At 40.9% G+C, this 144,179-nt stretch overlaps 2 protein-coding genes across 2 annotated transcripts in view; both read right to left on the bottom strand.

Annotated features, from left to right (window-relative positions):
* Positions 1-64,393: 64,393 nt before the first annotated feature.
* Positions 64,394-116,977, bottom strand: ngfra (nerve growth factor receptor a (TNFR superfamily, member 16)). Its single transcript, XM_072442955.1, has 6 exons — positions 116,691-116,977; positions 110,581-110,743; positions 93,748-94,110; positions 79,419-79,644; positions 73,458-73,675; positions 64,394-64,494 (listed from the first exon to the last, which is right to left on the bottom strand). Exons 1-6 carry the CDS (start codon positions 116,754-116,756, stop codon positions 64,439-64,441), a joined length of 1,092 nt encoding a protein of 363 aa, XP_072299056.1. The 5' UTR covers positions 116,757-116,977; the 3' UTR covers positions 64,394-64,438.
* Positions 116,978-142,010: 25,033 nt separating this feature from the next.
* The window catches only part of LOC140358239 (GTPase IMAP family member 8), a 7,748-nt gene continuing 5,579 nt past the window's right edge, over positions 142,011-144,179 (bottom strand). Inside the window, exons 4-5 of the mRNA XM_072442954.1 lie at positions 144,157-144,179; positions 142,011-142,708 (exon numbers count right to left, since the gene is read on the bottom strand). The exon at positions 144,157-144,179 is cut by the window's right edge and continues 595 nt beyond it. Of these exons, the coding sequence (XP_072299055.1) occupies positions 142,044-142,708; positions 144,157-144,179 (688 nt within the window). The 3' untranslated portion in view covers positions 142,011-142,043. The remainder of the gene's footprint in view (positions 142,709-144,156) is intronic.

The following is a 144,179-nucleotide window of genomic DNA, read 5'->3' as shown; positions in this document are numbered from 1 at the left end:
CTGGGAGTAGAGCCCTCATCTTCTCCAGACCCCTACATTCAGCTCTTACGTTACCCATTTGGTAACATAAGGTTAAGTGTAGGGGCTTCCTGGATTCCTAAAACAAAGTGCCTCTATAAGAAAAGATATTGAATTCAACCATAATTCAGTTTCGAGTGTCTTTATCTACATCATTTTGCCATTTGGAAGTATTTTCTTCTTTGTTGCTGATATCTGAAATGGACTCCGTGTACCTGTCACAATTTGTACAGTCGTTTTTAAGAAGCAAAAAGCACTGACGTAGCCTCTTTGAACGCCGGCCTGTTGGAGGGTGTAATGGACTACAGATGAGTCCACAGTCATAGAGCGCCCCGTGACATTTCCAAATGGGCTTTGTAAATTGTTTTGTTAGTATTTTATTGGATTGCATGCCGTCTGACATAAACGTGAGGGACTAGATTACTAAAGATGGTTACTAAAAGGATTCAGTGCTGAGAGAAGTTCTAAAGCTCCACTGCATTGCGTTCTTGTGTGATCGTCATGGAGATAATGCAGCTGGCTCCATGCGGCCAAGTTACAGGTCAGATCTGTGGAGAGAGGAGTCCACTCACAGAAGACTCCACATTTTTCCAGATTTTTTTCAGTAATAAAAACACAAGTGAGGAAATAAATGTTATATTCAATGCCATACTGGGGAACATTCTGGGTAAAGCAGAAACATCTCCATGGAGACAAGCAGGTGGTGAACACTCTCGCGACACGATTTACAGGAATTTTAATTTTATTCAAAGTTTGTATAAGAGTTTTTATTATAACAACCAACTGGGTAAGTCAAAAATAAATACATTGAACATCCAATACAATATAATTTTGCTTTTCTTTTTTTACAACAGTATTTTCACCTAACTCCCACATGACTTTCCCAATGAAACTCAGTCTCAGTACAGTTTAGAATGAGCACAATGTAAGCACACTAGCACTTATCCCTTTAGCGTACCATTACATGTGTCTTTGGACGAGGATGAAATTATTATAAATATACTTTGCCCTTCTGTGAAAGCTGCCATTTCAGCAGGAACTCCACCAAACACAACACCGCTGTAATAGCAACACTCTGAGATATAGTTTCTTGGTCCTATCGTGTGTCTTATGATTGCTCTCTCTCTCAACTTATCCACTGTCATTTGATCACAGCATGCGGGTTCAAATCCCAGGTGAACACTTTGCAGAATCCCTGTTGAATATCTCGCGTGTGAAGTGAAGTGGTGTGTGGTGTGTGAAGGTCTGGAGGTGAAAATCAAGTGCAGGTGAATGTGTAGATCACTGCAATAACGATCATGGTCCTTTGACAATGTCTGCATCAGGGTCTGGCCTGTGCCGTGCTTTTGTTGGTCCTCATTCAGAATAATTACGTTTCAAAAAAGGCGTTTCGAAAGCCATAAAGAAGAAACTGCCAGGCAACTGTCTGTGATAGTTGTTCTCTGGCATGGTGCAACATCGGAGCGAGAGACGACTAAAACATTGTCTTCACTCACAGTTTAAAATCCAATATTGGCCCCTTAAACTGGATATCTGCTTTGTGTGAAAAAGCAGAGAAAGTCTTTCCAGCGGGGATTTCACTGTGCAGAGGGCGCACATGGGGAGTATCTTTGTGGTTAGCAGGAGGTGGAGACTGGAGACTTTTATGTGGCAAAGATTCAATAAGCAGAAACAAAAGGAGCAAACAATCCTTACAGACACTTTCCAACAGACTTGTGAAATAAAGTAAATATCAGGGGGAAATTGTGTAGCGCAAAGCAATGTCTACTGATGTTATAATACTTTCACTCATGCAAAAAAAAGAATATCGAAATGGATAATGCAGCAGCAATGCCAAGATACATACACTTTATTATTTTGTACTTGTTGTGTGGACAACCAGGGGGAAACCACTGCACTACATGAAGGAGGGAATATATACATCACTGTCAATTTTCAAGTCTCTGTATTATCTTTTAAGGCTTTATGGGACGGGAGTAACACATAATGGAGTTAAAGAAGAAGCACATTCAGTACATTTTAGACGCTGGGAATTCATCTCACTACGCTCGGCCCGACATCAATGTTCAATTATCTGAAACTCCAAAAATCCTTTCACCGTGATGTTGAACCATGACAGAAAATCAACTTACATTTGTTTGCACATGGTTCTTATGCAACTAAACACCAGTTGAACAGAACAGTGTACCTCCAATCGCTGCTATATAGTTGTCATGCAACAAAACCTTTTAAATGCATAGATAATATTCTTTAGTTTCAATGTCTTTCTCAAATAGTGTTTCCAGTACACTGCACCTTTGTGAAGGGCATTACCAGAACTAAGTAGAAATAAGGATCTTGAAACTCCAATTAACTCCATCAACACTGTGCTTTTCATATTGATTAATCCTAAACGGCATTACAACTCTACTTGTCACCATAGTTCTTATAGAAATAAGTTCTGCTCCTGCAGTTTCCTCTAAGTGTTTATTTGTTCATATTGTGCATATGTATATGGTAGGAAGTGCTAAATTGGCTCCACAAGATTAAAAGTGGTAATTTAATCTGGCCTTCAAAACACTGCAATTTGCAATGTAGAAGTTTTGATTAAAATCCTTGTGCATCAGTGTAAATATATGTATATATATATATATATACCAAGCTCTATGGCAGCCAGTGAACTGATTAATGCCCAGGGGAGCATTACATAGTGTAGATGTGGTAGAGCTGGGGGAGGTAGGGGAGGAGGTGCAGTGCCAATGAGGACCTGGACAATACACTTGAATAAATCACTCACTTAATACTAACCTGTACACACTGTATGGATTCATTTAGTCCGAACATGAAGTCGAAACATAAACAGCTCCAGGCAAAAAACAGGAAGTCCACATTAGTCGAGTTACACAATATTCATATATCACGGGGCACAAATCGACCAGAAACAGATCATGTTTACCCACTATTAGACACTTACACCAACTGCACCCTGCAATTTCAAGACATGGTGTTCCGACCCTAGGACATAAGGACATTTTACAGCAATTATTAATTGACTCGCACTCTTTTCAGAGTTGACTCAGTTGACTATGAAAGTGTCTCATGGTCGAACGGGGTGTTCTAATTAAAACAAATATACAAGGATACGAGGCGAGTGGAGTCTGATGCCTTTCCATGAGCTCTTATTCACAGCAAAAACTAAACAAAAAGAAGAAATGATTGTGGATTAAGTTCTGCTTGTAAAGGCCTCAGGGGCAGTTTGTTCACTGGAGGTAAACGGTGATGGCAAATGAAAAGGTTTGCTCTGGTGGTTGCCAGGAGGCACAGCATCATCATTTATTTTGGGACTGCCCTGTTGTACAGACTTATTGGACAGGAATTAAAAAGGCACTGCATCTTTGACACTACGATCCCATCAGACTTTAGATCCATGTATTTGAGTCTCAGAACCCCTGCCATGGACAATGGGAATGGATATCTCTGGAGGATACTTTTGGCGGCCGGGAAAAAGGCCATCACAAAAAAATGTATAACACAAACTGCACCAACAATAAAGGACTGGACCAAAATCATAAGAGACATAAGGAAAATGGAAAAAATTACATACGGACTGAACTTGGAAATGGACAAAATGACATAAAGTGGACTAAATGGGCTCACATTATGGATCAGGTGTGCTTTAACCTTGTGTTTTATTTTCATCTGGATGCATTATTCTAAAAACAGTCATCTCAAACAATACACACTTATTTTTCTCTAGTACCGCCCATTCTGCACCTTTTTTACTTCTTTTTTTATTTTCTTCTCCCTGCTGTTGCTGTTGTTGATAATGTTACTGTACTGTATCTTTATTTACACACAAGTCTTTCTTTTTTTTCAATAAAACATTTCTACAGTTTAAGTGCAGTCAATGGACAAAAAATATCACATGGTGAAAACGGTTGAGTTTAAATTACTTTTACAAAGATTTGTATAATATAATATAAATACAATCTAGTTTATTCAAAAATCTAAATAAATTAAAAGGCAGTTTTTCTTCTAATAGAGCTTCTACACCATGTGACTCTGTTTGTTGAGCAGGGAAGAAACTGTGGTAATTTAACTTTTTGAGTTTCTCTTGAAATTAAGCTGTAAATAACAATACATCTCAAAATAAAACAAGTTTCAGAAACTGTACCGCATGTTTTGAATGAGTCACAGCTTTGATCTCTTGCTCAATATGCGCTCTGTCCCTCTGAGCGCTCTTCTGTTCTCGTAGCCTCCCTCCACTTTTTGAGTCTTAGTTTTAAACTTGCTCCACTTCTGACCGCTCATTTGGCGACATAAAGCATATCTGAAGAATATGTGTGCATTTGTTTACTTTCTGCTTTGATCCCATCCACTTTTTGTGTTAAATGTGAACCATAAGCACAAGTGTGTGATGTTGTGGACCCGCAGTGGTAAAAGTGATCCACAGTGACAGAGGTAACACGAGTGCGTCTTCTAAACCATCAGGAGTAGACACTTTTAACTGTGTCAATATAAATTACTTTTTCCTTTTGAATAAACTACAAATCATCTTATGTTAACAAGTCATAGTTATATTAAAATGAAGCAGCTCGGCTTCGAGCAGCAAGCGAAGTTTGTTCAGCTCCTTTTTGTGTTTGGAGATTAACTCCAGACCTTTGACAGTAATCTCTTTGATTTTCTTGGTTTTCTCGTTGATCAATGTTTCGCCTCAGACTCTCTCTGTGGCAGCCTTCAGCTTCTTTATCTCCATGTCATGCTGTCCTGCATCTGCTCGATCTTCTTGATGTACTTTGTGTCTACTTGTTTTAGCTCGGACATGATCAGCTGGTCTATGAAGGCCAGATGTCGCTGTATAGATGTCGCTGTATTGTTGCTTCATATTGTTCTTTCTGAATCTGGAAGTTTCTGTTCAGTTCTTTTTCTGTTTCTTTGACGTGACGCTCTGTCTGCTTCACCTGCTGGGCCAGCGCAGCCTGTAACATGTGCACCGTGCGTTTCTTCTCCTCCAGCTCCTGTCAGATCCTCGTCATGTTCCTGCTGAGATCTACAGCTGTGGCTGAGGCCCGTCCACTCCTGCCACTTCATCCTCCAACAACATCTCTTTGTGTGAGCCAGAAGTGGCCTCTCCTGCTCATCCAGGAAACTCATGATGCTCTGGAGTTTAGCCTCAGACAGAAGAGTGCCACCATCAAGAAGAGGAAAGCTCTGCAGCACGTGACACTGGAGGTCATCTGCCGTCAGAGAAGTCGAGTCCACGACTTGTGTACTTCCTCCAGGAGTCGGAGAGAGTCCAGAATTTTGGTCAGAGTGGTTTTAGACTGAGGTCTGCTGCACTCGTCCAGACTCACAGAGCGACTCACCACATCCTGTTCATCTCTGAATCCTCTGTGATTGGACGAGGCCGGAGACACTGCTCTGACGGCCAGCTCTGATAGGTCCATTCAGCTGATCATCGCTGTGGTTCTGGTTCTTACCCTCTGGATATTCTGGTCTAGCTCCTGTCTGGAGCCCAGTCTCCATCTATTTTTTACAGACCAATATATTTGCTCTTATTAGCATATCTGCTATTGGCCTTAAATGTCTCATATTTAACAAAAGCCTGTTTATCACTTAGGTAATACTAACATATGTTCAAGTTCAAGATTTAAACCAGGGCCCCAGGGAAACACACTTGAAGCATTGAAGGGTAGTAATTAGCATTTTGTGTAGTCTTGTTTCACCGTTGAACTGAAGGTTTAGGGTCAAATGCATTGTCTGCGTCCTTGAATTTTTTTACGACTTTACAGATTTTTTCCCCCCCTACCACAGATTTAGTGCTTATAATTTGGCACGAGTCAAGCACCCCACATCTCTCAAGCGAAAAACCCACCCCTCAATACTTCAAATGACTTAACCTATAGCTTCCTCAACATCCATCACTTTCCCGGACAAAGTCTCCTCCCTTGGACGTCACACGCCGCTGCACTAACAACATTAACAGAAGCTCTTTTTTTCTCCCTTTCCACTTCCGTCTTGTGCACAATGTTCAATTGGTTTAATACTGTCTGACCCTCTGTCCTTATCCTCTACACAGTCATCCACACCACTATGCACATCTAACTCATTTGCTTCATTATGCTGCTTGGACCATTTTCATTACAGCTGATTTACCGACACAGCGTCTGGTGACAAAGAGCTCTGTACTCTATTTAAAGCAGTGCAGCAGGTCTGTGTAAAGGCTTGTCGTCATACTTATAGCAACAGTGAAGTTCTTAAAGGTGCACTGTGTAACTTTTTATGGTCGGGGAGCCGTCCGTGAAGAGGTCATTGCTTTGCCTGTATTTTTCCACAGTATGATATTAAACTCTGACTTGGAGTTCATTCACACTTGCACAATCACCATAAAATTGGGTTTAAAGTTGGACAGGAGTCAATTTGAAAAGAAAATGTAATTAAGTTTGTAATAGTCTTTCACCGGACAGTCTCTACTGCATCAGATCGGTGAGGTTCCTTGGCTGTAGCTTCACTGTGCAACACTGAACATGCATCAGACCACGAAATGATTTAACTTTAGGGAAATCAAGTACAACAAATTGAGTTAAAATGTGTTGAACGCTGTAAAAACTTATAATATTCATGGTTTCAGATTCTCAAGTGTCAATTTTCCAACTACTACATTAGCATTCAGAGAAGATTCCATACCAACTAACTGTCATTAGGTCTAAGGTCTAGGTTAGGGTTAGGGTTAAGGTTAGTTCACAAACATTGTTGGGTAGCATAACTTTAACTTGTTAAGTAACTTGTAAATTTACCTCATTACTGCCCTGAAAAACTAGTTACTGCGCTACTTTGTTCTAAAAGTACTGTATTAGCGTACTCTTGCGTTACCATTAATAAACATTATCGTATCACCTATATAGTTTGCCGACAATCCATTTGCGGTGCTGAACACAGTAAAATAATCATTAAAATATCAAATAAACAAGCAAAGTAAATGCATCCGACTGAGCTTATTTCTCTTTTATGTTGACGGATTACCACAATACAATGCCATACAATAAGCTCGTATAGACCTTTTCATCAAGCAAAGAAAAACATCACTAAAATCAAATTTGTGGATTAGCAAGAGCAGCGATGCACAACAACAGAACACGCTTGTTTTAGCACCGTCGTTTATTTAAATCAAATTGACCACATCGCCGTTACCCTACATTTACTCCTCAGCTACAAAATAGATAGGTTATAACAAAGGAATTTTTCAAAATGTGCATCTGAAAGTTAATTTATCGTTACCTTCCTCGTTCCTCTAAAAAAAGTAACCTGTTCACGAATCAGAACAGGTGCAAGACTACAACACGGTGTCCTCAAACTCCGGACTGAGACTAAACAGAAGTTTTACAATGCCCATAAACCAAACGGCAGATACAATTTAATAGCTCATCAAAGTGGATCTGTTTTAATTCAAGTTTATTCACCTTGTTAAGATCTTCAAGTGAGTGCTTCATATGCTGCCCAGCTGGCTCCTCTCCTTGTCTGGAGTCGCATGTGTGCACCCTCTGAGAGTTCACGAGCTGACCCCATTTGCCAACATCTCCATTAGCCCGAGCACTGTGTGATTTCATTACCGCCGGCTTAATTGTATTCATTGCATCTGAAACCGGCTCTGACAGTGGCTGAAGACAAGGGGCAAGAGAGAGAGCCTATGGGGGAGGATGCGGAGCAGACCGGCGATGTCGGTGCTTTTGTTTTGTTATGTTTTAAAAAGCTTTCCATTTCGCCGCCGGCCTGAGAGCGTGTTGAGTACAGGACCATCACCTCTGGCCTCTGCATTGAAAAACAAACACAGACGCATAAAAACAGATCTAAAGCTCCACTGAGACACATTGTGCTCCCCGAAGGCAGACGGGATCGAGCTACGATGCTGCGGAGAGATGAAACAAATTTGCAAATAACAACTGGACTGTAAAGAGTTAAGAATGGAATCACATGTATGCAGTGTCTTATATTCAGATGCAAATATATTGTTCCCTATTTTCAGGCCTGAAATGCGTTCTGGAGATAATAACAATGGTCTATTTGCATTTAGAAGGTTGGAACTAATGTATGCTGATTAAAAAACACATGTTGAATTCTTCTTGGTATTAGTTATTAAACAATTGTGGATCATTATTGTACATTTTGTTCATTATATACAGCAAAATTGATCTAAAATGATATAAACGGGTCTATTGACTTCCTGTTCAATATTGCAGAACTGACTGGCCTCTTTACAGTGAAAATTCACCATAACAATGGGTCAAAATACATATTTCCTTCCTCAGGGACAAAACTTTTAAAGTGACACGTTCGACTACACATTTTATTAAAACATAGTGAACATACGGTTAAGATTCTACTTAAAAGATAAAATTGTGTCTGAACATTTTGGGGATGTTGTTGAATGTTACTTCCTGGTTGGACATGAGCAGCAGATGTGACTGAGGTGGAGGTAATTCAACGACTGTTACTTAGCAATCATACTCTAAACAAGGACATTTATTTGACAAATGATAATATCTTATAGAACCTTTTATTTTGTTAAATTAATGGTTAAACTATCAGAAAATGATGTTGTGTTTGATTGGTGTGAATTGTCCTTGCACTTTCGATTACATAGGGATTGTGTTGAAGTAATCAGCTCCATTTCCTGTAATTTTCAACTTAAAACTAAACTACTAAAAGTGTTCTTCACAAACTGCAATTTGACTGAAGTAGAACTATAACATTTACCACAGGGGCCCATCCCACCAAACAAAGTCACAATTACTTTACCTACTTTAACCCTTGCTTGCATGCCTCTACTTGTCTGAATGGGTTTCTTTCTTGCTATCCATAAGTTTCAGAGTGATCAATAATCAACACCATCAAAGCTATTCATAATTCTGAAAAAACTATTCTCTCTTTTGAATGGTGAAAATTGGCATCTGTAAATAAGAGCTATACAGAACAAGCTGAAACCCATTAATAGGTGCTTTACTGACCAGAAGATTGTCTAAAGATACATTTTCTTGACCATGCTTCTGTATAAGACAACAGTACATCCGGAAAGTATGTGCATTTTTGTTTTTAATAAATGTACAAATAATTCAAACAACCTACTTTCATGTTGTCATTATGGGGTATTATTTGTAGATTTTTTGAGGACAGTTTTATTGATAGAAGTAGGTATATTCCGTAGCTTTCTGAACCATTCATATGCAGTGCACCATGTTACAGTTGACACCAGAGCTCTAGCGTGTCTCACAGGTGTTTAAAATGTATGCCAGCATTTGTGTCCAGGGGAAAGATAAAACGCTCTCTCCTCCTCCTCCCTCTCTCTGCATGCTGTAGCCCACCGCACGACACAGACCCTGTACAACGCTTGATTATGTTTTTATTCCACCTGACAGCTGGTCCCCATTCATATCAATGCTGGTAATCAATGCGGACTGCTGCAGGAAAGCGCCGTGTGGGCTGGGACTTCACAGATGACTTAACCCGATGGGACAAGGGTGCTGGTATTTCTGTGCGTGACGTGTTACATGGTTTCTCCTTCGGAGCCAAAACACCTGCATCCCGCGGACGGTGCGCACATGCGGCGGCGGCGGCGGTTCCCATGTCAATCCGGAGTCCGCTGTTGCTTTAACTGTCACAACACAGAAGGGAGAGGCCCCAGTGCGGTGGTTAACGTCACCCCGGGCTTGGTTAGCTCGGTCTCTCCGCTCGTGTAGAAGAGCTGCACGGTCAGGACTTTATGTGACTTATGAAGGCGCCAACTCGGCTTTTTACAGAAGAACTTTCGACTTGGGGGAAAAGGGAAAATTGCAAGGTGGAATGTGCTTAACTTCGAATGGTTCCCTCCCATTGTACTCCCTAACTCGTGTACTGTAGGCAAATACATCTGTTTAGTGTGGTGTATTGTAAATTATGACTTTTATATGTTCTTGTTTTCATGATTTGAGATACCAAATACTCCAAAACATTGTTAAAGATATAAAAGTTAGTACAGTGAACGTTTTTAAATTTGTTGTATCTGAAATTGATAGCGCCTAGCTGAGATTTCTACTGTCGACACTGCATGAACCCGTCTCATTTTCGCGCAGAATTTACACGCGGGAAGTATAATCCAAGCTTTAAACCCCTCAAAAAATATCTGATCATAAAGATTAACTTATTTTTGGGTTTCAGCTTCCTAGTTCATGCAACATTTTGAAGATTTTGACTGTGTCATTCTGAAAACCATAGGCGTTAGAATCCTCTGCCTGTGTTTTAAGCGAGATATTTCACTGTTAAACTCAAATGCTTTTTCAGCCATTATCACCGTTCCAATTTGCAGAACTGATTTCAATTACATTTTCATTATACAGCTGGACTTACGCAGAATCTTCAAGCGTAGAAGGTTATGGTGGGTTAATGCTCTTTACGGTTACTATAGAAAGATCTGTCCTTTGTCACGGCCACTTCAGCAGAATGTCAAGTAGTAGTTGAACGATGTGTCGGCTATGCATCTTATTAAAGGCTGATTGAGGAAAGCGTACAGCCTGGCCTGGTTTGGTCCTTTGTGTCCTTGGTGGGGCCTTGCTCTAGCCTTGGTTTAATCCATGTACAGTTCAGGTGTGACTCCAGGTTTCGTCCGAGTGCAAGTGTGAAGGCAGCCACACAAAGGACAAGGACAAGCAAACAAAAACACACTGTATTTTGAGTTTCAGCAAATATTTTCACTTCAAACTTCAGTGTGTCCCTCAATGTTGCTTTTTCCTCTCCTCCACAGCAGTTCAGCCTTGTAAACCCTCTGTCAGCTCCCTTTTACCAGGAGTCTCGAGCCGTAATCTGAGCGATCATAGATAAGATCGTATCTAAACTTCCTGTCAACAACTGCAACCTTTCCCTTTTGTTCAATTAGGCCCAGATAGTAAATACTGGCGCATGCAGCTCATGTGGGATCACAGGCCGTTCCTTCATCGGCCATAAAACACCAAACCATCTCAAAGGTCTGCGGTTAGACCAAGGGTTTTATTTGCCCCAATGCTAATCTCACGGCACAAATGTTTTGAACAAGATTGTGACTTTACGATTTGGAAACTATTTCATTGCAATTGCATCCAGGCAGGTTGGCTATGTTTTATACGTTTGATGAGATTTTATTGCGTGGCCTATTTTTACATTTCCTTGTGTGTCTGAAACCTCAAAAATAAATCTGCGTCGCACCTTAAGTTAGCATGCTTCTATGCCATTTTTGTCCTGACCATTTTCTGTGAGTTTGTTGACGTTCATGACTGCCAGAACTGTTCTGTTCTGTTGTAAAGCGGCATTACCCAATTTTCCAACCTTGAAAGGAGGAAGTATGTATTTAAATCGATCTAACTACTACCTAACTCTTACAAAAGCTTTAGAACTGCTTTTTTTAGACGGAGCAGGGAAACTGGGGGCGAACAGCTCTTTACAATTACAAATACAATACACAGCGGTCTGATTTTGTCCAATTTAAAACACATTAAAAGGACATTTACTCGTTTACAATAATACAGTTGTGTCCTGCAGCTTTAAGTTTGGCGTTATATGTTTAATAATTAGCTCTTTATAGTAGTCAAGACACATTTGTCGGGCTTTTCATTATTGCTATAGGTTCTATGTTTCTGTAACTTACTGGAAGGTGTGCCACTCTGCCCCCAAAGTGCCATTATGAATCTCTGAAATGCAAATTACAACGTGCTGAAAGCAGACCTATGATCAACGTGGGCACCACCTCCCTCAGAACGTCAAACATCTTGATGCCAGATTCTTCTTCCCACTCGTCACCGTTTTGAGCCTGATAGGAACAACTGCAAACTAGAAACGAAATGTATTAAGAAACGACCTCTTACAGTCACGTTGGACAGTGTGTCATGTGTTGCTGTGGGTGTAGCTGCCCTGAAAGCGTCTGCGCCCGCTCTCTGTCGATGGGGTTAATGGCACAGCGCTGTTATTAAAAGGAGGCGAGATCGGCGCGCCCGACCCGCAGCATCACGCGGAGAGGGGCATCTGTCGTCTGGCACAACGCATCGGCCGCGGGGACGGAGCGGGGACTGGAGCTGCAGAATGTGGACCACACCTGCGCCATAGCAAACCAATAAAAAGGGTTAAGACTGAAAAATTACAATGATATGTAAGCAGTCCTCCACGCTCTGTTAAAATTGCATTTATGTTCGCTGCAGGGTCAGAGTGACTTATCTACATGCTAATGATAAATGAGATGCTTCTTACCAATGTTTGCCAAAAGTGTGCTTATGTATGATGCCCCTTTTTTTATTAGCAATTATAGTTAGAAGGTCTTATCGTTAATGGCAAATACTAGACATCTTCAGTTTGTTGACCTGTATGTAGACTGGGACAAGAGTGGTCTGACTGGTTTAAGCTGGTTTGGAGCAAAGATGCGTTGAATTTGGTTGTTTAGCTCACTGTACAAAGGAGTTTGTGTTGTTTGTTCAAAACCGATGTCCTATATGTAAAGGGGGGATTTTCACCTGTGTCCTATTTTACATAATTGTTCATATTTCGCATACTCTGTCCTCTGTGTAGATACGTAGATAGCGTTGATTTAAAATGGTCTTTGTGATAATACAGCTGTCTTTAAGCCTCTGCTGTCTTTTTCAGAACATCCAAAATCTTCTTTGTGGTCTTTTCCTTTAGGTTTCCTGTCCTGCAGCTCTCACCTCCTGCACCCATATCTTTATTATACACTTATCAGGTAACAAAGGTAAAAATGAAATGAACTCTACGTTGCTTATTTATGGTATTGTGCCTCCGGTGAAGGTGCATCTCTCAACGGTGATAAATCGTGATCTGCTCGTCGACTCTCTGGGATGACCCACTAAGCGTCTTTGTTTCTGATCCTCCTGCGGCTGTCTGGTGCATTAACACTTTTTTTTTGAGTGTACACGAATAGCTCTTCATCTCCATGTGCAGGGGCTGGTAGTAAAATGCGCCCCGCGGCAAAGTGCACGCCGCTGTTACACTTCAATGCATTAGAGCAGCAGACACAAGTGTGTTACTCAATGTGTTGGGCCAAAGAGGAACTTAGTGCATTAGCTGTGCTTTATGACGCTTTTAGCACATCTACATTGCTCTGAATACAAATGACCATCAAGTATATACAGTTCCTTCAGTATCTATCCAGGATTCAATTAAAATCTCATTTTAATATGAAACACGTCGAAACAATTGACTGTGTTTGAAGAATTTCCTCCAGCCATCCATGATTATTACAGTTACAAACAGACTCAGACATGAAGCCTTGGATTTGTTTTCTGTCTCTGCATAGATGAACCTAATATTACTTGATATATGTTTGTTCAGAGTACTTCTGCTACCATCTGACTCTGTGTCTGCTATTATTACTACTTTGGCAGTATTGTTCCAAAGTACAACATTAAACTGCTTAACTTAAATGTCTAAACAATCTAACTTGCATTTATTCTAATAAAAGTACTGTCTTTTGCAGCACCTTTTTTTCATAATTTTGGCCGGGTTATATTTATACTTATATACTTATACTCCGGATCGATTTATATGTGATATTATTTGTTATTTTCACACTTGCAACCGCATTTCATACTCCAGTGCAACTTATATATGTTTTTTTCTTCTCTATTATCCTTTTTTTGGCTGGTGCGACTTATACTTCAGAGCGACTTATAGTCCGGAAAATACGGTATTTATTCTTTAAATGTTAAATCAAAACATACTACAAATACAGATCTGACCTGTAGCATACTTGTCTATATAAGTTTAATGCTATTGTATAAACATATGGGCCTTTAATATACGTAGACAAGCTGGTAGGCATGCCCTCCACCACAAAAGTTACATAGTGCAGCTTTAAATCACAACTTTCATTCATTATTGCTATACATTGTTCCTATACATTGTGGTGTGATTAGTCACAAATGACCACGTCTATCTCAACTGTTAAAAGAAGCTGTAACATGCGCCATCGGCTTGTGTTGATCGAAATCTTCATCAAATGCAGCAACCCAGGTTTAATGTTTAGTAATTCCCCTTTATTGATCTTGTTAGGCCCGAGCCCCAGCAGGGCGGGGGGCCTATTGCTCCCGCTCTTGCAACTGTCGGGGTACCAAACATGCGGGCCAAACATGCGCAGCCCGCATGTTTGGTACCCCGTCGCCCCTGGCAAGTACAGTGAACTAGCCCATGCCGAAGGCATGGATCATGCATACTTACTCCTGCTATGACAGAAATAGTCAACAATGACTGTTGTCTGATTGTTGACAACAGCAGCGCGAAGCGCTGCATTCCTCCAAAAACCCTCCTGGCATCGTCCCGTATGCGAGAATCCATGCCGCAGGCATGGGCCATGCTTGTATCTGCTCAAATCAATGGAAGTCTATGGGGAGTGGGCGGGGCATCCCGACGGAATAGGGAGTGACGAGCGCGTAAGCGCTCGTAATGATGATTCTACCCCATGGCGGCATCGGGAAGGCTTAGAACTTTCAAACGATGTATAATTTGTTGTTATAGTGGAAACGGCTATATTGTTTTTGCTAAAAATATTATTATTAGGCCCGAGCGCCACAAGCTGGCGAGAGGCCTATTAATCTCGTAAGGCCGTGCGAAGCACGGCTGCGAAAGTGCGCACGCAGTGCGCACGAAATCGAGCGCGAAGCGCTCGCCCACTTCCAAACACTCACTAACGCACTCCTTCACTAATGCACGCCCCGTGCATACTAATTAGTAGTAGGAAAATGGAACTTTACCTTTGTAAATGGGCGAAGCCCGTGCAAAAGTGCGCACTAAACGAGCACTTTAAATTGGGATGATCCCCATATAAAGCACTCATTTGCGCTAAGTAGCTCACGAATACGTTCCCCATATCTTGCATGTTCCGTGCATATAAGCATGTAATGCAAAAATTGAACATTATTACTGTATAGAGGGCCAAAAACACAAAGTGGGCGGAGCCCACTCAAAATTAACGAAAGTACCCGTCAGTGACCAGGGACCCACACCATGAGGTAGGAAAGCGCGAGCGCTTTCCAAAAATGTATAGTTTATGATATTTGGAAAATGGGAAACATTGTTTTCGCATCGGAATATTATTAGGCCCGAGCCCCAGCAGGGCGGAGGGCCTATTGCTCCCGCAACGCTGCCGAAGGCAGCGTTGCAACTGTCTGACCAAACATGCGGGCTGCGCCCGCATGTTTGGTACCCCGTCGCCCCTGGCAAGTACAGTGAACTAGCCCATGCCGAAGGCATGGATCATGCATACTTACTCCTGCTATGACAGAAATAGTCAACAATTTGTGAATGGGCGTAGCCCATTCACAAATTGTTGACAACAGCAGCGCGAAGCGCTGCATTCCTCCAAAAACCCTCCTGGCATCGTCCTGTACGCGAGAATCCATGCCGCAGGCATGGGCCATGCTTGTATCTGCTCAAATCAATGGAAGTCTATGGGGAGTGGGCGGGGCATCCCGACGGAATGGGGAGTGACGAGCGCGTAAGCGCTCGTAATGATGATTCCACCCCATGGCGGCATGGGGAAGGCTTAGAGCTTTCAAACGATGTATAATTTGTTGTTATAGTGGAAACGGCTATATTGTTTTTGCTAAAAATATTATTAGGCCCGAGCCCCAGCAGGGCGGAGGGCCTATTGCTCCCGCAACGCTGCCTTCGGCAGCGTTGCAACTGTCTGACCAAACATGCGGGCGCAGCCCGCATGTTTGGTACCCCGTCGCCCCTGGCAAGTACAGTGAACTAGCCCATGCCGAAGGCATGGATCATGCATACTTACTCCTGCTATGACAGAAATAGTCAACAATTAGTGAATGGGCGTAGCCCATTCACTAATTGTTGACAACAGCAGCGCGAAGCGCTGCATTCCTCCAAAAACCCTCCTGGCATCGTCCCGTACGTGAGAATCCATGCCGCAGGCATGGGCCATGCTTGTATCTGCTCAAATTAATGGAAGTCTATGGGGAGTGGGCGGGGCATCCCGACGGAATAGGGAGTGACAAGCGCCTAAGCGCTCGTAATGATGATTCCACCCCATGGCGGCATCGGGAAGGCTTAGAGCTTTCAAACGATGTATAATTTGTTGTTATAGTGGAAACGGCTATATTGTTTTTGCTAAAAATATTATTAGGCCCGAGCCCCAGCAGGGGGAGGGCCTATTGCTCCCGCAACGCTGCCGAAGGCAGCGTTGCAACTGTCTGACCAAACATGCGGGCGCAGCCCGCATGTTTGGTACCCCGTCGCCCCTGGCAAGTACAGTGAACTAGCCCATGCCGAAGGCATGGATCATGCATACTTACTCCTGCTATGACAGAAATAGTCAACAATTAGTGAATGGGCGTAGCCCATTCACTAATTGTTGACAACAGCAGCGCGAAGCGCTGCATTCCTCCAAAAACCCTCCTGGCATCGTCCCGTACGCGAGAATCCATGCCGCAGGCATGGGCCATGCTTGTATCTGCTCAAATCAATGGAAGTCTATGGGGAGTGGGCGGGGCATCCCGACGGAATAGGGAGTGACGAGCGCGTAAGCGCTCGTAATGATGATTCCACCCCATGGCGGCATCGGGAAGGCTTAGAGCTTTCAAACGATGTATCATTTGTTGTTATAGTAAAAACGGCTATATTGTTTTTGCTAAAAATATTATTATTATTATTATTATTATTATTATTATTTTTCTTGTTCTTCTTCAGCGCTTTGATCTCTAATTTGACCCCCTGAACATGCTCAAAAACTCACCAAACTTTGCCCAAAATTCAGAATCGGCGAAAAATTAGATTTTTTCTGGGCCATTTTTTTTTTCGTTAAAAAATGGCGCGACAGCGCCACCGACAAAAGTCAAAATACATTGCGCCTATGGGAGACGCCCCGAGGTCAACTTTGGCGTAAAGCTACGAAATTCGGGACACGCATTCCTCTCGTGAGGATAAACAAAAAAAATCATTGTGGCCACGCCCCCAAACTTACCCTATGGCCGCCATCTTCCTTTGAAAATGAAAACAAGCTGAGTTAGCCATTTTGTTTACGTCAAACTTTGACGAACTCCTCCTAGGGCGTTTTGCCCACCGACTTCAAAATCGGCGTACGTCCTCTGGACAAGTGGGGCATCTAAAGTTATTCAATTTTTTGAGATACCTTTTACGGTCTGTGTGCGGCGCAGCCGCAAAGTTGGACAACTTATTTTGGAATATTGCAGGTCTAAAAATTGCTCCCATTTGATCAAAACCAGTCCGATTAGGACCAAATTTGAATCAGTTGTTAAACTTTCTAGTTTGGACCAGTTTAGGCTGACAAAATTGAAATGGCAGTGATAGCGCCCCCTACAGAGTGACCTTTAAATTAACATTGAAGGTCAAAAATTAGTTTTACCAAAATTGTCTAAACTTTACCCAAAATTCTATTTTGCCGTCCCGATCACAAAAGCCAATCACAAAAATGCCTAAATTTTTACGCCGTAGTCGTAGCGATGACAGAAACCTCCCATGTTATCCCTATGGGAAAACCACCAAATCTCTCAAATTACCACATTTTTATGTTTTACACTTTAACGAAGTCCTCCTAGTGCGTTTTGCCCACCAACCTCAAAATCGGTGTACGTCCTCTAGACAAGTGGTGTATCTAAAGTTATCCAAATTTTAAGGATAACTTTTACGGTCTTTGTGCGACGGAGCCGCAAACGTTTCCCAGAATTCTGACTATTTGCCCTTCAGAGTGGCCTATAAACAATAGAGTTTTTCCAAATGACATGATATTTTGAACGAAATTCTAATTTGCCATCCTGATCATACAAGTATGAGAGCCAAAGTCATATTTTGTACGGCGTAACCGTAGCGTTGACAGAAACATCCCATGTTATCCTTATGGGAAAATCGTAGAATCGCTCAAATCACCACATTTTTACGCTTCACACTTTAACAAACTCCTCCTAGGGCGATTGTCCGATCAAGTTCATATTTGGAGAATATCATCTACACAAGCGGGGCATCAAAACTTACCCATATTTTGATTCTAAGTGCTACGGTCTCTGTGTGGCGGACCCGCAAATATATGTCAGAAATGGGAAAACAGCGAAATCTCTAAAATCACCACATTTTTACGCTTCACACTTTAACGAACTCCTCCTAGGCCGATTGCCCGATCAAGCTCATATTTGGGGAAAATCATCTACACAAACGGGGCATCAAAAGTTATCCATATTTTGATTTTAAGTGGTACGGTCTCTGTGCCGTGGAGCTGCAAATATACTGTCACAAATGGGAAAAACGCCAAATCCTTGAAATGTTCACATTTACGCTTCACACTTTAACAAACTCCTCCGTGGGCAATAGCTCGATCAAGCTTTACTTTGGGAAAAATCATCTACACAAGCGCGGCATCAAAAGTTATCCATATTTTTATTCCAAGTGCTACGGTCTCTGTGCGGCGGCGCAGCAAATTTGACTGACACTTGTGTTCATTTGCACTGGATTGGCCATGTCCAATGTGTCGCCGTCTGTCAAGTTCTTTTTTTATTCAACACACAATAAGGGCGCCATCTTTATCAAGTCAAAAGCGCAGAGTCGGAAGGCCGGCGGCCCGCGAGGGCCGTTGGATGCCGCTTGCGGCTTTAATTATTATTATTTTTCTTGTTCTTCTTCAGCGCTTTGATCTCTAATTTGACCCCCTGAACATGCTCAAAAACTCACCAAACTTTGCCCAAAATTCAGAATCGGCGAAAAATTTTATTTTTTCTGGGCCATTTTTTTTTTCGTTAAAAAATGGCGCGACAGCGCCACCGACAAAAGTCAAAATACATTGCGCCTATGGGAGACGCCCCGAGGTCAACTTTGGCGTAAAGCTACGAAATTCGGGACACGCATTCCTCTCGTGAGGATAAACAAAAAAAATCATTGTGGCCACGCCCCCAAACTTACCCTATGGCCGCCATCTTCCTTTGAAAATGAAAACAAGCTGAGTTAGCCATTTTGTTTACGTCAAACTTTGACGAACTCCTCCTAGGGCGTTTTGCCCACCGACTTCAAAATCGGCGTACGTCCTCTGGACAAGTGGGGCATCTAAAGTTATTCAATTTTTTGAGATACCTTTTACGGTCTGTGTGCGGCGCAGCCGCAAAGTTGGACAACTTATTTTGGAATATTGCAGGTCTAAAAATTGCTCCCATTTGATCAAAACCAGTCCGATTAGGACCAAATTTGAATCAGTTGTTAAACTTTCTAGTTTGGACCAGTTTAGGCTGACAAAATTGAAATGGCAGTGATAGCGCCCCCTACAGAGTGACCTTTAAATTAACATTGAAGGTCAAAAATTAGTTTTACCAAAATTGTCTAAACTTTACCCAAAATTCTATTTTGCCGTCCCGATCACAAAAGCCAATCACAAAAATGCCTAAATTTTTACGCCGTAGTCGTAGCGATGACAGAAACCTCCCATGTTATCCCTATGGGAAAACCACCAAATCTCTCAAATTACCACATTTTTATGTTTTACACTTTAACGAAGTCCTCCTAGTGTGTTTTGCCCACCAACCTCAAAATCGGTGTACGTCCTCTAGACAAGTGGTGCATCTAAAGTTATCCAAATTTTAAGGATAACTTTTACGGTCTTTGTGCGACGGAGCCGCAAACGTTTCCCAGAATTCTGACTATTTGGCCTTCAGAGTGGCCTATAAACAATAGAGTTTTTCCAAATGACATGATATTTTGAACGAAATTCTAATTTGCCATCCTGATCATAAAAGTATGAGAGCCAAAGTCATATTTTGTACGGCGTAACCGTAGCGTTGACAGAAACATCCCATGTTATCCTTATGGGAAAATCGTAGAATCGCTCAAGTCACCACATTTTTACACTTCACACTTTAACAAACTCCTCCTAGGGCGATTGTCCGATCAAGTTCATATTTGGAGAATATCATCTACACAAGCGGGGCATCAAAACTTACCCATATTTTGATTCTAAGTGCTACGGTCTCTGTGTGGCGGACCCGCAAATATATGTCAGAAATGGGAAAACAGCGAAATCTCTAAAATCACCACATTTTTACGCTTCACACTTTAACGAACTCCTCCTAGGCCGATTGCCCGATCAAGCTCATATTTGGGGAAAATCATTTACACAAACGGGGCATCAAAAGTTATCCATATTTTGATTTTAAGTGGTACGGTCTCTGTGCCGTGGAGCTGCAAATATACTGTCACAAATGGGAAAAACGCCAAATCCTTGAAATGTTCACATTTACGCTTCACACTTTAACAAACTCCTCCGTGGGCAATAGCTCGATCAAGCTTTACTTTGGGAAAAATCATCTACACAAGCGCGGCATCAAAAGTTATCCATATTTTTATTCCAAGTGCTACGGTCTCTGTGCGGCGGCGCAGCAAATTTGACTGACACTTGTGTTCATTTGCACTGGATTGGCCATGTCCAATGTGTCGCCGTCTGTCAAGTTCTTTTTTTATTCAACACACAATAAGGGCGCCATCTTTATCAAGTCGAAAGCGCAGAGTCGGAAGGCCGGCGGCCCGCGAGGGCCGTTGGATGCCGCTTGCGGCTTTAATTATTTTTATTTTTCTTGTTCTTCTGCTTTTTGATCTCTAATTTGACCCCCTGAACATGCTCAAAAACTCACAAAACTTTGCCCAAAATTCAGAATCGGCGAAAAATTTGATTTTTTCTGGGCCATTTTTTTTTTCGTAAAAAAATGGCGCGACAGCGCCACCCACAAAAGTCAAAATACATTGCGCCTATGGGAGACGCCCCGAGGTCAACTTTGGCGTAAAGCTACGAAATTCGGGACACGCATTCCTCTCGTGAGGACGAACAAAAAAAATCATTGTGGCCACGCCCCCAGACTTACCCTATGGCCGCCATCTTCCTTTGAAAATGAAAATACGCTGTGTTAGTCATTTTGTTCACGTCAAACTTTGACGAACTCCTCCTAGGGCGTTTTGCCCACCGACTTCAAAATCGGCGTACGTCCTCTGGACAAGTGGGGCATCTAAAGTTATTCAATTTTTTGAGATACCTTTAACGGTCTGTGTGCGGCGCAGCCGCAAAGTTGGACAACTTATTTTGGAATATTGCAGATCTAAAAATTGCTCCCATTTGATCAAAACCAGTCCGATTAGGACCAAATTTGAATCAGTTGTTAAACTTTCTAGTTTGGACCAGTTTAGGCTGACAAAATTGAAATGGCCGCGATAGCGCCCCCTACAGAGTGACCTTTAAATTAACATTGAAGGTCAAAAATTAGTTTTACCAAAATTGTCTAAACTTTACCCAAAATTCTATTTTGCCGTCCCGATCACAAAAGCCAATCACAAAAATGCCTAAATTTTTACGGCGTAGTCGTAGCGATGACAGAAACCTCCCATGTTATCCCTATGGGAAAACCGCAAAATCTCTCAAATTACCACATTTTTATGTTTTACACTTCAACGAACTCCTCCTAGTGCGTTTTGCCCACCAACCTCAAAATCGGTGTACGTCCTCTAGACAAGTGGTGCATCTAAAGTTATCCAAATTTTAAGGATAACTTTTACGGTCTCTGTGCGACGGAGCCGCAAACGTTTCCCAGAATTCTGACTATTTGGCCTTCAGAGTGGCCTATAAACAATAGAGTTTTTCCAAATGACATGACATTTTGCACTAAATTCTAATTTGCCATCCTGATCATACAAGTATGAGAGCCAAAGTCATATTTTGTACGGCGTAACCGTAGCGTTGACAGAAACATCCCATGTTATCCTTATGGGAAAATCGTAGAATCGCTCAAATCACCACATTTTTACACTTCACACTTTAACAAACTCCTCCTAGGGCGATTGTCCGATCAAGCTCATATTTGGGGAAAATCATCTACACAAGCGGGGCATCAAAACTTATCCATATTTTGATTCTAAGTGCTACGGTCTCTTTGTGGCGGACCCGCAAATATATGTCAGAAATGGGAAAACAGCGAAATCTCCAAAATGACCACATTTTCACGCTTCACACTTTCACCAACTCCTCCTAGGCCGATTGCCCGATCAAGCTCATATTTGGGGAAATCATCTACACAAATGGGGCATCAAAAGTTATCCATATTTTGATTTTAAGTGCTACGGTCTCTGTGCCGTGGAGCTGCAAATATACTGTCACAAATGGGAAAAACGCCAAATCCTTGAAATGTTCACATTTATGCTTCACACTTTAATGAACTCCTCTGTGGGCAATAGCTCGATCAAGCTCATATTTGGGAAAAATAATCTACACAAGCGGAGCATCAAAAGTTATCCATATTTTTATTCCAAGTGTCACGGTCTCTGTGCGCTGGAGCTGCACATTTGACCGACATTTGTGTTCATTTGCACTGCTTAAGCACAGCATTGTACATGTCCAATGTGTCGCTGTCTTAGTTCTTAGACAATTGCGTTAGCGCCATCTCTGTAAAATGCAGAGAGCAGAGTCGGAAGGCCGGCGGCCCGCGAGGGCCGTTGGATGCCGCTTGCGGCTTTAATTATTTTTATTTTTATTATTTTTCTTGTTCTTCTGCTTTTTGAGCTCTAATTTGACCCCCTGAACATGCTCAAAAACTCACCAAACTTTGCCCAAAATTCAGAATCGGCGAAAAATTAGATTTTTTCTGGGCCATTTTTTTTTTCGTTAAAAAATGGCGCGACAGCGCCACCGACAAAAGTCAAAATACATTGCGCCTATGGGAGACGCCCCGAGGTCAACTTTGGCGTAAAGCTACGAAATTCGGGACACGCATTCCTCTCGTGAGGATAAACAAAAAAAATCATTGTGGCCACGCCCCCAAACTTACCCTATGGCCGCCATCTTCCTTTGAAAATGAAAACAAGCTGAGTTAGCCATTTTGTTTACGTCAAACTTTGACGAACTCCTCCTAGGGCGTTTTGCCCACCGACTTCAAAATCGGCGTACGTCCTCTGGACAAGTGGGGCATCTAAAGTTATTCAATTTTTTGAGATACCTTTTACGGTCTGTGTGCGGCGCAGCCGCAAAGTTGGACAACTTATTTTGGAATATTGCAGGTCTAAAAATTGCTCCCATTTGATCAAAACCAGTCCGATTAGGACCAAATTTGAATCAGTTGTTAAACTTTCTAGTTTGGACCAGTTTAGGCTGACAAAATTGAAATGGCAGTGATAGCGCCCCCTACAGAGTGACCTTTAAATTAACATTGAAGGTCAAAAATTAGTTTTACCAAAATTGTCTAAACTTTACCCAAAATTCTATTTTGCCGTCCCGATCACAAAAGCCAATCACAAAAATGCCTAAATTTTTACGCCGTAGTCGTAGCGATGACAGAAACCTCCCATGTTATCCCTATGGGAAAACCACCAAATCTCTCAAATTACCACATTTTTATGTTTTACACTTTAACGAAGTCCTCCTAGTGCGTTTTGCCCACCAACCTCAAAATCGGTGTACGTCCTCTAGACAAGTGGTGTATCTAAAGTTATCCAAATTTTAAGGATAACTTTTACGGTCTTTGTGCGACGGAGCCGCAAACGTTTCCCAGAATTCTGACTATTTGCCCTTCAGAGTGGCCTATAAACAATAGAGTTTTTCCAAATGACATGATATTTTGAACGAAATTCTAATTTGCCATCCTGATCATACAAGTATGAGAGCCAAAGTCATATTTTGTACGGCGTAACCGTAGCGTTGACAGAAACATCCCATGTTATCCTTATGGGAAAATCGTAGAATCGCTCAAATCACCACATTTTTACGCTTCACACTTTAACAAACTCCTCCTAGGGCGATTGTCCGATCAAGTTCATATTTGGAGAATATCATCTACACAAGCGGGGCATCAAAACTTACCCATATTTTGATTCTAAGTGCTACGGTCTCTGTGTGGCGGACCCGCAAATATATGTCAGAAATGGGAAAACAGCGAAATCTCTAAAATCACCACATTTTTACGCTTCACACTTTAACGAACTCCTCCTAGGCCGATTGCCCGATCAAGCTCATATTTGGGGAAAATCATCTACACAAACGGGGCATCAAAAGTTATCCATATTTTGATTTTAAGTGGTACGGTCTCTGTGCCGTGGAGCTGCAAATATACTGTCACAAATGGGAAAAACGCCAAATCCTTGAAATGTTCACATTTACGCTTCACACTTTAACAAACTCCTCCGTGGGCAATAGCTCGATCAAGCTTTACTTTGGGAAAAATCATCTACACAAGCGCGGCATCAAAAGTTATCCATATTTTTATTCCAAGTGCTACGGTCTCTGTGCGGCGGCGCAGCAAATTTGACTGACACTTGTGTTCATTTGCACTGGATTGGCCATGTCCAATGTGTCGCCGTCTGTCAAGTTCTTTTTTTATTCAACACACAATAAGGGCGCCATCTTTATCAAGTCAAAAGCGCAGAGTCGGAAGGCCGGCGGCCCGCGAGGGCCGTTGGATGCCGCTTGCGGCTTTAATTATTATTATTTTTCTTGTTCTTCTTCAGCGCTTTGATCTCTAATTTGACCCCCTGAACATGCTCAAAAACTCACCAAACTTTGCCCAAAATTCAGAATCGGCGAAAAATTTTATTTTTTCTGGGCCATTTTTTTTTTCGTTAAAAAATGGCGCGACTGCGCCACCGACAAAAGTCAAAATACATTGCGCCTATGGGAGACGCCCCGAGGTCAACTTTGGCGTAAAGCTACGAAATTCGGGACACGCATTCCTCTCGTGAGGATAAACAAAAAAAATCATTGTGGCCACGCCCCCAAACTTACCCTATGGCCGCCATCTTCCTTTGAAAATGAAAACAAGCTGAGTTAGCCATTTTGTTTACGTCAAACTTTGACGAACTCCTCCTAGGGCGTTTTGCCCACCGACTTCAAAATCGGCGTACGTCCTCTGGACAAGTGGGGCATCTAAAGTTATTCAATTTTTTGAGATACCTTTTACGGTCTGTGTGCGGCGCAGCCGCAAAGTTGGACAACTTATTTTGGAATATTGCAGGTCTAAAAATTGCTCCCATTTGATCAAAACCAGTCCGATTAGGACCAAATTTGAATCAGTTGTTAAACTTTCTAGTTTGGACCAGTTTAGGCTGACAAAATTGAAATGGCAGTGATAGCGCCCCCTACAGAGTGACCTTTAAATTAACATTGAAGGTCAAAAATTAGTTTTACCAAAATTGTCTAAACTTTACCCAAAATTCTATTTTGCCGTCCCGATCACAAAAGCCAATCACAAAAATGCCTAAATTTTTACGCCGTAGTCGTAGCGATGACAGAAACCTCCCATGTTATCCCTATGGGAAAACCACCAAATCTCTCAAATTACCACATTTTTATGTTTTACACTTTAACGAAGTCCTCCTAGTGTGTTTTGCCCACCAACCTCAAAATCGGTGTACGTCCTCTAGACAAGTGGTGCATCTAAAGTTATCCAAATTTTAAGGATAACTTTTACGGTCTTTGTGCGACGGAGCCGCAAACGTTTCCCAGAATTCTGACTATTTGGCCTTCAGAGTGGCCTATAAACAATAGAGTTTTTCCAAATGACATGATATTTTGAACGAAATTCTAATTTGCCATCCTGATCATAAAAGTATGAGAGCCAAAGTCATATTTTGTACGGCGTAACCGTAGCGTTGACAGAAACATCCCATGTTATCCTTATGGGAAAATCGTAGAATCGCTCAAGTCACCACATTTTTACACTTCACACTTTAACAAACTCCTCCTAGGGCGATTGTCCGATCAAGTTCATATTTGGAGAATATCATCTACACAAGCGGGGCATCAAAACTTACCCATATTTTGATTCTAAGTGCTACGGTCTCTGTGTGGCGGACCCGCAAATATATGTCAGAAATGGGAAAACAGCGAAATCTCTAAAATCACCACATTTTTACGCTTCACACTTTAACGAACTCCTCCTAGGCCGATTGCCCGATCAAGCTCATATTTGGGGAAAATCATTTACACAAACGGGGCATCAAAAGTTATCCATATTTTGATTTTAAGTGGTACGGTCTCTGTGCCGTGGAGCTGCAAATATACTGTCACAAATGGGAAAAACGCCAAATCCTTGAAATGTTCACATTTACGCTTCACACTTTAACAAACTCCTCCGTGGGCAATAGCTCGATCAAGCTTTACTTTGGGAAAAATCATCTACACAAGCGCGGCATCAAAAGTTATCCATATTTTTATTCCAAGTGCTACGGTCTCTGTGCGGCGGCGCAGCAAATTTGACTGACACTTGTGTTCATTTGCACTGGATTGGCCATGTCCAATGTGTCGCCGTCTGTCAAGTTCTTTTTTTATTCAACACACAATAAGGGCGCCATCTTTATCAAGTCGAAAGCGCAGAGTCGGAAGGCCGGCGGCCCGCGAGGGCCGTTGGATGCCGCTTGCGGCTTTAATTATTTTTATTTTTCTTGTTCTTCTGCTTTTTGATCTCTAATTTGACCCCCTGAACATGCTCAAAAACTCACAAAACTTTGCCCAAAATTCAGAATCGGCGAAAAATTTGATTTTTTCTGGGCCATTTTTTTTTTCGTAAAAAAATGGCGCGACAGCGCCACCCACAAAAGTCAAAATACATTGCGCCTATGGGAGACGCCCCGAGGTCAACTTTGGCGTAAAGCTACGAAATTCGGGACACGCATTCCTCTCGTGAGGACGAACAAAAAAAATCATTGTGGCCACGCCCCCAGACTTACCCTATGGCCGCCATCTTCCTTTGAAAATGAAAATACGCTGTGTTAGTCATTTTGTTCACGTCAAACTTTGACGAACTCCTCCTAGGGCGTTTTGCCCACCGACTTCAAAATCGGCGTACGTCCTCTGGACAAGTGGGGCATCTAAAGTTATTCAATTTTTTGAGATACCTTTAACGGTCTGTGTGCGGCGCAGCCGCAAAGTTGGACAACTTATTTTGGAATATTGCAGATCTAAAAATTGCTCCCATTTGATCAAAACCAGTCCGATTAGGACCAAATTTGAATCAGTTGTTAAACTTTCTAGTTTGGACCAGTTTAGGCTGACAAAATTGAAATGGCCGCGATAGCGCCCCCTACAGAGTGACCTTTAAATTAACATTGAAGGTCAAAAATTAGTTTTACCAAAATTGTCTAAACTTTACCCAAAATTCTATTTTGCCGTCCCGATCACAAAAGCCAATCACAAAAATGCCTAAATTTTTACGGCGTAGTCGTAGCGATGACAGAAACCTCCCATGTTATCCCTATGGGAAAACCGCAAAATCTCTCAAATTACCACATTTTTATGTTTTACACTTCAACGAACTCCTCCTAGTGCGTTTTGCCCACCAACCTCAAAATCGGTGTACGTCCTCTAGACAAGTGGTGCATCTAAAGTTATCCAAATTTTAAGGATAACTTTTACGGTCTCTGTGCGACGGAGCCGCAAACGTTTCCCAGAATTCTGACTATTTGGCCTTCAGAGTGGCCTATAAACAATAGAGTTTTTCCAAATGACATGACATTTTGCACTAAATTCTAATTTGCCATCCTGATCATACAAGTATGAGAGCCAAAGTCATATTTTGTACGGCGTAACCGTAGCGTTGACAGAAACATCCCATGTTATCCTTATGGGAAAATCGTAGAATCGCTCAAATCACCACATTTTTACACTTCACACTTTAACAAACTCCTCCTAGGGCGATTGTCCGATCAAGCTCATATTTGGGGAAAATCATCTACACAAGCGGGGCATCAAAACTTATCCATATTTTGATTCTAAGTGCTACGGTCTCTTTGTGGCGGACCCGCAAATATATGTCAGAAATGGGAAAACAGCGAAATCTCCAAAATGACCACATTTTCACGCTTCACACTTTCACCAACTCCTCCTAGGCCGATTGCCCGATCAAGCTCATATTTGGGGAAATCATCTACACAAATGGGGCATCAAAAGTTATCCATATTTTGATTTTAAGTGCTACGGTCTCTGTGCCGTGGAGCTGCAAATATACTGTCACAAATGGGAAAAACGCCAAATCCTTGAAATGTTCACATTTATGCTTCACACTTTAATGAACTCCTCTGTGGGCAATAGCTCGATCAAGCTCATATTTGGGAAAAATAATCTACACAAGCGGAGCATCAAAAGTTATCCATATTTTTATTCCAAGTGTCACGGTCTCTGTGCGCTGGAGCTGCACATTTGACCGACATTTGTGTTCATTTGCACTGCTTAAGCACAGCATTGTACATGTCCAATGTGTCGCTGTCTTAGTTCTTAGACAATTGCGTTAGCGCCATCTCTGTAAAATGCAGAGAGCAGAGTCGGAAGGCCGGCGGCCCGCGAGGGCCGTTGGATGCCGCTTGCGGCTTTAATTATTTTTATTTTTATTATTTTTCTTGTTCTTCTGCTTTTTGAGCTCTAATTTGACCCCCTGAACATGCTCAAAAACTCACCAAACTTTGCCCAAAATTCAGAATCGGCGAAAAATTAGATTTTTTCTGGGCCATTTTTTTTTTCGTTAAAAAATGGCGCGACAGCGCCACCGACAAAAGTCAAAATACATTGCGCCTATGGGAGACGCCCCGAGGTCAACTTTGGCGTAAAGCTACGAAATTCGGGACACGCATTCCTCTCGTGAGGACAAAAAAAAAATATTATTGTGACCACGCCCCCAGACTTACCCTATGGCCGCCATCTTCCTTTGAAAATGAAAACACGCGGTGTTAGCCATTTTGTTCACGTCAAACTTTGACGAACTCCTCCTAGGGCGTTTTGCCAACCAACCTCAAAATCGGCGGACGTCCTCTGGACAAGTGGGGCATCTAAAGTTATCCAATTTTTTGAGATACCTTTACCGGTCTGTGTGCGGCGCAGCCGCAAAGTTGGACAACTTATTTTGGGATATTGCAGATCTAAAAATTGCTCCCATTTGATCAAAACGAGTCCGATTAGGACCAAATTTGAATCAGTTGTTAAACTTTCAAGTTTGGACCAGTTTATGATGACAAAATTGAAATGGGCGCGATAGCGCCCCCTACAGAGTTGCCTTTGAGTGAACATTGATGGACAAAAACTGGTTTTACACAAATGTTCTAAACTTTGCCCAAAATTCTATTTTGGGGTCCCGAGCAAAAGGCCAATCAAACTTATGCCTCAATTTTTACGGCGTAGTCGTAGCCATGACGGAAACCTCCCATGTTATCCCTATGGGAAAATTGCTAAATCTCTCGAATATCCACATTTTTCTGTTTCACACTTAACGAACTCCTCCTAGGGCGTTTTGCCCACCAACCTCAAAATCGGTGTACGTCCCCTAGACAAGTGGGGCATCTAAAGTTATCAAAATTTTAAGGATAACTTTTACGGTCTCTGTGCGACGGAGCCGCAAACTTTTCCCTGAATTCTGACTATTTGGCCTTCAGAGTGGCCTATAAACAATAGAGTTTTTCCAAATGACATTATATTTTGCACAAAATTCTAATTTGCAATCCTGATCATAAAAGTATGAGAGCCAAAGTCATATTTTGTACGGCGTAACCGTAACGATGACAGAAACATCCCATGATATCCTTATGGGAAATTCGCGAAATTGCTCAAATCACCACATTTTTACGCTTCACACTTTAACGAACTCCTCCTAGGGCGATTGTCTGATCAAACTCATATTTGGGGAAAATCATCTACACAAGCGGGGCATCAAAAGTTATCCATATTTTGATTCTAAGTGCTACGGTCTCTGTGTGGCTGACCCGCATATATATGTCACAAATGGGAAAACAGCGGAATCTCTAAAATGACCACATTTTTACGCTTCACACTTTAACAAACTCCTCCTAGGGCGATTGTCCGATCAAGTTCATATTTGGGGAAAATCATCTACACAAGCGAGGCATCAAAAGTTATCCATATTTTGATTCTAAGTGCTACGGTCTCTGTGTGGCTGACCCGCAAATATATGTCACAAATGGGAAAACAGCAAAATCTCTCAAATTACCATATTTTTATGTTTTACACTTTAACAAACTCCTCCTAGTGCGTTTTGCCCACCAACTTCAAAATCGGCGTACGTCCTCTGGACAAGTGGGGCATCTAAAGTTATCCAATTTTTTGAGATACCTTTTACGGTCTGTGTGCGGCGCAGCCGCAAAGTTGGACAACTTATTTTGGGATATTGCAGATCTAAAAATTGTTCCCATTTGATCAAAACAAGTCCGATTAGGACCAAATTTGAATCAGTTGTTCAACTTTCTAGTTTGGACCAGTTTATGATGACAAAATTGAAATGGGCGCGATAGCGCCCCCTACAGAGTGACCTTTAAATTAACATTGAAGGTCAAAAATTTGTTTTACCAACATTTTCTAAACTTTACCCAAAATTCTATTTTGGCGTCGCGATCAAAAAAGCCAATCAGACAAATGCCTTAATTTTTACGGCGTAGTCATAGCGATGACATAAACCTCCCATGTTATCCCTATGGGAAAACCGCTAAATCTCTCGAATATCCACATTTTTATGTTTTACACTTTAACGAAGTCCTCCTAGTGCGTTTTGCCCACCGACCTCAAAATCGGTGTATGTCCTCTAGACAAGTGGGGCATCTAAAGTTATCCAAATTTTAAGGATAGCTTTTACGGTCTCTGTGCAACGGAGCCGCAAACGTTTCCCAGAATTCTGACTATTTGGCCTTCAGAGTGGCCTATAAACAATAGAGTTTTTCCAAATGACATGATATTTTGAACAAAATTCTAATTTGCCATCCTGATCACAAAAGTATGAGAGCCAAAGTCATATTTTGTACGGCGTAACCGTAGCGATGACAGAAACATCCCATGTTATCCTTATGGGAAAATCATAGAATTGCTCAAATCACCACATTTTTACGCTTCACACTTTAACGAACTCCTCCTAGGGCGATTGTCCGATCAAGTTCATAGTTGGAGAATATCATCTACACAAGCGGGGCATCAAACGTATCCATATTTTGATTCTAAGTGCTACGGTCTCTGTGTGGCGGACCCGCAAATATATGTCAGAAATGGGAAAACAGCGAAATCTCTGAAATATTCACATTTACGCTTCACACTTTAAAGACTCCTCCGTGGGCAATAGCTCGATCAAGCTTTACTTTGGGAAAAATCATCTACACAAGCGCGGCATCAAAAGTTATCCATATTTTTATTCCAAGTGCTACGGTCTCTGTGCGGCGGCGCAGCAAATTTGACTGACACTTTTGTTGATTTGCACTGGATTGGCCATGTCAATTGTGTCGCCGTCTGTCAAGTTCTTTTTTTATTCAACACACAATAAGGGCGCCATCTTTATCAAGTCGAAAGCGCAGAGTCGGAAGGCCGGCGGCCCGCGAGGGCCGTTGGATGCCGCTTGCGGCTTTAATTTTTTATTATTTTTCTTGTTCTTCTGCTTTTTGAGCTCTAATTTGACCCCCTGAACATGCTCAAAAACTCACCAAACTTTGCCCAAAATTCAGAATCGGCGAAAAATTTAGTTTTTTCTGGGCCATTTTTTTTTCCGTTAAAAAATGGCGCGACAGCGCCACCGACAAAAGTCAAAATACATTGCGCCTATGGGAGACGCCCCGAGGTCAACTTTGTCGTAAAGCTACGAAATTCGGAACACGCATTCCTCTCGTGAGGACAAAAAAAAAATATTATTGTAGCCACGCCCCCAGACTTACCCTATGCCCGCCATCTTCCTTTGAAAATGAAAACACGCTGTGTTAGCCATTTTGTTCACGTCAAACTTTGCCGAACTCCTCCTAGGGCGTTTTGCCCACCGACTTCAAAATCGGCGTACGTCCTCTGGACAAGTGGGGCATCTAAAGTTATCAATTTTTTTTAGATACCTTTTACGGTCTGTGTGCAACGCAGCCGCAAAGTTGGACAACTTATTTTGGAATATTGCAGATCTAAAAATTGCTCCCATTTGATCAAAACCAGTCCGATTATGACCAAATTTGAATCAGTTGTTAAACTTTCTTGTTTGGACCAGTTTATGGTGACAAAATTGAAATGGCCGCGATAGCGCCCCCTACAGAGTGACCTTTAAATTAACATTGAAGGTCAAAAATTAGTTTTGCCAAAATTGTCTAAACTTTACCCAAAATTCTATTTTGCCGTCCTGATCACAAAAGCCAATCACAAAAATGCCTAAATTTTTACGGCGTAGTCGTAGCGATGACAGAAACCTCCCATGTTATCCCTATGGGAAAACCACAAAATCTCTCAAATTACCACATTTTTATGTTTTACACTTTAACGAAGTCCTCCTAGTGCGTTTTGCCCACCAACCTCAAAATCGGTGTACGTCCTCTAGACAAGTGGTGCATCTAAAGTTATCAAAATTTTAAGGATAACTTTTACGGTCTCTGTGCGACGGAGCCGCAAACGTTTCCCAGAATTCTGACTATTTGGCCTTCAGAGTGGCCTATCAACAACAGAGTTTTTCCAAATGACATGACATTTTGCACTAAATTCTAATTTGCCATCCTGATCATAAAAGTATGAGAGCCAAAGTCATATTTTGTACGGCGTAACCGTAGCGATGACAGAAACATCCCATGTTATCCTTATGGGAAAATCGTAGAATCGCTCAAATCACCACATTTTTACACTTCACACTTTAACAAACTCCTCCTAGGGCGATTGTCCGATCAAGCTCATATTTGGGGAATATCATCTACACAAGCGGGCCATCAAAAGGTATCCATATTTTGATTCTAAGTGCTACGGTCTCTGTGTGGCGGACCCGCAAATATATGTCAGAAATGGGAAAACAGCGAAATCTCTAAAATGACCACATTTTCACGCTTCACACTTTCACCAACTCCTCCTAGGGCGATTGCCCGATCAAGCTCATATTTGGGGAAATCATCTACACAAATGGGGCATCAAAAGTTATCAATATTTTGATTTTAAGTGCTACGGTCTCTGTGCCGTGGAGCTGCAAATATACTGTCACAAATGGGAAAAACGCCAAATCCTTGAAATGTTCACATTTACGCTTCACACTTTAACAAACTCCTCCTAGTGCGTTTGGCTCACCAATCTCAAAATCGGTGTACCTCCTCTAGACAAGTGGGGCATCTAAAGTTATTCAAATTTTATGGATAACATTTACGGTCTCTGTGCAGCTGAGCCGCAAACTTTTCGCAGAATTTGGACTATTTGGCCTTCAGAGTGGCCTATAAACAAGAGTTTTTCCAAATGACATGACATTTTGCACACAATTCTCATTTGCCATCCCCAAAATAAAAGTATGGGAGCCAAAGTCATATTTGGTAAAGCGTAGCCGTAGCGATGACAGAAACATCCCATGTTATCCCTATGGGGAAACCGCAAAATCTCTCAAATGACCACATTTTTACACTTCACACTTTAACAAACTCCTCCTAGGGCGATTACCCGATCAAGTTCATATTTGGAGAATATCATCTACACAAACGGGGCATCAAAAGTTATCCATATTTTGATTCTAAGTGCTACGGTCTCTGTGCGGTAGAGCCGCAAATATATGTCACAAATGGGAAAAACGCCAAATCCTTGAAATGTTCACATTTACGCTTCACACTTTAATGAACTCCTCTGTGGGCAATAGCTCGATCAAGTTCATATTTGGGGAAAATAATCTACACAAGCGGAGCATCAAAAGTTATCCATATTTTTATTTCAAGTGTCACGGTCTCTGTGCGCTGGAGCTGCACATTTGACCGATATTTGTGTTCATTTGCACTGGTTAAGCACAGCATTGTACATGTCCAATGTGTCGCTGTCTTAGTTCTTAGACAATTGCGTTAGCGCCATCTCTGTAAAATGCAGAGAGCAGAGTCGGAAGGCCGGCGGCCCGCGAGGGCCGTTGGATGCCGCTTGCGGCTTTAATTTTTCTTGTTCTTCTTCAGCGCTTTGATCTCTAATTTGACCCCCTGAACATGCTCAAAAACTCACCAAACTTTGCCCAAAATTCAGAATCGGCGAAATTTATTTTTTTTTGGGCCATTTTTTTTTTCTCAAAAAATGGCGCGACAGCGCCACCGACAAAAGTCAAAATACATTGCGCCTATGGGAGACGCCCCGAGGTCAACTTTGTCGTAGAGCTACGAAATTCGGGACACGCATTCCTCTTGTGAGGACAAAAAAAAAATATTATTGTGGCCACGCCCCCAGACTTACCCTATGCCCGCCATCTTCCTTTGAAAATGAAAACAAGCTGAGTTAGCCATTTTGTTCACGTCAAACTTTGACAAACTCCTCCTAGGGCGTTTTGCCCACCGACTTCAACATCGGCGTACGTCCTCTGGACAAGTGGGGCATCTAAAGTTATCCAATTTTTTGAGATACCTTTTACGGTCTGTGTGCGGCGCAGCCGCAAAGTTGGACAACTTATTTTGGAATATTGCAGATCTAGAAATTGCTCCCATTTGATCAAAACCCGTCCGATTAGGACCAAATTTGAATCAGTTGTTAAACTTTCTAGTTTGAACCAGTTTAGGCTGACAAAATTGAAATGGCCGCGATAGCGCCCCCTACAGAGTGACTTTTAAATTAACATTGAAGGTAAAAATTTTTTTTTACCAAAATTGTCTAAACTTTACCCAAAATTCTATATTGCCGTCCCGATCACAAAAGCCAATCACAAAAATGCCTAAATTTTTACGGCGTAGTCGTAGCGATGACAGAAACCTCCCATGTTATCCCTATGGGAAAACCACAAAATCTCTCAAATTACCACATTTTTATGTTTTACACTTTAACGAAGTCCTCCTAGTGCGTTTTGCCCACCAACCTCAAAATCGGTGTACGTCCTCTAGACAAGTGGGGCATCTAAAGTTATCCAAATTTTGAGGATAGCTTTTACGGTCTCTGTGCGACGGAGCCGCAAACGTTTCCCAGAATTCTGACTATTTGGCCTTCAGAGTGGCCTATAAACAATAGAGTTTTTCCAAATGACATGACATTTTGCACTAAATTCTAATTTGCCATCCTGATCATACAAGTATGAGAGCCAAAGTCATATTTTGTACGGCGTAACCGTAGCGATGACAGAAACATCCCATGTTATCCTTATGGGAAAATCGCAAAATCGCTCAAATCACCACATTTTTACGCTTCACACTTTAACAAACTCCTCCTAGGGCGATTGTTCGATCAAACTCATATTTGGGGAAAATCATCTACACAACCGGGCATCAAAAGTTATCCATATTTTGATTTTAAGTGCTATGGTCTCTGTGCCGTGGAGCTGCAAATATACTGTCACAAATGGGAAAAACGCCAAATCCTTGAAATGTTCACATTTACGCTTCACACTTTAACAAACTCCTCGTAGTGCGTTTGGCCCACCGATCTCAAAATCGGTGTACCTCCTCTAGACAAGTGGGGCATCTAAAGTTATTCAAATTTTATGGATAACATTTACGGTCTCTGTGCAGCTGAGCCGCAAACTTTTCGCAGAATTTGGACTATTTGGCCTTCAGAGTGGCCTATAAACAAGAGTTTTTCCAAATGACATGACATTTTGCACACAATTCTCATTTGCCATCCCCAAATTAAAAGTATGGGAGCCAAAGTCATATTTAGTAAAGCGTAGCCGTAGCGATGACAGAAACATCCCATGTTATCCTTATGGGAAAATCGCAAAATCGCTCAAATCACCACATTTTTATGCTTCACACTTTAACAAACTCCTCCTAGGGCAATTGTCCGATCAAACTCATATTTGGGGAAAATCATCTCCACAAGCGGGGCATCAAAAGTTATTCATATTTATATTCTAAGTGCTACAGTCTTTGTGTGGCGGACCCGCAAATAGATGTCACAAATGGGAAAACAGCTAAATCTCTAAAATGACCACATTTTTACGCTTCACACTTTAACAAACTCCTCCGTGGGCAATAGCCCGATCAAGCTTTACTTTGGGAAATATCATCTACACAAGCGGGGCATCAAAAGTTATCCATATTTTTATTCTAAGTGCTACGGTCTCTGTGCGGCGGAGCAGCACATTTGACTGACACTTGTGTTGATTTGCACTGGATTGGCCATGTCCAATGTGTCGCCGTCTGTCAAGTTCTTTTTTAATTCAACACACAATAAGGGCGCCATCTTTATCAAGTCGAAAACGCAGAGTTCGGAAGGTCGGCGGCCCGCGAGGGCCGTTGGATGCCGCTTGCGGCTTTAATTTATATGTTGTTGTTGTTTTTTAATGTATAAAAATCTTCTCTTTTGTAACCAACACCTACTGGCCAACTTTCTGATCCCAAAAACACAGAACACATGGCGCCTTTAGGTCCGGGGAAAGGCTTTAAACATTTAAATGACTGTGATTGCTCGTTCCCACTCTCTATAACATACTTTCTTAATTAAACCAATCAGCAATGAAGACCTGACCTCCGTTAGCTTAAAACCGATCCAAACTTTTCGGATGAATGTGCCTTTCCCATAATGCACCGCTGCAAGCTTGGTAGAAAACGCCAATACCACCGAAGCAATAAAGCTAACAAGTACTCGTTTAGTTACTCTGCCCCGAGCACTTAGGGCAGTAATGTAGTTTAATGGCTTTCACTGTACACAACTTAACTGTATAGTGCACGCAGGGAACTGGACCTCTGGGTATTTTGGCGTATTTACTGTTACTGAGTGGAGTGTCCATTTAGTCCCACAAAATCTCCCGTTCACTCAATGCAGACAGTGGATTTGACCATGGCGTGTGTATTCAAAATGTTCTAAACAAATACACAGCAGCCGACCAGACCAGAGTTTCAAAGATAATATACTCTTAGACTCTATAACTGGTCTGAAATGAAAAGTAATTAAATAAGGGTTGCGACGCATCCTTTGAACACCTGTAGCTCTAGCCCTGCAAGTATTCATCAGGAATAAATTATTAAAATGTTCTCAAATTTAAAAAGAAATAACCTACAAATAACCCGACACAGACTAAACAAAAAAAAAAAAGGTTTTACTTGCGATCCGCCTCCACTTTACTGTGTTTAACAAATCTATCTTGTAAGTATTAATTCACATTGCAAAAAGTATTACATAAACTTGAAAAACATGCATTCTTACAGTGGGCAGACCCGCCTCTGCATAGATCAGACCTGTAACTTGTCCCCTTTGAGATAGATATGTTTAATGTTGTACTCTATGTAATCCATGGGGTTCAGAATGATGAAAAATCAAGACCGTTGCCATAACAATGTGCAATTTTAGTAAATATAACATTGTATTTAAATGGGAAAATGTCCTCATGTGTTGCATATAACTGGAAGCTGAACCCTGTGAATAAGAACACCTTTAATATGGACTAAATCTGGGAAAATCCAGATCCAAAGTCAAATCGAACCGAACCAGGAAGCAGCACGACCCCATGACTTTATAAAAATGAATATAGCTCCTTTCAGTGGCCCATTCGCTACGTCTCCAGATGCATATAATATATTTGTCCGAATTGGGCTGCTCTTTGTCAGTTTTTTTTTTTATAATAAGCAGAGAGGCAGCGAGGGAGGAACACTGGAGGCTAATATAATACAACTTAATGGGAGACCTGCCATAAAAAAACATGAGTGAATCCACGTGGGCTGAACAACAAGCACAGCTGCATCTGCAAATCCAGTCCCTGCGCTCGCTCCAGGGTTGGTTGGCTGTCAGAAAGCGACGTCTTTCTTCATTCTACCTCCGTTCTTAAGGGAGGGAAAAACACTGGCTCTATTTAAAGCCATATAACCAGCTGACAATTTGAATATCAATAAAAGAATAATGTATTTGATTGTTGTAACATCTCGACATTGATGGAGGCTCGATGACGGCGTAATTACGGTGGTGGGTGCACAGATTTAGATATGACTTGGTTATTGTATGTATAGTGTAGGCTTCTCGGTCCCTTTCGTCCTTTATTTTATGTGGATCAAGTCTCGAAACCTTCTTCTACAGTGCCAAAATTGGACCCAAGAAACTTTGCGTCGGCTTACTTCACCGCCTTTTATTTTTACAACACAAACTAGCACTAACCCAGAACTAATCAGAACTTAAACTTGACCAAATTTGGAAAACCAGGTTCAAAGACTAAAAGTTTCTGTATGACTCAATTCAAAGTTTCAGTCAATCAAAGTTTATTTGTAGAGCACAGTTCATGCAAAAGTAACTCAAAGTGCTTTACAACAGTGAAAACATATTAAAATCACAATACAATATAAATCACTGGACAAAAATCAAAGCATAAATATGTTAAGATGTAATTAAAATGAAAGAATTGTAGCTAAAATGCCCAGCTAAACAGAACTGTTTTTAGCCTAGATTTAAACATTAAACACTACCAGAGAAGGGTCTTTCTCACAACCGCAGGGTCCAGACATTAGCTCCATAAAACTAGAATGCTTGTGAATTTAAATATAACATGTCAAACCTAATGTTATAAAAACAATATATATACAAGGAGAGGCTTATTTTAAAGGTGCATTCACACTTGTTCTGGTTTAGAGTTTGATCCTTTTGTAGGTTTAGTCCTGCTCTACTCAAGGTTCAGTTGTAGTCCCAATAAAGTGTGTATTTAAAGTAATTTCAAGTTAAGATATAGTCATATTCCCATCGTACAGTTTAGTCCTGAAAACCCAATCAAAGTAGTTTTGTCCAGCCATCAGCCAGTCTTTAATGTTGCACTATATCATGGACTGACATTAAACTCATGTTCCAGCAGTGTCTTGTGTGGCACAGCTGTACTCTGACTGAACTGCAGGATATATGGACTGGCACATGCTGCTTCCAGTTAGCTCACTTCAATGCCTCAAACTTTATTGGTCGCTTGTGATTTACAATTAACCTGCGCCGCTCTGGACAAATCATGCCATGTGACGTTTCAACATTTGGAACCCATTCTCGTTTTGTCCACACACACACACACACACACACACAAAAACCCACAATTTATGTTCGACCGTCCAGATGTTCCTCGCGTTCAATTACAGATCAACCCGTTCAGTCAGACGGTCATTATTCAGCTGTGAAAATCAGTGCGGCGTGTCCACTTTCTTTATTAGCTCCTAAAACAAGACTTAAGCGTTTTCCTAATCAACCCTGGAGACTTTCAGGGTTAACGTGAAGATGTGGTCGGGGCCAGGTTGAGTTTCACGCCCAGGTTGCTCGCTCTGGGAGGCCTTGAAGAGGAAACGCGAGGCTACGGCGGCACTGCCAGAGGGATCTAGTGTCGCCGTGGGAAAACAGAGCCAAAATGGATGGGAAAACTAACCAGAGCCGACACTTGCGTTGATAAGCTCTCACAAGGAACGCTTTGCGAGGGATAAGACGGACGGGCTTGGAAAATACTATCCGCTGCGAGGAGACCAGTCCTTTCTCTTGGAGAGTTGTTATGAAAGTATGATGACACAATATCATATTTAGTGTTCAGACTGTCACCAAAAGAAACAGGATTATTTTACGATTATCGTATTTTTCGCACTATAAGGCGCACTTAAAAGACTTTGATTTTCTCAATAAACGACAGCGCGCCTTATAATCAAGTGCGCTTTATATATGGATTCATTTTGGTTGTGCTTACTGACCTCGAAGTGATTTTGTGTGGTACACGTTCTGTTTTGTGATCCGGTAAATACGGTAGTCACCTTCTGAAACTATCACCAAACAACAGTGAAATCTTTCTTTAATTCACAGTATTACACTTTCTGAATGATAAGCTGAATTTATTATGACATAAAACACCAGATAAAAATTACTTTATATTTTTATTTTATTTTGGAGATTGAACTGATATATTTTTTTCCTTCTAATTGTCACAATTATTATTCCTTTACTTCTTAAAAATATATTTTGACCTAAAAAGAAAAATCACAAATAAAGCAAGTACAAGCTGAAACTAAAATCTATTCTCCTTTTTCAAAATAAAAGTTTCACACCAGAAAAAAAAGACATCTACTTGCAGTGAAAAGAACAAACTTTAGACTGCTTGAAAAACTAAATAAAGTTGATAAAAGAGTCTGGTTAATGTTTTATTATTACTCAAAAAGAATAACCACTTTGTCTCCCTTGGACAGAAAACTTGAGATTAAGCAAATATCCTCTTCTCTTCCTCTTGGAGCGAATTGGCCTAAGCCCGTTTCGTCTGCGCTCTGTGTCGGCCCCTGTCGGGCCCCTGCGCTATGATATTGATTGATGAACTCATTTGGGACCGAGTTCGAGATGAGTTTGGCTTTCTCCGCTCGGACGACGCGTTGTCCTCTCAACTCTCAACCTTGAACTGCTCTTTTTACCTTTCCCTTCAAAGCGTCGCCGCCATCTGAAACGTCAAGCTTGGCCGTCCGTCGCGCGGCTCGTGGCGAACTCTAACAGGCAGTAAATCCTCACAACTCTTTTTAATCAGAGCTGGTGGTGTCCAAGCACTTGAACAGTCCTGGTGCTCTTCTTCTCCACCCACTTCCTCAGCGCGTTGATGAAACCGCACGACTTTGATGGATGACTTTACCTTTCTGAAGCTCTCTGGTTCATTTACAGTAACTATGCGTTTCCTTCAAGGCCACACGGGTGACTGAGACAGGTTGTTTTTCCTTAACGTTTTATTGTTTCGCTCCAGATTCTTTCAAGGTGCATTAGGTTAACTGTTACCAGAGATTCAGGGCACTTCGACGTCATTATAATGTCCAAAAAGCATTATTAGATAGGTACTATATCAAACGTATGTGTTTTTTTGTTTGTTTGTTTGTTTGCTCTATCTGCACTTTGTGTTATGTTTAAGTTATTTATCTATTTTTATTGCATATTTCTGTTCTCCTGCAGCTCTTGAATTGTGCATTTTACACTGAATTATGGGACAAAAAAATGTTATTTCATCTTATCTAAAAAGTGTTAAAGCCATGGATTGCACCCAAATTCTAATATTCATTAATATTTTGCTGCACATTTTTGTCATTATTTTGCACATTTAATTTTTTTTTAATCAAACCCTATACACAGTAGATGAATAATTTAACTTTACGTTTCCCGTTAGGTCCACCGTGACAAGCTGTTTAGGCCAGTGTTAGCTGTCATATTTGAGGAAACAAAGCAATTGAAGTGAAGTTTCCAGTAAAAGTTTATTTGTAGAGCACATTTCATAAACAGGGCAATTCAAAGTGCTTCACAACGGGAAAAATGCATTCAAATCACAAAGAATTACAGACCACATACATAGCATTCTAGACACTCTTTCCCATATTTATTTGACAATGCAGCATGACAGGCGTCTCCGGGATGGACACATCACTTTTAGATTGATTCTTTCCTATATCAGCGTTCTATCTAAACTGCGGCTCATGAATATGGTTTATTATAAAAAATAAGATAAAAATGCTTCATAACAATGCCTATGTATAGCCATACGTTTGTTAAATTTGACCGATCACGTGCCTGAAGATGTAACCAAATAAGCAAAAGAACACAAACTACTTTTAACACGGTTTTAACATTTTTTTTTAAATTCATCTTTCGTTCCAAACTTGCTTAAGAACAGCTGAATAATAAGTCGTTTTAAACCACAATCCGCATACTCTCTGAGCTCTGGCCAGTCAGTGTTATTTTGTGAGTTTGTAAGTTTGAAAGAAGCTCCATTACAATAACGTGAGCATTTGTAATCCGCTGCTTAGTCGTCCAGAAACCCCAAACTCGAATAGTCATTGAATTACTTTGTGTATGAAAACAAACATTGCCTCAAATGAAGATACTTATAATGCAACATATTTTCCCCTAACTACTTTCTTATCGCATATACTGGACTATTATTTCCCACTGCCTCCTAAGTAATCAGACAGTTCTGGCCTGATGTTTTGCACTGCTCTTTTTAATGGACGGTGCGGTTCGTTACCAACCACTTCATCTCTCATGGAAGGCGACTCGGCGATCAGAAAGTGCGAGCGTGCGGCGGTGATTGTTGCAGAGACACCAGTGAGAATCCGGCATTTTCCCCGTCTGCTTTTTGCAACAATAAAAGCGGCCGTGGTCGCTGCGGTTGCTCAGCAGAGGTAATTATCCATTAGATGTGTCAGGTCTTCGGACGGTCAGCCAAAGTGCGTATCTGGCATGTGTGTGTTTCCCCCCCCCCCCCGCTCCATGAATGCTCTTAATGACAGGTAATAGCTTTCATACATGGCCTCAATACTCGCCTAAAGTAATTCAAAATCAATTTACTGGAAATCCACTTCCTCTTCAACTGCTTTTCCTGATAATCAATGTAATCCAATGTAATACTGCGGTTTTTGCAGTGGCTTAATAGAGAGGAAGTTTAAAGGAGTGAAGCGTCGAGTTGATGGTGATCGAGAGAAAATCTTTGCTCTGAATAAGATGTTTCTCACTGTAGTTGAGTCGATGTCTCTAACAAAAAGTCCACGCTTGAAGAGATGAGTTGAAACTTTGAAATGATGATCTATTGGCTTTGAATTTGTTCTGCCTCTTTGTGGATTGGAACTGATGCAATGAATCTGTTGTAATGAAAAAGTAATTAATAATGTCTAACTGCAAGTGATGCACACAAGTCTTACTTCAAATTACATATTACTCAAGTAGAAGTTTAGTAGAAGCATTGTTCCTGGACATTATTCAACATGAGTAACGTATTTGGGAAAACTACACTCTGAATGTGTCACCTGATTTATCGTTTTTATATAAACTAAAACGCACAAAATCAGATATCCTTTTAGAGAATATTGGCTGCTAAAAATAGAAACAAAATCTGAATCTGAAGGATAATTGTACGAAGCACATATGTTTGAATAATTTCATAGTCAACATAAAGCTTTTGTCACTTGTAGACGGATTTTTACTGGAGTAAGAGCACTGGAACACTGTATAACGGCCTGGGTCAAGAAGTATGGTGTCCAAAACTGCTCAAGAGAAGTAAAATTGGGTTAAAAATGTAATGTTTCAATTCAATTTATCTTTGTAACGCCAAAAATAACACAACGGCAGCAGTTGTTGATGTAACTACAATAAAGTTAAACACTCAAACGATGAAACAGATTTGGTCAATAATAAAGAAGCAGATTAAACAATGTTCACAGTAATTAAACATATTAATAACTGTCCCAGAGCATCCCTTGTCCTTAGACACTCCTCGGTGTGTTCTTCTCTTTCTTCTTTGGTGTTTTATGGCGGTTGGTGTGTTACATTACCATCTACTGCAGTTGTACATCTTCATCGACCTGCCATCTACTTTACTCTTTGGACTTTATTCTTTCACTCCTCCTCGGTGTGGAAAAACTGCAAAAAACCCAATGGGGAACTGTAAGAACCTCGGGAGAACCACAGCGAAGGAGAGATCTCACTCCCACGGATGAGCATCATATGGTTCAGGACTGTCTGGAAACACTGGAGGATCTAGTGTAGAGAGTGACGAAAAAGTGACTTAAGCAAATGTAACTGAGAACTAATGACCTCTTAACAACCTTTATGTAATCTGATGGCAATATGGATCGACAGTATGCTTTAGGTTGGTGTTTAACAACTATATATTATATCCCATGGTTTGTGTTTTCTGTCCAGTGAATGGCATGTAGCGGCCTGTTGCCAATTCTCAGCCTCACAAGCGGTGTTCGCGTTGAGACTCGGGGCGAGGTCTTTATTCGCACCAAGAAAATGGAAGAAGATAGGATTTATGTTGAGACTTGGTCACTCTGCGCCAATCTACAACCGAAACAGAAACCGCACCAAACGCTTAATTTTCATTTCCAGTATCGCGTGGTTCTGTTTTTTTACCTCGTTATCATGCGGCTGTCTTTGTAATACAATTTAGCGTTATTGTCTCTAGATAACGGCGCCTGCCCCAACACGGACACGAGGTAATGCTTCATCGTAAACGGATTTCCAGGTTCAGTCCCGGTGCTGCAGGCTGCCGTGGAGCTGGGGCGATCCGTCTCCCGCCTGTCACCGCCGCCTCGCTCCGCCCGGGACGTCCCGGAGGAAACCTCTCCATGGCAACCCCCAAAACCGTTTGCGTTCGGCATCTTCCAAAACGCCCCCTGCTCGGCCTTGGTCTTATCAGGCTCCTCTGCATGTTTACTGCTTATAAAGGAGCACCCGTAGGACCCTACTTAGGCGTCCCATTCTGCCAGAGGGTGCTCAGTATTCATGGGAAGCAGCGGGGAGGATTTGGGCACGGCAGCTGCTCCAGGGCGAGAGGAAATAACGAGAAACAGCAGATCAAAAGCGTGTTTTGGTGAGCTTTTTGAGAATGTATGAGAGAACATGAGGACAATATCTGGTATACGAAATGTTATAATCATTTTAGACATATATAATTCAGCAATATCACAATATTATATTTTTGCAATTATTGTGAGAAGAATCATCACGATAAAAGTAATTCAGAATGGTAGAAAAAGCTTCAGTTGTAGTCATCTGGACTCAGTTTGAAAAAGTAGACGTTTCGACTCTCATCCAAGAGTCATTGTCAATAACAGAATTTAGGTCGAGAACTCCGATATTAATACTGTTCTGTGGTAAGACCCGCCCATTGGGAGGAGCCTTCCTGAAGTAGAAAGAGTTGTTGGTTTCAACAGAAACTCCCCCCTTGTATCTACCGAGCTAGCCTATTCAGAATCTTAATGGGCTATTAGAGTCCTCTTTGTCTTAGTGAGACCCTGGCTCAACCACCCTGAGTACCTAATTAGCATCTGAATGTCCTGGTCCTTTACTTTTCCAGGGGTTCAGTAACCCATTATAAATAACAGGAAGATGAAACCTAAGCCCTCCATTTCTGTTTAAAGAAGGTCTTTCTTTTTTAACAAAAATAGCTTCCTTGACTCCTCTTTCAAACCATCTTTTCTCCCTGCTTAAAACCTTCACCTCACCGTCTTCAAACGAGTGATTAGAGGCTTCAAGATGGAGATGCACGGCACTCTGAGGTCCTGAACTAGTATTTCTTCTGTGCTGATAAAGCCTCTTGTGTAGAGGCTGTTTCGTCTCACCTATGTAACGTTCTTTACAGCTTTCTTCACTGCATTGGATCGAATAAACTACATTGCTCTGTTTTTGAGTCGGCAATTTGTCCTTTGGGTGAACCAGTTTTTGTCTTAAAGTGTTTCCTGGTTTAAAATAAACAGGGACTTCGTGTTGTCTAAAAATTCTCTGCAGTTTTTCCGAGAGGCCAGACACATAAGGGATAGAGACACCCTTCCTTCTCTGTTCAGTTTCCCTTTTGTCCTGCTTCTTGGTTCTCTTCACTCTGTTGAGAGCCCAAGCGGGGTAACCACAGGCTGAGAGGGCATTACGGACATGTTTTTCCTCTTTCTTCTTGCCCTCTGAGCTGGTGGGCACACCTTGAGCTCTGTGTTGTAAGGTTCTGATCACCCCCAGCTTGTGCTGTAGTGGGTGGTTGGAACCAAAGAGCAGATACTGGTCCGTGTGTGTAGGTTTCCTATATACTTCTATTTGGAGTTTCCCGTCCTCTCCTCTGATCGTGGAACAATCAAGAAAGGCCAAGCGATTCTCCTTAGCGTCTTCTCTTGTAAACCTGATATGTGGGTCCACAGCATTGATGTGATCAGAGAAGGTGTCCAGCTCTTGTTTCTTGATTGTTACAAAAGTATCATCGACATAGCGGAGCCACAGTTTTGGGGCTATGCCTGAGAATGAGGACAGTGCCTTCTTCTCAAAGTGCTCCATGTACAGGTTGGCCACTATGGGAGAGACGGGCGAGCCCATGGCATAGTTTATTAGTTTATTCGATCCAATGCAGTGAAGAAAGCTGTAAAGAACGTTACATAGGTGAGACGAAACAGCCTCTACACAAGAGGCTTTATCAGCAGAGAAGAAATACTAGTTCAGGACCACAGAGTGCCGTGCATCTCCATCTTGAAGCCTCTAATCACTCGTTTGAAGACGGTGAGGTGAAGGTTTTAAGCAGGGAGAAAAGATGGTTTGAAAGAGGAGTCAAGGAAGCTATTTTTGTTAAAAAAGAAAGACCTTCTTTAAACAGAAATGGAGGGCTTAGGTTTCATCTTCCTGTTATTTATAATGGGTTACTGAACCCCTGGAAAAGTAAAGGACCTGGACATTTAGATGCTAATCAGGTACTCAGGGTGGTTGAGCCAGGGTCTCACAAAGACAAAGAGGTTTCTAATAGCCCATTACGATTCTGAATAGGCTAGCTCGGTAGATACAAGGGGGAGTTTCTGTTGAAACAAACAACTCTTTCTACTTCAGGAAGGCTCCTCCCAATGGGCGGGTCTTACCACAGAACAGTATTAATATCGGAGTTCTCGACCTAAATTCTGTTATTGACAATGACTCTTGGATGAGAGTCGAAACGTCTACTTTTTCAAACTGAGTCCAGATGACTACAACTGAAGCTTTTTCTACTATGGAACACGCCTGGACGAATGAGGGATTACACCGACGTAATTCAGAATGATTGACAAAATGACAAAATAAAAGAGAAATTGTTCATTTCTTTCATTCTAACAGTATTTGAGAAGAAATGACTGAATGTAAAAGTGAAGTTATTGTGACATGTGTGTTTTATATTGTGAGAAGAATAATCATGATTATCGATTAACCGAATAACCTTGACAAACATGCTCATAAAACTGTAAATTTAAAGAACATTACGCAACAAATAATGCAGAGCTGAAAAAAGTCAATCAATAAAATAGTGAAAAATAAGTGTAGAGATGAAAAGCAGCTGTAAAGAGGTGGGTCTAACTTTGATGATAAGGTTGACGCATGTGGTATTCTCAAACTAAAATTGTGACTTTCGTATAAATAGAAGCATATCCTGTGAGCCCCAAATTGCAGCTTGGAGATTGTTTTACCTTGGCTTGGGTTTGTGTCAAAATCAGGTTTGTCTGCACAACATAAAGAGTTCTGTTCATAAAAGATGTTTACTTAAAACAGTCTGTGGAGGGGAAACGGGCGTGGCTGGTTGTCACTTACAGACTTTCAGCTCTGTGAAGTCAGATGATGAAAGTACCAAGAGACGACTCGCAATCAGACACAGGCAAAGGTGTGACAAACAAAATCAGCAGCTAGTCTGTTGTTTCTGTTCAGTTGTAAACTATTTACAGACTCCAACTTTATAATGTATTGCTAAGTTATAAGTTGTATGTTTTTCTTGTTACTTGGATTGTTCGAAATGACGGCGCTAAACAAACTAGTATTTAATGAATTGCAGGTGTTCATAAAATACTTTGAAAAACATGATTTTTTCTTGAGATCGGGGTCATCTCTCCACAGATCTGACCTGTAACTTGGCCTGGTGGTGTCACTTGTTTGTCTCTTGAGATGGAAAAGCAATAATATCTCCAAGGACACCTGAAAAGTTACACAGTGCGCCATTAAATTGTGGCAGAATTTTTAACGCGATTTAAATCTGTCTACACGACAACCACTTATTTTAAGATTATATATTTATTCATTCAACCTTTATTCAACCAGAAAAGTGGAAGCCGAGCTGACTATAATCCGACTTCTGAAGTAAAACCGTTAACTTTTATGTAATAATGAGCAAAAACGATCATTTTTATTTCCGTTTCTAAGAATAAATTGCGTGAAATTGTCCACCTTTGATACAACTACATTTAAACAACGGAGCACTTCTCGAGGCTACATGGACCAGAACACGTCATGTTTTTAAAGGAGTAAATGAAAAAGGTGACAAATCGGGCAATGACAACCAACTGCAAAACGCACTTTCAGACAGACACTCCATTACTTCAATTCTAGAGTAGCACAGAGTTGGCCGGCCCGGAATTGAACCCGCAACCTTCATATCGAGGGACTGACGCTTAAGGGATTGCCGTCGCTTAAGCAAAGCAGTTGTGACATTAAACGGTTGCACGGCTCTGTACGTGTGGACATGATTCATACATTATGTAGGTGTAAAATGTAAGAATTTCACTCCGATACCTCGAGGGTCATGTTCCTGGACAAAGACATAATATATTACAAACGGACGTGCTTCACAAGTCCCCGGTCGGCACACGCAAGATGATAAATGACAAATGCTTTGACGGGTGAAGCCGTAGCCGGGTGTGTTTGGACAGGGCCGGTCCACTAGAGGCAGGTGTTACAGTGCGAAAAGCCCCTTTGCACCGATTGTCTCATTTTCAGCCCCAAATGTAAGTCCCACTGCACGGTTTTACACACACACGCCGGGACGTTTGGGTTTCGCGGGACGTAGGCCGGAGGAGGAACGTGATCTGTTTGGGCCGTAACTACTGGCAGATCGTTTCCTCATGTGCCCTACAGCTCGTGTCCAGAGCCGGAGTTTTTATATTTGATTTGCGAGCTTTTCACAGATGTTTTATTCGTCCAGCAATAAAAACAATTTGCCAATTTAAGTTAGCACATGACTCTTGCTGGATGAAGTACAAGCTCGATCACGTTTATCCCTTTTAATGTGATGAAATCGTACACTATTCTGTACTATTCAGTTTATTCAATTTGCTTTAATGGTGATGAACGTAAGTACACGGGGGACACATTTGCGGCATATTTTCGTGTCTGTTGTTGGAGTTGAATGAAGGGTATTCTGTTAAATCTTTCTCCAAAAACATGGTCCCACATTGTGCCCAGATGAGAATGAAGAGCGAGAGAAGCTGGCGTCCATGTTTTTTCTTCAGATGTGAGGCTTTCTGCTCGGCTCTTCTGTGCGGAGAGAAAACGAAATCCAATTGAAAGTCGTTAGGCGCTTTCCAACATCTTTCCAACACCTGTTTAACGTAGAAAAAGTTTTAAATGTGGCTCTGAAAAAACTGAAGAGCAGGTTTACTCTTACTGTTCTTCCATAAGAGCGATTATGTCAGTGTTTACGTTGTTTTTGGGGGACGGTACAATCATTTTGTTCGACTCAACTGTGTTAAATTGGACAAACGTTGATTATATGGCACAGCACACTTCTTGTCATGTCACTGAATCCTCAATCAGTGCATAAGAGCTGCAACTTATGTTTATTTTTAATTATGGTCTAAATTTCTGGTAAATTCTGTAGTTGCACGTCTTCTGTAGTTGCACGTCTTCTGTAGTTGTACGTCTTCTGTAGTTGCACGTCTTCTGTAGTTGCATGTCTACTGTAGTTGCACGTCTTCTGTAGTTGCACGTCTACTGTAGTTGTACGTCTTCTGTAGTTGCACGTCTTCTGTAGTTGCACGTCTACTGTAGTTGCACGTCTTCTGTAGTTGCACGTCTACTGTAGTTGCACGTCTTCTGTAGTTGCACGTCTTCTGTAGTTGCACGTCTACTGTAGTTGCACGTCTTCTGTTGTTGCACGTCTACTGTAGTTCCACGTCTTCTGTTGTTGCACGTCTTCTGTAGTTGCACGTCTTCTGTAGTTGTACTTCTTCTGTAGTTGCACGTCTTCTGTAGTTGCACGTCTTCTGTAGTTGCACGTCTACTGTAGTTGCACGTCTTCTGTTGTTGCACGTCTACTGTTGTTGCACGTCTTCTGTAGTTGCACGTCTTCTGTAGTTGCACGTCTTCTGTAGTTGCACGTCTACTGTAGTTGCACGTCTTCTGTAGTTGCACGTCTTCTGTTGTTGCACGTCTTCTGTAGTTGCACGTCTTCTGTAGTTGCACGTCTACTGTAGTTGCACGTCTTCTGTAGTTGCACGTCTACTGTAGTTGCACGTCTTCTGTAGTTGCACGTCTTCTGTAGTTGCACGTCTTCTGTAGTTGCACGTCTTCTGTAGTTGCACGTCTTCTGTTGTTGCACGTCTTCTGTAGTTGCACGTCTTCTGTAGTTGCACGTCTACTGTAGTTGCACGTCTTCTGTAGTTGCACGTCTTCTGTAGTTGCACGTCGACTGTAGTTGCACGTCTTCTTTTGTTGCACGTCTACTGTAGTTGCACGTCTTCTGTTGTTGCACGTCTTCTGTAGTTGCACGTCTTCTGTAGTTGTACTTCTTCTCTAGTTGCACGTCTTCTGTAGTTGTACTTCTTCTGTAGTTGCACGTCTTCTGTAGTTGCACGTCTTCTGTAGTTGCACGTCTACTGTAGTTGCACGTCTTCTGTTGTTGCACGTCTACTGTTGTTGCACGTCTTCTGTAGTTGCACGTCTTCTGTAGTTGCACGTCTTCTGTAGTTGCACGTCTACTGTAGTTGCACGTCTTCTGTAGTTGCACGTCTTCTGTTGTTGCACGTCTTCTGTAGTTGCACGTCTTCTGTAGTTGCACGTCTACTGTAGTTGCACGTCTTCTGTAGTTGTACTTCTTCTGTAGTTGCACGTCTACTGTAGTTGCACGTCTTCAGTTGCACGTCTTCTGTAGTTGTACTTCTTCTGTAGTTGTACTTCTTCTGTAGTTGTACGTCTACTGTAGTTGCACGTCTTCTGTAGTTGTACGTCTACTGTAGTTGTACGTCTACTGTAGTTGCACGTCTACTGTAGTTGTACGTCTTCTGTAGTTGCACGTCTTCTGTAGTTGTACGTCTTCTGTAGTTGTACGTCTTCTGTAGTTGCACGTCTTCTGTAGTTGTACGTCTTCTGTAGTTGCACGTCTTCTGTAGTTGTATGTCTTCTGTAGTTGCACGTCTACTGTAGTTGTACGTCTTCTGTAGTTGTACTTCTTCTGTAGTTGTACGTCTACTGTAGTTGCACGTCTTCTGTAGTTGTACGTCTTCTGTAGTTAGAGTTAATTCTTCCAAGTTCCAAGCACGAGATCCTCTTCTTCTTCCCCCTTCCCATCTCCTTCCTCTTCTTCTTTGGTGTTTTGTCTTCCCCACTTCCTCTCGCCCCTCTTCCTCTTCTTCTTCTTTCTTTCTCCTTCCACTGTAAATGTGATTTCTGGAGTTACTCCTGTTACTCTGATTACTCTGATTACTCTGATTCTCCAAAAGTAGACTTCCTTTACTCTGACTCCCATTTAGTGCATTTAGCGTGTTTTCTATTTCTGCCTAATCAGTTCTAAGGAATCTTCCTGCAGCTTTAGCAATGAACCTTATCCTTTCAGTTCTGCTTGAGTTTGAGCAGCTCAGTTTATAACATCCACCATAAAGAGCACAAAATCCTCTGTATCCACAACCAAGGTATTCTCAGTCATTCTGGAACCTTCACACTTGGAACCTTCACACTTGGAACACCCACACTTGGAACCTTCACACTTGGAACCCCCACACTTGGAACCCTCACACTTGGAATCCCCACACTTGGAACCTTCACACTTGGAACCTTCACACTTGGAACCCTCACACTTGGAACCTTCACACTTGGAACCTTCACACTTGGAACCCTCACACTTGGAACCCTCACACTTGGAACCTTCACACTTGGAACCTCCACACTTGGAACCTTCACACTTGGAACCCCCACACTTGGAACCTTCACACTTGGAACCCCCACACTTGGAACCTTCACACTTGGAACACCCACTCTTGGAACCTTCTCACTTGGAACACCCACACTTGGAACCTTCACACTTGGAACCCCCACACTTGGAACCTTCACACTTGGAACACCCACTCTTGGAACCTTCTCACTTGGAACACTCACACTTGGAACCTTCACACTTGGAACCCCCACACTTGGAACCCTCACACTCTGAACCCCCACACTTGGAACCTTCACACTTGGAACCTTCACACTTGGAACCCCCACACTTGGAACCCTCACACTTGGAACCCCCACACTTGGAACCCCCACACTTGGAACCTTCACACTTGGAACCCCCACACTTCTTGGGAGCAGCGCTGGCTCATCTCACTGTATCTACTTTCACCTCTTTACTTGACACTTTCTTGACTGCAGCTGCATAGGATATACCCTGAGAGTCTTTAATTCTCTGCACCTCAGCAGCCCTTTTGCAAAACACTCATCCCCTGTAGGCAGAGCTATGTTCTTACCCACAGTTACAGCACTTCAGTTTTGCTCCTTCGTCACACTTCCCATACTGAACATATGGCCTGACGCCATAGCTCACGTATCCCATGAACACCTTACCAACAAGCTGTCACATCTTTCTCCAAACCGGGTCGTCTTCAACTGCCTAGCTCCAGGTAAATTCTCCTTTACCTCATCAACAGTCACCATCGTAGGTGTGATAACTCCTCTGACTGTGTTTCTTTCAGCATCAGACACAAGAATGCGCTTTCAACCCAGACATTTAATCTCAATCACTTTCCTTCGCTGAGCCGCGTCTTTGCACACAACCAGCAGCGAGCCATCTCTAAGGACTCTCGCATCCTTGATCTCTGCCACAGCCTTATTAAGGCTGGATCATCAATGCCACTGGACTCCACTCCTTAAAGGACACATTTTCCTGTGCAAGCTTTATGAACACCTTACACTCTTTGCTCTCATTCACAATATTTGCAGCTCCATCCTGCTTTTCACTGAGTTTCCGAGTACCAATAGTCACAGGAGGTTGCTCCTTCCCACTGTCCCACGTCTACTGTAGTTGCACGTCTTCTGTGGTTGTACGTCTTCTGTAGTTGTACGTCTTCTGTAGTTGTACGTCTTCTGTAGTTGCACGTCTTCTGTAGTTGTACGTCTACTGTAGTTGCACGTCTTCTGTGGTTGTACGTCTTCTGTAGTTGTACGTCTTCTGTAGTTGTACGTCTTCTGTAGTTGTACGTCTTTTGTAGTTGCACGTCTTCTGTAGTTGTACTTCTTCTGTAGTTGTACTTCTTCTGTAGTTGTACGTCTACTGTAGTTGCACGTCTTCAGTTGCACGTCTTCTGTAGTTGTACTTCTTCTGTAGTTGCACGTCTTCTGTGGTTGTACGTCTTCTGTAGTTGTACGTCTTCTGTAGTTGTACGTCTTCTGTAGTTGCACGTCTTCTGTAGTTGTACGTCTACTGTAGTTGCACGTCTTCTGTGGTTGTACGTCTTCTGTAGTTGTACGTCTTCTGTAGTTGTACGACTTCTGTAGTTGTACGTCTTCTGTAGTTGCACGTCTTCTGTAGTTGTACTTCTTCTGTAGTTGTACTTCTTCTGTAGTTGTACGTCTACTGTAGTTGCACGTCTTCAGTTGCACGTCTTCTGTAGTTGTACTTCTTCTGTAGTTGTACGTCTACTGTAGTTGCACGTCTTATGTAGTTGTACGTCTACTGTAGTTGCACGTCTTCTGTAGTTGTACGTCTTCTGTAGTTGCACGTCTTCTGTAGTTGTATGTCTTCTGTAGTTGCACGTCTACTGTAGTTGTACGTCTTCTGTAGTTGTACTTCTTCTGTAGTTGTACGTCTACTGTAGTTGCACGTCTTCAGTTGCACGTCTTCTGTAGTTGTACTTCTTCTGTAGTTGTACTTCTTCTGTAGTTGTACGTCTACTGTAGTTGCACGTCTTATGTAGTTGTACGTCTACTGTAGTTGTACGTCTACTGTAGTTGCACGTCTACTGTAGTTGTACGTCTTCTGTAGTTGCACGTCTTCTGTAGTTGTACGTCTTCTGTAGTTGCACGTCTTCTGTAGTTGTACGTCTTCTGTAGTTGCACGTCTTCTGTAGTTGTATGTCTTCTGTAGTTGCACGTCTACTGTAGTTGTACGTCTTCTGTAGTTGCACGTCTACTGTAGTTGTACGTCTTCTGTAGTTGTACTTCTTCTGTAGTTGTACGTCTACTGTAGTTGCACGTCTTCTGTAGTTGTACGTCTTCTGTAGTTAGAGTTAATTCTTCCAAGTTCCAAGCACGAGATCCTCTTCTTCTTCCCCCTTCCCATCTCCTTCCTCTTCTTCTTTGGTGTTTTGTCTTCCCCACTTCCTCTCGCCCCTCTTCCTCTTCTTCTTCTTTCTTTCTCCTTCCACTGTAAATGTGATTTCTGGAGTTACTCCTGTTACTCTGATTACTCTGATTACTCTGATTCTCCAAAAGTAGACTTCCTTTACTCTGACTCCCATTTAGTGCATTTAGCGTGTTTTCTATTTCTGCCTAATCAGTTCTAAGGAATCTTCCTGCAGCTTTAGCAATGAACCTTATCCTTTCAGTTCTGCTTGAGTTTGAGCAGCTCAGTTTATAACATCCACCATAAAGAGAACAAAATCCTCTGTATCCACAACCAAGGTATTCTCAGTCATTCTGGAACCTTCACACTTGGAACCTTCACACTTGGAACACCCACACTTGGAACCTTCACACTTGGAACCCCCACACTTGGAACCCTCACACTTGGAACCCCCACACTTGGAACCTTCACACTTGGAACCTTCACACTTGGAACCCTCACACTTGGAACCTTCACACTTGGAACCTTCACACTTGGAACCCTCACACTTGGAACCCTCACACTTGGAACCTTCACACTTGGAACCTCCACACTTGGAACCTTCACACTTGGAACCCCCACACTTGGAACCTTCACACTTGGAACCCCCACACTTGGAACCTTCACACTTGGAACACCCACTCTTGGAACCTTCTCACTTGGAACACCCACACTTGGAACCTTCACACTTGGAACCCCCACACTTGGAACCTTCACACTTGGAACACCCACTCTTGGAACCTTCTCACTTGGAACACTCACACTTGGAACCTTCACACTTGGAACCCCCACACTTGGAACCCTCACACTCTGAACCCCCACACTTGGAACCTTCACACTTGGAACCTTCACACTTGGAACCCCCACACTTGGAACCCTCACACTTGGAACCCCCACACTTGGAACCCCCACACTTGGAACCTTCACACTTGGAACCCCCACACTTCTTGGGAGCAGCGCTGGCTCATCTCACTGTATCTACTTTCACCTCTTTACTTGACACTTTCTTGACTGCAGCTGCATAGGATATACCCTGAGAGTCTTTAATTCTCTGCACCTCAGCAGCCCTTTTGCAAAACACTCATCCCCTGTAGGCAGAGCTATGTTCTTACCCACAGTTACAGCACTTCAGTTTTGCTCCTTCGTCACACTTCCCATACTGAACATATGGCCTGACGCCATAGCTCACGTATCCCATGAACACCTTACCAACAAGCTGTCACATCTTTCTCCAAACCGGGTCGTCTTCAACTGCCTAGCGTCCACTACCTTAGCTCCAGGTAAATTCTCCTTTACCTCATCAACAGTCACCATCGTAGGTGTGATAACTCCTCTGACTGTGTTTCTTTCAGCATCAGACACAAGAATGCGCTTTCCACCCAGACATTTAATCTCAATCACTTTCCTTCGCTGAGCCGCGTCTTTGCACACAACCAGCAGCGAGCCATCTCTAAGGACTCTCGCATCCTTGATCTCTGCCACAGCCTTATTAAGGCTGGATCATCAATGCCACTGGACTCCACTCCTTAAAGGACACATTTTCCTGTGCAAGCTTTATGAACACCTTACACTCTTTGCTCTCATTCACAATATTTGCAGCTCCATCCTGCTTTTCACTGAGTTTCCGAGTACCAATAGTCACAGGAGGTTGCTCCTTCCCACTGTCCCACGTCTACTGTAGTTGCACGTCTTCTGTGGTTGTACGTCTTCTGTAGTTGTACGTCTTCTGTAGTTGTACGTCTTCTGTAGTTGCACGTCTTCTGTAGTTGTACGTCTACTGTAGTTGCACGTCTTCTGTGGTTGTACGTCTTCTGTAGTTGTACGTCTTCTGTAGTTGTACGTCTTCTGTAGTTGTACGTCTTTTGTAGTTGCACGTCTTCTGTAGTTGTACTTCTTCTGTAGTTGTACTTCTTCTGTAGTTGTACGTCTACTGTAGTTGCACGTCTTCAGTTGCACGTCTTCTGTAGTTGTACTTCTTCTGTAGTTGCACGTCTTCTGTGGTTGTACGTCTTCTGTAGTTGTACGTCTTCTGTAGTTGTACGTCTTCTGTAGTTGCACGTCTTCTGTAGTTGTACGTCTACTGTAGTTGCACGTCTTCTGTGGTTGTACGTCTTCTGTAGTTGTACGTCTTCTGTAGTTGTACGACTTCTGTAGTTGTACGTCTTCTGTAGTTGCACGTCTTCTGTAGTTGTACTTCTTCTGTAGTTGTACTTCTTCTGTAGTTGTACGTCTACTGTAGTTGCACGTCTTCAGTTGCACGTCTTCTGTAGTTGTACTTCTTCTGTAGTTGTACGTCTACTGTAGTTGCACGTCTTATGTAGTTGTACGTCTACTGTAGTTGCACGTCTTCTGTAGTTGTACGTCTTCTGTAGTTGCACGTCTTCTGTAGTTGTATGTCTTCTGTAGTTGCACGTCTACTGTAGTTGTACGTCTTCTGTAGTTGTACTTCTTCTGTAGTTGTACGTCTACTGTAGTTGCACGTCTTCAGTTGCACGTCTTCTGTAGTTGTACTTCTTCTGTAGTTGTACTTCTTCTGTAGTTGTACGTCTACTGTAGTTGCACGTCTTATGTAGTTGTACGTCTACTGTAGTTGTACGTCTACTGTAGTTGCACGTCTACTGTAGTTGTACGTCTTCTGTAGTTGCACGTCTTCTGTAGTTGTACGTCTTCTGTAGTTGCACGTCTTCTGTAGTTGTACGTCTTCTGTAGTTGCACGTCTTCTGTAGTTGTATGTCTTCTGTAGTTGCACGTCTACTGTAGTTGTACGTCTTCTGTAGTTGCACGTCTACTGTAGTTGTACGTCTTCTGTAGTTGTACTTCTTCTGTAGTTGTACGTCTACTGTAGTTGCACGTCTTCTGTAGTTGTACGTCTTCTGTAGTTAGAGTTAATTCTTCCAAGTTCCAAGCACGAGATCCTCTTCTTCTTCCCCCTTCCCATCTTCTTCCTCTTCTTCTTTGGTGTTTTGTCTTCCCCACTTCCTCTCGCCCCTCTTCCTCTTCTTCTTCTTTCTTTCTCCTTCCACTGTAATTGTGATTTCTGGAGTTACTCCTGTTACTCTGATTACTCTGATTACTCTGATTCTCCAAAAGTAGACTTCCTTTACTCTGACTCCCATTTAGTGCATTTAGCGTGTTTTCTATTTCTGCCTAATCAGTTCTAAGGAATCTTCCTGCAGCTTTAGCAATGAACCTTATCCTTTCAGTTCTGCTTGAGTTTGAGCAGCTCAGTTTATAACATCCACCATAAAGAGCACAAAATCCTCTGTATCCACAACCAAGGTATTCTCAGTCATTCTGGAACCTTCACACTTGGAACCTTCACACTTGGAACACCCACACTTGGAACCTTCACACTTGGAACCCCCACACTTGGAACCCTCACACTTGGAACCCCCACACTTGGAACCTTCACACTTGGAACCTTCACACTTGGAACCCTCACACTTGGAACCTTCACACTTGGAACCTTCACACTTGGAACCCTCACACTTGGAACCCTCACACTTGGAACCTTCACACTTGGAACCTCCACACTTGGAACCTTCACACTTGGAACCTTCACACTTGGAACCCTCACACTTGGAACCTTCACACTTGGAACCTTCACACTTGGAACCCTCACACTTGGAACCCTCACACTTGGAACCCTCACACTTGGAACCTTCACACTTGGAACCTCCACACTTGGAACCTTCACACTTGGAACCCCCACACTTGGAACCTTCACACTTGGAACCCCCACACTTGGAACCTTCACACTTGGAACACCCACTCTTGGAACCTTCTCACTTGGAACACCCACACTTGGAACCTTCACACTTGGAACCCCCACACTTGGAACCTTCACACTTGGAACACCCACTCTTTGTAACCAATCAAACCATTATCAAAGATCTGTCATATAATCCGTTTTACTACATGATGATGTCAGTGTACGGCTCTGTTTTTATAATCCAAAACATAACGTGAAATTGATTTCTCTTATCATTTGTTAAGCCTTTTAGGTAACGTCATCTGAAGCCAAGAACAAATGAAAACACTAGCTCACGTTGAGGCGAAGGCTTTTAAAACGTCTGTGCCGTTGTTTATTTGCATCCAGTGTATTGTTTTGTTCCATCGTAATGGCCAGTCGATTACAGACTTGTAAGCACTATTAGCACTACATCCGTCAATATATGCTGTGCTATTAATGCCTTTAATGTAATAAGCCCTTCGCTATCATAAACAAAGCCCTGGCTGCAGACTCTTACACTCGCTATGTTGTGTCTGAAGGTGGCTAACTCCTAAATCTGGACTTTATCGCCCGCAGCACATTTAATGGTTTTGTTGTTTTCACGATCGTCATGTGTTTCCTCTTTAGAAAGCCTATGTCTGTCATTTATCCTGATTGATCTTGACAGAGCAAAAACTGAGTGTGATTAGTGACTTTGTTTAAGCGCTCCCCACTGATCAAATTAAAATCCTGCTGTCTATCTGTCAAGCCAATCTCACTGTGTTCGAATAGAAAAAGGTGGAAAAGTCAGAGTGCAAATCTTTGTTTTCAACTTTTTCAAACTACTTTTTTTTTTTTTTTTTTAATCTTTCTTATTTAGGCGTATTGCAACTAACATGAAATATTAAAAGTATCTGTGCTTCTTCTCATTTCGGATTAAAATGTATTTTCTTTTCAGTGATTTACCAGTCTGGCGCGAATCCAGCAAGAAAAAAATACAAGGATTTCACTCAAAACCTTAAATTGAATCTGCTCTCATGAGACTGACCGATGAAGCACATTTGAGCCTTTTTAACAAATATTTAAAAGTGCACTGCGTAACTTTTGCGGCCACCTGCTTGTCTCTATGGACATGTTATCAAATGTCAATAAACATAATGTTACAATTGTTTTATTTGCGGTGATGTATTGCTCAAACATTCCTTGGAATATAATGCATTATGTGTGCTGAGTCGCCTCCCCACGGATCTGACCTGTACTGTAAATTGGAGATGGACGAGTTTCTACTGCGGAAGGTTCCAGGCAAGTGCAATTTTCATCCATCCATCCATCCATTTTCTACCGCTTGTTCCCTTTCAGGGTTGAGGGTGACTGGAGCCTATCCCAGTGACTTCGGGCCTTAGGCGGGGTACACCCTGAACAGTGGATTTTGCTATTTTACTATTTTGCTATTCTTTGTAAAGAAATGGAGAAGTCAAATTTAGAAGATTTTGTTAAAAGACTTTTCTGCCCAAGTTCTTTTGTGTCAAGATACTTTTCTGCCCAAGTTCTTTTGTGTTAAGAGACTTTTCTGCCCAAGTTCGTTTGTGTTAAGAGACTTTTCTGCCCAGGTTCTTTTGTGTCGAGAGACTTGTCTATGGGATATTTCTCAATCCTCATTTATCTTGTAATGGGAACTTGAACATGAACTCCTGCAGGCCTGCGGTGCAGATAAGGCTGGAGGGAACCGCACTGCAGACCCAATGGACTTTCACATATGGTCCTGTTTCTGCAGTGGTTTTGGCTTCTCCTCTCGCACATACTTGGAGCTTTTATTGTCATGGCGCTGAGACCATTTTCGTAAATACTTTGGAGTTGAGTTCTAGCGAAAAAGGGATTGTCGAATGTGTTACAACGTCTTGCAAGCTGCACTTTCAACTCAAGATAAAGTAGTAACACTCAAAAGAATTCGGGTCATTTAAATGGTTGCCTTTTATAGTCTGACTAAAGCAACACATATTTTTTAATGTGTTTTAGTCAGCATCTCGGGCTGAAGATCAGTAGAAGGGCCTAATGCACTGCTGTGGTCACTTAGACTTACAGTACTTCAGCAACATTTAAAGATGACTTAAGATTTCCCTTTAGAAGATGGTGACATTTACCTTTTACATACTATGATTTTAAAATGATGACTTCTTGGTAGTTTTTTGGGGGGCATTTTTAGCAAAGTAGAAAACGGTAAAAGGGAAAAATATCTAGGATGTGGCCAGCACACACACTTCAGCAAGAAGGTTCCACTGTCGCCTGAATGTGTGTATTTAAATCTACAAGACAACAAAGACACAGTGCAATGACATCGTTTTTTATTTCTATTATAGATGTTCATTTCATCTGCAGATTTTATTTAATTTTTTTTACATTTTATAGCATACTTAAAGTATCTTGAAATCCTCTCTAAGAAATTCACATTAACACAATGAATTGTACATTAGTAGATAAGTTCAGGTGACATTCAGTTTTCAGGACATGTCCCACATATCTCATGTTAGCACAATAAAACCAATTGTGACCTATAACCTCTCAGAAAGAGGCGAACCTCACTGTACATGCAAACTCCTGCTAGTACTGATGACTATCGCTAATAGCATATATGAGTTTAGAGTAGGAGTGGCATGTTTACAGCATGTTGTTAAATGCTACATGGCCCTATTAGTTTTGTACAATAAGTTATCTTACAGTATGTGTCTGTTAGCCACCTGTTATTTCTGTTGAAATTAGAAGCTCCAGTAGGAAGATTTACTAAGACAGTTTACGCTGCATGTTGAAAGAAAGATAAATCAAGTTGTACATTTTTGACACTGAAAGCAAATAAGCAAAAGAGTCCAAAACCAATAAAGAGGCTTTTGTGAAGAAGGCCAGATAAAGCAATATTGTTGAGTTCAGTAGATCATCCTGCCTACTGAAGCTTCCAAGAAATTTTAAAAACATCTTCATTTTCTCAACAAAAATTATTAACAAAATACAAATGAAATAATAAAAAATAAAGGCAATAAACATAAAAAGTCACCTGACGCTGTACACAGGCACTTGAAATGTGGCGCACTCTTTGAGTGCATTCATTTTACATCTAATAAGTGCTACAAAATAATAATCCATTAGAAAAAATACTGTTCAAAGTGTAATACTATTTGTGGGTGAGGGCAAAAGAAAGGTGTTTGAAGGTTTTGCTGCACATTCTTTTCAGGAGAGTAAGTGCTGCAGGGGAAAAGTGGACATCTCAAGTGAAGAGCACACACAAGTGGACATGACATGTTTTTGTACTCATAGCTTCATTCGGTGGGAAAGTACCTTTGCTAAATAAATTTGAGTCAAGTTTGTGAGGAAAAGCTGACAAGTAAAAGATGAACATTACAGGACGTAGCACTGAGCTCTACAAAGGAATCCCTCTGTTCGTCAAAAATCCAAAATGTATACTTAAGAAACACATTATTTGACAGTTTGAGCATGAATTTCAGTGAATACAAGTGTTCTCGTGTACAGTCTAACCTGTCACATGCACTCTCTGCTCACTGTACTGTGGCCACTGTAATGCACCCCCCACAGCTGGCTCCTCGGTGATTCATGACGCTCTCTCTCCTCTGAATCACCGTCTGCCACTGTTTGGAGACAAGTGTCGGTGTTCACGCTGGACCCCCGGAAACAGACGCGTGAGCTCAAATGACTGTTGTTTTTGGTTAATTTTTCCACAGTGAAGTAGAAAAGTTTCCCGTGCATGGTTTATCAAGCTTAAGCAGCTCATTCCACAAGCTCTCCATCGAGTGCTTACGGTTCTACATATGAATAACGTTTAATGTGATGCGACATGAATTTCTGACAAAGTTGTACACAAGGTAACAGAGAAATGAGCGCTGTTCATCTCTCGGTTTGGAGATATTAATGGGTTTTGGCTTCCTGACATTTTGAGAACGTTTCACTATTCGAAGCACAGACTATTTTGTAATGAATTGTTCATTATTATGGCAACGGTGCTCATTTTTTCGCTCTGAAACCCATGGATCCCAAACTAGACACTAATTTGAGCAAATATTGACACTGACATTAAAAAAAATAAAACAAAATCACAAAATCGTGGTGGTTACATGAAAGAAACTGTAATAAAATAGGTTCTTTGGTAAACTATGTATAAGGCATTTCTAAGCACTAGTAATTTGTTCATAATCACTTGGACCATTACTAGCATTTGTAGATTATACAGGTTAACGAGACATTATTAATAGGCATTGTTAATAAGCCATTAACAAAAAAAAAGTGTGTTTGTGTTAATAATCCCTGTAAAATGTGTTTATAATAAGCTGCTTAATAAACTGTTTTCAATAACCAAGTGAAAAATGCTTGTAAATGCTGTATAAGTTCTCATAAACGAAGAACTAGTGCTTATTAACTTCTTATAACTAGTTAACCAATAGTTTGTGTTTTATTTATTGTGTTGTTGATTTTACTTCACTATATTAGCACTTTGGAGACAGCTTTGGTTGTAAATTACAGTCAAATAAAATCGTTTGGATTGGACTGGATTACCAAAGAACTTGATTTTATTTCAGTTGAAAATGACAGCCTCTTATCATTGTGGTATCAAAATCGGTATCGAGTACTAAGCCTTTTCCTTAGTATCGAAATCGCCTTTGACATGTTTGTATCGCTACGACACTTAAAATTGTGCTGTACGCGACAAACACACAGAGCAACGACGTGCTATCTGTTGGGATCCTGAGAAAGAACTCCCAAAGAGCACCGAAGCAGTCCAGCCCAGACCTTTAACGATATATAACAAGTCCACGCTCCACACGGCGGGGGAGAAGGTGCACCACGCACACACTGGCCGCCGCGTCCTAAGTGCTTTATGTCAGCGTGACAGTATCGTAAATGTCAGCAGGCCAGGTTCACTTATATACGGTTACGTTTAATGTCAGATGCTCTTCAAAGAGGGTCGTGTCCACATGGCGCTTCTCCGGAAGTCCTAGGAAGCCATTGAACAGCGAAAGGAGCTAAACAGAGAGCTAAACAGAGCTAAACAAAGCTGAAACCTGGAGGTGACTGCTGCTTGTTGGTGCAAAGAGCTATTTCTAATGGGTTTTACATTGATGTGAGAGCTAGCAACGGCGCATTAGTTGCTCACCTCTGTTTAAAGTTCACCGTAACAGCCAAGTATGTCAAAGTAGTTTGTCAAAGTCCAAATGTCCAAATGTTATAGGTTTTGTTTATCGTGTTCCATAATGGTTTTGCTCAGATTTAGTGATGGACAAACTAGATTATTTTAGTTTTCACACGTGCAAATTCAGTGTATTCCAATTTGTTTTCCGTGGTTCCTCTTTGCTTAGATCAACTTGAACCGTCTCCGGCGGGTTAACCAATCCGAGAAATACGTGGTCTGTCGGTTTCAAGGCAATGAAGTAATAATGTAAGAAAGAAGAATAATGAACACAGGCTAGTAAAAAACAGTGCGAGACAAAGACGTCTAGATCCTTCATTTTGTCTCGAGCGTTTCGTGGATATTTGTCGTGGAGGAGAAATCGTCCGCATTCGAGAGACAAACACCGCGAACGTCCCAAAATCGGATGCTTGTCAGATACCAGAAAGAAAGTAGGAGGTACTGGTTCGTCAGGCAAAATCTTCACAGCAATATACAACCTTTTTGAAGCTTGTTTCGTCGCTTTGATGTCTGTATCCAGCGATGACGTCGGGCGTGGCGTTCCCCAGTCAGCGCTTTCCGTAAGAACAACGGGGGTCCACTATCGTATCTCCCTGCCGCTGAATCAGACGTGAAACCAAAACCAGCGAAGCAGTGGCATAAAAGAAAAGAAATACTATGTGAAAGTGTTCCCCGGGAGATGGATGCTCTGCAGTAGACGAAGAGAGAGCAAAGTAATCAAGCCTTTCTCCCCCCAAACACTATGACTCAACAATGGCACCAATGCTTTTAATGCCTAAAAAATTGTCTGCGGTAAATAACAAAAAGCAGAAGAAAGTGGAAGGGTGACTCACGACTTGCCTGCTGGGTCTAGCACATGGCGGTGTGGGGGTTTGATGGAGCGGAGTCTGAAGCGAGAGAAGATTGTCGCGGAGGGAAAAGGGAAAAGGCCATCCCCGTTGCTTTGATTAACCAAGAAGCAAGATGAGGAGATAATGGACTTTCTTTCAAGCAGTTTACCTTTTAAGGCATAAATGTTTCGTTTGTGTTTGAGAACTAAATGGACAGCTTCAAAAAAAAGGGTACAGGAAAGTGGATTGGCATTTGGTTAGATACAGTAACTGACAATGTTAGTAATTGAAGCCAAAATACAGGATTGAAACAAGATACTGATTTAGAAGTATCGACACTGGGAGGAAATAAATCACATAAATGGGACAAAATATTGTTTAGAATAGTCTGGACTCACGTATATGGTACCACATAAATCCAAGAAAGAAAAGTGATTATTTTGTGTTGATAATTACATTCTATTGTCCGTTATGAAGTGATTTATTACCATTGTAGTATTGGAATCAGCATTACGCCTTTTCTGTAGTAATGAAGAAAAGTGAAATATATTCCTTCTTTGGGAGAAAAAAAAAAGGGGAAAAAAAAGGCCGCCGACGGGGCTAAATGCACATTATTAACATTACATTGCTGAAGATTTCCAAATGTACATAGTTGAATAGCTTGTTTAGTGTACTCATTTGACAAGTTCAAGCCTGGATAAGTGGAAAGTGTATGAGAAGACGTCGGATGTTAAAAATGTAATTGAACACGACGGCAGATTAGATTGTTAAACTAAGATCATTGTAATTTGAAACATGAACGATGTGAACCCTTTCTGTTCCTCTACAGTGACGTTGGTACAGCTCGTGGTTGGTATTGCCATAGAAGTCTAGGCACTGAGTTTTCCTTCGTTTCTACAGGTGAATAGAGAGTCTCCTTCAATGGTCTGGCACAAGTCCACAAGTCTTTGCTCCGAATAAACTACTCGAGTCTGTTTTACATTCATGGCGTGCCCCCCACCCCTCCTCCTCCTCCTCCGTGAGCTCTTCCTCTTCCTGTGTGCGTCGTCCCTTGCGCTCTTCAGACTCCGGGGGGAGTCGGGGAGTCGGGCAGCGGGCCGCCGTCTACTCGCACAACTGCAAAAGAAAAACAGAAACGCGTCGGTGAATTGGAGAGTTATGAGAAGTATGCAAGTGTTTTTTTAAGCCACGGGGGCATGGGAATTTGTTAAAGACTCGAGTTTAACCTGTGTTTAAAGCAGCGTGGTGTAGGCAGCGCTAAGTAGTTCCACTCAAGTTGTATTGTCGTTTGATTAGGGTGATTAGAGCGAAATGCAGCGGATGCGCAAACGCTTTGTACGGCTGTTTTTGTGAATCCTCGCTCACTGTTCAGGTTTACACCCATTAAAACACATGTTAAATAAACACATTTGCCACACTGTAAAGGTCAATATTAAACGCTGCTTTAAATTTGAGTACAATTATAGTTGTGTTAGAAAATCGTCTCGCTCTGAATACCACTATAACAATAACTAATGCAATATAAATACAAACTGGTCTTGCTTTGCCTTCAATACAATTATTATGATGTGATTTTGTGAAATTAACAAATTAAGACCATTATTTGGCTCACAATGAGGAAATCACAACTATAATTGCTACCGTTTCTCCAATACTACTTTTAATTCTTCCCAAAAGTCAAAATTTGATATTAGAATGAATAAAAAACACTTAATTGCATTTATTTAAAGTGTGAGAATTGATGAAATTGTATGAACTGTCAAAATGGCAACAAAAGTAGATATTTTATAGGGAGCTTTTACCTTATTACAGTAGTGCTTAACTTACCTGTTTTCACCTACCCCCTATGTCCACCCACATCCCTGAACATAATTGTGATCTTTTGAAAATGTAGACTCAGAGTGACACATGTAGGTTTCTAAAATGTCACATTGCCTTTTTTCACAAATAAAAAAAAACAATCTGCTGCTTTTTACAGTGAAACGTCATCATGACGAGGCGGGGCTTGTCAGTTCTGCAGTTTAGAACAGGAAATTAATGGGCCTATTTCTGTTACCAAGCAAACGTAGACAATCACCGCAGTTTACAATGAACACAATGTAAAATGATGATCTACTTAAACGTTACAGTTCAATATGAAGTACCTGGAAAAAAAGCACAATACCTCTCTTTTAAAAATAGTTCACCGGATATTATAATGAGCGCTGATTTAAAATGATTGCTTTCACGATCCTCTCCTTTCTGTCATTTTTTCCTGCCGGTCCTTGTTCTGTCAGTGAAAGCCCAGCGCTCCGTCATTATAGGCTAATGGGGACGAGGGACAAGCGGCCTCTTTTCCCACCACCCTCTTAACCTGCGGAGGACCGAGGGACGCCATGGAGACGCACGGAGAATGTAGAGGCGTTCCTGAGTGCAGTGCTGTGAGCATTGGAGGACTCTATCAATGCAACCTTTTTTTTACCGCAGAAGACAGAAGTGGGCAGGGATTTGGGCAAATATTTCAAGTTTTACATCAGATTCAACTTTTTATTGGTGATGAGGAAAAGTAAAAGGAATATCTGGAATGGCAAAAATAAACGTAGATGCCATTAAACACAAAGAAATGTAAAAATGTCATTGAATTTGCTCCGAACGACATGCTTTTAATGAGACGGGATTGACGATAGACGTTTCGATTGAATTTCCCTGAATTGCCAAGCCCTACTTCATATATAAAGTTATAATGTGCAGCAGGAATGTTTGTATGTTGATGAATTCACAATTACAAAAACTTTACTTTTCTACTTGGTCCATTATTCAATGCAAAAGCAGAATGACCTGCTCAATTTGGGTGAAACCAGGTTAAACAGGCATAAGAGGGCTCTTGGTCAACCCAAGACCAATCGATTAATCGACTAAAGGGGACAAAAGCTGGCAAAACGTTTGAATATCTCCACGACTTAACCGTGCATTTGACCCAAACTGCACTCACAAGACCACAAAAATAGATGTTTATACAGGAATTTACTCTTAGTTAGACATTTAGGAGTTTTTTTGTGTTTTTTATTATTTACTTCTGTACCTGCTCTGTGTTGCAACACTGGAATTTCCCCATTATGAGACGAATAAAGGCTTATCTTATTTATTTGTATACAAGGCAGTTTAAACACCTTTAGTCTCATATTATCATCTAACTTGCTCCGTACCTTCTCCTCTCTGCTGTCGTAAATCCTCATAATCTAAATAAAACATTGTGATTATAACTTTAATAAAATGATTTGCGATGTGAGTTTAGAATATCGACAGCGCTCGCTCGACTCTCTTCACATAATCTGGATTTGCGCCACAATTTAAAGTCCCGTACATTCAACAATCTACACCTTTTCGTCTCCCTCTCTCTCCACTTCTACACCTTCTTCCTCTTGTTACGTCTTTGGCCCTGGCACGTCTGCTCTTTGTTCACAGTCTCTGCAGATGGCCCGCGTCCACATCCCCTCATCCTTCCTGTTTATGCAAACACTCCGCAGGCAGCGCCGGTGACACAGAGCAGAGAGAGACGCTGATCCAAACCAGCAACGCCACGCACACCTGCTACCATATAAGCACCCGGCAACGTCACCTGGCATCTCGGAGCATTCCCGCGCCTCGTTGTGGGAGTCCGGGGGCGATAATATCAGCCACGTGGTCGTTCTACTTACTACTAACGCCTTGTCCAATGTCATCGCAGGAGTCGTCGTTCGTTCCGGTGAAACGTGAAGTTGCCGGAGTTGATTTCTTCCCTTCTAATCAGAGCGCGTGTTCGGTCTTGATTGGACCCTCGGCTACGCTAAAGTTGAAATTGTTGATTGTGGTTGAGCTTGAGATCATTTTGTTGTAATCACAAAGGCTCCCCTGGGAAAAGCCTCTGTTCTTGTGGCTTTTGAGCTCTCTAAAGTCACAGTCTGCACGCTGTATGATTAACTGCATGATTCTGTCTACTTAAAAGTCACGTTTCTTTCAACAGTTTTGTAGGAAGTTCTACTCAACGCAGTTATGGACAAAATTGTATGATTATATCTTGTAGTATGTGTGATATTGCGTTATCTACCTATCTAGTTCTATTTTTGGGGGTACTTAATATTAAACTATATCATACATAGATCATACTTTTACATTTTGTTCATTGTAAAACGTGATATTAATCTAAAACAGCTTGATAATAGAAACAGGTTCACCGACTTCTTGTTCAAAACTGCTGAACTGATGACATTTCACTGCAAAAAGCACGTATAATGGATGTCACGATATAAAAGATTTTAGTGTTATGATTATTGTGAGAAAAAACATCACAATTTAACAATTATTCAGGATTATTTGGGGAAATCTTTCATTCTCATGGTCTAACATGTTATTATTCCTCAAGTTTGTGAGCAACTTTATGAAATTTAACGGTCTGAAAGGAAAAATAAAGTTATATTTGACTAAAACAGCCAGATACAAAAAATGATTTACATTTAGGTCTATTTTTTGGACAATGAATTTAACTAAAAAGACTTCTAAATTCATCCTGAATATAATGTTTTGGTTCTTACTTATATTGTGACCTAAATAATCTTGACAAACCTTGACATCCCTTGCATATATTGTTGGAAAAAAAAAAAAGTATGCCCTTTTTAAAAATAATCACAGTCAGTAAATACAGAGCAGTGGGCGGAGACTGGTGGTAGTTGAAACCTTTTCAGAGCACTCAAGGCTCAGATGCAGGATTGCTCAAACGTGCATGGTCGAAATACAATTACTTTGTGTCGGCTAATGATGAGGGAAACTGTTATAACATGGTTGAGGACTCATGAAAGACCATTTACATAATATGTCCCCTTTTAACATACACATCAAGAGGTTTTCTGTTTGAAAGAGCATCTGACATAAACATTAAATATGGAAAATATAGAAACCAGTGTCAATTAAGGGGCAATTAGAGTAATCAATCAAAATACAACTTCGAGACGCTCATCACTTTGCATAATACGTCTCCTTAAAGTCTATTACCCGTAAAACAATGTCTGTGGAGTGGGACACCAGGAGCCAGTGCTGCCGTTACTGACTTTACACAGCAGTATAATGTACATGAGTCATATGGCTGGGGTCTAGTTGCAGTGAAAGTCGATGGCTGCGTCACTGCCGCCTGTCATCTGCCCACATGACGCGGGCGGACACACTGCCGTCGCCAGACTTCAACAAGCGCCCCGCTACAGTCGTTAAGAGTGTCATAAGTGAGACATTTATTTCATCTTCTCATCACTCATGTCTCCAAATCCCACTAAAAGACCCTTCCGTTGTGTTTGCAGCAAAGGCCGACACTATTTAATCATGACAGTGGCAGAGAATGTCACAAGATAGTTTAGTTTAGTACAAAGTAAATAAATCAATAATATTACTTCATTCAGATTATATTTATTGATTTATTAACCTTTATTCAAGCAGGTGAGAATCTGTTGAGATTGAGACCTCCATTTCAAGAGTGACCTGAAAAAGTTAGTTTTCTATGTCACAATTTCAATATGCTGCTTTTTTTTGTTTTAAAATATAATCTAGACAAGCTGTCAAGATCAAGATCAGTGGCAGAAAGTAACAAAGTACAAATGTACTGTACATATGTATCTATGTATTTTCCTTAATTAAGTACATTTTCCTGTGGATACATTTTATTTTTACTTCGCTACATTTGAGAGCAGGTATCTGTATTTGTTATTGCACTGCATTTTTGAACTGAAAAGTACTTTTCTTTGAAGGTTTTGCCTGAAGGTTTTGCCTGAAGGTTTTAACCTGTTTCGATGAGTTGGGCCATCGGACTTATGTATTTATTTATTTTTGCCCTGCCCTCTGGGAGGGGCTTCCAAAACAACAAATAGAAAAATTACTCTAAAATTCTAAAACATTTACCGTAATAGGACTTTTATATGGATTTCACTTTAGGGACTTTTTAAGTCCCTAAAACTATTTTTTAGTCGAATTTGCTTCAGTTTTAAAAGAGGAATTGTCAGGTTACACCATTTGCTCTTTATATTTACCAAAGAAAAAATCAAAGCACATTTTAAAATCAGATTTTCCTTTGTGCAGAGCTTATTCACATTTATAATTGGAGTAAATCAGAGGCCAAAAGTACAGAGGGTCAGCTTCACAAAGAGTCCAGCCTCTTTGTCCTCAAAAGGGTTTAAGAACTTCAGTTTGAAATGAGGCTCATTTTAGTCGAGCTTCGTGGCTTCAGCAAATAAGAATGCATTTTTAAAAACAACTGGATACATTATCAATTCAGTAGTTACAGTTTTGTTGACCAATAATCTCCACATTTGACGCTTTAGTCATTCTCAAATCTGTGTTAAATACTTTTTTACTCTAAAAGTAAAATGTTATATGACAAATAAGTCAAATGTTATATAATGAATACTTAAGTAGATATTTTGATGTGATACTTTTACTTGAGTATTTTTTTTTCTTCTATATCTGTGCTTTTGCATAAGTAACTTAACTAAAATAATAAACCTTCTTCAGATCTGTTTATATTTTTACCTCCATCTGTCTCGACATCAACCGCTTCATTTGATCAAATCTGTGCCGAGGTCAAGCGCAGGACATGGACTCAGGAGTGAGAGAAATGGATGAAGTCTTCAAATCTTATTTAACATTTAAACACATTCAATATGCACATCTCTGAGTGGAGCGAGGAGGAGGAGGAGGGTGTTTATAATGGGGACTAGCCTCCCTCTCCATCTCTCTGAGCGCTGTCACTCAAACTGTTTAGCATTTTAACTGTTTTACAGCTGCTTTTAAAAGCTTATAAGATTAGTTTTTACTTGAAGTATTCCTATTACTTCAGCTGCCAAAAAAATATTCTAAATGAGAACAGGAAATCCTCCTTTAATAATCAGGGGTTTATAGCAGTATTTTGGACATTACTGGCTTTCGAGAAGCTGAGGTCTTTGCACTTCAGAGCATGTGCTGCTTTGTTTAAGGGCTTCTGTGCCCACAGGCAGTGCCATTGCCAATTAGCACATAGTAAATGCTGGTGCTGGATGTGACTCTGGGAGGCAGTGGGGCCCGGGCTGCATCCTGTCTCCTAACACCTGCTAATGAGCCGATCACTTTAAGAGGTGCCAAGGTTAATAGAGCAGTCTGCAAAACACTGAACCAATCACAGAGGGAATTCATCCTTTTATTGCTGATAGTTTTTGTTCTGCCGCCGAGTGGAAGAAAAACAAAACTGAATGACTTTTTTCCACAGGCTCATTAGAAAGTAACGGAGACTATCAAGGACACAGTGAGTAGGATTGTTTATGGCAGTGCTGAGCAGTTGTTCGGTTAGTTCTGACATAATATTGCTCTTTCACAATTGGCAGGCTGTTCTTACACATTATAAAAGACTGGAAAAAGCTATCTGATGTTTTGGAAGATCAAATTCAGTGGCTGTTATGCTGTTAGCTGCCATATATTGACACAAGTTTGTTTTAATCATAGAATTTTAACCTAATCTAGTGAGGAGCTGGTTGTGCTTTTTAATTGGATCTTAACAAAAAATATATATAATTAGCATATGTTTTTTTTCTACACTGCATGAAACTATAAATTGTGGTCATTAGCAGCTAAATGTGCCACACACTTAATTTCTGCATTAAGTTTTTAGTTACTAAATCAGCACTTTTTATCAGTCAAACAGTTGCACATTGTCCGCATTTATTGTAACACATCTTTTTGACCCAAACTCTTGTGTTTCTGTGCGTCGCTATTTTACACTTTGGGATGAGATCTGATTGGCTGTGAGTTCATCCCGCTGCACTTCCCTGTTGTAAAAAACTGTTCTAAAGCTTTGCATGAGAATACTAGTGACGTGCATGTGAATACTAATGACGTGCATGTGAATATAGTGACGTGCATGTGAATATAGGGACGTGCATGTGAATACTAGCGACGTGCATGTGAATATAGGGACGTGCATGTGAATACTAGCGACGTGCATGTGAATACTAGTGACGTGCATGTGAATACTAATGACGTGCATGTGAATATAGTGACGTGCATGTGAATATAGGGACGTGCATGTGAATACTAGCGACGTGCATGTGAATACTAGCGACGTGCATGTGAATACTAGTGACGTGCATGTGAATACTAGCGACGTGCATGTGAATACGAGTGTCGTGCATGTGAATACTAGCGACGTGCATGTGAATACTAGTGACGTGCATGTGAACACTAGTGACGTGCATGTGAACACTAGTGACGTGCCAAAGCCTTAGTGATTATAGTCAAGACAAATTTAAACAGTTCCTCCTTTCACAGTCGAAAAATTACGTCTTCCAACTTTAAGAACAAACTGGGCAGGTGAGACAACAAACTTCGGTAATAAAAACGTTCAGACCCGAAGCTGATTTTCTGTGATGTAATTCCACTGAAACACTCTCCCCGTTTGTCTCTGAACGCAGTGCCGTAGAGGAGCAACATCACATGCCGCACACGTCTCCAGTGTTAGCCTCATCCAGATGGCTTGTACGAAGTTCATCTTACAAAACAAGTTTGATTTTGCCACGTCGCCAGATCTGCACATACAGACACGCCCCGAAATACTTCAAACACCCTGTGGGACAAATATAGAGCAGTAGTAGTAGTAGTACCGGCCGCTACGGATCAAGCGTATGGTGTTCCCCTGCCCGTGTACGCCGTTAGAATGGCATGCGCAGTTGCAGTAACGGACAGTGTCAACTTTCTGTCACTCTTAATATTTATGTCAAACAGGAACATGTGTCATTAAGGAGCCGGCGGCCGAAATAACAACAAAACCGTGAGCACTAATGTTGAGCGTGTTCCCTTCGCAGCAGCTTTTCGCATTCCGACGGGTGAAGATATATCTCGTGGAGTGTTTGCGTGCATGACTGATGGATCCAGCCCCACTGATCTTCTCTTGGCAATGAAGCGCTATTCGAGTCACGAGTAAAATATCACTTTTGATCTCAATCCACAAAGGCGAAGGGAAAATACTTTCACAATGCTGATAAAGCGCCGCACGTGTTCGACGTATCGGCCGAACATGTCGGTACGATTAATGACTGAAGGGCGGAGCTGAGTTATGCTTGTGTAAGAATCTGAACTTATCAGAATGTTAACAGGATAAATGGGGTTGGAAAAGAGCATTTCAACTTGTAAAGACATTGAAAAAGATGTAGTTTAAAGGTGCAAATGCCCCTGTTCTGAAGTATGGCATCAAATATATAATACATCTTACAAATAATCAATTACAGGTGCTTTTATTGCTCAACATAACATGTATTCTTACCGTGAGCAGACTCGCCTCTCCATAGATCTAACCTGAAGCTTGGCCTGGTGTTTTTTTTTTACCCGGATATAGATTTCCAAGTATATCCATGGAAGGTGCATGTTTAAAGTGAACCGAAACTGAATAATTGTACTTGATAAACAGAAGAACATTCTTAGTTTGCCAAGACTCAGTCACATTAACAATTTACAGGCGGATGAGGAAAAGAATCCCTATAACCGACATGTGGACAACACGCACTCTTTGCTTCTTTCCAAATTTTGGAAAGAAGCAAAGAGTGCGTGCAAAACACCACTTTAAAATTGGGACTAAAATAGGACTGAACCTGGAACTAAACATGAACTAAATCAAATCTACATCAGAGTTAAACTGGGCTCAAACCGGGCCAACATATGTAGCTGTAAGTGATACAAACGTTGGCAAACATGGCAATACAGAGCTTGAAATCAACTAAACCTATAATTTTGGTGCAGATTGAACTTAAAAGCAACCGGTAACACAGGTTTCTCTTTTTGAAATCTGAAGATGGAAATAATACCAAATTGTCACAGAAAATAATGGAGATGTGATAGAGTTCCATATTTAACAGCAGTATCTTCCACATCATGACCCCTTTTTGTGTGTATGATACAGGTAATTAAATGAATGCTTGCTATGGATACTGTAGAACATCCAGCACAAAGCTATAACACATCCATGGTGTTTCTGCAGGCGAGATGAAACATTACACACCTTTGTACCTTTGTGAGTAAAAAGTCCACATACATTTCTTTCTTTGTAAACTGAGTCTCACCTATCTGCTCCTGTGCGTGTGTCGGCTGGCTCTGTACTTCTGCCTGGGCTTGTTGCTGCTGCTGTAGCTGTTGCTGCTGTTGCTGCTCCTGTAGACTCTGGCTGTCCACGGAGATGCCACTGTCGCTGTGCAGCTTCTCTCCCTCTGGGGTCACCATCTGGTTGTTGGTCACTGCCCGATTATTAGCCGCCTGCTTGTTCTGCTTGCAACTGTTCCACCTGCAGACAAGAGCCAGGTCAAATATATGAATATGTTAGTGCCATATGAACCATCTCAGACTCTGAGGACCTCAGGGACCGGCCTCCTGCTGGTGCCCAGAGTCAGGACTAAACATGGGCCGGCCTCCTGCTGGTGCCAGAGTCAGGACTAAACATGGACCGGCCTCCTGCTGGTGCCAGAGTCAGGACTAAACATGGGCCGGCCTCCTGCTGGTGCCAGAGTCAGGACTAAACATGGACCGGCCTCCTGCTGGTGCCAGAGTCACGACTAAACATGGACCGACCTCCTGCTGGTGCCAGAGTCAGGACTAAACATGGACCGGCCTCCTGCTGGTGCCAGAGTCACGACTAAACATGGACCGGCCTCCTGCTGGTGCCAGAATCAGGACTAAACATGGACCGGCCTCCTGCTGGTGCCAGAGTCAGGACTAAACATGGACCGGCCTCCTGCTGGTGCCAGAGTCAGGACTAAACATGGACCGGCCTCCTGCTGGTGCCAGAGTCAGGACTAAACATGGACCGGCCTCCTGCTGGTGCCCAGAGTCAGGACTAAACATGGACCGGCCTCCTGCTGGTGCCAGAGTCAGGACTAAACATGGGGAATCTGGAAGATGTGAAACAGGCCTCTTTTCATATGACTGCTATGATGATCTTTGTTCTCTTTTATGTGTTGTGTTGTGATTTCTGTCACGTCTTTGTGACTGCCAGGAGCACAGGCCGAGGTGGTGGTGTGGCAGTGATCTCCCACTCAAGCCTACTCATGAGCCCTAAAACTAACAATGCATTTCACTCATTTGAAAGCCTTATGCTGTCAATCGCATGTCCAAATATGAAAAACCAAAAAGGAGTTTTGTTCATAGTTATCTACCGACCTCCTGGTCCCTATTCAGAGTTTTTAACAGAGTTTTCTGACTTTATATCAAACTTAGTGTTAGCCTGGGATAAAATAGTTATAGTTGGAGACTTTAATATCCACGTGAACATGAGTGATGACGCTCTCAGTAATGCCTTCAGCGCCTTGTTAGACAGCATTGGTTTCACTCAGAATGTAAATAAACCGACTCACACTCACAAGAACACTCTGGATCTTGTCCTAACGTATGGAACAGAGATTAGTGACCTCATTGTCCTCCCTCAAAACCCTATATTGTCAGATCATTTCCTAATTACCTTTCAGTTTATTCTTAAAGATCATCCAGTCCCACAAAATAAAGTTATAATGAAAAGGACAATATCTGAAAAATCTATCTCAAAATTCAAAGAAATAATAGAGCCAATATTCAGTGACATGTCATGTGATCCTGCTGAGAACAGTTTTAGTCCCAGTTTAAGTGATCAATGTGTCGACTTGACCATGAATTCTCTGAAGTCTGCTCTTGACGTTGTCGCGCCGTTAAAACAGAAGGTCATTAGGCCAAAGCGCGCCTCCCCATGGTACAACCAAGAACTGCGTTCACATAAACAAAAAGTTAGAAAGTTAGAGGGATTATTTCGTCGCTCTCACACCGAAGAATCCCTAAAAGCATGGAAAAGTTGCCTGCTGTCCTATAAGCAGGCTCTGCGTAAGGCCCAAACCAGATATTATTCAAATCTAATAGAAGTCAACAAAAGTAACACTAAATTCCTTTTCAGCACTGTAGCTAGGCTAACAAACTGTCACAGTGCAGTAGAGCCCTCAATCCCAGCTACACTTAGCTCTGATGATTTCCTCCTATTTTTTAATAATAAAATAAAAACAATCAGAGATAAATTAGATGAAATTACCCCCGCTATTAGCCCTGAACTAGCCCAAGCTGTAAATCTAACGTCCCATATAAATCCACCTGTAAACCTAGAAAGGTTCACAGCTGCTGATCAAGCAGAGATAACTTCAGCCATTATGTCCTCTAAAAGCTCAACTTGTGTCCTAGACCCCATTCCAAGCAGACTCCTCAAAGACATTCTTCCCCTAATTATAGACCCTATTCTTAATATAATAAATACTTCACTCCAAAGTGGCTATGTTCCACAGTCCTTCAAACATGCAGTCATTAAACCTCTTCTGAAAAGCCTAATCTAGATCCCGACCTATTGGTAAACTACAGACCTATTTCAAATCTTCCCTTCGTCTCTAAAATCCTTGAAAAAGTTGTAGTAAAACAGCTTTGTCGCCACCTGCAGGACAATAACTTATTTGAAGTTTTCCAGTCAGGGTTCAGAGCCCACCACAGCACTGAAACTGCACTAGTTAAAGTCACAAATGATTTGTTATTAGCCGCTGACGATGGACTGGTCTCAATCCTGGTTCTGTTGGACCTCAGCGCAGCGTTTGACACCATTGACCACAACATTCTACTGCAGAGGTTAGAATGTGATGTAGGTGTTGGAGGAACAGCCCTCAGCTGGTTTAAATCCTATCTATCTGATAGGTTCCAATTTGTTAATGTAAAGCAGAGCTCCTCACCAAGCTCTAAAGTAATTTACGGTGTGCCACAGGGTTCGGTACTCGGTCCAATTCTGTTTACTCTTTATATGCTACCATTAGGCAACATTATCAGAAAGCATGGCATTAACTTCCACTGCTATGCAGATGACACTCAGCTGTATTTATCAATGAAACCTGATCAGAGCGATCAAGTAGACAGACTTAGTACTTGTGTGAAGGAGATAAAAACCTGGATGACACTAAACTACCTGCTTCTTAACCCTGAAAAAACCGAGGTCATTGTGCTTGGCCCTAAGCATCTACGAGACGCTCTATCTGAGCAGATAGTCACACTGGACAATGTTAGTGTAGCCTCCAGTTCTACTGTAAGAAACCTTGGAGTCTTATTTGACCAGGAGCTCTCATTTAAACCTCATATAAATCAAGCTTGTAAAACAGCCTATTTCCATTTGCGCAACATCGCCAAAATCAGAAGAATCCTGCCTAAAAGTGATGCTGAAAAACTTATCCATGCATTTGTAACGACTAGATTAGACTACTGTAACTCCCTGCTTGCAGCGTGTCCTAAAAGCTCCATAAAAAGCTTTCAACTGGTTCAAAATGCAGCAGCAAGATTACTAACAGGAACAAAAAGAAGAGAGCACATTACGCCAGTGCTGAAGTCTCTTCACTGGCTCCCCGTCGAGTCTAGAATCAAATTCAAAATTCTACTCTTGACCTACAAAGCCATAAATGACATGGCCCCATCCTACCTCAAAGATGCTATAGAACCATATCATCCAAACAGAGCTCTTCGCTCTCAGAATGCTGGCCTTCTGGTGGTGCCAAGAGTCTCTAAAAGTACTGTAGGAGGTAGAGCGTTTAGCTACCAAGCTCCTGTGTTATGGAATCAGCTCCCGACCCATGTTAAATATGCTGACACAGTCTCTTCATTTAAGTCCAGGCTTAAAACGTTCCTCTTCGAAATCGCTTATGGTCAGAGTAGTTAGGAACAGAAAGATAAACCCACAGCTTCAGCTACGCTGCCCTAAGAGTGACTATGCTGGGGGAAGTATGACAGCTTGAGCACTATCCTCTTCTTCTTCTGACTACTTATGCTATCAAACAATATTTATTTTTTGATTCCACTTGCAAACTGTTCACCGCCTTCTTTTCTTTCTCTCACTCCTGAGGACCTGTGGACCCAGATGCCCCTCCCCTGGTGAAGTGGTCCCTGCCCTGTGTGGACGGTCCCTCATCTGCCTGAAGAGTGGCTCCAGTTCGCCTCAGTCGGTCCCTCATCTGCCTGAAGAGTGGGTCCAGCTCGCCTCCGACGGTCCATCGTCTGCCTGAAGAGTGGGTCCAGCTCGCCTCCGACGGTCCCTCTTCTGCCTGAAGAGTGGGTCCAGCTCGACTCAGACGGTCCCTCTTCTGCCTGAAGAGTGGGTCCAGCTCGACTCAGACGGTCCCTCTTCTGCCTGAAGAGTGGGTCCAGCTCGACTCAGACGGTCCCTCATCTGCCTGAAGAGTGGGTCCAGCTCGACTCAGACGGTCCCTCTTCTGCCTGAAGAGTGGGTCCAGCTCCAGTCTCCTTGTGTCCGTCTGTCCGTCTGTGAGAGTCGGATCTCTCCTTCACTGGAACTCCTCCAGGTTTCTACGCTTTTTTCCCAAAGAGGTTTTTTTGTAGTTTTTCCTGGCCGAGAAGGAGAGTCTAAGGACAGAGGACCCTGGGACATCGTCCCTCGCCACCACAGACATTGTCTGACTTCATCGCCACCACAGACATTGTTGATTCATTTCTCCCTGTGGCCCTCAGAGGCAACTGTTGTTGTGATTTTGGGCCTTACAAAAATAAATTGATTTGATTTGATTTGATTTTACTTAAACTATTTGATGGATAGCCTGAAAATAGCACCTTTAAATTTCTTTGAATTAAATCAAATAAATTAGTTTAGCGAACGCTAAATCTGGGGAGGGGCAGACGAGACTGGGTCCGTCGTTATAGATACCAAAGTTCCACACATAAGGTGGAGGCGTCGAAGAGAGAGTCGTTGTAAAAAATAAATAACAAGCATTGCTCCTTATGATGAAAAAAAATACACAAATGACAGAGAAACAGACAGACTTAGTTATCAATGGAACACTAATGCTGTAAATCTGAGGTTAAGGAAGTCTGGACCCACCTGGCTTCAAGCTGAAAATAATCTTGTGTATTTTTGACAACTTTGACCCATGAGACAGAGGGCTCCCACAAAACTGGAACAAGCCTTGCACATTTCTTTTTTTTTATCATCATTGATTTTTAACTGCAAAGCTAAAACGCACCATAGCAAACTCCATTCTAACGTCATCATAACAGCAGTCTGATTCAGTCCACTGTACCAACAATAACAATGCTATTCTTAGTCTCCACATGTCCGTGATCAATGGAAGAAAATACACAAGAGCACTCTAAACCATTACGGGCCTGATTAAGCTTTTCAATTCTCTCCTGACGCTGCATCACGGTCAATAGCTGGAATATTTATGAGGACTTTAGAGGTAGCGTCTCGTCAACATGTCTCACTTGCGATTCCTCGGGATATATTGGGTGCTAAGTGTCTTGATCCGCGATGATAATTACATGAGGAGTTATGCGCAGATGTGTGCGTGACTCCGCTGCGGATTCAAAGCAGGATTTTTTTTATTTTTCCCCCCTTTGACGGTGCTTTTTAACCAATCAGTGTCTGTAATGAGCTTGTTTACGCTCCTTTCAATGTGTTCTGCCTGCGCACGGCATATGCCCGCTAAAGTGTGGTGGGCCTGTAACGTATTAGTGACCTTTGTAGGAACTCGCTCACAGTCTCTCGATACCAGGTGGAGGTCAATAATGGGCGAAGTGGAATTGCAGTGAAGTAAAGGCATGCTCCGTACAAATGAATGTGTTTTTCTCTCTCTCTTTCAAAAGAAATGTTGGTTGTTTTTCAGATTGTAGAAAAGTGATGATGTTGCTCTCTTAAGTTCCAACTGGTATATCTGTATAAGCTATATTATCTTTTCTAGAAATTTCCATAACAAAAACCCCAAAAATATGACTATCCCCACTATTCAGCTATTCCCCTCACTCCCCTTTATGTCTTATTAGTCATTATTTGTTGCTTCATTGTTTAAATCTGATCATTCACATCAGATGTAACAGTTTACATGGCATTTCAATCATCTGACAGCTCCATAAATCGGATAAGATGTTAAGTGTGCATGTAAATATAGCCAGTGTTTGTAGCATCACACTATAACTAACTGTATCTATCACATTTGACCCAAAAGCTCAAATCGGTCGTAAATCATAAGTTACGGCACCTCTTGAAGACAATGTAGGCTATGAATCCCACCACGACAGCCGCCAGGATGGAGCAGTAGATGGGGATGAGGTTCTCGTTGAGCCCCCCACCGAGGAACCGCCGGGAAGTGGAAGTGGTGGTCTCCCCCGGCAACGGGCTTTCAGAGCCATCGGGGAAGAAGAAGTTTGTGGAGAGGAGTGACGGGGTTGTGTCCGTCAGAGGGATATAAGTGGGAAGCAGAGGATCTGGAAAGAGAGAAAAATAATATGGCATTAATATGTGAAAATCCCAAAGGACATACTCAGAGTGATGAAAGTCAAACCGTTGCCATAGCAATTAACAATAACAAGACAGAAAGTTGAATCCGTGAGTTAAAGGTTCAATTATTATGTCATCAGCTTCTTTTGGCCACATTTGCAATAGTATTTCAAGTTTATATCTCTATGTTGGCTGTGTGCTGTGTACAGGAAAACATGGGAGACTTGAACATGATTTTATTTTATTGATGGTTTCAGAGCGATGAAAAGTGAGCACTGTTCCCATAGCAATTCACAATTTAAATAAAAAAAATACTATATCTCGGCAAAATGTCTACGAAATGCTTCAAAATCCAAACAAACAGGAAGTCAAAACCCATGGCGCAATGCACAGCGAATGCTTGAATTACATGTCTGCCGCCCTCTACTGGCAACAGTGGGGAGGGAAACATGTTGGAACGACGCATTAGCAGCATAGAAACTTTTTTAAATAGCCTAGAACACACCATGATCGAGAACTCTTTTCAAAGAGTGACAAGGCCATTTGCAGCACACAGAATAAAAACATTTACACAGTGATAGTGAGTGTTGACTGTGGTTTAAGTTGGTTTCCCTTTGACTACTTCCTGGTTTAAACCCTTCTAGTTACACAGGCTGTGGACTAGTAGTATCATAGATGTTCTTTTTTAGTTTGTTCTCAACTGTATGACGTATTATTATTTGTATTATGGCTTTTGTGTGATGCAAAACAAGATCAACTTTATTAGGAATGTGCTACAAAGCCTCACAAAACTGCAAAACACTGAACGAATACATCAAACCAAGACAAATGCACAAAAACTCCCATCGTACAGTCTCTTAATCTACTTTTGATGACGTTATCCATGAGCTTGTGCAATCGCCTCGACCTCCCGACTTGTTTGCAGCGCACAACCAGTACATCTGAGCTTCTTCTAGGTTTATATGAGAGGTGTATCGCAGCGGAGTAGACGCCTTCATATATGCACTGAGAGGCTGTTTGTCGGGCCGTAATCACCAGGTCCCAGAGCAGATGTGGATCGCCTGAACACACACACGGCAGCTGCCTCACAGAAACAGATGGCCCTGGCTGAGGCGCGGAGAGGAGAGCGAAAAAGGAGCCTGGTTCAGGCTTAGAAGAGGTGTCGGCACGGACGAAATGAATCGAATCACGTCGCCATGTTGCCAGGTTATGATGAGCATGTAAGGGTTGCATAGAATGACACGATATTAACGGCATGTTTGGGTATTTTGGTCGATCAAATGTGCAAAGCTAAAGTAAAATCAATGTTTCAAAAGTTTAAAGGTGCACTATGGAGCTTTTCTGCTTAGGTTATTGCTTTTCCCGAGAATGTTTCACGATTTTAATAAAGAAAGAAATGGGAAACATATTCATTTGGCTTTTCCACTCTATTAATCTGACCTGTAACTGTGCCTAATGGTGTCATATCTACTTGTCTCGCTGTGGAAAAGTTCAATGTTACACTGTGGAACTTTCGAACCAGTAATAAACCTCCCCACAGAAACGTCGCACCTGTAAATAATAGTAAAAGTGCTGACAGAGCATTTCGCAACAACAGTGGCTTCAGATTTCAGATGGGATGTTGTTCTCTCTGGCGCAGGGCGAGAGACAGTTTTTCCTCATTGATTATCACCATGTGTTTTTGTGAGAAATATCCAAAAAGAAAAGCCACAGATGTTCAGTGGGATTATTTCAAGTCGCTTTCTGCATACTAAAACATGAAATCACCTTTACCTCAATATAGAGGCTGAGCAGGAGACATCACAACATCTGAATATTTGCAGCGAGTGGCAGAATAGTTTGAGTGTCAGTCACCTCTAAGAAAATATGACAGCTGCTACAGTCGTATGAAATATATAAACAACTCTGCAGGCTATGCATTGGGATCACACACAGTTGACTTGATTAATGTCTCTCCTTAAATAAGATGTTTCTGAGTTTGTCTGTTCAGGAAATGAATTGCTGTGAGTCGAGAAGAAGTGTCCTTTATCTCCCCCTTAGCAAACAGCTCAACTCTACAATCTGAGAGAAACAGTAGCTCAGAAAAAAAAGAAAAGTGTCATCATAATTCATTTGATTAATTACGTCGGCGCAAAATCTCTACATGTCACAGCGTCATTTAAAATCCAGCTTTTAGAGACTGTTTGTTTCCTGCGGTGAAAAACAAGTATCGGAAAAACCTGCTTTTGTGGTTTCCTGTTTTAGAAAGGCACAAAATCTGTCCTATCAGATACATTTATACCACCAAAGCGCTGCGTTGCCGCGTGCTCATTGTGACCCGTCTTGAAAGCCAGGAGCAGCATGAAACTCTGTGAGCGACGCCTTCTCTGATGAAGCCAGCGGGAAAGTGAGTTTTGCTCCTGAAAAACACCACTCGAAAAGTAGTTTCCAGCTACGGACGGGAACTGCTCTACTTCCATTATTTTTGGCGAGCTCCATTTAGGATTTGTTATGATTTTGCAGATTTTTTCCCCCTTTTGCCCGTAGGCTTTATTAGACAGGAAAGGACAGTGTGAAATGGGGATGAGAGAGAAGGGAGGACGTGCAGTTAGCTCACGACAAGCCTGGCGTACGTGTGCTGTGCCTCAACCACTGGGCCACCATGCAGCACTGGATTTGGTGACGTGTTCAGGGAAAAACTGTTTAATGAACCTGCGTCACTCAACCTGCTTTTGCGCAATTCTAACCTAGATGAGTCACTGAATACTTTTCTCTATTGAGTCATAAAATGTTTTTTGTGAATCAAAGTTTGAAGTTAAAGCTATCTAGGAAATTGAAGTTAGGTAAGGTAACTTTGTAGTTTCAACCTTGTTTGTGAATCAAGTGGTGCTGCAACCGTGGAAACCTTCTGATAAACTGTTTGAAAAGCAGGGGGGCAAAACACTATTAGCGCAAAAAACGGCATGACCAAAAATGACTTGTATTTGGAATAATAATTTGGTTTTAACTTTCATGTATTATTTGGTAAGATTGATGATTCATTCTTTTCAAATTTGTATACTGATTTGTGTCATTTCTGCCACTGGAGCCTTTTTATTCTGTTATTAAGTGCAATTTTCTTCCACTAGCAAAGTTCAAAGGATAAAATCGAGTACTTTGAAACCATTCTTGAATACATTTAATAAACTAAAACATTCCAGATCTGCTCAATACACTCGTCGGCTTCAAATTACTCAAAATATTCTATCATTATTCAAATTCCAAGTCATTTCATCTCTATTCTTCTGTCACAGCGCAGAGAGAAAAGCACTGCCTGGTTCCGTTACGAGTCGAGTTCGCCTCAGAGAAGCGGCTGCAGCTTGTTAGCTCTTCGCGGCTTTCACGGGATTAACCCCGAGACGACCCGGCACTTTCCTTCAAGGACACACACGGCACTGGGGCTAAAACGCAAATATGTGGCCTTCAGCTTTTCATGCAGGCTCCAAGTTCGACAGGTAAAATGTCAACTCATTACGGATCAAAACAGGTGCAAAGTTGCTCACGACAAAACCACTTATTCGGTTCATTTGCTCATCTAGACGCGATTGCATCCTGAGAATTACTCGATTTTTATTCCTAAATGTCTTGTTGAGTAGTTAAAGTCGAAGTTTTAGTACTTGTGGTAGCAACAGTAAGAGGAGTAGTGCTTTCTGTAAAGGGATGACATGATTTAAGCGAAGAAATCTGCTTTTGTTTTCCTTCGCTGACCTGTTCCATCAAGTTTATCCCACATGTGGTCAGCAGAGAAATATATATGATTCAGTGGACCATCACCGTCAGATCCTGTCTACACATATTTTGTTTTTTCACTTACATAGCAAATCGTCAAGTTTCTCCGCATTGATTTTGTGCATAATTTACGCACATTTGCTCTCTTTAACGGCCCGGCGGGACTGTGACGGTCTCAAAAGGGAATTAAAAAAAAACTCGTGGGTTGGGGACTGCGTTGTGTCGTGGGATGACGGGGCATTCTTGCATATCCCGCGGGGCAGATCGGTTTACTGCGATGCCAGAAAATATCCTTCAGTAGAGAGGAAAAATCTCACATGTGTTTGCCATACTTAGCGCCGGGAACCAAGCCGTGCCTATTTAAAGCAGCGCTATCGATTTAAATGCGTCCAATGGGAGGACGGCTCTCAGACAACTGGAACTGTCCATATAACATGCATTTCTTGACCTTTGCCGGGCCGTGGTCAGGTTTCCTCGGCTCCTCCATACATCACGGCTAATGCAAGGCTGCCTAACGCTATTAAAACTGCAACTCGACCTGCAAATGGAATACATTGTGAACAGAAGGTGTGAAGGAAAGTGAGCGGGAGAACAGCGGTGACCGGGCTTAAGGCGCTTTGTTCCACGGTGCACGATGTGTAACTTTAGCACCTGCTTGCACCGGCTGAAATGTCACACAGTGTGGCATTAAACCTATCTATCTAGAGCAAGTGACGCAACCGGGCCAAGTCACACGTCAGATCTGTGAAGGGAAAATGTTGCTCACTGTTTTTCAAGAACTTTAGGAGCAACACAAAAACCCTGTAATTGAATAAATGCAAGATGGGTAAGATAGTAGAATCTCCATGGGGACAAGCAGGTGGCAGATGGCAGAAAAGTATATGTAATAGTGTTTCTTTAAAGAAGAAGTCCTTGCTAACATTTATTTTGGCCATATTGTCTATACTTAAAGCCAAAATATCCTCCAGTGTGGCTTTTATTAGTGGTCAATCACTTATTTTGTAACTAATGCAAAACAAATGATGTGTGATTATGTATTGATAACGTCTGTTGTTTTATTACTGACCTCTTTTTAACCTTTTACATAACAATATATTAAATGCAAACACATTGTATTAGACTTGTCACTGCAGAACATAAAGAATGTAAGAATACGTGCTGCTTTAAGAGCTGCGGGCTTTCATACACGACATTTAAAATATGCATTTTATTTGTGGTTTGAATCATACTTGGCGTCATGCTTGTTATGGTCAGCTGTCTGCGCTGGATTGAGGGCCGTTAAAAATGCTGAGGTAAAGAACCCGAGCGCTTTGAACTTTATGAAAGCCACATTTTGTGTTGAAGCAAATATCTCCAATTCAACCTTTTCAAGAATGTGGTTAAAGAATGAAATATGAATGTACCAAACGCCAAGGCTGCAGGATGAATAGGGAAGCTGTAGATGGAGCGGCTACATCTAAATAAGCACATTATTCAGTGTGGTTTTGTTAAGGGTTTATAAAGTATTTTGATCAGATATGACATTACGATGAGTGAAAATTGATTACTAATTAACAATATCTCTTTATGGAACTTGTCGGGTGGGATTTACTAGGCAGCAAGCAAACCCTTGGTCTTTAAAGTTGTTTGTGCAAAGGAAAATGTCCACACATCAACATTTTAGCAATTGTGACAGTAAAAGGTTGCGTTAGAACATGGCGTTTGTTATCGGAGCTCTTTCAAAACCCATCCAAATATGAGCGGCAGCAGGTGATGCATGAGGAGAGAGCTCTTGTGTCATCGAGGCCAACAAATTAGCTTCTGTCAGCTCAAGTTGTCCAGCATGACGTGGCTCAGTGGTTAGAGGCCCGGCCAGGTCAGCGGTTCAACCCCTGCTCCGACCAATGCAGAATATGGTTGTTTTGTCCTCGGGCAAGACACGTCACCCAAATCGCTCTTGTACGACTGTAGAGTCTGTGTGAGTAATCGGCCGTGGTCAGAAGGACTCAGCCATGCCTGACTCTGGATCCCAATTGAACTTCATCAGAAGGATTCACTCACACACACACACATTCAAATTTAATGTACCGTATTTTCCGGACTATAAGTTGCACTGGAGTATAAGTCGCACCAGCCAAAAAATGCATAATAGAGAAGAAAAAAACATATATAGGTTGCACTGGAGTATGAAATGCGGTTGCAAGTGTGAAAAGAACAAATAATATCACATATAAGTCGCTCCGGAGCGACTTATATGTGATATTATTTGTTCTTTTCACACTTTTGGCCGGGGTGCGACTTGTACTTATATCTATAATAGATATAAGTACAAGTCGCACCCCGGCCAAAACTATGAAAAAAGGTGCCACTTATAGTCCGGAAAATACATCCTTTTAGACCCTTTATAATGCTCCTTGTACGTGTTTTTTTTTTAAACTATTTTTGCATATGTGGATTAATGTATACCCTCCTGGTCACTCAAACCTATAGAATCTCTTTTCGAAAAGGCTCTACAATATCAACACTGCATTGTTTTAGATATTATAGTTTAGTTTTGATCATTTTGTTGATTATCTATCCAATAACAGCTGTCACAATGTATGTCTGACAACAGTAGCTAAGTGGTCAGTCATTGGGATATTGTTTGCGTGCATGTTCTGTTCCTCTAATCCTCTGGCGCGGGACTCGTGAGAAATTACTTGCGTAGCCTCGTTTTCAGAAGCAATATCTCACAAGGTACAGTACAACTCAATATAAGTGCCACTCCTCTTTCGGTTTTCTCGGCGCGGACGCGGAGCCGGGGTTTGGCGGTGCCCCAGAGGATAAAGCCAGGACTCCAGAGGCCGCATACCTCGGCTCCAACACAATAGCAGCCTTAAAACATTGGTGGGGCCGCTTAAGCTATACACCGCTTCAACTTTAGGAGCTTTCGAACAAAATAAAACTCACCCTGAGTTTTACAAGACTGGCGAGTGCAATAGATGTGTTTATTAGCATGGAGGGAGACACGAGAGATGTAATTTTTATGAGGCTTTGAGGTCTTTCTGGTGGAGTTAACCCCAGGATTTTGGCTGGAGGCGGTTCAGGGTGTGGGGATGAGCAGCTATCAGGCGCAGCACAGGCACAATGACCTCTTTATCAGCGGCCAACACTCTCCCTTCTGTGTCTATCTCAATCTGGCTCTGTCCATCCATCACGCTAAGGCACAAACGCACACACACCCGCACAGTACTCGCGCGGTCTTCTGCTGAGGTTAATAGACCGAGTGAGGACAGAAACTGAGAGGCAAAGTGTTGGAGATGGAGAGGGGGAGTAAAAGAGGTAAGGAGGAGGAGAGAAAGAGAGGAGGAACAGAGGCGCTGCTGTAAAGTGCTCTGATTAGCAGGAGTAATTATATGGCTGCAGCAGTGGCAGTGGTGAAGGCGCTTAGTGCACGCTGGACGCCGTCCACCACTGAGCGAGCGTGCGGATTGAGTCAGTAGTTCAGAGTGATGGATCTGGGCATGTGACGTGGGAAACGCAATGGCATTTTGGATTTTCTGTGCCATGTTTCGCCATGAGTATTGTGTATGGAAAAGTATTCACACAGATATGGATCTGACCACCAACAATGTTTATGTTTTTTTTTTTTTACTTACAACTATTTAGATATATCTGACACTTGGTCATACATACATATGATTAAAAACATTTTCCAGTGTTTTACAATCAGAAAACATGTCAGCCTGTCCGTCTGAGGGACTCAGATCTCTCCTTCACTGTGGAACTTCCTCTAGGTTTCTACTATTTCCCAAGGAGGTTTTTGTAGTTTTTCCAGGCCGAGAAGGAGGGTCTAAGGACAGGGGACACTGGGACATCGCCCCTCGTCCCTATGGACATTGTTTAATCCGTTTTTCCCTGTCGCCCTCCGAGGCAACTGCTGTTGTGATTTTGGGCGTTACAAAAATAAATTGAATTGAATTAAATGAAATTATCAAATTTGGACGGGAAGTCAGTTGATCTGTTTCTACAGCCGTTATAGACCAATATTGCGGTTCACAATGACCAAAATGTTTAATACCAAATACCCAAGACAAAGCATAGTACGTCCCATTTAAGGCAAAAGGAACAACCCAAAAGTAAGAAGGGAAGAAGACTTTGACTCACTCAAGCTTGAATGAATTATATGAATTATATCTTTGAGTTTCAAGTGATTTAAAATTAGAACGGTTGGGATAGAAATAAACCATTCAAAACACCACTGTTCTCGCTTTTGAATAAGAGTCCCCAGAATGGTATCCACAACAGGTCAACAAGTCAGACGACCATAACACATGTATAGAGTTTCATGATGATAGAGTAGAATGCATACATTGTTTAGCAGACCAGTGTGAGCGGTGCAACACGAAGTAAATGTGTATTTAAAAACTATGGACTAATATGTAATTTATAAAAGCGTCAGTTTTCTGTCATCAGTTTGGATCATTCCCTCCCACAGCGCCCTAAGCGTCTAAACAGAGTCAAAACCACACTTTTTGGTCACAAACAGAGCAGGACCACTGGGACCATCCGTCAAAAAGCAGGAAATGTTTGTAATATCCCATCAAAGCCGTTCACACATGTGGTGAATGCCTTCTGGTTAATGAAACGCACTCAGACAGATGGATGCCGCTTGTGGCTGGTGACGTTTTTGCCTCCATCGCACGGATTGATTTCAGATGCTACTTAAACAACTACAGCACACGCGTTAAAAGACTTGAATTCAAACTTTTGGTAAGTAAATGTTTAACCTGTCCGTAATTGTGAACTAGCATTGCTCATTTTTAGAGCCATTTCAAGCCACGTATCAGTTTTCTCAGTGCATAAACGTGCGTGGCGTTTCGGAGAGGGCGAGGTGTGCCATGCGCGTCCCGTCGAGGAGTGCCAGAGCGCGCAGAGGTCACTCGGCGAAACCCGACTCAGATCGATCCGGCGCGTTGGCACGGCGGCCTTCGCGTGGCAGTCCGCCGCTACAGACCGCACGCTCCTCTCTCTCTGTGTCGCCGTGTCGTGTATTAAATGACACTGAGCTTGATATTAACTGGAGATTTTGGGAGATTCAGAATCCAATGACGTGAGGGTGAAAGGCGAAGCGCAGAGGGCTTAGGAATAAGGGTGTCGCTTGAAAAATGTAATGTCAGAAGGAATAAGATTGAATATTGTGACACGCACACTTCAGACTGGGTGTCCTCATTCAGTTGTGTTAAATTAGGGACGTTTCCATGGCAATAAACAATGCAAAACTGTCTCCTTGTGTTGTGTCTTAGTGTCGGAGCGTGTATATTTGTAATGCAAACTTTTATGGGAATGCGATGGCTTTTCTGACGCAGTGATTGACGCAATTCAGGATTAGCGTGTAATGTTCTCTCCTGTCGAGTCAAGCTTTTTAAAATGATTTTAGTTTAATTTAATGTTTGTACCTCGTCTTTTGTTTTTCAGAGCAACTTTATGGTAGGCAGTTCAACCTCTGTTACTATGATTATGATGATTCGCTGCCATTTTCCCTGTGGACAAGACACTTTATTGTGTGTTTATATGTAACAGTCACATCTCAAACACTCAGCCCCAGGGCACATGTGGCTGTAGAAGTAATTAAGAGTTAATCTGGGACTGCAGGATGGGAACTAGCTGCAGTTTTAATCTGGTGCGGAACATCTCCCTTCAAATAAATACCAAACTAAACTAGTTGGAAAGCTCAGGTGCACTACATATTACTTGGCCTGGATTGTTCGTCAGTGTGGCACTAAATGTTTCTGTTACGTTTCTTTTCTTTTATCACAGGTGGTTTTATTGCACACAAAAAAAGAAAATACTTGCATTTTTAATGTTTCCATGAAAATAGATGTCTGTGTTTAACTGAGGAGACAATTCACACCTTAGAGAAGTTCAATTGACTTTTTCAATCAGTAGTTAAATTCTTAAACTCCTTAGTGTGTTTGGTTTCACTTTAGTTAACTCCTCCCCTCTGATAGATTGACAGATGACAGATCCCTGACAGAGGAACTGAACTGTCAACTGTCATGGAGGATTTAGCGTTTTCAAATTTGCTGTTGAAAACCGTGTAATTTGGTCTCATGTGTGTGGCCGGACATGCCCGATCCTCATCTCCATTGTGCGAACTTCAAAAACGGGTGTATTGTTGGGTGGGACAGGCCAGAGCAGGGGTCAGAGCAGCGTCCTGGGTGGGAGCCGCAGAAGGGTCCATTATGCCCCCGCGGGTACATCTGATCCGTCTGCACAGAAGAGGGGCCGGTTTGTTTTGACGGCTGTCAGTCCTATCACTGTGCCGCCTCTGGGGTCCGTTTAAAGGGACAAGGCCTTCACGACGCACTATGTCCTGGCAACTGGAGATGTTCTTGATACAATGACAATCCTGTACCTCCAGACACAGTTATCTCAGCTTTGTTTGGATGCGTTGCTAGGATCGAATTCAAAACGACTTAGTTAGTCAGCTAAAGGACATGTGTACCATTTTGAACTCTGAGTGACAAATAAGTATGTTTATATCCCCACAGGGTGAATTGGCCTTTCCATGGAACTGACCCTTCAATGCCCCTGGGGAAACCTGTCAGGGACCCACCTCCAGATCATGATCGAGGCTCGCTCAGGATTACCATAGCTGGAGGATATCACCATGTTTTAGGTTGGTGGCAAATACCAACCATGCCCAGCGGAAAACCCACCCAGACACGGGAGAAACATGCGAACTCTGCACAGAAGAGCCCGGGCCAGGACTCCAACACACAACCCTCTTGCTGTGAGGCGAGAGTGCTAGCCACTAAGCCACCATACCAAGTGAAGCACATGTTTCAGAATGATCTGTTAGTGCGTTAATCCCTTTTGTCACTCCGATGTTGAAGACAGACTTGTTTCCCATGGTTCACATTCAACAGCCTGTTACAATGTGCAGGCAATATCATTCAGTCTCTTAAATGTCATAAATAGCCGCGTTTACAATATATTATGAGAAATACGAGTCAGTTAGGCCCGTTCATTGCACATTATAGCTTAATCCTCAGATATGATGTAAACATATTGTCATAATTGTTGATGTTTCAGTTTTGTATTGTGGTTTTCAAGCTGATAATCCAGCAGGATCAGCTCATCACTTTAGGTTTCCAGATTGTATATAACCAGTTTGAAATGACTTTAAAACTGATGTGTTCTCAGTAAATACAGCCAGTGTCATCCCTGGATTGTTTTGTTATTTTTTAAACCACCAACAGCATGTCACAGCTATTACCTTGAATGCTTTGTTGTATTAGCTACGTGTAAGACATGAATCACACCATGCGCTCATGATTAAGACCCTTAGACGGTCAATTGGATAACGCAAGTCAAAAAACTGATACATTTATTTACAAGTATTATCAGTTTTTGATGAATGTTTTTGGATCGTCCTGGACGTCCTGCTCTACATCTGTTTTATGATTTTAGACTTTCGCAGTCTTTTTGACAAATTATTCATATCTACTGAACATTAACTTTTCATGATCTATTAATAAAGCTGTCGACCAGAGGAGACCGCCATGGAGCTCTTTTAACAGTCTGGCCCCTTTCATTAAATCCATTTGAGTTTGTGTTATCTTTGGCCTGGAGCCCTGCGTTTGAGGAGCACAATTAATATGACGTCAGCCATTTCTACTTGTCCACGAAAGATGTATAATTTTAGTAGCAGTTCCATCATTTTGTAAGTGATTACTGAGTGTTAGAACGTTTAGGCCAAGCTACAATTCTTCTCAAGGTTACTGAATTGATTGTGATTGAAAGTAAAGCTACCGTATTGTCTGGATTATAAAACGCACTGTCAATTAATGGTCTTTTTTCTGATCATTTTTCATATATAAGGCGCATCGGACTATAAGGCGCATTAAGCGAAACAAAAAGTGTACCACACAAAATCGCTTCAAGCTCACAACCAGAATTAATCCATATACCGTATTTTCCGGACTATAAGTCACACTGGAGTACAAGTCGCACCAGACAAAAAAAGCATAATAGAGAAGAAAAAAACATATAAGTTGCACTGAAATGCGGTTACAAGTGTGAAAATAACAAATAATATGACATATAAGTCATATAAGTATAAATATAAGTATATGTCGCACCCCGGACAAAACTATGAAAAAAGGTGCGATTTATAGTCCGGAAAATACGGTATAAGGCAGACTGGATTATAAGGCGCCCTGTCGTTTTTTTTTTGGAGAAAATTAAAGGCTTTTAAGTGCGCCTTATAATGCGGAAAATACGGTAAGCAGAAGTCCATTAAACAGTACACCGAATTTAAATGTGATCTATAGAACTTCTCTGGTGCACTTTTGACTATTCAATTCCTCAGATTATAGTAGCAGTAGCCTTTTGGTCCATGTTCCTCCTCCGTGTGATACCAACCGAACTTCTCATCTGACTCGGGTGAATTTATAGCTCCGTCCGATACAGTCAAAGATACTACAAGACGGTTTTGGCGACGCGAGTGTAGCGTTTCGTTTTGTGGGAGACAGCGCACATTATTAATAGTCTCGATGTTTACACTGCAGGAGTGACTTTGACCCTGTAATGCTAAGGCTTTCTGCTCCCAGGCATTCGAAAGTCTCGCCTAACACGACCTCTGAACTCCCCGGCTCCTACGGCGACATGTGCAAATCATATGCCGTGTTCAGAAACAGAGATCGTAATGTAAAAATGGTAAAAATTGTACTTTTATCACGTTTTCACCGTTATAATAGATTTACTCATTCACATTTACCGATAGAACTTCTCATCATGTTTTTCTGACTTTTCTAAACTTTCTCGCACCACTCGACAAACTTTAAATGACAAAATAGTAACACTTCAAGACTATTTTCCCTGTGCACTTCTTCCCCATAGCTCAGTTACAAATCTGCTCTATCTTGTCTAGTAATATACTGTAATTTTTTAAGCTATGCCAAATTGTCAAACGGACAATCAACAATTCCAGTGATCAGAAAATCCCTATGAATCACAGCTTGAGAAAGAGCCATAAAGAAAACAGCAATATAAAGTAAACTACAATTAATGTCAACATCAGTTCTGCCAATATTGCTTTGATCTCTTTTCAGTAACTGTTAGATTGGAAGTTGCGTATTCAGGTAGCATGATTCAGTTGCAGTTGCTGGTAAATGGGTCGGAAGCCGTGTGCTGTGTAATTATGTGAAATAATTGTAAACATGAGTGTCATAATGTGTGTTCCCTACTTCAAAAAAAAGAGGTGTTTTTATCTAACACCTGTAAGTGTTATCTGCCCCGGCGCATCTCCTTGTCACTCCGCCCAGGACAGTAATGGGCCAAAACAGATGCTTATGGTTTTTTTATTAGGTGTTGTGCTGCTTCTAAGAACTGCCCCTGCTCACACCTGTTCTGGTCCTTTTACGTTGTGTGTATTTTGTACTGCTGTCAGTGAAACCTGTCATTAAAAACATTAAAAACCATTTAAAGTGTACTCTAGAGGCTGTTTTGACTGTCTGGAAGGAGACGTGATACAAGGCTGATATTGTAGATGGCGGGGTTTTATTAACATATGTCAGTTTTATGAATGAAGCATTATGTTGATTGTGTTAAAATTGTATTATGTTTATCATTTTCCCCCAAATTTGGTAACTCAACATGTTTTTTCTTCTCCTTGTAATTGGCCACATAATATGTGGTAATATATACGGTAATATACCGTGACATGGGTGATGTGCCCTTGAGCATAATAACAGCAAATGCTCTGATGAGAATAAGAAAGATGCTATGATGAAGAAATATAGATTTAACCAAACCCGCAATATATCTAATTTTTCCCACAATCATTGAAGGTATTTTTATATTAGGGGACATTTAGTGCACATTTATGGCATGTGTTAGCCCAGAATGTAAATGTGCCCTAGTGCAAGCAGGGCAACAATATCACAAACTTTGGAAAGGGGGAATTGAGCCATCATTTTCTGGTAATAGTCAGACTTCTCTACCTTCAGATTTAAATTTTATTTAAATTTGTTGTCATTTGGACAAAGTTTAAAGAAGGTTTTGTCAGTGAAGTGTCTAACTCAGGGAAGCAACAGAAGTATGAACTGCTGAAAGTGGTAATTGAACTACCATCCATCAAGCTAGTAGAAATTATTTACCTTCTGTTGCAACCTTTTTGTTTTTTGAACCAATTTTAATGGCTTGATCAGTGTCTTGCTTCTGGGCATAACAATTGTATGAACTTTGATACCACCATTCTTCCGTGTAATAGACTCCTCAACCGCTTTACAATCAACTTTACTGTGTGCTTGTGTGAATATGTCTTGCTCAACAGCACAACCACTTTTTGGGACCACGTTTAAAGTGCCAGGACTTACTATGACAGACAGAGTCACTGGTGGGCGTGCACTCCGCCAGTTGAATCTCCATCTCCTCGTCACAGATGGTGCAGGGCAGGCAGGGGTCCAGTGAGCTGTCCCGCTCGGAGTAGGTGTCGTCCACGCACTCCTCGCACACTGTGTCGTGGTCGTGGATGCAGTGCTCGAACACGCCCTGTCCCATCGGGCACACGGTACACGGCTCGCACTGCCCCGTGATCTCGCTGAGGAAGAAGTTGTAGTTGCACACGCAGATGGCGTCGTTGGAGTCCGTGCAGGGCGTCTCCATGCGCATCATCCCCGTGCACTCGGTACAGGCGATGCACTCCTCCGTGTGGCTGTAGTTCTCCGAGTACGTCTCACCTATAGATCGGGACAGCGGGGAACAGACGGGGAAGGGCGAGAGTGAAAGAGAAGAGGAGCAGGGGGCAGACAGAGGGGTAAACAGTGAGTCTAATGGCATTAATCATGTTTACTGCTCATTGATTGCACAGGAGAACGCATTGATCCACTGGGCCTTTGCTGAAGTGCCCCGGGACAACTAAGGTGCTCTTGTGGAGGATGAGTCTGAAGCCTGCTGGGCTCATTATGCTATCGATTCCAATGAATTTGAGCAAACAGCTTTAATCTCTGCTGCAGAAACACTCAAAGTAAACTGTTATTTGTTGCTGGGATTCAGTCACATGACGGTTTCCTGCTATGGACACCATGTTTTTTTTACTTTTGCTATGACAACAGTAATCTCATCACATAAGCACATAATAAGTGTCTCTGTGTCACTTAGTATTGTATCAAAATAGGCCTATTATACAAAACAAATGACAACGGCCTAAAATAAAGTGAGGTGCAGTGACGACAGTGTAACTTTTCTGGTGGAGCTGTCAGAATGTTCACAGAATGGCTTTAACATGATCTACCTCCATGGAGACAGGCAGGTGACACAGCCTCGCCATTCACAGGAAAATTGTATGGGGAAAAAATGATAAATGGTCACATTTATATTGCTCTTTCTTACCTTCAAGGAACTCAAAGTGCTTTGTATCAAGGAATCCCTCACCCATTCACACACCCATTCATTCAGCAGATGGGAAACCAGGACTGTATGAGAACTAAACCTACCAAGAACAAACCCCAGTCTAAAGTTCTAAATCAGGATTACCTCCAATAATACAGGCCTATATAATAGCTCAAGTAGTCAAAATCAGTCAACTAAAATCAACCTGAACTGTAAAAAGGGAGTTCTACAAGGCAGTATACTCTGACCTTTACTTTTTCTTCATTCTAACAATCATTCCACCTCTTGTGTGCCAATTTTCTGAATCATTACTACATGCAGACAATATTGTGTCTTTTTAATCCAATGCTGATAAATACCTACTATAAATATAAATCAGGGGGCAGTTTTATATTGAAAGTAGGTATTTAGCAGCATAATAATACCTACTACTCAAACTGTAGTAGTTTGAGACTCGACCAAACTATTAATGTGGCACACCCAGAAAGCAGTTACAACCAAACAACCCAACCCATAATTTATGAATATTATATACTTACATAAATACTTAAGAGTGCTATTGGACTACACATCTATAGCTACAGGAAGCACACTCAACATGTGTCCAAAAAACTACATTTAAATAGTTTTGTCAATAACAATATCTGGCTGTATTTGTCCTTGTCCATTTCAAACACCTGCAGTTTTGACCAGATTCATTTTTTTTTCTTGTTTTTTTGTCAAAATAATGCATCCTGACAAGCGCAACTGCTTATATAATTGACTCAAGCGGATTCTGTCTTACTTAACTCGCTCAAACATTTGTACAAGTAAGCTATAATTAATTGTTACATAAGAATCATTTGTATTTTGGTGGAGCACATTTTACCCTGAATACAATGTTTTTGGCAGTAGATTTGCATTACTATTGTATTTCTTGGATTGGAAATCATTTGCATATTGTTGTTAGTAGAGCTTATACAGGGCTAGTAAATTGTTTTTCCGTTTTGTTTTTTTGCTGCCTCATTGAAAAGCCTGGTGTAAATCCCTCTGCATTACTGTAAGACTGTCACAAAACCGTGCAGGGAACAGTCATAATTCAATGTCTGGGGGAATGATGCCTTACGTCTTTTGAATTTGGCTCTGTAGTTTTTCCACCTCAGACTATGACATAATATTGAACATGCACTGGCTTCACAGACAAATTCATAAACATTGCCACATCCATTTGTAGTTATTTTCTGGCATAATTGTAATCTGAATCATGCACAAAGTGAAATAGCTGAGTTAGATGGACAGGAGCTGACAGTGGCTATTTTCACAAATCTCACTCAACTTTTGTGACTTTTGTGAGCTTGAGCTGACGAGATGGTACGTATTGAAAAACTGGAAATGAAATAAATAAGGAAATGGAAAATATACCATCTAATTCCTTCCTACTAATGCTTAGGTTATAAACAAAATACCCATAAGCAAATTAACTATTGTAAAATGTTGAACTTTTTACTTCTTTATTGAATGTAATATCAAATTCCATGGAGCATTTTTTTGTTCATTGAATTAACCTCATTCGTCAACAGCAGAGAACAATTGCGATGCAACGCCAGGGACTGAACGCAATTAAAATAAATACAATACGTCCTTAAAGCCTTCCATGCTAATAGCTAATCTTAAAATCACTTTTTACTGGATGCCTTCCCAGTTCGCCGACACGGTTTGTGAACTGAGATGTCACAACAACATGAGATCAAAGCAATACATTTATGCTGCTACATCTCTTTACTGTGTAATTACCACTAACACTTCTGAAATGCCAAGACATTATTCCGGTTTGCACTGGTGAATCAGAAAAGACTGCTGGGTGCGCCTTGTAGTGAATCTGGGCATTTCATCTGCTAATACGCCTCTATCTCAGTCTGTGTGTTGCATTGTGGGTGTCTTGTTGAGTAAGAGCATATTGTATTTGTCAGTGTGAAAAGCCCTGCGGCAATGTCCCAGTACTTGCCGTGCGTTTTAAGCTGTTCCATTGAGGGGAGAAAAAAAACAAAACATGCTGGCACAGATTGAAGCTCTAAACACCTTGTAAACAACCAGAATCTTCTGGTGAGCGCTGTTATGCTCTCTATAACAGCAGATGGAGGTAGTAATATGGATAAGATGTGGGCGATAGTGGCCAAATGTATCAACAAATGCAAACAAAGGAGCTTCAATTGACAAAAAGAATATGAAAAGCTTGATTCAAGTGCCATTTGTGTAATATATTTAGTCACAAAGGGCTGTTTTAGTTCTCAGCGAGTCAAATGATGCTTCAATCCCAGCTCGAGTGCTGTTGTTGTGTCCTTTGACAAGACACTTCACCCGCTTTGTCTGTCTTACAGGCTGTTTTATTCATTCAGCACTTGAGTTTAGAGTTGAAATTGTCAATTATCAATGATTCTGAACTTTTATATGAAGTAAGGCGAGATTAGAGGTGAGAACACATATTTTTACGCACATTGTTACATTCAACATAAAGAGATGTAATGCTAGTTTTAATATTTCCTCTACATATTCAAGATATTCAGTTGAATTTTGCACTATTGGGTAACTTTTTTGTATTATTTGGACCAGAGAGAAAAGTTAATTATACCAATTTATTACCAATTTATCCAATTATCCAGATCCATAATTCATTTCTTAATTAATCTTTAGTGCGAGAACCTGTTTTCAAAACGTGCTTTCGGGCAGACTATAAAACCTATTTTTAGTCTTGTTTCTGAGCAGATAATGTGTGTTAAAAGGCAGTGTTTTGTGATGTACGGCGCTGAGGTGAGGGGTCAAGGGAAATGGCTTGTAGAGCATGTAAGCCACTTCCTCTCCTGACAGACACCTCTAAAATCATATGTTTTCAACCCCTCGGTCTGTCAGCACCTTTTTGCTTTTATTACTATGTAGTGACACAGTCTGGATGAGCACGTTTTCTCCTCTTAGACCGTGACAAACGGCAGACCTCAAAAGCACCGGATTATTTGAATTAGTGAGTGTAACGTGGCTTGTATTTCCTTTGCAGTCAGGTCTGAACCGGTAAATCTCTCCTCATTCATTTCAATTACTGCGCGGCGCACATGCCGGCTGCCTGGCTAATTTGAGCTTGCATGCTTGAGCCCCTTTAGCAGTTATGTGTAAACAAGCCTAAATGTGACCATATGTAATGAGCTCTCCGTGGCAGGCAGAAACTGTGTGGTTCGTCTCGTTAGTGTCCAACTCTAGCTTTGAGAATGTTCATATGTTGAGTTTCCTTTCCTTAAGTGCATTTTAAAGTATTGCCAGAAAAACCTGTATTTTTGAGCTTGTTTGTGACTTTGGGATATTGTCCACACTAAAGTGACATTTCTTTTTTTTACCTTTAATAAGCATTTTGACGTTAAAAGTACAGATACAAGGATAAAATAAAAGTATCACAAAAAAGTAAAGTTAAAGTATCAAACTACCTATTAAAACCTTTTATAGTAAAAAGTACAATAATTCAACACATATTTATGGTGATTTTTGGTCAACAAAAGCTACTGAATTGATTATATATCAAGTTATTTTTATTTTATCATTTTTATATAGATAATAAGTTACCATCACCACCAAAAAATAACACCTTGGTCATTCCACGCAGTCTCAAACCTGAAATATTATTTTAATGTGATGAAAGTACAGATACCTGCTCTCAAATTTAGTGAAGTAAATGTAAAAAATAAATAAAAAGTAAAGCTATCTCAGCCTGAACGTAGAGTACTTTTACTTTTGTATCTCTTTATTTTCCACCATTATTTTTGTGTGTGATGATACAGTTGTTTCATTCTGGCGTCTCAGAAACAGCAACAATGACTCAGTGTCACAACTTCTCACAAGAATGCGCCGCGTCCCAGGTTGCCAAACAACAAACTCAAAATGGGTTTATTTAAAAATGTCTATCAAGGGAAAACAATCATGAGCCAAACACACAAGAGTCACTTGATTTTATAAAAGTTCTTTACTCCAAAAAGAACAAGAAAAAACATTCTGAAAAGAATGTTGCCAAATATTGTTAAAGGACTGCAACTCGTAATAGCCTTTCGTTTGAAGCGTTCAAATGTCCAAGTACGAGCGATGAAGGAATAAGCTTGACAACATAAAGACCTAAAAGCAAATGTCTCAAGGAAAGCAGTCATCTTAAATAAAACATCATCTCGTGTCTAATTGTCCCCAGTTGAGTTCGACGCCACAGTCAGTTTCCATGTTCAGCAGAAGTAAACTTATACAAAGGGGGCAGTGCACTCGAAAATGTGCCACTCCAGCCCTAAAGCCCCCCTCCCGGCACCATTAGGGTCATCAATAATGTAGCTTGTGTGGCCTTGAATCTGCCCCATGATCTTCCCAATCAGCGCTTTGGGTGTAAGCTTTTAGCAAGAGCAGCCATTCATCAGATCGGAGCCCCTTTTCTAACCAGCAGGACCAGGGACCCTCCGCTAACTGGGAGAAAGGGCTGACGTGTAGAGAGATCCGTGACACTGGTTTATTTGTCTTTAAAAGTGAGCTTGTTTGAGTGCAATTATCACCTGTGATCTTACAGGGCTTCCATCTTACAGCCAGACGAGCCGTATTGGTTTTGTTTGAAAATACAATCTAAAGATACAAACAGTTTTTGCAGTGCTACATTGTATCGGTAAAAAGTGAAAAAACTGCAGAGTTAGTGCTGAACAATTTGGGGAAATTATCCATTCTAACAATTGGCGAGTAGATTTGAGATTTATTTTTCACAAATATGATTCTGTTTAAAGTTGACATTTTACCGTATTTTCCGGATTATAAATCGCTTCAGCATAAAAAATGCATAACAGAGAAGGAAAAAAACACATTTAAGTCGCACTGGAGTATAAGTTGCATTTTCGGGGGGGAATTGATTTGATAAAATCCAAGAACAGACATTTCATCTTGAAATGCAATTTAAATAATAACAGATTAGAGAACAAGGTGAAAAGGTGTAAATATGCTAACGCTAACACCTTCAGCTACATGACGCACAGACAGAACTGTGGTAAGTGTCTGGTATGTTAACGTCACATATTAACAGTTATTCAGATAACTATAGCATAAAGAACATGCTAACAAGTTTACCAAAGCATCAGTTTTACCCCGAATCACTAAATCCATTGAATTCTTCTTCCTCTGTGTCACTTCTAAACAACTCCACAAACTCCAGAGGTAGAGGAAGTGCAGATTCTTCTTCTGCATCGCTTAGAGCCTAGAGCGCCCTCTTGTGGTGGTCAGTGTGAAAATAATCAACATGTGAAATGTGGTTTCCAGTGTGAAAGTTGTATCACATAGAAGTCGCTCCCCGGCCAAACTATGAAAAAAGGTGCGATTTATAATCCGGAAAATACAGTAGTTAGTTTGTCTAGTCGCCATTTGTAGCTTAAAAATCACACATGAAAAACATGTGCAAAAAAAAAAGAGTGCAAAGTATAAGGAGAATTGATACAAATATTGAAATGACAAACTCATTTCAGAACATGTTTGTAGAGATCTAAACTACATGGTTAGCAGTTTTATGCGGAATAAGACGGGTCATTGTATTGTTTGTGGAGGAAATTATGCTACTTCGAAGAGAGCAGCCTTTGTGATTTGCTAATTGCGTCCATTAAAATTGCACGATTTATCTTGCAGCCCTACAAAGCTCCCCGAATTATTTTTCTACAGAAAGCATTTGGGTCGGACCAGAATGAATACCAATGAAAGAAGACATTATGCTTTTTTTCCTGGTACTTATTGCCGCAATATGTAGATCATTATTTTACACTTTGTTCATTGTAAACTATGATAAAGGCTATAGAAACATCTCCATTGAATTCCTGTTTGAAATTGAAAAACGTATAAGGTCCCCACTATATGTTTGTCTATACACAGATGATCCAGAGTCTGTTTTTTTAAATACATATATAATTGCTTTACAGAGCAGTGGGAAGACATAGAGAATAGGAGAAAAACAGAACATCCATTACTATTATTGTTAGTATTACTATTTATTGCAAGAATAAATCAAAAAACAACTTTAAGTAAGCTAATAATGAGCAAATCATAAGCGAATGTTATGCGGTACTAACATAATAAACTGCTTCTGAACTAATTTAAGATTGGATAAAAAACAAAACAAAAATAAGATTGAAGGTTTACCGTAATTCCCGCACTATAAGGTGCACTAAAAGCCTTCTCAAAAAACAACGGTGCGCCTTAGAAACCAGTGCGTCTTATATATGGATTAATATTGGTTGTGCTTACTGACCTCGAAACGATTTTGTGCTGCACACGTTTTGTTACCATATATATGAAAAATTATCAAAAATAGACATTCATTGACAGTGCTCCTTACAATCCAGTGCGAATGTATTGCTATTGCAGCCTTTTGATGTGTTCTTGATGGATCCCTTTAGTTCTTTGTGTTAGAAGATTTTATATGAACTAGTGTTTTGGGGGAAACTTGCAAAAGGCCCCGGAGACCTCTTAGTCAAAATCTTCATCCCATTGAAGACGGTTCCTCCTGCTCCTCCTGTGAATGCACTTTCCCCCCGTCTTTCGTCTGCGTCCGCTCGGTCGGGCCCCCGTTAAACGCTACACTGCATCTCCACTTCAGATCTTCAATGACACAGACAGAGGGGCGAGTTTTTTTTTGTGACGCGACGGATCTGCTCGGCTTCTTGTCCCCGGTGACGGTTTCGGGGGGGGGAGAAAAGTGCATGAGACTGATGAATATTTTAGCAGTGCTGATGCCGGCTCTCGTCCCACGCCAGGACGGGGGAAAGAGGTCGCGCAGGGGGGTCACTCGCAGGAAGTAGGGGATTAGGGGGATTGTGGTAAATAAAGGTTTGAGCGTATTTACCGTGAAACAGGAAATGTATATGATGGATGTTCCATTTCATCAGGATCAAGCCTCAGTAAAGAGCAAATAGAAATAGTCTATAGTACATTTATATTATGGTACTTGTATAATATATTTGAACTGTATTGTACCTCATTTGATACAACTTTTTTTGCCATTTTTACACACTGCACATTATAATTAATTTGCCTTTTGTCCTTCAGGATTATTCTTCTGTTGTTTGTGAGCAACTGTGTTTAAGTAACAATAGAGTGTATAACTCTATTGAAATTATTATAAACAACGTACAATAGAATCATTAATAAATCTGTTTTATAAGTTTGTTTCTTTTGTTTTCTTTATGGAAACTGTAAAAAAGAATGAAATTTGTCACTGTTTTTCTAAATCCAGAATCATATTGTGTAATCTTTATCTAATATGTGATGTAGCAGTGAAGTGAGTGTCTCTGTCCCTTAACGTCCCGAGAAAAATATCAAAATATCAAACAAATGTAAAATTATTCTCACTTTTTGTCAATAACGCCTGTAAACATGTGATAAGTTTGTGAAATGATGTCAATTTACCTGCCCTGACTCCAGAGAACGTCATGGTCGCTCTTCCTGAAGTCATCTGGCCTCATTACATGACTACACTGTCATAATTCGTCTGGTGCTAGTGTGGTAATAAGATTGTAAGGCTAATAGAGGCTTTGATGTTGGCCATGTGGGAGTTGTTTGGCGGCAGTTGGCGAAGGAAGCATCTGTTATCGACATTATTGAGTCAAGTTAAGACAGGGAGTTGTGCGAAAGGTTAAGACGACCGCATCTGGACACGGTTTGAAAGTTGAAATAGACGTTTTGTGCTACGGCCAATGCTTTAGTCAATCTGCAATAGTCAGTTTCAATAACATACGATTATTAATACATATTTGTTGTGTCATGTTTTTACAACAGTCATCCAGTTTTGTTTGAGGGGCGTTACTGCGGCTCATATCAAAAAACATGGCAGCTTTAGTTTGTCAGAATGCTTGAAAACTGTTTTAAGGACGACTCAGGGGTGAGAAAAGTGAAGTTAGCTCCGTGAGGGGAGTTTTTCTGCATTTACAAAACAAGACGAGCTTTATTGTCAAGTGTCAACCAAAATTCAAAAAACAGAAATTAGACTTACTTTAGCAGCATAAGTCTATAACTTTTCTGGTGAAGGGCGTCCTACTTGTCTCCATGGAGATATCATTGCTTGGTTTAGATTAGAACGTCCCTAATTTTATATTAGGGACATACTTGACTGACTTAACCATGTGCAATACCGTCATATTCATGTGCAATTACTGTCATACTCATAAGCAATTAATGCCATATTCATGTGCATATAACTGATGTAAATAAGAGTGTTTACTTACCATCAGTATTAGTATTATTTAGTCTTATGCAAGCTATTTTGACTTTACTTTATTTTCTTTTTATTTTATTTTATTTTATTTTGATCTTTATCTTTTTATTTTGTTTTATTTATTTATTTTCCTCCATTCCCTATTAAGATATGAGAGAAGTTTTGTTAATAAGAGTTTTTTGTTTTGTTTTTGTTTTGAGAGTGTTTTTTTTTTTTTTAACTTCCTATAAGTTATCTGTCCTGTCCCTCTGTATCTACTGCGTTGTAACACAGAAATCTCCCCATGTTTGGACAATAAAGGATCATCTTATCTTATCTTATCTTTTTCTGATTTATTTAATTACAGTTGTTTTATTGCTACATGAAAAAAAACACAGAAAAAAAGCATACATTCTGACTTCATTACGTTACATACATTCTGATACATTCTGGCCTGGTGGCGCCACCTTTTCTCCATGGAGATAGATATGTTTAATGCCATGCTATAGAACTTTCCAGCAAAAGCATTCACAGCTACATACCTTCCTCCAGAAAGTTACATAGTGCAAATATAGTATAAATCTACCTAAGGAAAATGATTTGTCTATTGAAAGTTCCAGACCCTCCAGCTTTAAAAAGGACCATAGTAGACTTCCTGGGCTACTGTAATATACAGTGAGCACAACTCTTTGTCAGCACTGTTAAGATCTCTAAATTCAATATTCCTCTGTATTAGAACTATGCATGTTCCTTTGGGCCTCATTAAGATGTTATCCACACAAACCAAATTGAAAACAGAAAAGGAAATTGACTCACTCTGTAAACTGACTGCAGCCTCGTGAGCATTGGAGCTTAATTGTTTGCCGGCTTTAGTGTTTATCAGCTACTTTCCCCTGCATCGTGGTAATTGTTCTCTCATAGAGCCGCAAAAGATTTTTAAATATGGTTTAATTAAGTCGGATCAGACGAGTGAACGCTGCAGCGGCCTCTATGCATGACAAATAAGCTGATCGTGCCCGTTTGCTACCTGCTTTTCTGATGCACTAATACAGAGGATGAGTCATACAACAACGGGATGGGAGGGGCTTGCGAGCGGAGGAGGTGGAGGGTGGGGTGGGGGTGTTTGGGGGTTTGGGGGGGGGGCTCACGACTAGGGAGTTGGTGGTGAAAGATTGGCTGGTGCTGGACCGAAAATGAAAAGGACAGAATATAAAAGACGAATGCAGTTCTGTATTGGGAATTGCGTCTGTAATAACGAGGGGTGGTCTCATTCATGAAGACGGGGTGAAAGGGAAATCACCATATAGAAGATCCCCCTGTTAAGATGCAAATGTGTTTTCAGTAGAGTTACAAAAACACGCCTCTGAAAAGTTGTTCATGCTTTAATATGTAAGCATTGTTTAGGGCTGCACGGCAAATCCATCAAATTGAAAAGACTGCAAAGAACAATGTTTCCTGCCTTTGTATGGGAGAATCTTTAGTTTTGTTTCGCCCTCTATAAACATGTTCTGAAAGTCCTGACTGGGCTTGTACCATCTTATGCCCCTGCTCGGTCAGAGAGGGCAGGAAAGGGCTTTTGCTGTGGCGGCCCCCAAACAGTTTGTCTCAGCTCCGTAGAGTCTTTTAAATCTGCTCTTAAGTCACATGTATTTGCTTTTAACACGAGTTTGCTGTGTTTTGATGTTGTGTTTGTGATTATATTTGTGTTGTTTTGACTATGTATTGTGCATGTAAAGCACTTTGGTCCTCTGAAGTGGTTGTAAATGTGCTGTAGAAATAAAGTTGACAATGACATATGTTTCTGGAGTTGTTTAAAATGTGAACAGAATCCTACTTTTTGAACATGGCGAATGCAACACAACTGAATTCCTTTGCTTCTTGTTGTTCATGGAGGTGTTTTGCTTTGCCTAGAATGTTCCTCAGTACGGCATTAAACCTATCTGTATTTATGGAGACGAGCCGGCAGCGACACAAGACCAAATTACAGGTCTGATCTGTGGAGAAACGACGTCTCTCATAGTAAGAATGTTTGTTTCGAGGTATTTTTGAGCAATAAAACACCCGCGATTAATAAAATGCCATGTAGTCAATGCAAAGCAGTAACGTTTCTGTAGATAAGCAGGTGGCGTACCCTTCCATCAATCAGAAAAGTTACACATAACACCTTTAAGTCTTTTTAGAGTACGATGAACTGAACTTGGTCTGGCAGTTTACATGTTCGAGAGCCAAAGCAAAAGTCCTCGGTCTACATGTGTTCATAGTTGAGTCTCTGTTTAAAATTTATCTCCATCAAATAATCTTTTTGCCCATTATGTCGGTGGTGTATACTGCAGACACCTTGTAGTCATTCAGCTAATTTCCTCCAATCTATCCCAAACCTCCAGTGACTGATGACTGGTAATTACGCCGCTTACTTTCCCTTCAGCACAGCGACCGGAAGCCCCTCCACTCTTGTCTTTCGTCCGTTTATTTCGCCCAACAATTGACTTTGTTTGACGGGCGTTTTTAGAAAATAGCTTTTTTCCATCGTCACCTCATGGCGCGCTCTGTCACACTCTCAATGCGGAGCAATTGGGTATCAACGTTACAGTGACGCAACTCTTGGGAAAACAAGAAACTTCAAAGCCACGAAATCAGTCAAGACTCTTCCCGGGAACAAAACACAACAACGCTCAACATCTGCTGCACGAAAGAACAATCAAAATTTGCTGCTGCCTTATGATTACATACATTCTTGTTGCTAATTTCGTGACATTGATAGAAGTACGGTGGTTTCAACGCTCCATTTGCCAGTGTTTACATGGGCTTTCTCAAAGGATTAATCAATCAATGAAGAACAAAGCTCTCTCCGAGTCTATTTATAGATTTACACCACGGGTCAGTCACGACAATCTCGCGCTGATTACCAAGTCAAGATTGGATCTTAATGGTAATTGACCGGCCGGTGACATGCATGCACTGACTATATAAAGCTACTAGTCTGTATGCATTCCATACATGAGGAGAGTTACCAATGCCGGGGGAGAAAAGATAAACAAAGAATGTGACTGTGTATACTTCAAACTCAAATGTTACACACTCAAGAGGAGCAATAATGTAGACCGTAAATCAGTTGATAACCAAGACAAAACCTGGTCTTAAAAGAATCGATTGCTCAAAGGCTCAACAAGAACTGGACCACCAATACTAATCAACAACTTGCCAAACGGATTTAAAAGTTATGTGACACACTCGTTGGTACTGCCATCTTGAGGACGGAGGTTTCTATGCCGTCTGCTGTTTCAGGGGGTCATGTTTCCTAATATCTATTCCCTGAGACCTGGGATTGGGTCAGGGTTAGGGTTAGGGTTAGGGTTTGGGTATGGGCTTGGGTTAGGGTTAGGGCTTGGGTTAGGGTCAGGGCTTGGGTTAGGGTTAGGGTTAGGGTTAGGGTTAGGGTTAGGGTTAGGGTTAGGGCTTGGGTTAGTGTTAGGGTCAGGGCTTGGGTTAGGGTTAGGGTTTGGGTTTGGGTTAGGGTTAAGGCTTGGGTTAGGGTTAGGGTTTGGGTTAGGGTCAGGGCTTGGGTTAGGGTTTGGGTTTGGGTTAGGGTTTGGGTTAGGGTTAGGGTTTGGGTTTGGGTTAGGGTTAGGGCTTGGGTTAGGGTTAGGGTTAGGGTTTGGGTTAGGGTTAGGGCTTGGGTTAGGGTTTGGGTTAGGGTTTGGGTTAGGGTTATATGCTGCTATATGTTATGCTGTAAAACCATACATTTATGCACAACTATTGGGGTGTGGAACCTGAACCAGTAGCCTAAGCTAGTATATGCGTAGTTCCCCGTTTATAGAAAAGGGGCAACATAGGTACCGGGGATCATATTTACGCACCTGCTTCAGGCACACATTTACAGGTTACACATTTAACTTCTATGCCTATAAACTTGCAGACTTGTTGTTAGCCTGATTTCCTACTGTTCAGGTGGGTTTTAGGATCGGAGAGTCATCCATCCAAACACAAAGTCCGTGCTTTTGGATGCTTTGAGGGCTTATCCATACGGAGAAGAGGCTGGACGAGGGTGTTTGGATGTATAAATGTCCGCTAAAGTTGGTTTTGGCAAGTTTTTGCTGCTTTTAAGTGATGTCATTGACTCGCATGCAGCAGATAATGATCCAAACCCAAGACAGCTGCAAAAGTCTCGCAGGATATCGCCTCTTTTCGTTGTCATTGAGATTCGTTATCATCATCATGACGATCCAACAACAAAGAAAGTACAGTGACGTCCTCAAAATGGCGACGACGGCAAACAAATCACACGACTGAAAGCCATCAATTGAAATGTTATTGCTCTGCCTGAAATGTACGACTGCATGTCATGAAACTCATATGCATTAAGACAAGCAGGGGGCGCCACTAGGACAAGTTACAGGTGTCGTGTACCTCCACAGGTGTCGTGTACCTTCACCAGAAAAGTTTCGTAGTGCACCTTTAAGTAAACTTCACTCGAACGACAGAAGGAAAGCTCCCCCACTGGCATCACACACTGAGCTCGTACTCTTGTGTGTAAAATACGGGGAGCTTATATGGGATTCTGTTACATTCAACAACCACCGAATCAAAACCAACTTATTTGTTACATCTTTATATGCTTTGGACGATGTTGCTGCTTTGGCACCTCTCCCAGCTCAGGGCTAATGATTCGCAGCCCCAGCGTAAGCATTTGGAGCCACTTACACGCCTCAAACATACAAGAATCGCCTGCATTATTTCACTGGACACTTAAAAAAGGCCCAGCCGACAATTCATACAAATTGTACAAGAGCCGCTGGATTGTTTTGGCAGCGGTGTCACTTTTGTGTGGAGTTCCGAGTCGGAGATGTCGATGAAGAAAAATACAGTCTAAATAAAAATGACGCATGGAAAGATTGTATTATTAGAACCAGGAAAAGTAACATATGTGTAATGCCGGTAATCATTTCTGCAGCGACTTTATTTGAACGTGATGCCAAGTAAATTGTGATTCTGTTTTGTATCAGGAAGTGGAAGTGATGTGTGGAAAATATCTTTATTGTCTATCCAACGCAATTATATTTAAAGATCAGTGTTGTTTTAGCGACAATGATTTGTATTCGCAATTAGAAAACATGTTTTTAGTTTTTATTGAGTTCATATGCAAAATTGTTCAATGAAAAACTGTGATTATATAATTCTGTTTGAAAGGAATTATTTCTGAAACAAATACTCAGCGCAAAATTCCAACACTCAAAACCCAAACATCCCAAATTTTAAAGGTCTTTTTAATGTAAGGTCCGCCACCTGCTGTTCTTTATGGATATGTATTGTTTTGTCAAGGATCTTCCACAGTAAGGCATTAAACTTATCCATGGAAACAAGAAAGTGACACCACACAGGCCTGATCTGTGAAGCGGCGAGCCCATTCACAATAAGAATGAATGTTTTTCAAGGAATTAATTTAGCAAAAAAGGACATAAAATGGAATAAATGCAAGATAGAAAACTTTAGACTGTGTAAAATTCCAGGCAAAGCAATAATATCTCATATTTGGCAGCATAAAAGTCACATTATGCACTTTTAAACCTGATTATTTTTGTTGGAGATTGAGTCCACTCAAACCAAATCAAAATGTTGAATCTTGAACAACAAATTCCACATACCTTTTACCTGCTTTCCACGGTTTAACTCTTGTAACTCTTCTTATGAAATCACAAAAGACATTGAAAATAACCATATTTTAGTGTATTTAAATTGTGTGGCTGCAGCACTGGTTCATTTAGCAGGTACCGTATGTGCATTCCTATATTATTTTTTGTTTTAGTTGGGATTTGGTCATTTGGTCACTACAGGTTCCAATCAGTTGTGTTTTGTTTTTGTCCGTCTTTGTTATGTCGATCAGTTTTTGCCAGACACTTGACGAACGCCATATTGGTTGTAGTTGCTAAAGGAAACATGTATTAGCAGCGCAAACTATCAGTATTTAGATCATGGCTTGATAACGGTCTCCGCCCATTATCTGTGAGTCTGTGAAAAGCTGTGAAAAGCCTATCCAGTATGATGAAAGTCTCCATATCTTGACATTAGTTTTGCTCATGCAGCTCCATTATAAAAGTATTTTGGACATCTTGAGAGTCAAAAATCGTTTTAGGTGGCGTTAAAATGAGTAAACTTTTTTTTTTATTTCAGTTGCATACTGTACGTCCAATGGTGCGAACCGGTGGACAATGACAAAATGGAATGCATCCGTTCAATGTCCAGAGCCAGAATGAAGACATAAATAAAACAAGACATGCTTTGAACAGTGGGAGCTGCCTCCTCTGCGAGAAATATAGCCTCAAGTGATGTTCGCTGATGTCCATTTGTTCTTCCATGCGGATGCTAGACGCTAACCAAAATGCCATGTGCATAAGGGATTCTGGTGTCTCGTAAAAACCAAACCCCAATTGTGTGATTCCTCAAATACATCCTTTTTCCTCAAAATGTCTTTACGATGAGTCAAATCGTCAGAAATGTCTTTGAGTAAAAAACCTCTAAATCTCTTTTGTATGGATCATTTAAGTTGGCGGATTGAGTTACAAGCACACACTATTCTGAATTTTTTTTGTTTGTTTTTTGTGTATTATTTTGGGTTGCCATAGTTAATTTGTTGTATGGTATTATTTTTTTTAAATTTACTTTTGCACAGCTCATGCCCTACACGTTGCAACTAGCATACAGTAACTGGGAGTGTGGGTGCGTTGTCAATGTAAGGTTTGAACCGAAGACCCTCCAGTTAGTTGCTGAACACTAGAACTCACTGGACCACTGTCACCTCTAATGTGGATCTCAATAAATCAACCTTTTTCTTTTTTCCCATTCAGATATATTGTAAAAGCAGCTCTTTGTGTAAAAATTAGACCGCTGTGAGGTGTCTGCGGCTAATTATAAAGGGTTGTTGTTTTTTCCGCGCACTGTTAGCATGCTAGTTAGCTTTAACGTGCTGGCAAAACTACTCTCTGGCCTCTAAAAGTTGTTAAAATGTGCTTCTAAACTCACTGCGGGGGTGGAAAGTCAGCGGCTATGAAAGCGAACGATACAGTTTTAAATGACGTAGTTCCATTTAAAAATCGACCCATTAAACTATACATAACTAAATAAATCACCAGCTCAACAAGGTAGTATAAAGACGTATCTGGGATTTTTGTCACAGATTATCAACTCTCAGGCTTCTAGTCAGTAAGTAAATCTTATTTGTATAGCACCTTTCACAGACAGAAGTCACAAAGTACTTCACAAAAACACGGAATAAAAAAATAAAAACACAAAGAACTTACAGTGAGCAATACACATACAACAATATACAGTCAAATCAGTCCCTAAAACAACTGTAATTACCGTATTTTCCGGACTATAAGTCATAGTTTTTGCCGGGGTGCGACTTATACTTTAATACTTATACTCCAGAGCGACTTATATGTGATATTATTTGTTATTTTCACACTTGCAACTGCATTTCATACTCCAGTGCAAAAGTTTTTTTCTTCTCTATTATACATTTTTTGGCGACTTATACTCCGGTGCGACTTATAGTCCTGAAAATATGGTAAAAGGCCTCTAGTGTTAAGAACCAAGTCGTACTCACTGTCCAAACACTGAGCGCAGACGGTCTGAGCGGCTCCGCACGTCTGTGCCACGCCCTCTCCCGGCGGACACTCTTTACAGCACTCGCCATCGTCCGTGTACTGCCCCGAGTCACATGACAGCAGCAGGGCCCGCTCCGTCTTCGTCGTCCCGACCAGCGCCACCTAGTGCACAGGGACGGGGACAACAAACAAACAGCACCGTTACCCTTAACAACCGCACAGTAACATGGCAAATCAAGCCAGACCAATTGATGAAAATTACTGCCAGGTGTAGGACTGTTCCTGAAATCGGCGTTGATCATAAATCACGTCGTCGCAGTCTGCGTCGGACACACGGTTTGAACGCAGTAACTTGCCGTAATAGCTGTGCCCCGAGGTCCGTCACTTCCATATGACCTTTAATATTTTGTTGAAGTGTTTTTATTGCAGTGCCCTTCCTGTTTTTTGTATTATCCAAAATAAAGTTGTGTTTGCTCCTTATAGACCCTTTAATAGTATGTAAACCTAATGCACTCCTGACTCCAGTGAATAGTGAAGTGGAATCTTATAATGTTATTTGAATGATATTTGAACTGGGATTATTTTCAGCCTATATATAGCCACTCAGGTATATATAGGCTGGAAATAATGTGAGCGATATCAGAGCCTAGTTTAATGGTGTTTACAGTTGTATTTTACATTGATTATGTATTAAATATTATGACAGTTACTGAGTATTTTTCATCAAGGCAATATTTTCACTTGACAAATACTTGCAGAAACGTCGCGCCCACACTTCTGACATACTTTAACCGTAAATTATACTTTCCATGAAGCGTAAATACAATGTCGAAATAGAAAAGCAAATTAAGTGACATTTCCGTCAATCTCTCCTCAGTTCGCAATTCAGTCTTTTTAAAGTTGTTTACAACAAAAGCTGTAATTTAGCACATTAGGGACAATGTCAATGTGGAAGTATCCAAGGGCCCCAAGGGCCCCGCCCCCTTTGGAGTTGTTAGCATCGGGGCAATGTATATATGTTAGTAGTTTATTTTGTAGGCTGTGATTTTATATATTCCACAAGATCTCCTTGTGTCAAATGCTGTAAACAGTATTTATTTTGTATCTAATAAACATTATTATATTAAATTAAACTAGTATTAAAGATCATGATCTCTGGTTTATAGGAATTCAGAATTTGTGCTCTTCATATCAAATAACAGATAAAAGTACTTTAAATTGTTTTACATGCTAATAACCAGGTTTAAAACAACACATTTATCTTGTTCTTATGACGCCACAATGCCACGCGCGCTTGTGGACCCCTGAAATTGCTGGGGGGGCCCTAACTTTTTTGGGGTAGGGGCCCCCCTGGCCCCTAACTTTGAAAATCTATTTCTCAGCCTGTAAATGATAAAGAGACATGTTAATAAAAGTTAATTTTTCATTAATTATGTTATTCTGTTTTCCTTTCCTCGTGACCGATTCAGAATTAGCCATGACAGGTACCAAATGATCGGTACCTGTCATGTTGACAGGGACGTAAAAATAATTATTTCAAGGCTTGCGGTAACTCATTAATGATAAAGCGTACAGACAATTAGTTATCACGCTAAATAAAACTACTCTTCAGATAGTGAGGGGCCAAGTGCCAGAAACTTCCACACGTTGAGAGATTGGATCAGACAGGTTGAGAATGGGCGGGGGCTTTTCCTCGCGTTATCTCGCTCCTTTTAATTGGTTTTCCCCAGATCTTTTAAGTCGATCTCCGCTTAAGCCTCCCGCCATCGTTCTGGAATCTGTCCGGCAGCTCCAGATCATAAACCACATCAACGACTTCATCTAAACCGAGACATAAAGAAAGCAGAATGTCAGTATTGTCTGCGATCTTAACCCCGCCGGTGTGTTACGCGTACCACCGTTTGAGAACCGCGCGACGTAAACAAGCAAAAAGAAACTCTCTAAACTCGCTCTGTCTCTATATTTAGATTTGGAAAGAGCTATTCTCTTTCCCCCGTGTTCACTAGTCCAATCTCTCCCCTCGCTCTTCGGTCTCCTTTTTCTCCCTCTCGCTTCCTCTCTCTCTCTCCTCCGTTCTCTTTCTTTCTGTCTTTGCGGTCTCCTCGCCGTCCTGTCTCGCTCTCTTTCCCGTCTCCTCTCTCTTTTTCCTCTTTCTCTCTCTCTCTCTTCTGCCTCGCTTGTTATGCCCTTATTTGTCATCTCTCTCTCTTTCCTCTCTCTCCTCCTCTTCTCATCTGCAGACTCTCGCTCCCCTCCGCCTCTCTCACCTGTGCCTTTCTCTCCTTCCCATCTACCGCATTCTCTCCATCTCCTCCCTCTCTCTCTCTTCCCTCTTTCTGCCAATGCCTCTTGCTTTACCACCTCTCTCCCCCCGTCTCTCATCTCGCTCTCCTCACTCCCTGTCCCTTTTTGCTGCTCCCTCTCTTCTTACCTGTCTCCTCTCATCCATCTCCTCTCTACTTTGCCCTCATTCTCTCACACTTCTCCCCCCCTCTCTCTTTCCTCTCTCATTCCATTTCTCTCTCTCTTTAATCTCTCCCCTCACAAACCTCTCTCACTCTTTATCTCCTCTCTCACCCCATCCCTCTCTATTTCCTCCCTCTCTCCCCCTCACTCACTCTCTGACTCTTTATTTTCTCCCTTTTCCACTCCATCTTTCACTCCATCTTTCTTGCTCTCCCCACTCTCTCTTCTCTCTAACTTTATTTCTCTCTCTCACGCCATCTCTCTCTCCTCTCTCACTCAACTCTCTCTCTCTCCTCCTCGCACTCCTCTCTCACTCCATTGCTCTTTCCTCTCACTCCATCTCTGACTCTCTATTTCCTTCCTCTCCTCTCTCTCACTCCATCTCTCTCATCTCTCTCTCCTTTCTCACACATCTCTCTCTCCTCACACACTTCATCTCTCCCTCTCTCACTCCATCTCTCTCCCCTCTCTCTCCTCCCTCTCCACCCTCTCCCACTCTCTCCCTCCCTCTCTCCCTCCCTCTCTCCCTCCCTCTTCTCCCTCTCTCTCTCCCTCCCTCTCCTCCCTCCCTCTCTCCCTCCCTCCCTCTCTCCCTCCCTCTCTCTCTCCCTCTCTCTCCTCCCTCCCTCTCTTTCTCCTCCCTCCCTCTCTTTCTCCTCCCTCCCTCTCTCTCTCCCTCCCTCTCCTCCCTCTCTCCCTCCCTCCCTCTCTCCCTCCCTCCCTCTCTCTCTCCCTCTCTCTCCTCCCTCCCTCTCTTTCTCCTCCCTCCCTCTCTTTCTCCTCCCTCCCTCTCTCTCTCCCTCCCTCTCCTCCCTCTCTCCTCCCTCCCTCTCTTTCTCCTCCCTCCCTCTCTTTCTCCTCCCTCCCTCTCTCTCTCCCTCCCTTTCCTCCCTCTCTCCCTCCCTCTCTCTCTCCCTCCCTCCCTCTCTCTCTCTCTCTCTCTCTCCTCCCTCCCTCTCTTTCTCCTCCCTCTCCTCCTTCTCTCCTCCCTCCCTCTCTCTCTCCCTCCCTCTCCTCCCTCTCTCCTCCCTCTCTCTCTCTCTCCTCCTTCCCTCTCTCTCCCTCTCTCTCTCCCTCTCTCTCCTCCCTCCCTCTCTTTCTCCTCCCTCTCCTCCTTCTCTCCTCCCTCCCTCTCTCTCTCCCTCCCTCTCCTCCCTCTCTCCTCCCTCTCTCTCTCTCTCCTCCTTCCCTCTCTCCTCCCTCTCTCTCTCCTCCCTCTCCTCCCTCTCTCTCTCCTCCCTCCCTCTCTCCCTCCCTCTCTCTCTCCCTCCCTCCCTCCCTCTCCTCCCTCTCTCTCTTCCTCTCCTCCCTCCTCTCGTGTTGCCTTCAGTCGATGCTGTGTAATACAGTACAAATGCCGCGCAGCTTCACTAGCAGCACAACTGAAGGTTGCGCAGCACAACTGTGTTAGATAAAACAGGATTCCTTCGACACATTCAGACGTTTTAAGAACAAAGCCCACCATTGTTTTTGAGAGCCGTCCCGTCCCGTGGCTCTTTATTATGTCATGTGAAAAGGGTTCATTTTCTCTCTTAATTCACAATTGCTGAAACATTTATTTAATGAATTGTCTGTCCTCTGGGTTCATTCTTAATCTCTTTGGACTGAACAGCGGATGCACCCTTTCTCTAATTACTCACTAACTCACCTTTAATCATACATTTCTAATCAGAAACAGTGCCACTTTTTCAAACATGGAAATTCACTCTATTTTGTTGGACGGGACCACTTTTTAAAAAGTACACGTTGCAGCTGCAGTACCTGAGGGTTGAGGTATCAATTACGGTAAGTGGGTTTACTAAGCCTGAATCATTCTTGATAAACAATTTGTTTGTTATTAATGAAGTCTTTGTTTTATTAAGGCCAATACACATGTTCATCTTCATCCAAATTGCAACAGCATCTAAACAGTCCCTTCTTCTGGAGTTCAATGACATTTTAGGCCACATACTTTTCCAGATGCAACCCTTCTTGTCATGATTATGTGTACGTGTGAACTTTTGGTTGATTGATGGGTGAACTCGCTGCTAAATTGGCTAAATATACTTTCCCCATGTTTTAATGTATGAAAGATAACTAGGTGCTAGTTCTGGGTTTGTAGAAGTCACTGCTCGAGAGTGCCTGTCAGAGCACTACTGGAGGAATGAGGAAAGACGAGAAGATACGAGGTGCTTTTGGTAGCTTTATTTAGGCTCAGAAGGAGGCACAGAAGAAGAAGACAAGAAGACAATACATATTCCTCTGCGGGATTCTGTAGAATAGAAAGAAACTCCGTCTGTTGTTTCCTGACGATTGGTGCATCCGATTGCACAGCAAAATTTACCCATCTTGGGTCCAAGATGACTGCAATATTAGCCAAAATCTGCGAAGAATAAAGGGTGTGGAATGCAGGGATGTTGTTGTTTTATGGCGGCTGGCATCCAAGTGTTGCATTACCGTTAGACTTTATTCTTCAGATTTCATTTTGTTGTTGTTGTTGTTTTATGGCGGCTGGCATCCAAGTGTTGCATTACCGTTAGACTTTATTCTTCAGATTTCATTTTGTTGTTGTTGTTGTTTTATGGCGGTTGGCATCCAAGTGTTTACTCCTCAGACTTTGTCGTATTCTTTAGAAGTTCTTTTTCCATTACTTTGGTGTTTCAAAGCCCATGAGTTCAAATCACGTTAGAACAAGACACCCTGTGGTGGTGCTGGCGCGCCTCTAGTGGTCGCCCCAGGAACTACAAGAGCATAGAACCACAGGGGCCGCGAGGAGTTTGTACATTTACAATCAGCGCTTCGGCTCCGCACCGCCCCATTCATACAGTTATATGGTCAATTTGACAATTTATTTGTAAAGTAATTGCAGTCCAAGTGCAGCCGACCGCTTCCCTCTGCACCAGCTGTCATAACAGGACATCCCCGTTGCACCGACATGACCAGGGATGAGGCAGAGGAGAGGGAGCAGAGCGGCCCAATTAGAGCAGCTGCCCGCGGGGATAATAGCGGCGGCGTGGGCCCCCTTTGAGCTTCTTATCAGCTCCAGCAACCTGCCCCGCACCCGAGAACCCAGCTACCAGCCACCGTTCACCGTTCACCGTTCACCGTTCACCATTCAGCACTGGTACTTTTTTTGGCATTGTTGGGGATACTAATAACTGCCCAAATGTCGCAGTCGTTTATCCTCAAAGTTTCTTGCCAAGTTGTGAGGCTGGAGTTTCTAATTATAGGAGCAGTTTTGTAATGATGAAAGGTGAAAATGTGAGAGAAAAATTGCTCAAACTGTGCTTCTTCTGAGACACCTGCCGGAACCAGGGTTATTACTCTCTCATTCCTTTTTGTCAGAGGCTAATGTAAACTTTTACATTGACCAAGGCACAAAACCAACGGGTCTCAACCGAATAAAGTTTTTCAACTGCAAGCCAATCACGTGGTTTAAATCAATCAGTAAATCACCAGCATGAAAATGAGAGACATGCTTTAGAATATGCATAAAACCAACACATTAACATACACTGGGATGAGAAAAAAGAAGAAATGAGACAGGGAAAACATCAAATGTACTCCAAACAAAAACAAATCCAAATACACCTGACACAAATACGCAGGAATGAATGAACATCTATATATATTTAAAAAACAAAAAAATAAAAAGCGCACTCACCGTGGCGCACCAGATGAGCAGTGATGAAGCCTTAATCATCCTCACGCTTTTTTCCCCAAGTCCCATAAAACAGATGCAAAACACAGAGCAGTGGAGGCAGCGCTACGTGGAAGGACAGCGCGCGGAGCCGGCGGAGGTGGCGGAGGAGGAGGTGGAGGAGGAGAGGCGCGCGGCGGGACAACTCATTTCTAATCCAGCGTTTTTATCAATGACTCCGGTGGGCTCCGAGACTCGCAGGCTCTTTTTCTCTTTCTTTTTTTACACACGCGCAAGCACCGGTCCGTCCAGGGAAACTCCACATGCGGAGAGAGAGCGAGAGAGAAGAGGGAGAGAGGGAGGAGGAGACGCAAGTGCACCCTAAAAGAGCCAAACAGCCACTGACATGCTGAGAGAGAGGGGGGGGGAGAGAAGAGGACTCGCAGGAGGAGAGAGAGAGAGAGAGAGAGGTGTAGGAGAGAGGAAGGGAGGAGTGTCAGGGGGGGTGTATCAGCTGCAAGTGCACTGCGGAGGAAAGAGGAGAGGGCTGGAGAGGAGCGGGGCACGTCCACAGTCCGGTGCGTTATGAGCCCTCCTCCACTCCTGGAGCGGGATAGGACGGCACGACTCAACCGGTCCCCTCTCCACCCCTCCCTCTCTCTCTCTCTCTTTCTCTCTCTCTCTTTCTCTCTCTCTCTTTCTGTCATCCCGTCCGAGGTCTCGTTCGTTGAGTGGTATAAAAATGATTTACCCTCGTTAATACACGCCCGGATGAATAATTAATGTTAGATATTTTTAGCAGTCACGCAGCAGATTCAACAGAATTAGTCATCTGTAAATTGTGTTTATGTTTTGACCTATGTATCTAAGTATGTTTTGCAATTACCAACAAGCTACTTTTGCTATGGGATAGTAAGAGATTTGTGTCAGTCAGGGCAATTAAATGTGCATTCACTTTTCATCGCTTGCTTATGGAGTTGTTATTGCTTTGCCGGGAATGTTCCACAGTATGGCATTAAACATCTATCTCTATGGTGGCAAGTAGGTAACAAGCAAATCACAGGGCAGATCTGTGGAGGGGCGACCTTGCTCACAGTGAGAATGCAGGTTTTTCGAGGTATTTTTGAGCAATAAAAGCACATGCAATTCAATACAGACATGACATATAAGTTTAATGACATGTTGGGGACATGCAGTGATAGCTCCATGGTGACAAAAGTGAAATAAACGTTACAAAAATCTAATCAATATCAGAATAACTGTCACCAAAGGACAAAAGGATCCCTCTGTTATTTTACTTTTAAATTGGCTCCCTAACATGTTTTTATCAAACAAAAATGAACAGTTACATATGGTGTTTCTAGCCCTCCTGGAGTATTGACATTTGGTGCTTCCCAACCGAAACCCAAGATACTAAATAGCCAAAAAAGGGTTAACGTTGTACATTTTCAGCTCAAAATTATGTAAGAAGTCTCTCTCGTCTCAGCTTGTCTGTTGAATCCTGCCAAATAAACTGTGACAAACTGGTTTTCCCACCACCCCCAAACTAGTTCTGATAGAGAGCAGGGACTTGTTGTGCCTACGTGGCCTTATACCTCCCACATTTACTTCAGATTTTGTGGTCAATAATATTGACAGCCAACAACCATTGCAGTTTATTTCTATACCACACACTTCAGGCGCTAATGTAAGTCCCAAATTGTCTCATTTTCATTTACTTCTGTGGTATAGACTTCTGCAGATTTCCCAGAATGTATTCGCTGTATTTAATGACACATGTGTTTTTGATACTTGCATTGCTCCTCCAAATGTGCAAATGAACCAAGATTATTATTGGAAATACTTTTGCCTTCGACAGCCTCAAACCCAGACACAAAAAAAAGGAAAAGAAAATATATAAAAACTACTTATAAAAGGAATAAGGTCAACAAAAGTTCTACATTTGCTATCATGTTGAAACACATGACTTATATGCAAATGCATACATTCAGGCCACATTTGATGATATAAGAGGAGAGCACTGCTTTAGGATCGTTGGCTTGTGATCAATCTGCGTTTCCTCTATTTACCACTAGAGGGTGTCCCATCTTTCAGCAGCTGCTTGTTCTTGGGTGTAAGTAGGAAAGATTTCACAAGGCGAGATATTTCTGAGAACGGCTTGGCATTTCATTTGAGAACAATCCAGAGAAATGTTCATTTAAACAAAACATTTCTTTTAATCAAGTTTGGTAGAAAGTCTGTCTATGCCTATATCTATAGGCATATAGACAGACTATAGGTCTGTCTATATGCCTATGACTAAAAAAAAATTGACAAAATACAGTTGTTAAAATGTGGGACCCCTTCATTAAATATATATTGCTATGACAGTTTTAACAGGCACAATAGAAGCGGCTGGGTAATAGTATTGGTACAGTTCTCTGCTGTCATGCTAAAAACACCGGCTTTTCACAGTGGAGAGAATTTGAGCCCTTAAATGATTATGATTATGAACTTTAATAAAAAACAAGGAGAGGCTAAATTGCACGCTGATATAATCCAGGAGGGCCAATCATTTTGAGCTTTGAAGACAGAACCAGGCAGCAGTGTATGGCTGAGTGAAAATGCATCACAATTGTTTTTACTTATATTGATTGATCATGGTTTTCCCTTCCCTTATTAAAAACAAATACAAATTACTTCATTTCCCGAACAGAAAACAAGACAGACTTTTACTTACTGCCATTTAAAACTAAAAATAGTCAAATTTCTTCCTCCAAAGTCTGAACTCTGCTCCAAACCACATGCTTTTACTGACAGAAGATTGGCTGTGGCGCACTGCATTTTAAAAGGACCCGAGCCTATTGATCACACATGACGGAATCTCAGTTAAACGCATGCAAATTCAACAAAAAAATACAACATCAAGTTTAAAAAAAAGTCTTGAATCTTGTACAAACAGCTTAGAAAGGTTGCTGCTTTGGCGGGCAATTGAAATCGCCTCAAAACGGCTTATATATTTTTTTTTATTTTGAACGACGCTAACCCATTAAGCACTTCTCGGTTATTTTTCCTCCTTGTCAAGATGGCACTAAATTTGGCGTAACCACTCTGGAACCACTAATGCACATCCCCGCATTGTCCTAATTGTGTTTGGTGTTCAATGAGGTACTTGAGGCTTTTACACTTAAAAGAAAACCAGACTTGATGGTTATTGATTGGAGACGGCTGCGCTGCAAAGATGTATAACAGGAAAATCGCCCCCGAATAATAATCATGGCTTTATTCTGCCCAAAGCTGGTGATTGTTTTGGCTTTGCAGCGCGCCTAACCCTGGCCGTCGCTTCCCCCGTCTCGGCTCAAGGGGGGGACGCAGAATACAGGCTGATTTAGTTTCACCGACGAGATCTCAATGCTCTGCTCTATTGATCCAAGGTCACGTCAATTTCCCCACTTCCTATATCCTCCTTTGTCACGCTTTAACCCTCTGTTCAGGTGGCTTCGACAGCACAATTCGGCATCAATACCTTCCCCACCCCTGACATGAGCCGTCGCCTGTCGATTCGCACTCCAGCTCTGTGGTTCAAGCAATGTTAGGACCGTATTACATTTGAATTATTGTGAGAAGAAACGTCATGATTTTTTACGATTATTCATGATTGACGACACCAGCATGTGATTATTTTTATTTTCTTTCATTCACATTGTCTAATATATTACTATTTCTGCATTATACGGCCGGCTTTATGACACTTAATGAATGGAAAAGTATGTATTTATGAGTAAATGTTTAAAAATGTGACTGAAACTACTACATAAATTAACTTTTTTGGAGTTTATATTGAAATTAAATTACTTAATGCTTAATTGATTTTAAAATGGTCACAATAATGATCTTTTAAATGCATGATTATATCGATTATACTATTGATTAACCAACCAATCTTGATGACCCTAATTGAGATAGACTGAAGTGTTATAGCAATAAGTGTACAAATATGCTTTATGTTTTGGATTTTCTTTTGTGGTGATAAAAAAAATCAAAAAAAAAAATCATTAACTATATGTTAGTCTGTGTAGTGCATTGCAACTGGATCCATCGGTTTTATTTCAGATTCCGAAACAAAGACATTTATTTAGGCTTAGGACCAGCACAAATGTCCAAATGTTTTTGACCCTAAAAATGAAATAAATGTAGAATAAAATACAGATGTTTGGATGTCCCAGATGCACATTTTACCACAATGCATGCAGTACAAGTAAATACAGTAGTTTGACTTTAGAAAAGAAACAAGCTGTGTCTTTTTTCTGCTTTAACTTTAACCAAAATACCTTTTCCTAACCCGAAACCCCAACCATGACCTGATTGTGAAATACTATTGTAAAAAATAATTAGCATAGCATTAATGCAGTGACCCTTGTGTGAAATAACAGTACATATCTGGGATCTCCTCCTTGTGGCAAATTACCCAAACTGCTGCTTAACCTGCCTCACCTTAATGCATTTTTAAGTGGACCTGAAGGTTTTTTTTTTATTCTGTTGTATTGAATATTGACTCCTAAACAACACAGACAGTTCTAATCCTGAAGTACTCTGGATGCACTTACCCAATAACAGAAAAGTATAATAGTAACATACTGGTTTAAACACCAGTACAATCACAATATCACTAGCCATCGCATCAGTTTATTGTCAAACTGTCATTGACCATTGCAATCCAAATGACAAGCTTGTTTTTTAGATTTAATAAAGGGCTTGAGAACCAAAACACAAAATGTAAACATAAATCTTTTTGCAATGTTTCATAAATCAATAAACCTTTGCGATCAGTCAACTCTATCATATATTTGACTAGAATCTACTTATTATATATTTAAGCACAGATATTGGATGTTAATGTATGAAAAATGTAAACCGTACACAATTTGAAGGGACAGAAGACTTAGACGTATCAGAGAAATTCCTAGAAAACCCACTGATGACCAAAACTACTGACCACAGCACACTGATGTTTCCGCAAAAAAACAACAAATCATCATTTTTAACACTTAGCGGCGCATTGTTGACAAAGCCAGACGACAGTGTAATTGATCTGTAGTACAACTCTTTGTCAGATGAAACATAGTCTCCAAATGTCCATAAATAGCCGGTGTCCTCTAGAGCCATCCCTATAGCCGTAGCATTATGGATATAAGGAAACCTGCTGACTGGACCCTTAGACGGGTACATGTATTTTTCTCTGTACAGCTCATATTTCAGGCTGTGTGATTGGTCAGCGAAAGGAAATGTCGTGTCCATCTGCAAGGTCGCCAATAAAATACAATCTTGATGAAGATCCCTGCAGCCGGCGGAAGTCATTAACAACAGCCCTGTAGAGTAGCGTTGACTGTGGACTTTTCAAATGGTATCTTGAATTACAAAGGGTTTAATAGAAGTAGACCTTCAAACCATCATTGGTCAGGGAATTGAGATTTGTTTTTTGTCAAATGAAACATATTAGGCCGGTTCTGACTATTTACTGCTTCTTTCCATGAAGATTATTGCTTCAAGTAGCAGGTGCAGCAATTCATCCTAAGCCCAGCACATTTCATTTAGCAGATAGGTCCTAGTTACAGTTAATGGTATGTCCAAAGATGATTTATCTATTTTTTTAAATGTGCATCATTAGTTGACAGTTGTGCCATCCATTTATTTGTGATTTATTTTATATTTTTATATTTTCATTTTATGTATGTATTTATTTATGTATTTATTTAATTTATTTATTTTATTCAATTTATTCAATTTATTCAATTTATTCAATTTATTCAATTTATTCAATATATTCAATGTATTTAATGTATTTAATTTATTTAATTTATTTTATTTATTTTATTTATTTTATTTATTTTATTTATTTTATTTATTTTATTTATTTTATTTATTTAAAATTTTAATTTATTTAAAATTTTAATTTATTTAAAATTTTAATTTATTTCATTCAGTTTCTTTTTTTTCTTTTTTTTTCTGCTGCCTCCAGGATATTCCAAAGGTATCCATCTCCTTATGGCTGGAGTGCTAAATCCCATAAAAAACATTCAGATGCCCAGATGGTGACACAGCACGTTTCATATGCCTAAAATATAATCCTTTGTCACTGCAGACTTGGAATATCTCAAAATAATGAGTGTTGATGGATAATTCAACAAAAACAATGGCACGGCTCGTCCAATGCGGTTTTGAAAATACATAATGTTTTCCTTTTATCTGCACAACTTGTTCAAAAGCAACATTCCTTTGAGTTAAATGCGATGGAGTTCAGAAAATATAAGCCGTTTCACCAAAATAAAAATATGTTTAGGCCTAACTTGTAGAGAAACTGTAGATATTTAGATTCAGCCTTTTGGGAAATAAATAACCAATCACAGAATAATTCCTTAATAAGACCATTAACTTTTATGAACACAATCCGATTAGGTTTGTTGTTTTGCATATTCAGTGGGCAAATGGTTTTCATTCTAATTCAGTCGGAGAAAGACAAAGAACCAGCTTGGTCACATCTGTTTAGATCTTTAGCTGGAGCCTTTCTATCGTAAAAATCAGTATTGACACCTCTTTTGTCTTGTGCGCTGATTAAACGCATTACTATTTATGATTTTGTCATGAATGGGATTTGTGGAAAGGAATCAATTAGCGATCATTCACCTGTAAAAAATTCCATTGTGGATTTATAAAAGCCTTTGTTATTTTTGATTGATGTTGTTCTGTCTGGAAATGGAAAGAAGTTATCACACCATTCATACAATTTAAGACCACTTTACTTCAAACTAAAGGCATGTTGTGATTTCCTTTATAACTTTTATGGAAAAATAGGTGTGCAAAGTGTAAAAAAAACAACGCATTAACCCATTAAAACCCATTAATGCCACGGTTAAACACACACAAAGACTTCTGCATTAGCGTTCAAAGTATTAATTTGCCTTTTATCTATTGAACGCCCTCAACAGTTTGTTTCCGAGGTCAATGAATATCTTTAGATGCATTTAAATATTCAAATTATGACTTGCCTTTTCAGCTTTTTACTCGTGAACGTGTGCAATGTTTTGAATTTGCGCAAAAATAGAAATGTAGGTTCACACATTCACTATGACGTCACTTAAATTATGTTGTCGAAAACTAGTCGCATCCAGAAAAGTAATAGGTCCACTGCATGAGGCTTCACAACCTGCTAGTCTCCATGGAGATGTTATTGCTTTGCCTGTAACGTCTCAGAGTATGGCATTAAACATAAATCTATCTTATTAACTTCTATTCGGATTTGTGAAGATGCAAAGTAAGTTTTATTTTATTAATTTCATTGTATTGCATATGATTGAATTTGATTGAATTGGATTTTTTATTTTTTATTTTAAATTATTACCTTCTGTTTCAGCTTTTTACTCGTGAACGTGTGCAATGTTTTGTATTTGCGCAAAAATGTAAATGTAGGTTCACACATCCACTACAATTGTTTTCACAACCTGCTAGTCTCCATGGAGATGTTATTGCTTTGCCTGTAACGTCTCAGAGTATGGCATTAAACATAAATCTATCTTATTAACTTCCATTCGGATTTGTGAAGATGCAAAGTAAGTTTTTGACTGTGTTTTTGAGCAATAAAACACCACACTTGCCTGCAAAATATCATAGATGCGTTTGATAAATTGCACGTTAAAGTAAGATATCTTCATCGTCAAACCCTCTACATTCCACATCCTAATCGCTGCAATAGAACTAGAGAAAATGGCTCGAGATCTGAAGGAAAAACAAAGTGGAAGATGGTATTTCTCCGCTAAAAATATGTGGGTTTTTGCGAATAGAACGCACATGTTTAAGCTCGATAATGTTCTTCTGAGACAAGAGCTTCTCCTGTGACCATTTAAAAGACGGTGTGAGCGCGGTCTGATGTTACAACGCAGCGACAATGATTTCTTATCTCTCTGCAGCTGGTACCAAACTGTACGGCTGATATAGAGTTATCCCAGCATGCTTTGGGAAAACCAGCAGGGGGGGTGTATGAAAGCGTAGGGTGCAGACCACATGTTTTGGACCGAGAGCCAAACGAAAAGGACTTCACCTGTGACTGGTTACGACATCTAAAAACAAAGAATTACAGCCCCTCTTCTGAGCACGTAGCCAACCTTCACGAGCGTTTTGCAGATAAAAAACTCAAACTGTACATGTTGAAAGTTGGATGGAAACCAGTGAAATAGTAGGCTGTTTTCAAGCTGTCATCTTTGTGGGTTTTGTAGGATTTTGTCCTTGGTTAACATTGATTTTAAAAAGCCGTCTCCAGCGGGAATGTTAAGCTCGGATATCAGGAGTTCAAAGCGGGGAATAAAACGTGGATTTTGGCGCAGACAATTCCATCTGAGCCGTTTAGCCACAGCGACCGAAGACTACTGGAGTTAGAAGAATAATTCAATTGTTCTTTTTTATGTGAGGCAGGGTACATCATGAGTTCTTTATTTTAAGGAAAAAGAGGCAAATAGTAGTTGATGATTATTTTAAAAAAAAGAGAAAAATGCAAATAAAATAACATTGTTTTTTTCGCACCATATGTCATGATTGAAAAAATAAAGGTTTTGACTTTGCCATCCAACTTGACTTCAGAGCTGTGTTTTTAGGCCTCAGAACTCCTGCTGCAGACACAATGAATGGATACGTTTGGAGACATCACATACATTGTGCAGCAGGGAGGAAGTTCATCACAAAACAATAAACTGCACCTACGATCAAAGAATGGACACAAGTGATAAGATAAGACCTGGATATGATAAGACCTCCTGATTCAATTTGACAACTGACTTATTTAACTGAACTTAGAACTAAATGAGACTTAAATTGTCTATTTTCTTCTTTTTTTCTTCAATACTTCATCCTTTTATCTGTTTTGTTTGCTCTGAGCATCATGTTCTGTCTTTGATGTGTATTATTACATTATAGGTCTATTCAGAACTACATCAGGCCTGGTTATTGATAAATATACTTTTACTTTGACTATTACGTTACAAGCCGTGTATTTTGTGTTTACTAGCAACAGCCTCTTTTATGCATTCATTTCAGCCTCACTTTTTAAAGGTGCACTGTAACTATTCTGGTACAGTGTCCTCCACCGGCTTGTCTCCATGGAGATGATTCTCCATGAGGTAAAGCAGGGGACGCCACTAGGCAAAGTTGCTGGTCAGGTCTGTGGAGAGGCAAGCTGCACTCACAGTAAGAATGCATGTTTTTCAGGGTATTTTTTTCAGCAATAAAACATCTGTAAGTGAATAAATGTAAGACAGATACGTTTATAAATCAATAAACTGAAAAATGATAATAAATTGTCGAAGCCTCACTTTGTTTTCTCAGTCTATATCATCTCCATGCAGACGAACAGGTGACAAATTAACATAGAGCGCCTGTAAATTATTATAAAAAGTTGTATTGTAATGCAAAATAAACTCGTGACTGGATTGCCAGGCTCTTCACATGCCCCACATCCTGTTATGTTTGTAAATGTAAAACAGAACTTTCAGGCCACACGCTTTTGAATGAACATTTTCCACAACTGAGAAGCCCAGAATCAATAGTTGTGGCCTTTTTCATACTCGAGCTTCTGGTAGTTTTCTTTGGCAAAACACATCACGCTGCGACACGTTAATGAACATGGCACTTCTTTTACACATGAACTGTACATGATTTAGCGGAGCATAAATTAGCTTCCATGCTAATTGGAGCAGGTGAGCGATTAATGGCTTCCTCCTGTGTGTGTAATTATAAAATTCTTTAATGATTTATATTAGCAAAAGCCAGTTAGCTTAATTAGCATACATTAATTAGTCAAGTAGGTATCACCCCTATTTTTATTTTTTTTTGGATGTTTTTGGATTGCATTAGTTCATCGGCGGGGCCCCTGTGTGTACTTTTAGCGAACTGAACAGGGAAGCTTGATATTAGTCCGACGGCGTCAACATGTTGCCAACGCAAACCTCAGAAGCCATAAAAACTCAAATTATTGGCTCATAAAATAACAACAGAAAGCAATAAAACAGGCCGACTCTGCAGTGGCCGATTGTCAAACCTGGTTTCTATTCACAATTAATCCACACAGTAAAAGCCTATGTAAATGACAGATAGGATAAATCTGCAACTTTGCCGTTATTAGAACTCTGAATACATAAGTCCAGGCCCTGTTGTCAAGGGAGATGTTCTGATAAGGCAAGGACGCATTAATAATGAACCAGACATTAGACTCTAGCTTTATGGCTTAACTTGTTTGATCAGTGATAGTAAAAGTACGAACATATTAGTCGTTTAGGATAAGATTTCTCTCTCTCTTTTTCTCTTTCTTTCTCTCTCTTTCTCTCCTTTTTTTGTCTTTTTTTTACGGTATAGCTTAAAACACATACTTTGAAGACGTACAACTACAGTAGGTGGTGGTAAATGGACCTTTTCAGTTGGCTGCCAACCGCCATGAAAAGTAACACAACAACAACAACAACTACATGAATTAAAGTAATTTAGCATAACCAAACAGGTTAACTTGGTAACTTGGTTATCCTTTACTACTTTATATGACACTAACACTGCACGTTGCAATGTATTATTTTATTTTATTTATTTATTTTTATTTTTATTTTTATTTTTATTTTTATTTTTATTTTTATTTTTATTTATTTTTATTTATTTTTATTTATTTTTATTTATTTTATTTATTTTATTTATTTTATTTATTTTATTTATTTTATTCATTTTATTTATTTTATTTATTATTAATACTATAATTTTTTTTTGGGACGATGACGATGATGACGATGATGATGATGATGATGATAATAATAATTAAGTCGTATTAACATATAAAATGCTATTGGTTTTTACAGAGTGCATTATATTGTACTTAAATCTAAGCTACACTTATTTTTTTTTTTAAATAAGTGTAGCTTAGATAAGTATTTTTTTGTAAAAGAGTAAAAAAATGTCCGTATAAAAGCTGCCCGTTGTGACAAATCAGACTGTTGAGTGCTGTCTGCATCTAATAATGATAAAACATTCTATTGATCACGAATGTGGAGAAAAAGAGTGTCTGCCTGAAAACTTAGAATACTTATATGAATACTTGCAATGTGCCTCTAAGAAGTTCAGTCTTTCACAGTATAAACCACCACACACAGCTTTAATGAGGTGCATGTACAATATAAATGTAATTAAGAGTTATAAAGTGTTATGCAGACTAGTTTACCCTTACAATAAATGTCAACATCCAATTTATTTCAAGAGAGTATGCAAAGAAGCCAGTTATTTCCTGGGGCCAGCTAAAACTAATGAGTGAGAGGAAAGTTTATCCATGTAGTTTAAGTATTTTAACTTGGCCAAACTTTCCGCCCACCTTGTCCTGATGAAATGACCTCTAAAAACATTTGGTTTTATAAAATCAGAAACTTTGAAAGCGAGAGCCAATGTCCTCCAAGAAGCTTTAAGTCCAGATTCATTTGGTGGAGTGGATATAGTTTATGACTCATCACAGCTGCAGGATATGAAAAAGTATTCATAGTCGCATCCAGTTAATGCTTTTTTTCAAGTATGTTTTTTCCAAGAAGATTAATAAAATTTGAAGAGTATTATTTATAGATATTTCAATTTCCTTTGATCTCTTTTGTGCTTCATTGAACTGAAAGAAAAAGAGAAGTGTATCTGATCTAAAAGTCAAGTGGTTGTATAAAAGCACTCCTAAAGTTGAAATAAATTACACTATTTTGTTATTTGTCATGATACAAAAAATACCCATGAGGCACCAACTTTTTCTCGTAAAAATAGTATTGTTGACTGACCTTTTCTATATTATTTTAATTTGATCCAAAACAAGCAGATAATTCATATGTTGAAAAATAATCATGATGTTCATCTTACATATATATTTTTAAATGGGAAAATGTTACATAATATATTTATTCAGAGTAGACATTTATTAATTTAATTTTTAACTGTTTTTGAGTGTTCAGTGCAGCCATACCCCCTTAAGAATGCCCGATCTCATCAGATCTCAAATGCTGCAGGGTTGGGCCTGGTGGGACCACTGGGAATGGAGCTCATCAGTGACCACCAACCCATTTGTTCCAGAAGTACATTTACCATTCATTTTTCCCAAAGGGATTCTGAAAAACTTTATATAAGACTTATAATTTCATTCAAAATCTCTTTCTGAAACTTTATAAACTGCTACGTTATTAAAACATTTTGGTCAAATTTTAAGTATTAGTAGTGTATTACATGTGTTTTTAACTATTATATGTGTTTTTTTGGACTGAAAACAACTGCATTACGGATATTAATTCCCACATAGCTGTTTAGCCTATGTTGTGCCTGTAAACTCCTATCATTACATTTATTCTACAACCCTATGAAAAAAAATAATGACAAATTTGCTTTCGGAAAATCAAAGTGGGCGGGATCGTTGAGCTTCATACCAGGCACTGCGGGGGTGGTTTTACATACTGTCATTATGTCCTTTGGCAAGACACTTCACCCTCCATTGCCTCTAGTAACCAGCACCCTACTGAAACATATAGTTTGGGCTTCAAATGAGCATATTCAGAATATTATCTTTCTTTAATTGCTAGTACAGGAACGGCTGGTGGTTGTTGTTGTTGTGATGATGATGCTATAGTTGTTGATGTCCTATTTAAATACTAATGGCTTTTTTTGTTTTTATAGGCTATCATTTTGGCTAGTGAATCTCTAGGTTTAGCCAGCTGCCAACACGCATATCGGATTCCTCCTAATACGCTTACATATCTGATGTGTGCGTGTTTACCTCTGTCTGTACTTGCTCTGCTCCATCCTCCCACGTTCTCTCAAAACACTGAACATTTGATTTTAACAGACGTTTAACAGTAATCGACCAAAATGACCTGCATTCTGTGTCGTTATTCTGCGAAACTACGGCGCAGCGGTACATCACGGCGTCTGCCACGCTCCGTAGGTTGCGTTGACCCCTTTTCACACAGCTCCTCGACGTAAACAGAGACGCAGATGAAACGTCAAATCCCAGACGACTCGATAAAACGCTCTGTGGACTCTGATCATTCCCTCGTTTTACTCATCCCTCTCTTATCCCTGTCTGTTCCTTCTCTTCTGGTTCAGGCTGCCTCCCGCTCACCTCCATTTGCCCCGGTTCGAGGCAGCGGGAGGCAGCGGGTTGTAAAGCATCGGCCACTAAGGGGTCGTGACCTTACCTGAGAGCCACAAAAGACATGTTGTATTTACACAGGTGAACTGGGAGGATGCGGTATACAGGCCGTTTTACTGTCGCAGTCACAATCCCGCGCGAATGGATAAAACGTAACAACATGGAAAGTCTGGCTTTAGCGCAGACATAAACAGCGACAGGCGTGTAATACCACCCAGAGACCAGAACGTTCCACATCAGTCATACAAGCTCTGGGCATCGTCTCGCCATACAATACCTATACAAGGTCCATGATACAATCCTGATGCACCAAGCTTGATGAGTGTCCTGATTTTTTAAAAAGATATTTAAAAGTCTGGTAATATGTAGAATAACAATCGACAAAAGCAGAATAGTCAGAAGATATTTGTCCTTTGATTGAGTTACTTTATCAGCCCTTTAGCAGTTTTAATGCAATAGTGAGCAGATGAAGTGTATAACTTGGGAATTTATAAAGAATTGAAGTTACAATATGCCTCACTGTATCGATGTGCGTGTCATCGCGATATATTGGCGAATATATCTACCTTTGACCTTACAGCTCAAGACACAGATTCAATTCTAAAACTAAAACTATTTGCTCTGGTCTCAAAATGGGACAAGGATGCATAAGCGATTGTATCTAAAAAATGCAAAAAAGTCTGTTGGCAAAAGTTAGATGGAAATATTAACAATGTGTTACCAAAATGTTTGCGAAAAAGGTTGTGGCCAAAGCAAAAAGAAAAAAAACGTGCAAAATTTTAGATGGGTATGTTTATGGTTCATTTTACATTTGTGCAACCAAGACATTTACAGGCACAATTTGGCACATTTCCAGAAGATACAAATTACATGTTTTGACAATTTCCTCTAACCTTCTCATTATATTTGCTCACATTGTATTTACTGTGAGCAGACGGATCATTGTTTGAAGTAGATCCGTAAATAACTGAGTCGACATTGACTCTTAAGAAAACCATGGCTCTTTTTGTATATGTATATTTGTATTTTCACATAGGAGCAGCTCTTAGTTCCGCATTAAATAACTGTATTTACTGAACCTTTTCTTGGTAATTTTGCAGGCCATTATTTGAATCATGCTTTACTTTTCTATCAATTTATCAAAATGAGTCGGACATGAACTTGAAATATGATACTGCATGGTTTGAACGATAAACTCACTGACATGTACACGCAGGTCAAATATCGCTCTGAACAGTAGTGTTGAATAATGTCTCTTGAAAGCATCAGTCCTTTTGACCGTCTGACAAAGAAACCCTGTGTTTCCTGCTCCTGCGACGAGCCTCTGTCACCTCTGTAAATGAGCCGCTTCAGTCGAGATTATGGAATATTGATGGCATCGTTTGAACCTTGTCGTTTGTGCGTTCATAGACTGCAGCGTACTCTTATCACGGCATCAATCACAACGGTTTACTGCTGCAAAACTCAAATTGTCATTCAAATATATTCAAATGTGAGACTGGTGACTCTGACTGGATGAAGGCAACAAAACATCTGCCTCAGGAGAATCTGTTATTATCTATTTGGGGATAAAAAAAAAAAAAAAAGGTACAGTGTGTGACAGTAACAGAGGAAAGTGATCTTTTTAAGCTTTTTATGGATAAGATATTGTGTATTATTTTAAGCAAATTATGCTTCTTCAGGTACTTAGTATTGAACTTGAACTTTAAGTTAAAGTTCAATAATAACTTTAAGTAGATCCTCATTTAACATTTGTTCTTTTTAAATTGTATGCATGCCTTTTTTATATACCGTATCGGATCTTTTTCATAGTTTTGGCCGGGGTGCGACTTTTACTTATATTTATACTTATATACTTATACTCTGAAGCGACTTATATGTGATATTATTTGTTATTTTCACACTTGCAACTACATTTCATACTCCAGTGCGACTTATATATGTTTTTTTCTTCTCTATTATGCATTTTTTGGCTGGTGCGAAATCCGGAAAATACGGTATATTTTGCAACTATTAATATTCATTGTTGTGTGTTGCAATTTAATGCCAAAGCCAGTTCCTAGTTTGTGAATTCTGTTCACTGATAACCGCAATATTGATCCAAAACAACTTATCAATTATTAGAAAAAGGTCCCTTGACTTCCCATTCAAAACTGCATTTCACCGTGACTATTACCAGATGGTCATTTTGATGTTTTTATTTTCATTTTTTTTGAAACACCCAACCAATCACAACCAAGTACAGGGATGTGGGCGTGGCTAGGGGGTAGGTGAAAACACGAATTTTCCGAGCACTCGAGCCTCAGCTGCAGGACAATACAGGATTACGTACTCAAACATGTATCAATCAAAATAGAACTTTGAGTAAACTAATGCTGAGGAAACACCATAACAAGTTTACGGCTCATTCAAGTGTTTCTTTATCTTGCATACTGTGATATGTATGTATGGATTATGTATGTAAGGATTTTGAGCAATGAAATGGGCATATGGACTGAATGAATAATGCAATGGAACGTGTTTTGGGTGTCTTGAAAGGCGCTATAGCTATAAATCCAAGGCGGCAATGTGTTTTTGAGCTCTGGAAAGAGTGATGGGCTACATATTGACAGTATTTTTTATTGTTGCAAGTACCTAAAGGTTTCAGAAGCTTTATTGCAGTGTTCACATGCATGTTTTAAGTCATTTTTACTGTTGGAAAAAGAAGCAGTAGAAAATAATAGCGTCTTTCAATTGCACCTTGCAGCTTTTGCAGCCTCAATTTCCAAAACGCACTGTGTTTTCAACAATGATCTCCGTTTCGTTTTGGCAAAATTATGACTCGTTCTAAAAGGGGCGCATTGAGCAGCGGCGTATCGACAGCGAGACAAAGAAAGCAGTGTAATAGTATTAGCTGGTTGGACCCTATCAAATATCAATCATGCATAACCTGATCTTTTCCTCTGCCTTCCTCCCAGCATCCTTTACCTCCTCCTGAGCATTGGACTTCCACAAACAACTCAATATGACTAAATAGTGCGTGGCAAAAGCTCTCATTCGGAGCCTCAATCATTGCCCCGGACCTGTCTTCCTGATTAGATTAAAATGACTGCAAATGTGGACGTATGTGCGCAGTTGTACCTGTTTCGTAATCATTTTTTGTCTCATTTCCAGCGATCAAAAGTTGTAAGTCTCGCCTTTAATTCAAATATAAATGGATCCGCATGGTTCACGGTGTTTTATCATGCTCTCATCTCAAAACACAAACTAGTTTTTCCTTAGTATTTTGCGTACCATATTTTCCGGACTATAAGCCGCACCGAAGTATAAAAGTATAAGTCGCACCAGCCAAAAAATGCATAATAGAGACGAAAAAACATGTATAAGTTGCACTGGAGTATGAAATGCGGATGCAAGTGTGAAAATAACAAATAATATCACATATCTAAGTCGGGTTATAGTATATAAGTATACATATAAGTATAAGTCGCACCCCAGCCAAAACTATGAAAAAAGGTGCGACTTATAGTCCAGAAAATACGGTATTTGTTTTCATTCATTTGTCATTATCGTTTTTAATGCATTGTAAATTTGACACTTTATATTCGTCCCTTTTGTGCAGCACTTTTATGCCAGATGTGGCTGTTTTTAAATGTGCTTTGGATGTGAACTTGACCGTGTATTTTCAGAGTTTCCACCCGTTTAGAGACGATACCAAACCACTTGTCAATTCATGTCAAATGTATAACCACGACCGGCACAAAAACCTGATTTCAAAACCAATGCATTTCTAAAGGTTATGAAGGATTACCGTCGGCGAAGGCAAAGCTTGGTCGTGCGCACATTTTGTTCCGAGTTGTGGATTTGTGTATCTAACGTCAAATTGTAAAATGTAACTCTTGAGGATTTTGGACAGTTGGGAATGGAATATCGGCGAGCTTTCTTACGGTCTCTGGACTTCAAGGCAAGAATCCGTGGCCGCTATTAAAATTACTGCCGTGGTTCTTGGGGAAAATAATAATGTATTTTTCCATCTTCAGACAAGGACTTCCATGAGTGTTTCTGGTACAAAATAAACTAATTGCGCACATGCACTTTCGCTGAATTGGACTTTTACTTTATTTGTAGTTTGTCCCTCAAAAGTTTGCAAAGACGTTTTAAAAGACCCATTGTTATAGCGTTATAAATGACCAGTCTAATTTATTATGCTACGTTCATTTAATTCAGAAGTCCCAAGCCCATTTCACCAAAGTGTTTTCTTTCTGATATACAACCTGCCACATCTATTGTTTATGTACTTTATTGTTTGGTATGATGAATTTAGTTTTTAAGTCTCGCTGGCGTTTCACAGAGGTAGAATGCTGAAAAGGCTTTCTGTCTTTACGCCGAGCTAAACGTCTCAAGGTGAACTTCAGGGTCAGAACGCAAACGCCATAAGCCGTCATTGATTTACAGAAGCCAGGTTCATTCTTCCCTGTAATAGCCACTCGCCACGCACCAGGAAGACGTGGGGAGAGCAGGGGAATATTAGCAATTACAAAATGTTATCCAAGTACCGTTCCTTCCTCGCTCAAGTTAAAAGTATACATTTTTTTGGATGTGAGCTTTAATTGACAAAATGAAAAGTGGCGAGAGAAGAAGAACCAAGCTTCCCGCAGTACCTTGATTGCCCTGACCTCACGCCACTGGATAAATCAAAAGCCTTGAAAGAATTTAAAGGCAAATTTTCAATAACAACTCAGAGACAACACATAATATCAATGTACAAGTTATATTATCCAGAAAAAGGCCATATTAAAAACCTAGAAACCAACAAACAGCTGTAAAAGCCACTAAATAACTTTTCCGGTATAGCACTGCACCCACTTGTCTCCATGGAGAGGTTATTGCTTTGCTGGGATGTTCCACAGAATTACTTAGACATCTCTTTCTAACTTTATTGGGAAGTTTTATAGCTCAAAATAACTTGAAAAACATGCATTCCTACTGTGAGCGGAGTCACAAATTTGACCTGTAATTTGGTTTCCAGTGCCTCGTTTTTGTCCCCTGCCGAAAAAATACATTGCTTGACATATTGTAGAATATTTTCTGTCAAATCATGCTCATCTCCAGTCAGGGGCAGACTATTTAACAGAGAAAAGTTACATAGTTCATCGTTATTGTTAGATAAAGTACAAAAATAACGAATCACCTCCAGGGATGTCACAATATAACATTTTAGCGCTGCAATTATTGTGAAAAACAAGAGAGTTGAAGTTACATAGGCTCAGCACAGACGTGTGCAGAGGCAGATAGCGGGTTGACGTCTATGGATGGTCAAACATGGGAAAGAATCAATCTAAAAGCGATGTGTCCATCCCGGAGACGCCTGTCACACCGACAATGCCAATTCAATATGGGAAAGAGTGTCTAGAGTGTCTGCCAGTGTGTGGTCCAATAGATTTGGTTTAACATCTGGTGGATCATTAAGCGCGCACAAAATGTCATGTCTGCAAAATTGTTAAATTAAATTAATAGAAATGAATGTTTTGTGATTTCTGTCATGTCCTTGTGATTTTAATGCATTTTTTTCCTGTTGTGTGAAGCATTTTGAAATACCTGGTGTGCAAATTGTGCTCTACAAATAAACTTGCCTTGCCCAATCTTCCCTAAATTCCCTCATATGGACATAAATATATAACCCCACAGCCGACTGAAAATGTGGTAGAACTTTTCTTTGTTGGCATTGTTTTTTGCTAGAACATGAAACTCGTTATAGTTTCCTCTGGCAGTGATTTCCAGGGTCGCTGGCAGGCTCGTCCGTCCATGTTTCAGCGCCGCCATGTTGCTTTCCCCTCTTTAGCGGTCGCTGGTCGGGAGGTTAATGATTTAACGAGTGGGACCGTGTGAGAAGCAGACGTACATTCAAAGCGGGGCTCACGGGGGCGCTGTTATTTCTGTTTAATTGTTTCCTGATCTTTGCCCCTGAGGTTCGGTCTGACCCCGCATATCCTGCAGGACGGGGAAGACGGAGGAGAAGCGGGAGGAGGAACTGTTCTGCTCCAAAATCCAGGTGCCAACGCAGCGCAAGACGCCAATTTGGTCCTGACACACACTCAATCCATCACCTCCAAATGCAAAACCTGGATGTATTTAAAGTATCCCACTGGCAATTCCACTCAAATTGTCTCCGTGGACGAGGTTCTGAAGGAGGTCCAGGTGAGGCCAGGACCAATGTGCACATTTCATGCTCCAAAAGAGAATGTACGGAAAGAAAATTACGACAAAAAAGTGATAAAAGACATTATTCTATTGACAAAATGAAGGACAATTTAATTTTGTGAATAAAATAGAATAAATATTTAAATTAAATTGTAATGATAAATGTAGTTAGGGCTCAGAGAAGGATGTGGTGGCAATCGAAGAAAATATCAGTGCGTTTTTATCGTTATTCAGCAACGAATCTTAATAAGTCAACATGATACGTATTTGTAAAATGCAAGAAAAGAGTCTGAAAAAGGTAAAGACGTTTTGATGAGGCTAAACGTCTTCCAAACATGTTCTACTGTTCAAACATTGTCACATGCACACCAAAATGTGATTATTATTAGATTTTTGAACCTCTAATATTTAAACAAAAGGCAAACCGCGAAATCTGATGCGAACAATCAGAGGGATCATGATCAGGACGAAAGCAGATGTTTTTGCTCTTTACGTATATTTTAGTAATCTTTTAACTCCAAAAATATGATAATAATCGGATTTTGAATGTGTAATGTGTATTTGAGTGTAACCACAGCCACTGGAATTACACAAGTAATATGTATAAATTATGGGAAATAAACCAAGCCAAGAACCTGAAAACCATGAATGACAATGACTCCTGTAATTGTATCTAATACACATTGAAATCTAAGTTCATCATTCACATTTGTAAATATATATACTACTCCGACTTCTTTGAAACGGTAACTATGCTCTTGACGTGAGCGGGAAGTGCGTTGGACCAAAGCATGGGTGACTTTTGAAGACTTGACCGACGTTTGGCTTCACTGAACATATCTGAGACTTGAATCGCTCTCGGTCTTGGCTCCATTTCTCACACGTGGCCTCCCTCCAAGTCCAGCTTTATCGGCATTAACTGTGTCCAGAAGGTGCTGCCTGCAACGCAAACTCTGGTGCTTGACAGATTTCAAACCGTATCCAGCAAAAATGTCATGGATTACAATCGAAAGAACAATGGTGACATAAATCTGCATTGTTTAGGGAAATTGCGTTGGGCTTAAAGCGTGCGAGTCTTTTGGGACCAGTTGCATCAGTGCATTGTGAGCTGACAACGTTGTGAAGTATACGTTTGTCTATATGAGCACATCGGGTTTACAGAAGTTCATATGAGCAGCATCCTTTTATTGGTATTGTCATGTAGTTGTAATATTATCCTGGGTGGTGCTTGTACTGGTTGGCGATGTTGTTATATTCTGACCTTATCTGGAGAATTGTGTTCTTTTTTAAATGACGCTAAAACAACATAACCCACTTCCTGGTCATTTTAGATTATTCTTTTCTTTTCCTTGTCTGGCAGGAGTTATGGGAATATGTCATTTATCATAGATCCAACTTTCAAAGCATAAAAGCTGCCCAGGAATAATCTAGCTGGCCCCATTCAGTGATTACTAAAAGATATCTTCAAAAATCCTGTCTTATTAGGCACACTTTTCCACAGATCTGACGTAGTTAAAAGCTCAGAAAAGTCCATTTTACACAGTATGTTCACTTCATAAATGACTACTTATATAATCACATATGCTAGTCTGATGAGTAAACAAATGAAAATGGTCCAAATTCAAAATAATGAAACTGACAACCTGCATTTAACTACAAGTTTTCTATTGCGCAAAAATATCTTGAAAATCATGCATTCTTATCGTGAGTAAAGGTGCAGGAGCGACTTATCTCCATGGAGAAGGTAAATAAGTCTAATCCCATTCTGCGGACCCTCCACCAGAAATGTTGCTTAGTGCATCAATCTAATCTTGGATCTACTTTCATTAGCTTAAACCAATATAACTCTGCTGCTCTAAGTACTTATCCATCAAGGTGACAAAGATAGAGAGATAATAGAACAATGTGTAAACTATAGTGCATGGAAAAAGTAATGTAAAGTAACTGTAATCAGAAAGCCATAGTGAGAATGCCCGATTCTTCCCGCTTTCCGTCCCGGCTCTGGCTTCAATTTGCACCGATGCCATTAAATGTGTTGCAAAGTGATTCCCGGTATCTTCTGTCCTCTCTGTTCCAATATTGTTTATCACTGAAGGGGCCTTAATTAAGTTTCAGTCCCGGCAATCCGAACCAAACATATCCATTTACTTGTGCACTGTACTTTCCGTGGCCGACGGTCACATCGCCGGGGTCACTGCGGGGCCTGGTTTATGGGATGCGGAGGGTTGGAAAGTTCAGTCCCGCTGCGATGCACTGGTCCGGACGGCAGCCTGCCCCTGACATCACCCCCAAGGGACGTCACTGTCTCGGGGCAGGGAAGAGCCACGCTGCATGGGGAGGGAGGAACTATTTGTGCTTGGAATAAGTCTTCTTTCTAAAAGGGCTATTTGAGACAGTCGCAAGGCTTAATGTAACAACGCTATTTGTGAATGTCCAAAAACTGAAACTTGTACATTTATTTGCACCCTACAGCAGTGAAAATGTACATAAGGTGCTTTACAGAGGCAGTAAAAACGGTCAAAAAAAAGAAACACTTCAAATCAAATCAAATCAATTTATTTTTGTAAGGCCCAAAATCACAACAACAGTTGCCTCTGAGGGCCACAGGGAGAAATGAATCAACAATGTCTGTGGTGGCGATGGAGTCAGACAATGTCTGTGGTGGCGAGGGACGATGTCCCAGGGTCCTCTGTCCTTAGACTTTCCTTCTCGGCCAGGAAAAACTACAAAAAAAACCTATTTGGGAAAAAAGCGTAGAAACCTGGAGGAGTTCCAGTGAAGGAGAGATCCGACTCTCACAGACGGACAGAACACTTAACGTGAATAGAATTTTTAAGAGCTTTGAACCATGTTATAATTGCATTTTGAAGCTTATATGAAGCTTAGAGCCACAGGCGAGATGACAGTGAAGTGAATTGTTGGAAATGTTGCATTTGATGTAGTTTTGAAGAGCCTCCACACCTTTAATAAGGCTTGGAACATTAATACTAGGTCTGTATCTCATCAAAATGTGTGTTATTTAAGTTATTATAGCAGAATGTTTAAAATTTGACAGTAAAAAGTACTACACTTTGTTGTTTGGGCCAATATAGTAGAAAGCCTGAGGGCCAAGAAAATTGGTCTGAGGGCCGCATTTGGCCCCCGGGCCATAGTTTGGACACGCCTGATGTAGAGTGTTTCATGCATGTTTTGAGACATCTTTACCCTCCTGCATACACACCTACAGTTCTTTACTCAGCCTACATGTATAATCGTAAGTAAGTACAGGGCAGTGGGTGGAGTCTGGTCACCGCCTCCTCCGCTGCGTCTCGGACCAAACTCAGTCAGAACTGTGCAATCAGGTGTGTTTATTTACGTGACGTGTCTGAAACAGAAGAGCTCATTGGTCATCGATCATCTAGAACAAAATCAAACTTCTCGCACCTCGGATTACCACGTTTTGTGCTTCACTCATTGATTCTGCTTAAATTTGCCGTGTTTTTTAGTCTCTCCTGATATTTTTTCCTTTCTTTTTTTCCATGTTTGGACAGACCACAATTGGTTAATCCAGTCCATTTGAATTTGGAGAGATTAAACAAGGTGTGTCCGGACTCACATTTTTGTAAAATATTGGAGAAGTGTGTATTCTTAGCTGGCCAGGCAACGTAGAGAAAACACTAGTATTACTCAAACATGCATGAATCTGTGGAAATTAAACTTTGAGTTATCTTATGATGAGGGAACAGAGTTATAGCTCATAAAAGTCAGGTTTGCACAATATGTCCCCTTTATTTATGACTGTAGTTTATAATCTGGTGGACGGTAACATGAGAAAGTAAAACAAGAAAAAAGAAAATGGTCCAAATTTCAAAATAACTTGCATCTCTCCGCGAAATGTTCTGCCCTCTACATCCACCCATCTCCCTTTGCCTTTTCTGCCTCCACCTGGAAAAATAGCACGCAGGGAAATGTGATCCCGGGACGGTGGGCGGTAAATGTGGGGGGGTTACGAGGGGGGTCGCTCCGGTCACTTCTCTGTCCCGCTAATGGAGATGGATGTGGGGCTGGGATTGTCTTCCGAGAGGAGGGGGAGAAGAGAGGGAGGACCGGGCTGCTGCTGATGAGAGAGGAGGAGCCGATGATGATCACGACTCATGAAAAAAGAAAACAGGAAAACATATACAAGAGTAGAGCCACGGGAAAATGAGCTAAGTGGTGGTTAGAATAGTGTGCTGACAATGGAAGACGACAGATGAGAGGAAGTCAGAGTAGCCACAGAAAGAAAGAAAGAAAGAAAAAAGAAAAGATGGAGCAACAAGTTTATCTTCTATTTTTGAATATTGGGTGGCAGTGGTGCAGTGGTTTTAGCTTTGCCTTGTAACTGGAAAGCTGCAGGTTCAAAGACACGATAGTAAACGTGTCAACTACAGTCATATCTAAAATGGTGTGACTGGAAGGGCATCCTGGTTAGCTGTGAAATGACTTAATCTTGCACTGTTATGTCATTTGATTTGAGATTTGACATTGGATAGCGACCTTTAATTTAGTTGTATTGTTTTGCAGTGTTGAAAATGGACGACTGTGACTTTTTTTTTCTTTTTTTTTTACATTGTTTATTGTTTGTTTCTTTACTATATTGCATTGATGGTTTATCTCGCCCCTATGATAAAGAGATGCTCAGAAATACTGACTAGTTATAAGCAGCTTTACAGTTGAACTACGTACCATTGCCTAATGTGTTTTATATTGTTTGTGTTTTTATACAGCACATTCAGCTCTTTGAATATGCAGGAAAAACAACAATGAAAAATGTTTGAATAATTTATGTAGGCCTCAAAACTTCTGCCATGGACATAATGTGTGGATATCTCTGAAAAAATAAAATAACATTTGGCAGCCGGGAAGAAGGCAATCACAAAAATAATGGATGACACAAACTGTTCTAATGATTAAGGACTGGACAGACATCATAACTGGCATACGCACCATGGAAAAAATAACAGCCAGACTTTTTCCTTTGGATACCACCTTATGAAGGCTAAACAACTGCTTTAGCTACTATTGAAAAGTCACTGTAATGATTTTAAACATTTGATTTTGTAAATGGAAAACATAAATTCCCAAACAAATTGGCCGAGGTCTCTGCACAATCGCACTCACATGAATAGAATTCTTGAGAAAAAGACAGAACAGTCGAGTGTTCCTCTGAGAGCGCTTGTCTTTGGTCATAGCCTGGTTCTACTTTACAGATATAAAACAGCCAGGCGTACTTGGGGGAAAAAAGACCTTTTATTTCTTCAAACGCTGAACACATGCATGACATTTTTGCAGAACCATGTATTAATTTATTCTTTTATTGCAACTTTAAATGTCTGGGATGCATACCCTACATTTGCTTTGTCTATTTTTGCAAGATTTAGAAAGCTATTGCCTTCTGAAGACGCAATAAGACCACAGTATGAAATAAAAGTGCAACGCTTAAAAATAGATGAACAAATGAACATTAATTTGCACTAAACTGAATGCTCAACCACATTAGTCAGTGTTAACACTAGACGTCTCCTTCTGAGCTTTGAGAGTGCCCTGGATGCGAGGGAAATGCCTTTTGGAATTTATGCCAAAATCTATTCTTGTGCAAGTGCTCTCTCTTGTGGACAAATACTACAACACACGCTGAAGCTGTTGGAGTTGAGAGTGTCGATTTCCAAGTGGATAACCACAATTACAATTACATAACTGTAAATAATAATAGCTTCCAACGCCAATTAAGTCCATCCAATATCTGACTTCAATGTTTATGTCCTATACCAGCAATACAAACTAAAATAATTGAAAATCTTTATGTAGTCAATATGAAGTTCAAATTACACAATGTACATTTTCCTATTGTCGTTTCACAATAAAAGCATAACATAAAGAACGAGCTGGACCAGGTAGAACACAAGGAAAGTAGAGAACTAAAAGTAGAAAATAAATGAGTGGCATCAGAAGAAGAAGAAAACAGAAGAGAATTAGAGCATATTAAGATCTGAATAATTGTCCCATAACTATAATTTCCTCCTCAGCTCCTCTACGGTCTTCTTGAGCTCCACCAGATCCTCTTTTATCCCCTCCAGGGTGTCTAGTTTTGACAGCTTCTGGTTAATATTTGCAAGCACGCCTATGCATCCTCCCTCTGGCTCTACCTCCTCCGTTTCTGGACTCCCCTCTTGACTCGAACCCATGGCCTGCTCCCAGACGATTTCAAAATACGCATCGATAAACGCCTCAAGTTCCTGTAAGCTGCTGTGGCCCCACTGGTCGATGATGTGCTGCAGGCTTCCGTTTTCGGCGAGCCTTTTAAGCGTCCTGTCCATCAGCATGGGATGGCACAGGGAGCGGACGGGGTTGGTCACTTCTCCCCTGCTGCTGTGTTGATGAGGAAGGAAGAAAACTATTGACGAGTGACTTGATGTTTCACGTTGCAGTCTCGTCGTATTCGTTGGTGCGTCTTCTCCGAAAAGCCAAGCGGGGAGATTGATTGTCAACTTTTGCCCGGCCTCTGTCCACGATAATCTTTTATCATTTGGCAGAGGCTTGGACTTGAAGTTGCACCGATCTCGGAGCGTTTCCACGTCACTGCTGCTGCTGCTGCTTCTTACTTGAGGGACGATCTGACTGGACGCCTCTGTAGACGTTATGGTTGTAGACGAGACGCAAGAAGATCCAGCAACTGAAACAAAGAAAACCACTGTTGTTGATTGAAGAAGACGTGAACGATCCAAACGTCAACCACATGACCATATTGTTGAGTCGTGACAAATGCTGGTCTTTACACCAAACAATATGTGATGTTTATTTTATTTATTTTTTCTTTCAATGACTGGTTTGGTCTAGCTTTTGCAAAGTCGTAGTCAAAAAACAAATCAATACCCAGATTCTCAATTATGACTAATACAATAAACAAAGTTGGACCTTTCCTGACTAGTTTTAGATTGGTCTTAATCGATATAGCCGTCAAAACGTGCCTTCTGTTTTGTTTAGCTGCGCATATGACTGAAAGGATTTTTTTTTTTGCACTCTTCTCTTTTGTTTGTGATTTTATTAGTTTAGAAATCAGTTGGATTGATAATTTTTAATTTAGTTAATTTTATTGTATTTATGTTTCTGTAATTTCTTTGTGATTTGAATGCATTTTTCCTTCTGTGAAGCACTTTGAATTGCCTTGTGTATGAAATGTGCTCTACAAATAAACTTGCCTTGCCTTGCCTTGCCTTCTATTGTATGAAAGAAACATGTTTTTAATCATCATTGTTATCAAGGATTAAGCATTTCCTTTAGCATTGAAATCAAGTTTGAAATGTTAGTTTTGTGTCGACATTAGTAAGTGTTATCCGTTCTTTAAAAGCGTAACACATAATAACTAAGAAGACGAGGTATAGCGTGTGAGAAGCTGTAATTCCTTTAACTAATACCAGTAAATTGTTAAAGGTGGAATGGACGATTTTTTTCAGCTAATTTTTTATCATATTTCCTCGTGGCGTGGATAAATCATTTGTCCTGCCACGTATCAATCATAAAACACACCTACCGTTCACCTGCAGCTGCGTGCGGTTCGTCCCCACGTTTCCGCGTGCCTAAGCGCATGGATCTATCATAATATAGTTCCCTCAGTGTACGGGGCAAAATGAAGACGGAGAAAGACAGTTCGAGCTGACGCAGAAGTGGACAGAAATCTACGGGAGACGAGAGATGTGATGCGCTCCGTTGCGCTAATAAACAAACGCACGTGTGTGTTGTATCAGTCCGCACGGGGGAGTGCGCATGCGCACTTCCGCCTGCGTTCTCAAATCGCCGAAAAATCGTCCATTGCGCCTTTAAGTGTACGGAAATTGCATATTTTTTGACAATAAGGTTAGACTTATTTTACTCTACAATACAAAAAAACTGTTCAAATCTATGACGTTGGCGAATAGTGTGCGTGACAAATATCGACAACAAACTATACGATCACACGCCACTTTTAAACATTAAAAACTGTAACCACATCATCACCATTTCCCGCTTGTCACGTTGCAATTACACATTTACTGCCACAAAAGGCTTTCTAATAACCGTGAAGCTAAGCGCGAGAGCTAACCATAATCTGAAGAAAGACACTTTGTCATCGTGTTTACTTACAGTCATCTGATAAATTGACTTCA

This window comes from Eucyclogobius newberryi, unplaced genomic scaffold (assembly GCF_026437365.1).
Source record: "Eucyclogobius newberryi isolate DKJ021-1_F unplaced genomic scaffold, fEucNew1.0.hap1 SCAF_13, whole genome shotgun sequence".
Taxonomy (NCBI): Eukaryota; Metazoa; Chordata; class Actinopteri; order Gobiiformes; family Gobiidae; genus Eucyclogobius; species Eucyclogobius newberryi.
Note: the sequence above shows the minus strand (reverse complement) of the source record. Positions and strands in the feature narration are given on the sequence as shown.

What these genes read in the sequence shown, in the direction of transcription:
- ngfra (XM_072442955.1), bottom strand. Translation starts at nt 116,756, where the DNA reads ATGGGACTTGGGGAAAAAAGCGTGAGGATGATTAAGGCTTCATCACTG. An exon ending in CTGCGCTCAGTGTTTGGACA is followed by an intron (nt 94,111 to 110,580) that starts GTGAGTACGACT and finishes CCCGATCTATAG; the next exon opens with GTGAGACGTACTCGGAGAAC. An exon ending in ACACGCACAGGAGCAGATAG is followed by an intron (nt 64,495 to 73,457) that starts GTGAGACTCAGT and finishes TTTCTTTTGCAG; the next exon opens with TTGTGCGAGTAGACGGCGGC.